The sequence below is a fragment of the Thermobia domestica genome, chromosome 1, assembly GCF_964235325.1.
Source record: "Thermobia domestica chromosome 1, izTheDome1.hap1.1, whole genome shotgun sequence".
Lineage (NCBI taxonomy): Eukaryota > Metazoa > Arthropoda > Insecta > Zygentoma > Lepismatidae > Thermobia > Thermobia domestica.
In genome coordinates, this window is record NC_137454.1 from 58840592 (window position 1) to 58984770 (window position 144179).

Genomic DNA, 144179 nt, shown 5'->3' on the forward strand with positions numbered 1-144179 from the left:
GAAAAAGGGATTTTTTTTTACAAAAATTTCCCTTTTGGGGGAATTTTCTCTCCACAGGTGCACGATAGGGATATACAAGTTATACCGATCGAAAGGCTGATTCATGCCGAACAACACGAGGTACGATTCATGTTCCTACAATGATTAGTCTTTATGCTGAAGCGGATTGGATAGAAATTGACTGAAAATGTATTATCGAGGGAAAATTGGTAAATCGGCTATAGCGTCAAGACTATTTTTCCCCGTACATTCTTCATTCCTCATTATTTTTACAATGAAGCAAAGTTTTTTTGATACCATTCGCATGTGCGTGTCGTATACCTCAGCGGAGAAATTCGCGATAAGACCATTTTTTCAAAAAATCCCTTTTTCTCCCTTTGAGCGGGAATTTCTCGCATTTGGTAAGTAATAGGTAAATTTGACTGATGCAGTTGGAAACCACTTCATTAAAAAAAATGATCCTAGCGTCAATAGTGTTGGTACTGTAGTTGCTTGACTGAAAGCCTAAAAATTACCTAAAAAATCCAAAATTTAAAAGGGTTAATAATGTCGACGGTACAATAACTATTTCAAAATTAATATTCAGAAATATTTAATTCAAAGTTTGTGGATATAACATGTAATATCAAAGTTATAAACGTAAAGATACTTTTTTTAAGCATCGAAAATGTCTATATTAGAAATAGACACAGAATTAATTGGTTAAAACATTTGAAAGCAAGGAAGGTTAAAAATGTACATAAATATTAAAATTATTTAAGATAAATCACAGAAAAAAATATTTGCATTTTATCTGTAGCTATTTGATTCATACTGTTAAGTAGTTGTAAAAAATCCAATTTACAAAACGGTAAACTATATATTTTTCATAAAATTAATTTATTATATATATATAGGATATTGCCTGATCTTAACTGAAAACTCTGAGAATTTTTTAACGTCAAATACCAGTATTAAAAAATATAGCTTTACTTAACCACTACAACAGAGATTATCTAGATATTACATATATATCCTTACAAGATCTTTTATAACAAAGTTTAACGGTTTGAGAACTAATGGTTTATAATACAATTTGTCTTACGATATATTACAAAACAAAACAAAACAAAAAATACATATTTTTTTTTTTTTACAGTTGAGGAATTAAATTAATGTTTTCAGTATTCGTTAACAATTTACCATTAAGTGATGTATACATTAATTCTGAAATATTGACAGCACGAATTAATTTCTTCAGTTTCTGCATTAAATTGCGCATATTATAATTGTTTTTATCTTTCTTCAATATACGCTGATTGCACTCGAGTTTGTAAAACAAACAAATAAGAATACATTTTGGCTGCTCATTTTTATAACAACCACAAATATCTTTCTATTAGTCAGTGAAAAAAAGGAAAAAAAAATCACAGCAACAAAAATTAAACAGGTTGCTCAGCGTGACGTAAGTACACATTAATATTACCAGTATTTGTTTATTCTTAAGATACAATGTATACGTATACATCGGCAATTTATTTTAACATATAGCAAGATTCTCTGTTATACAAATGTATTTATATATATTTTTTTCGTATATTTTTACAAATATTTTACACTCATGCTTTATATCACACACTAGTGCACCTTTATCCTTCCAACCGCCCATATACTTATTATTAACCCACCCACAACCCCAAAAGGTACACATCTACATACATACATACACGCACAAATACACATACTCATAAACGCAAGCGCATGCGAAAAATTTCAATGTATAATAGGTTTCATTAAAACGAAGAACCTAGTTGATATGTTCTAGAAATTAGAAATATCCGTCACGACAATTTTCCATTTTCGTCCTATTATGCTGAATGGCAAGTAAAAGCAACGCAAAATCTACATGGCAGTCCAAAGAAAGGAACAAAAAACCTTGAGAAAATTACGAATTGCACAAAAACCTCCACAAATATTTACAAAACTATTTAAATTTATGTCCTTGAATTTAAGGGAATCACGCCCACAGTGGCGTGGAATAAATATACAGAACAATAATTTTAATATGGCCACATAAAACGTCAGATTCAGAAAATAGGTTTCATACATACATATCGATATTATTTTAAACTTTTAACACACGCAGTGGACTCGTCAGTCTTACATTTTTTTTTTTGTGTGTGTCGTTACATTTTTGTTTTGTTTGTTTCTTTTTGTGTGTACAAGAAAGAAAAAAAAAAGTGACTGACAAACATTCAAAACGACCTTACAATCACAACTAACACACTTCTTCCTTTCATACTGATCCACTATCTGGTACTGTTGTTTATCACATTACTTTTTCTCAATCACAAAAAAAAAAAAAAAAAAAAAAAAAAAAAAAAAAAAAAAAAAAAAAGTGAATTCTTTAGTTTTCACTGCACTGGACATTTAGGGTTATCATCAGCCAATGGCGATCGTCAAAAAAACAATGAAATCGGTAACAGTAAATACGCAGTTATTTTCATCAATACATGTAACCCTTATTCACAGTAATGGAGAAAACAAAGAAAAAAAATAAATACACGTATATGTATATATACCTTTAAAAAACATGCAAAATTTTTCATTTGAATTGGCGAATTTTATTTTCTTGTGACTGACTGTTACCGTTTCTTTCTTGTATATGGTATCTGTAACTCACTAACTCGATTTATTATTTTTTATTTATTTTTCATCATCATAGTTCTTCTGGTAACTCTTCCGCAGAAGAGACCAAGAATAAAGATTACGCCCACTACTGTTAAGGCCACAACTAAAAAGTACTTTTTGGATGGCGATTGAGACACTGATGTATACAATTCCACCAAGTTATTTGGTGCAACGATCTGAAAAAGAAATTTAAAAACGAAAATAAATTACAAGAATAATATTCATCACTACTAGGAGTATAAGTTATCACTGTTTGATCAAGCAACAATAGGTATAATCTGCTCCTTAACAGATGTTTTTATATCAAGTACCCCAATACATAATCTTTTCCACCAGAATAAAAACTATCAACCACATCAGACTGGCCCTGGTGACCTTCCCCCCCCCCCCCCTAATTATCACAGGGTAATGATTGATACCTCGTTGGAAAGCTTATGGAACACTGATTCCAACGAGGTAACACTTGTGCAATTCCCGCTCTATTTGTAGCAGAAGAAGAAGAAACGAAAAGTTCTAAAAAAAATATATTTTAAAAATCTTAAAAAATATGAAAAGAATTTGGGGTCCCAGCCAACCCAACCCTTACAGTCACTCTACGCTGACAACATGAAGGTAATATGTAGGGAACGCTCTTGTAACTGTGTGTGTGTCGAAGAAAATAGAATTATTTACTGAAAAAAAAAAGCGTCATGAATTCGTTTTGTTGGAAATATTATTTAAATAAAAAACGTAGAACAATAATTCATTGAATTTGACATCACCACCACCACCACAGTACCATGTTATATGTACACCATTTTCTAAAACTATTGTCTGCAGAAAATACAGAAACAAAGAATTATGCTTCTAGACCAATTCAGTGAAAAGATATCTTGCCTTATACGAAACAGTCCATAAAATAAATTTAATTTACGTCAGAAAACTGACACTCAAACAATTCGCCAACTTTGCTCTCCCCTACTGCCCCCATATAAGCTACAAATACTTTTACAGTGTATCAGCGGGTACTGGACTACTTCATTGCTTCACATACTAATTTTTATGACTATACTCCCACGGGAGGAGGGGAGGAATAATCCTTCCAAAAAAAGAGAGAGAGAGAGAGAAAAAAACACGAAGTTTATCTTCCCCCTTCACCATGGTAACCTCCAAATACATATTGGCAGCAAGTTTCATGCTTTCGGAACGCACTGATACCAAAATTAGCATCCTAGCTTAATTAGGGGCTAAACTATTAAGTTTTAAAGCCCTGACGCAGCAGCTGCGTTCTTCGGCGTTTAAAAGTTAAACAATATTACAGTTAAACAAAATTGAAGTTAATAACCATGTTGGGCAATATGCTAGTAGCCACACTGTATACTGTCGCTTTGCAAATGAAAGGGTTGATTAATGTGTACCTCAGCATCAGTTTAGTCTTAATATGTGCTGTAGTTCTCTCGTACAGCATAAATTTTTGGTTTATTTAAAAAAAAAAAAATCTTGATTTTCTCGAAAACTATCCATGATTTACATTCACTAATATCATTTTGTTCATTGTAATGAGGTCTATCAATTGATATATGTCTCATCTTTGCGCAGTTTTTTTTCTTTCTTTCAGTAAACGCTCACAAAGTGACAAACGAAAAATCGAAAACATGACATTCCAAGGAAGTGTGAGATTGTGAAACAATGTACCGAAGCAGAATCAGAACCGAACGTATCGAACATTCAACCCCTTCAGCAGAGCAGTTCTGAGGTCTGAAAGGATTTAGGTAAGGGACGATGAGCTGTAATCCTCCTTCCCAAGGCGTCCTACACATGCTCAGTAAGGTTGAGGTTCGGAGAACATGCAAGTAATGGAATCCCTCGAATAACTATCTCTTTCCGCGAACTCATCGACCAGAAGTACACGATGACGAAGGAAAGTACGGTCCGACGGTTCCTCGGAAAAACTCACAAGTTCAAGGATTGTATCTCAGTACCTCTGGGAGATCAGCGTCCATCCGTGATAACTGTGCATCATACTTTTTCCAGGAAGCCGAATTCATTAGTTTTGAGAAATGAGGTTATTTTTATCTTACAAAGGTATCACAAGAAGGGGGACAGTGATAGATGGGAGATGAAAAATTTTTACTACAGTGGGAGATGAAAAAATTTCAAATATTATCCCTCTTCTGCTGAAAGTGTCCCCATACAGGTCATTCAAAAATTGCCGAAGAGGCACTTTTTCAGTTACAGTGATTATTAAAAATAGTCATAAAATGGTTAGTATACGCAATAGAGACATGGAACAAGCTTAAAGATTGCTCTACAAGTTGTATTATATTGAAGAAACCTGTATAATAAACAATAACACTTCAAAAATTAAAATTAAAATTTGAATTTTGAATTTCATACAGAAATGTCCCTGTGAATTTGTTCAAAATTGTCCTGATTGTAGTCTCGTATGTGTACTAAAATACCATAAAGTTTCATTTTGGGCACTCAATGGGATCCGATTCAAAATTCAACATAAACCAAACATTGCAAGATATTGACTATGTGAATATCTGGGTTCAGATCGATAACCATTTGCCTGTAGCTGTTTACCTGCAGTACCAAATGATTTTATAATCGACTTCATTTGTTTCATGATGTATTTATTTGAATTTGCACAATTATTCACCTTTCGAGTTACTTAGACAGGTATTACATTTCCGAACATTACTCAACAGAGGTCATTATTCTTGTTAGTAAGTATGGAATGTTTCTAAATTTATATTGGCTACATTGATACATGTTATTTTCATTCCTTTGTTTCAGGATTGCTGTTACAGAACTTATTATGAAAGAAAGGGATATGTTTCCCTCCCTTTCACAGCATTTGTATTAAATGTGTTATGAAACACAGTGGCACTCTTCACAATCACTTCACACACTTTCAGCACAAACAATTAGTCAATAAATTCTTTTTCCTATTTCAATGATGCACTTCCACATGTCTGTAATAGCAATCCTCAAACAGAGGAATGAAAATGTATCAATATGTATCATTGTAGCCAATATAAATTTAGAAACATCCATACTTACTAACAAGAATAATGACCTCTATTGAGTAATATTCGGAAATGTAATACCTGTCTAAATAACTCGAAATGTGGTTAATTGTATAAATTCAAATAAATACATCAAGAAACAAATGAATATAAATTCCTTTGATGTTGCAGGTAAATAGCTACACGCAAATGGTTATCGATCTGAACCCACATATACACATGGTCAATATCTTGCAATGTTTGGTTTATGTTGAATTTTGAATCGGATCCCATTGAGTGCCCAAAATGAAACTTTATGGTATTTTAGTACACATACGAGACTACAATCAGGACAATTTTGAACAAATTCACAGGGACATTTCTATGTGAAGTTCAAATTTTAATTTTAATTTTTGAAGTGTTATTGTTTATTATACAGGTTTCTTCAATATAATACAACTTTTAGAGCAATCTTTAAGCTTTCCAATGGTTTGTTTCATGTCTCTACTGCATATTAACCATTTTATGATTATTTTTAATAATCACTGTAAATGGAAAAATGCCTTTTTGGCAATTTTTGAATGACCTGTATGGGGACACTGTCAGCAGGAGAGGGATAATATTTGAAAATTTTTCATCTCCCACTGTAATAAATCTGTGCACCATTTTTTACAAAAATCCGAGATGGTCAAGTCTCACGACTTGTTGATTTGAGATGGAATGTCCCAAGGATCTTTCACGTTGACTCAAATTTAGCAGTCCTCAGAGATCATCGATAAAAGTAACAGAGCACACAAAAATGATATGACTGTAGTTCTACTACTTACACAAGATAAAACTATTCATACTTTAGGAAAGCATTAGTTCTAAGTTTGTGGCACAACCTTCTAAGTTTATGCCAGGGGTCAATGGAAAGAAGTTATTTCCCTATTTTCAAAATTGCCCTTATTGATTTAACTTAGATAATAAGGCCTTTTTCATATTTTTCTTTGATCCGGGAACCACACACGCGAATACAACGGCCTGTGTTGGAAGTGTCAATCAAAATCAAAATTAAATATTATTTGATTGAAAGGAACAGTAGGGCAATTTCCTCGCTTTTGCTAACTGATTCGCTACACTGGGCATTGGGCTGCATTACCAAGATTTTACTACAGCTTTTAAGATCTTAAACTATTCATTGTTTAAATATGAGCCATAAATAGTGGTTTAAAATCAACAGCAGAAAATGTGCTTACCATATGTGCAACTTTGTACATTTCTATTCGGTCAGTTAATTTCTTCTGGCATTCAGGTTGGAGAGATTTTGTGTTATCTTGTAACACAAGTTGTAAGCATTTGATGTCTGAAATAAAAATAAAAGGAAATTTAAATAAATGTACTATCTCATTCATATTTTTTAATTCTTGAAAAATTCTAATTCTCGAATAATACTTGTACAGGGTGTCTACTGGAATACCAGAAAGTAAATTCATGACTTTTTCATGACTTTTCATGACCATGGCGATAAAAATTTACCATTAGCAATAATAAACCCCTACCATCAGTGGTGCATCGGAACTATGCGGGTTGCTAGTCTTAAATATCACTTATTGTGAATCTTAAAGAAAGAATCTAAAATTCTGCCGCCTTGTGCTCGAGCACAGAATAGCACTTACCTAAATACAGGCCTGCTCTTACCAGTTAATCACTCTATACTGTATTTGAAGTTTTAATTCTGAGTATAATTATCCATCTAGCAGAAATTTGTCTAAAATTAAGCACTCAGAGAACTGCCCAAAGACAAAACAAATTATAAAAGAAATTCGTTTTAAAAAAATAGATCATCAAATTTAAAATCTGCAAACTCAAACGAATAATATTATTTGCATAAGTCTAAAGGCCCAAAAATACACAATTTACATTTCTTAGAAGTAAAGAAATAGCAGATCACAAAGTTGGACAGTAAAAAGTTGTTACTATATTACAGAGACTAGAAGATGAAATGTGGAGCAGCTAGGAAGACAGTAAAGTACCAGTTAGCCAGCACTAACTGGTGGGGGAAATTCTCACAATTACTGACCTGATACAACTGTTTCAGTACATGCAGTATGAGGTATAAAAGTATGAAGTATAAAAATATACTCTGAGATTTCAGATTTTCATGACCAGTTGGGTAAATAAAGAACTTTTTCATGACTTTCATGACCACTAAGCAAAATATATGACTTTTTCATGACTTTCATGACTTTCATGACCAGTAGACACCCTGTTGTATTCACAAGCTTTCTTTCGTTCTTGGTCACGGAGGGTAAAAATAGGATGTAGAAAGGTGTGCATCACCGAAAAAGAGCAGTGCATAACACTTTGGCTTGTGAGGTTGCTAAAGCTTATTTGAAAAGTGATAATGTAAATAACTGGATGGTCAAACTTTTTTTTTTTTTTTTTTTTACAAGTTAAACTATTTACTTCTAGGACAGTGTTTCCCAATCTTTTCTAAAGTGAGGACCACTTTTACTAGGAAGAATGTTCTAGGAACTAAATATTCTTGCTATTGGTAGGCAAATTTATCACTTTTCTTTTTTTAATCCTCTGAGCATATGTTAATAACAATATCCTTATATTTTAAAGCAGTATTAACTGAAATTCCAGGAGCTCATGTGGTTCGGATTTTATGTTAAACTTTAGGCCTACGTCTCATGTAGCCTCAGTGCTGAAAGAGACGCTAAATTTTCATCTAACCAACTAATAAAATGTCAGTCCTGGGAGAGAAAGTGAAAGACATTTGCTTATGTAATTTCCAATCTCTGAGATTTTCAACTGTAGTGTGAAATCTACTTGAATTTTATTTTATTATTGTTGGACTAATGGTCAATCTAAAGGGATTACATGGGCACCGTAAGGACTACTTTTAACGCGAGAACCATAGTTTGAGAAACCCTATTCTACGGACGAGCCAAAAGCTTGTACAAGGAAAAAGATTTAAAAGTGAGTGAGACTCTTCGTAATATTTCTCGGTGTGTCGCCACATCAATTAACAGGTTGACGGCTATGAGACTAAAAATTTCGTCTCAAGTACTGTCATTCGTGAGACCATGATACCCACTTTCGTGTCTCACTTCACCAGCTGTTTCAAGCCGCGATACCCGTATATGGGCTTCACTTGTTAACATGGTCAAAAATAATCTTTTGGCTCCAGAATATTACACGATACTCATAGTCTGGCCCTAGAAAGCAACCGGCGCTTAAACAATGGAACCAAAATGGATTACCATGTTGATTCATTTTGGCAAATTTTTATTACTCGACCTCACAGTGTTACACACAATCTGGCCTTGACAGTCAACCTGTTAAATAATTAATATGAAATAAGCAAAATTATGTTTTATTATGATCGAAACTGAGTACAATTCTGTATTCATTGATAAACTGCACTTCAAATTCTCTTCTTAGTACCAAGACATTATGAGACGTGGACTTAAAGTTCCACGTGGGATCGAAATCAAATTTACTTCCACCAGGTACTGTGAGAACTAATTATTAAACCAACAAATACTTCTAGTTTAAGTATTTGTGATATGCTCTAGATTCTACTAACTCGTTAAGTTAAACTTATTAGTATTTATAGTATTATTATTAGTATTAGTAAGTAAAGTTAAACTTATTAGTATTTCCGATATAACACTACTTGTCCCTGACATTTCCCTCTTTTTCTTTTTTCTTTGAATAACGTAAAAAAAAAAGGGGGGGGGTGGTTGGATAGTTCCGTCTGCGACTCGCATGTACAGAATGGTACTTCGGCAATAGGCAGATCCTCATATTCACATCTATAAACCTTCAATCATTTTAAATAATAAATAATAATAATAATAGTATTAGAACATTCACTAAATGCTTTATCAGAAGCACGAAAAAAAGAAAAAAAAAGAAAAAAAACTGTGAAGCATCCAGTTGGGCATCATAATGAAATGCAGGATCATGTGGTCATGTAAAACAATTACCATGCTGAAAGTAGGTGATATTCAAGTAGGAAGACTCGAATGTGTCGCATGGGTTGGTAAGAGTGCAGGACAGAAAAAAGAATAAAATAAAAAATATACATGTAAATAGGAAAAAAAAAACTTAAAAAAAAATATATAATGAACAAAAATTAATAACAGTAAATAATTATATCATAAATATTAAATGGGAGGCAACGCACATTTAAAACAATGTTAGAAAAACAAAAAAGAAACTTTGGCAAAGTAAAACAAAATAGGAAAATTGTCTCTTTAATTTAACATCCCACGATTACGTTTCAAGGTTAAGGGAGACGATGATGTTGATAATGAATGGGATACTAGAATGAAGACAGTGAGACGAAATTTTTTTTTTTTAAAAAAAAGAAAAAAAAGAGAAAACGCACGCACACGGTGTTTGTCCACAAAGATAACTTGGCAAGAGCTGAGACTGAACCATACACCTCATGCACTAGGGATAAATGATCTACCACCCTCAAATCATAATAATAATAATAAAGAAGTATTGAAAACAGGGTTAGTGTATTAAGATAATATTATAAAGTGTTAAGACTAGAGGAAGAATTCGCGGATGATCATATTATAAGTGACTTCCTACGTGACACGGAAGTCTGGTGGAAGGAATTTGAGGATATTTATGGGGTAGGTATTATCATATTACACTCTTGTGACAGATTGTGTGTTCAGAACCAGGTGGTTGGGAAATTTGAGTTTTGCAAGACTCAGTGATTATTGATACAACCTTAGCCTTTCTTCACCCCATCTCGCTCCAACCGAGGAGAAAATCTTATTGTATGCGTAACTTCTCTCCCTTACGCATTCAAATACCGACTTCCTTTCTTTCACCCGCAACCTACGATTGCGGTATTACTGGTCAACTCAACCAAACATATCTAAGATATTTCTAATACAGGAGTCCAAATCAGTATCAAAAAATTTCTTCTACTTTTCTCTAAGGACCCCTCCTTTTGTACGAAATATCTCCACGAAACGTATATATCTTTCTATTACTGAAAGACTTCCTGACTCTCCGTTTCCAAATACCCCCTAAGCACACCATAATTCTACATCTGACGAACACAAAACAATCTTGGCTCTGTTTTCCAAACCCATTCTCCTTATTCGATCTAAAGACAAGAACTCATGAACTACTCACGGTAGCAGTCCGAAATCCTACAGGAACTTTCCAATTACATTCATTATAGCCCTCTGGAGGAAAAACTACACAAATAATTCTCACTAAAATCTTTTAAAGTGCTCTTGACGGCATATCGCTATCTTCCTACGAAAACTGACATCCAGGAAGATTCACTATTCTCAACTCATCAGTACGAGTGAAGTTTAAAGTATAGTTTATACAGGTAATTAAGAACACTGCTCATGGACCGTGTTATAACATGAACTGGTACGTTTCTAAACAATATGGAACACGACAAATACAAAAGAAGACTTATACTTAAGCCCTATCTTAAGCGTTAGTAAGCACTTTTAACATGTAACAGGAAATTTAATATAAAAGAAATGAATCGCATGCGCGATCAAACGTCTATGTTACATATGCACGACATGTAATATAGACTATTATTCGCGCATACGTTTGAAATATTGTTAATGAATAAGTAAAAAATATGAACTCGTATAACTTGACCAGAAGATAACTTTACCCATACATTTAATTAGCTTTAAATTATATTTTGTACTACTAGTACTAACATTACAAAGACAAGTACAGAACCAATACATACGTCTTCCATCTCCTTGAGGTATTTCACTGCAGAATTTTTTCACATCCACTGCACATGCACGATACAACAGGGGATCAGTATGTATGTCTACTTTCGATTCTTCAATAATATTTGCTACCTCCCTTCTGCAACTTGGATCTACAATCATTCCTTCGTTAAGAGAGAGTTTCAAGCACTCCTCAACAGCTGCACCATCAGATGAGTTATCATCGACATTACATAATCTTTTAATCTGAAATTAAGCCTTTATTATTGTCATGTGTTTCCGAAAAAACAATACCATTACATTAACACACACATATATAAATATTATCATACACTAATGTAAGCAATTACTGAAATTACTGCTTCTTTCTAGATTTCATTTGATTGCTTGATTGTTTTAGTGGACATTGGATGCTTCATTAATATACTTGTGTTTCCAATAAAGATATTTTACTAGAGTAACAATTAATTTCCATTGTATTAAAGAAAGAGAACCTTTATTTTAAGAGATTCTTATCAACATTTCAAACTGAAACACGATATTCATAATACAATAATATAGTTAACTTATACAGTATAACCTGTCAAGTTGGCCACCTACTCATCTTGGCCTGGTTCGTCTTGAATCTACATTCTCTCATAAGAGATTCGTTACTTACTATAAGCGGTTAGCGTACATGCCTTTGGCATGGGAGACCCGGGTTCGATTCCCGGCGGGAGCTCATGTGGTTCGGATTCCACGTTAATCAGTAGGTCCACGTCTCATATAGCCTCGCTGCTGAAAGGGACGCTAAACTAAAATCAACTCAACTCAACTCGATATTTATTACTCTACAAGTTGGCCCCCTGTGTATCTTGGAAGTTGGCCGCATTGAAGCAATCTTGGCCTCGCAAAATACCATTTTGTTATTTTTCTTAACTTTTCCGTACTTACGTATGAGAGGTAGGTATTCAGTATTTGTGACTGGAGACAAAAAGCATAGATTTCCACGATTTGTTCTTGGAGGTCAATGGCCAAAACACTACCCCGATAAAGGGGTGGTGAAGGAAGATGAGAATAAGAGAATAAGAAAAAGCACGTACAGGAATTCAGGAAATGGTTGTACGTATGTGTTTACCCTGTCTGTTTTGGTAAAACCATTAGCTATATCGGCTCCTTTCATCAGTGGGGAGCTTCAGTAATTCCGGAAAATTCGCAAGGTTAAAGCTAACCGTCTCAATTGTCAACTGTTGGCACCTGACGGTTTGTCGAAAGGTAGCGGAGGTTCTAAATTCCCTTAATATTTTCTCAAAACATCTTTTGCTCCGAGGGAAACATTTGTAGCTCATTAACAAGAGGTAGACGATACTATGCAAGAATTACAAAACCAGAATGTGCATATGTGCCAAAAAGAATAAAAGAAATACGTCGAGAATGAACCACCATAAAATGTTTTTGTCACTGTTTAATCAGATAGAAAAAAAAATTCTCTCTCTCTCTCTCTCTTTCTCTCTCTCTGTGTGTGTGTGCATGTTCAGTGGAAGGGGACGTGTTGAGTTCATGAATTCATAATGGATTCAAAACGTAGAAAGTTGAATGAACTATGCGTATAGAAGAAAAAGGAAGTGTTAGATTTGATAGATAAAGGTGTGAGTCAATGCTCAATATCTGTACAATTTGGAGTGTCAAAATCTACGATAGGGAACATTAATAAAAATAGGGACTCAATTATTAAAGGCTGGGAAGAAAACTGCAATAATGGCAGGAAAAGAAAATTACGAAAAACAGATTACGAAGTAGTCAATTCGTTAATCCTTGATTTTTTTCAGAAATGTCGAGCGATGGACATTCCTGTTACAGGGCCGATGCTAGAGGAAAAGCAAAGGAAATTTCCCGAAGATTTCATGCTAGTCATGGGTGGTTAGAATCGTTTAGATCCCGTCATAACATTAATTTTCGTTTCCTTTCCGGTGAATCTGCAGGAACAGACACAAAAGTAGTTGAAGATTGGAAGTAAAAATTACATTAAGTTATCAGTGGTTACCCACCGATGAAACGGGATTATTTTACCGCTAGCTCCCAAGGAAAAGTTTAGTGCAGGAAGGCGAGAAATGCAAAGGACATTGGTACTCGAACAAAAAGGCACGGATGACATTCGACATTTTTGAAAACTGGCTTGAAACTTTGAACAGTTCAATGAAAAAGCAAAATCGCAAAATTTTGTTGATTATTGACAACACAACCAGTCACCACAAAACGAATGACTTTAGCAATATCGAAGTGAAATTTCTCTCTCTAAATGTAATAGCAGAAGTTCAGCCACTTAAACCAGAGAATAATTCAGAACATGAAATCTCGGTATCGTCAGCACATGCTACAATATGTTGTAACTGTAGCTGAAGCTAGTAGCAATAAGGCGGACTTTGTAAAGTCAGTAACAATGTTGGACGCTATCCGTTGGTTAGTCAGTGCCTGAGATCAAGTTTCAAAGGAATGAGTTGATTTTAACGTCCCGTTCAGCAGCGAGGCTATATGAGACGTGGACCTATTGATTAACGTGGAATCCAAACTACATGAGCTCCCGCCGGGAATCGAACCCGGGTCTCCCACACCAAAGGCGCGTGCGCTAACTGAAGTTTCAAAGGAAACAATAAAGAAGTATTTTGGTCGTGCAGGATTTTACAGCGAAGTGCAAAGTACCGAATCCGGTGATGCTGAGGTTGTTGAAAGACTAAATGACGTAATCAGCACGTTCCCGTTAAACACTCAGCAGATTTAGTGCCAGTGGATGAAATTAATCGAATCGACGATGGTTTAGTTGTTCACAAGGAAATTCCAACTACACCAGAAGACATCTTAGAAACTATAGTAAAGGAAAAGCAGCATAAGATGTCAGTGTCTAAAGATAGTGAAGATGAGGAGGAATCACAAGAGATAAAAGAACAGGTTCCAGTAATGAGTCATGCAGAAGCTTTGCAATGTGCGTCTCAACTTCTTGCGTATACTTCCACTTATGAACCTCAGTTTACAGATATGTTTCGTCTGTACAACAGAATTGAATCACATTGAGTGTTTTCAAAAATGAAAAGAAAGCAGACAAAAATAGAGGACTATTTTGCAATAGACAAGAATAGTAACAACGGAAAAAAATCGTATAAACTGCATAAAAATTGTTCAATTTATAAATTTGTTTTTATTGTTTTAAATCTAAATAACTCAGTGTGCTACAATATTAATTTCAATAAACTGCGTACATGTGTTTCTATTTTATGGTTGGTTGTGTTATTGTGTTTTCAATCCGAATAAATTCAGTGTACCAGACTAGTTTTCAGGAAGGGAAAGGTATGTACATATATTAAATATATTGTAGTATTTTTTCTAGTACTGCATATTGTTATAAGTTGCTGTCGTGCCATTGCTTATTAGAATTTTACAATCAAGTAATACTAGAAATCCTATTCTAAAAATACACCAATCACACTTATTTTCTGTAAGTTGGCCACTTTTCAATGGAATCTGGTGACCAACATAGACAAGTTTCAGTATACTGGTACTTACCTCAGTTCTACACATGTTCGAAAGATACGAATTCAGCCTATAATCAAGTGCAGATTCACGTATTATTGTCGTAACTTGTATCTCACATTCTTTCCTCAAGTTTCCTTCCCGAAATTTGTCCTAAAACGATATTTACAAATTACAGAATGAAATTTCATTTTCTGTTATTATTTTTAAGGTAAAATATACATCAGATGTATAAATTCACTTACGACATTTAAAACGCAAGTTATAAGATAAAACATACTTGTTAAAATGAACAAAGTCTCTAGTTCATCCATTAGGATTTATTCCATCACTATGTACAAATAATCTTTCTCCAAGTGAATATGCTCCTATACGCATCATAACGTGGTTTAAATTAATAACACTATCATCTGATGCTGCAATCTTGTTTGCCTTGCTTAACATAAGCAAACATTACAATAGACTACATTATCCAACCGTTTCTTGAAATGACTATGACTGGGATTTATTTTATTTTTTCCATGCGAATGTTCCAGGCTTCGTTTATCTTTGTATCCATTATCTATTGTATGCCATATTTTCACGTTATTATATCACTTAAGTATTTTTAAATATTTACGAATCACCGAATTAGGTTTTTGCTTTCTTGTTATCTCAGCCAATTTAAATTAAATCTTCTGACAAAGAAAATTTAGCACAACATTTTACAGAAAACCGAAGATGGTCGGTATTTAAGGTATTCATGCATCATCCATTCGACATTATTTTGGATAAAAAGTGAACGATCAGAGAGACTCAATTTGTACTCCAATAAGAAGGTGCCAATAGGTGAAATAGAATACTTGGTAAAACACTGGTAATAGGAAATTTTTCCGTATATATAAACATGAACAAGCGTGCTACCATCAAAAAATAACAAATGAATTACAAATTGCGTTTAACACGTTTCTAAACCACTGAAAAATACAAAGAAACAATGAATGGGTCACACACAACATTTTACCGATGTTACAAATAATAATGAGGTATACAAAGTGACTCTCTTACAAAATGTTTTATACTAGAAATACAAAAAGAAATAGCTTTGGGTTGAAAAAAAATGAACGTTAAAAGTGAAATTCCTGTTTTGGCACTTCTAATATTTCAAAAGTAATAAATATGATATATAATGAATAAAATTACGTAGTCCAATGATAGTGTGCTTGATTTTAGATCTACATCTAGTAATATAACCACATTGAGAACGGCTATTTGCATGTAACCAAGGAGGAATTGTAATGGTGGATAACAGTTAACTTGTTCATTTTAACCTTGTATTTTACCTTCCTTGCTTTACTCTACAGTTTACCTTAACTCTACTACATCTCCTCCTCATAATATAATCAGTCGACGAAGAGAAGACAAGAAAAAGATTATTTTGATCAAGAGACCGGATCGCCAATGTATTGTATATTATACTTCAATACATTCATAAATATTACATACATTTGCGTGAATACAAAATAACAAATAGATAAATAGTAACATCAAAATGTAGATTTCATAAAACAGAAAATTATATACAAAATTTGAAAATAGAGAAATAATATATAGAAACAATACATAGAAAATGTTGATGCAATAAATGTAAAGCTAAAATATTATTCTGATACTTAAATAAAGCTCTAAATACCAAAAAAAATTTAAAAAACAGTAACAAAGGAAAGAAAGAAGAAAAACCTGTACAAAAAAATGTAAATTCAAATGTAATGACCAATGTACTTGAAATCGACGGAATGTACTCGATTTGTGTACTTATATTAAGTGTGTTATTATGGCTGTTCTTACGAATGTATCGCAGTCATATATAATATAAAGATACGTGTCACATATCTGGATCCTTCACGGTTAGTTGTCTTTGTAGTATACCACAAAATAATAATAATTCATAATCACACTAAAAGATATGGATGTTTCATAGCTGATTTTGTTATCCAATTTTTCTTCCTATTTCTTCCTCTCCCTATTTGATGAAGCATTTGGGGGAAGTGCTTATTTTTTGGGGGAGAGGTGTTGTTTTTATTACTTTCTGGTATATAATTTATTTCCCATTCCCGCTTCTGTATTCTTGTTGCAACTATATTAAATGTTCCGTCAAATACGAAGAGAAGAAACAGAAGAAAGGGAGAGGAAACACAAATTAAATACCAGAAAAGTAGCTGTGAAGTTCCATGTGGGCAGCGCCATCTTGGTATCCAGGGGCTTTTCACCATGGCGTCGTCCATTTGGACGATTCACAACTACTTTTCTACTATTACATTTAATTTTAATATATTTTCTTCCTAGTTATTCCACTTCGTATCTGATGAGCTTACCGTGTGTGATTATGTTTTCTCTATTTTCTGGTAAGCAAATATAAACACGAATAAGAAATGAAAACAAGATCTGGTAAAACCACTATCTTTACATCTTGAAGACAGGTAAGACAAAAAGAGGGATAGTGAAAGCGGAAAAAAGAATTAAGCACAGAAAAACTATAACTGAGGCAAAAGCGACTGCAAGAAAGTAGATCATAAAACGTCACGACGAGGTGAGCGCAGATTTAAACAAATAAACCAAAACAAAAATTAATGGTATGTATTCGGCCTTTTTAAATGTGTGTGTCCAAACTATCATATAAATACTTCCATTTTTTGAATTTTATTATGACATCTATATACACACACAGGTGCATATTCTTCTACCACTTACCTTCAAACACTGTATTACTTTGCCTTCCAATTCAACATCTTGATGTGAGTTTGCAATCACCTGAGAGCAAAATTTGGATATGTCAAGATTGCATGCTTTTTGTAAGGCTACATTAAACCGGTAATCTTTGTTTTGTTCTATCATTCTTCTTACAACCACGACTTTGCATTTTGGATCAAAGATTGGCTCATCTTTATACCTCTGAAACGAGAAGTTTTTACCATTACAAAAGATTTCTCGACTATACTACTGTATAACACTAGACTATAATTAGTTAACTCGTTCCAAAATTATCGACAAAAGGTAATTAGCAAAAGGAATATATTACTTCTTAACATACTAATTGTAAAATTAAACGCAGTGTTCGTGTGTTCGTCTTCTACAGTATACGTAAGAATTTTCTGTTAACTCAAACTTGTGTATCACAATTTCTTTATTCTGTCTGTGATATTTGGGAAAAAGAAAATCAGTAAAGATGACTTCCTGTATCTGTCAGGATAGTTAACATGACTTCCTGTGTTTGATTACCTGTCGACACTTATCTACCATCTACCCCAGCGCACTGGAAGCGATTCCTATCCTTCATTCTAGATACTCTATGTATTGAATTATAACATATTTAACGTCTGAGACAATTTACCGTCAAAAATTTTGTTAAATTTCTAAATTATTATAAGGCACTGTTACTCGGAGTATTATTCATAGTAACTTCTGAGACCTGGCATCGTTCAGCAACTTGTTTAATTATGCGTTATCTTATTGAATACATCTCCAGGAATACTGAATTTTACACTTAGTAAAATAGTAGTAATTTTCAATGGTGGAAATAAATAAATGACTGTACCTAATATAAATAAACAGTTAGAATGGAATCGCCTTTATTTATGAAACTTTATTTGAAACAATTGCATATGAGGCACCATATGGAATTTACAATATGTTGTGAAGCAGCGTTGAAAAAAAGCTGCGAGTTTTGGACTGGTAGAGTTAATTGCTTAATTGGCAGCACTCTCACTTTCGTAGTAATTGGAATCCAAAGGTCGACTTTCTGGTCGAACTGATATATACTGAAATTTTATTTAACTTTACCACACAAATGTCTGGAGAGAATGTCTAATATGAGTCTTGAACGTATTTTCATAATATTCACATAGATGAATACATTAGATCCTGGATCACGAACCCCTCTATTTGTGAACGGTTCATGAACGATATTTCGGAGTACGAACGCGCGTATATACTGCACCTACATCCCACGTGCTCAATAGTGTAGAGACCTGCACGGGCCGGGCTTGGGCGGGCCGACACTGATTTCTCTTTAAGTCGGGCCGGGCTAGGGCCGATTAATTGCAATTCTTTAATAATTATTAACTTTTGTTAAACAATAATTAGAATAAAGGCAAACGTTGAAGAAGTGTGTCCGTGAAAAATGTTACAAAATGAAACTTTTCAAACTTTTCGGGACCGGGCTGGGCCAGGCCTAGGTACATTCGGGCTGGATTGGGCTCGGGCTGAAAAATTCGGCCCGTGCAGGTCTCTACAATAGTGCTTTCGCGGTTTATCGTAAATATTAATTGCCAGAGTGCAGTGTTCAAAAATGCCACTTTTTTTTCTACTTTGTAATTATTGTGTTATTTTAGCCCTGATTATGGTTCCTAAAAAAAAGGGAAGAAAAGTGTTAGTGTTAGCAGCAGTAAGAAGCTTAAGCATACTACTGTGGGAGTAAAAAACACCTTACTTACTAGTCTTATAAAATAAAATTTTACTTGTCTTATAAATTCTTCAAAACTTAAACTCACCTATTTCTTTTTAGACAAGGATAATTTTCATTCATTCTAAATCTTTTATCATACGAAAACCCTTAAAAATTTTAAAGAAAATAATTACATACAGTACCATGCTTTTGAGGCTAAACGGATTAATTGTATTTAAATTATTTTCAATGGTGAAAAATCATCGGATTGCAAACAGTGTTACGGAACAGATTGAGTTTGTGACCCGAGGGCTCACAGTGTGAGCTTATCGAAGAAAGACACTTTCCAATTGATACAATGAGACTGATCGTACAAATTTAAGTTAACTTTTATAAGTATAGTCGGTATCATGAGACAAAAGAAATCGGGAATCACATACCTTCAAACAATCAAGTGCACGTGACTGTTCCTCATCATGACAGAACTGACGGATCATATGCTTACAGGCAGTGATCAAAGTATAATCGGTGGCACTGTCTTGAAGTTCTTGTTTCTCCACATTGAATATCGCATGATGACACGCTTTACTCAGAGAAATTCTCTTACTCTGTAAACATAACAGTACCTGCGGAGAGAAACACAATATTACGTTCATATTAAAATAAAGAGGAATGAATTTTCAAATCTTAATTTAAAACAAGATAGTACATCAAAATATTGAGATTCTTATTATTTATTTACAATCTTTTGTAATAATATTATACACCAAGAAAATGCTTGATTGATGGGAAATTTTAGAATTATGTTCACTTTACTATCAGTTTTCTAATATAAGCCCAACAAAGTGACTAGCTGTACATTCCTTAAACATTGAGCTCCTATTCATTAATTACTATAAATCTATATGTCCCACACCTTCTTATTCAATAGTCACGTTTTTATCATTGATCTATCTTTATGACAGTCTCTATAGTGTGTGCATAGTGTCTGATGAAGGATATGGTAGATATTCGAAACTGTAACACATTATAGTTTAAAATACAGTGTGTGTTGAAGTTTAGTAAGTATTACTTGCGTTACAATATCCAATTCAAAGCCATGGATAGTATTATGACAGTCTCGTTTTTTCTACAAAGAAAACTGAAAACCCACCTCTCAAAGACTCAAACGACTCAACGGTATCAAAATATTTCATTAATAAGGCTTGAAAGAAACGTTTGAAATAAATCAACAAAATAAATGCTAGTCATACGTTATAGCGATAGATTTGCTTTTTAGTATAAAATCATATTTGTTAACGTTTATCTAATTTGTTTTCCAATTTTCAGAACTTCAGATAATGATGGAAACTATGACCACATCATAGGCGCCCTTGATAGCACCCTCTGTAACTATGAAATAAGGTTTTTCCAACAGCATTCACCAAACTAGAATTTGGCACATTTGCTTAAATTACAAAAAACTACTTTTTATATACGGGATATCATTCTTACACATAGATATACACAAGCACACAAACCCTGACACAAAAAGAGAGAGAGGGAGAGAAACGCACCTGAGCAGATCCTGGTGATACATCTGAGCAAAGTGATCTTATATCCTCTTTGCAGGCGTTCTTAAGAGCCGGATCGAAATCAATGTTTTCTCTCTGTTGAAATAGCTGAGCTCTGAGTTGTTGTCGACAGTCCTTTTGAATTTTGTGCTTCTGACCTGTCAATGTGTCATTCCTCACTATCTCGCTTAAGCAGACGATTACATCGCTCCTGAAATGAATCAATAAATACACTTAAATGGATTGTTGTGGTACTAGCACACGGTTAAAACAAAAAGCTTATGTTTCTGTTAACAGTTAAAATTGGATATAAAAATATTTATGCTATAATAACAGTCGTTGGCATGTTGGCACACTATTGGCGTTATAATGGCGGACTGATATGGAGATCTATTACAATGATGTTATAATTTAAGTTCAGTTGTTCAGTTCAGTTTCAAATACAATAAAATAAAGTATTTTGAAATGTACCACTATTAACAAGAAACTAAGTCACTGTCTACGAAAAACACGAAATAGCATATATTTTATGTATCTAATCGTGAATACATCTCATACATACACACCTAATTGCTGATGAATGCTATAGAATACATAATAAATAATACAAATGTGAACATCATGAAATAATTGTTTTAATCCAACTGTTTCGGTGCGCCTTGACACCTCTTTCGATCACTTCTAAAGGTTGCTAAATTGGATCCATATGCGAGGATTCCTTTCTTCTTGTGGAACCTTCCTCAGATATACACTTTCATACTTGAGTTATATATATATATATATATATATATACAATTCCCGTATTTTAAATTTTGCGAAATCTAGATAGTTTTAACGATTGCAAAAGTGTTGATTAAAAAAGAAAATCAATAAATGACGAATGAAAAAACCACTAAAATGTTGTCCGAAAGTTCACGAATATTTCATGGATATGTAATATGCTGCTAAAACTGTGTGAGATAAGGATCACCAAAGTGAAAAGATACGACAAATATCGTAGGTTTTACCTCAATTGACCTCCAAAGTTTTAAAAAAAAATTCATAATCAACATAGTGAAGTGTACGCAATACTATATTTAGGAAGCTCCGACGCACACTGAGAATAAAATCAACGCATTACTTCTACTTCTACTGCATTTACTAAGTGTTAACGACTGGAAAGATATAAAGGGATCTATGTTTCCAGACATCTGCTTCCTATTACTTTCTTCCTTTCTCTCGACGATCAGAGAGAAAATTCGATAAGTAATGCAATTATTTTATTCACAAGGAACATCGGAGTTTCCTAAAGATAGTATTGGAATACTGTTTGCTCTCTGGCGTCAACCACTGACTGACACTGTGAAGCAAATGTTTAAATCTGAGAACAGACTTAGAACTTACTTTGTCTTCAACCGTGGACAATATCGTATAACATACTGAGTACAGGCTTCCTTGAATTTGAAAGTAAAATGGTAATCCTTCAAGGATATTAACTGAAAGTGCTCCACTGCAGCGCGGCACTTGTGATCTTCTCTCACATCTGGTTCATTCTTATGTTCGATAAGGCATTCCATTATGTCTCCCTCATCCTTCCCTTCTTTCAGTTCAACCTAGAAACGAAAGGAAAAAAGAAGGAATTTGTCGATTTCTTGCGTTAACAACATAACCACACTGAATTTACAGAGCTCTAAATTTTACTCATTTCGCAATCCTTGAACATCGTTTCTAATTTTCTCGATTTCCACGTCATTGGATTCCAAACTTTCGAATCCAGATTTTAATTAAGAAAATTTATGTTCATATTTTACCAGACAACTGTTCTATAATCTCTTGAATTATTAATTTTTGCGTCTAAGCCTGAGGTGTTTCTCTTCACGTACATCACTGAAGTTTATTTCCTCTTTCCTTAAAGTTAATTCAAATATCTCTACCCATTCAGGGCTGGTGGACGAAACCGTCGCACTATTATTGAGAAAAATTAACATTCGGAATAGTTTACTTTCGGCTTTAAAATGCTGATCTACGACATCTTATTCTGCGGAGACTACTACAAGTTTCCTTTCTGATTCATAAACCTAACAGTTACTGCTTCTGAGGCACGCTTTTAACCGCAGGATTTATTTGTTTTACGAACATTAGCTCAATATGCCTTTAACGCGTCATACTATGACTTAAGGATTCCTTAACAATAAGAATTTAAAACCCTCAAAAAAATTTTTAGTTTGAGATAAAACTTCCGTTTTGGCTACAACCAAGTATTATCAGGTCACACACTATTTATTTTATTTATTTATTTAACAAATTCCCAGATACAGCCTAACTGCCATTTTACACAGGGACATGCTAACAAAAGAAAGAAAGAAAGAAAGAAAAAAAAAAACAAGACAACAATAACAACAACATAGAAAAAAAGAGTGTAAAAGTAAAACTATTCCGTCAAAGCTCGTTTAATTGCTCTTTCAAACACTGGGTAGCTCGAAAAAATGTCCACATCAGTTGTTACTTGATTATAACAGTTTGGTATTCTATAAAAAAAGAGACCTCTGTATAACAGCCAACCTAGGACGGGCAAGATGGAATAGGTGGGTATTCCGGGTGATGCGGGAAGGGACACGTAAGGATAGTTCCTGAAGTAATATTTCCGATCTTAAGCTTCCATTAACTATTTTATGTAGATATTTCAGGTCAGAGATAATTCTGCGTACTTCAGGAGTCTGAATATTAAGATGTCGCAAGAGCTCCTTCTTAGATAACATTCGAAGTGCAGGAACACGAAAACGGACTATAGCGATGAAGAAATTGAGAACAGAATCAAGTCTGGAGAGATGTGTAGGAGCATATGGGAGAGCAGTATTCGATCTTAGGCGCTATTAAAGTCTTATAAAAAGTTGCTAATGAAGAAACAGTGCGTAGTTCGGTGAATCGATAAAGAAGTCCCAACATGCGCATTGAATTCTTTAGTATTGAGGAGATGTGGTCAGAGAAGGTGAGTTTTGAATCAAAGATGACACCAAGATCGTTATGACTAGCAGAATGTGTGATAGGGGAATCGTTGATATGGTATGTGGAGGGAACAGGAGACTTTTTCAAAGTAATAGTAATACTGTCACATTTCTTACTGTTGAGTTTCAAGTGCCACATTTAGAAACTTTACCTAAACAGAAACTATATTTATACGATTTCCCGAATGGAACTTTACATTTAAAACTTATATTATGAGATGAAAATATAGTTATCCTTTGAAAACAACATACAAACACGCTCTAGATACTAACGTGAATTTTTCCCCAGATACATAATTGAGATTTAAATGAAGTTTCTTCATTACACGGAGAATTACTTATACAGGGTAGTTACTAATTTCCACTCATTAATTCCCGACCAATTTCCTGATAAGTGTCTGAAATTCCCAACTTAAATAAATAATATATTACGCACGAATAAGTAATATATCTGGCCTGATATCACATCTTTAAATATACTCCTAAGTTTCATTCTTAAATGTTTTAACATAATAAAATATAAATATGGTATCAACTTAAGAAAAACGTTTGATAATGAAGAAAATTTTATAAACAATAAACGCATTACAACTTATGAGAAACTAAACAGTCCCAAATCCTTGACTTACACGTTAATCTTTTGTAAGTACTTTAATTTGTTCGTTGATTTCGGACTCGATCATAAGTCCTCCAATTCATGTATCATTACTGTTGCTTTGTTTTTTTCTTTGGCTATTTCTTCTGCAGACTTATTTTCTCGCTTTTCCTTAGAGCCAGTTTACAGCGTGGATTAGCGTTCCTAACCGACCGTAGCAAATCCTTACCGATTTCACATCTGTCCAATCCTTAATCGTTATGCAATAATTGAATCTTGCGGAGGGTTTCCACCAAAATATCTACATCGACTGGGAAATCGTTCTCAACAGAAGCATTCCCGTGCGAGATGGTAACTGCTTTTTTTCAAGTCCCAGGAACTCTTAATTTTTCAATAGGCTGATCCAGAAGGTGTCTAATCTGGTTTCCTTCTTTGAATAACCTTTCATCTCAATTTTTACCCTTTCTTGACTAATGAATTCCCTGAACTACCTATCTTTATTCTGTGCCACACAAGCAGCTATCACATTGGATGATACAAGAATGTTCAATGCTTTTGTGATCTGTGATAACGCTTCATCTGGACTGAACGCTATTTTGTAAAAATTTAACAATGTGAGTGCCTCAGTTAGTGGATATTTTTCAAGTAACTTCTTTACTGAGCTAACCAAGCACCTTTTACAATCTTTCCTGAACTGCAGAATTTCAACACTTTTCACGTCAGGTAATTTCTTCAATGTAGCACGAGTCCCATAACTAACATCAAAATATCTATGACTCTTTTCAAGTTTTCTTCAACCATCTCAGTTCGTTGCAGGCGCATCTCTGCCAGAACTACTACTTTAACCACTGTTTTTATACTTTTTTTTTTTTTCCTTCGAGATTTTCGTGAAGAAAACGGGGTCATCGGTGAGTGTCAACCTTCTGCAAAAAGGGCTCCAGGTCTTCGGCAACTGATTGGAAGAAAGCTGAATGTTCTCGAGCCATGTCACACTACAAAACTTCAGTGGGAATACTGAAGAATTAGTGACAATTATAAATGTACAACGGCGACTAGGTGAATCTCTAAACAGACAGTATAGTTTCCTGAAAAAGGCACGTAGATCCCAAGAGTTGTTCAATCCATTTTTGAAGGCTACGCTCACAACGTGAATGCTGTAAAGACCACAACTGCCGATGATATCCAGCAGTTGTTTGTTCCCATCCGAAGGCAGCTCTTTCCTGGGAATATCAAGAAGTTTGAGATGGACATTAGGACCATCAGTTGTCAATTACATTATTTTACTTTCATCTACGCTTTAGATGACATTTTTTAGACTACTTAAAAGATCTGATGCCGTCGTTTTATGACAAAATTGGGATTAATAGAAGAGTGACACTACTTGATCTTTCCAGCTGTCCCAAAATGTTACCACTAAGTTCATCTGTGGTTTCTGTGAGACTTTATTAATCGTTTCATCAAATCCCATAATAATGAAACCACTGATGTTTATCAACTGCATTAACTAGCTGAAAATAAGAGGCAAGCTCATGCACAATTGTATATGATATTCTATCCTTTCCTAGTTTCATACTACTTCGTATCACACCACCTTTGAAAGTTCTTTTAGGACTGCTTTCTGCATTTCGTAAAGACATATGACACACAACAGTTTGATCACACCGGAGTGTTTCACTTTCAGTTACTTCATTTTTCACTTTCCACCATTTCCTTGAGTGCAGACGGTCACATATCTCAGAAGCACACATCTCACATATCTCTATTAAGACCCTTGTATGGAGCGTAGCGCTTTATGGATCAGAGACGTGGACATTGAGAAAAGCTAAAATAGCTGGAAGCATTTGAAATGTGGTGTTGACACAGAATGCTGAGAATAGCATGGACCGAAAGGAAAAGGAATGAAGAGGTACTAAAGGAAGCTAATGAAGGAGAGATCATGAAGATAATGGGGAAAAGAAGAAACAGCATGCTTGGCCATCTTATATTCGGCACTCCGATTGGATCACCGTGTTGATAGAGGGAAAGGCAGGAGGAAAACCAGGAAGAGGAAGACCAAGAATAGAATATCTAGATGCAGCTACGAAGAGGAAACCTTATCAAAGTATAAAACAACTCTCCCAAGCGAAAGAGAAGTTTTAAAATGTCCATGTTGCCCACCAACCTATGGTTGAGATGAACAAGAGAGAGAATTGATTCCAAAAAGGTAGAATACGTTCATTTCATATTCTTAGACCTACTTACGTCACAATGTTTCTCCATTATTCTTCTACAGTACGTCATGATAATTGGATTCAGCTCAATATGTTCCGCTTCCTCCTCGGTGTAGTTAGCAACGGCATTCCTACAGTCTTTCTCAAGCCTGTAAAACAAATTCAGTTAATGTATACAAAGAAAAATTATCAAAATGCAGATAAAACCTCACTAATGTGCTATTGACAAGGATTATTTATCTTTTTATCCAATTGGGATGAAGCTAAAAGGAGGATGCTTTTTTAACGTGTATGTACATTCATTTTCAATTTTTGTTGTTTCCATAGAGTCTAAAAGACTCGATAGAATTTGATAAATGATGGACTGATTCATTATAATCTCACGGTGACAGTGAATATATGAATATGTATATATAATTCCATGGACTCTTGTATATACGAGTGTGTACCATATGCTTATAACATAAATAAAGGTTTGTAATTTTATTGTTGTTAATATTGCTACATCTCACCACCATCATCATCTCCTCCTCCTCCTATTACTACCCCTCCTCCTCCTATTACTACCCCTCCTCCTCTACAGTATTGCTTCATGTTTTCAGTGTTCGTAACTATCTCACAAATAACTTTTTTTTTGGATTTATTTTCACGTACCCATGCAGGGATTTGTCTGCTCCAATAATGTATTCAAAATCCAGGTCATAACAACTACAAGGTTATTATAAAACGATATTGATATATAACGCATATCTTAAATATACAGTGTGTATTTTCTGTCTTACATAAATTAATTTTCTATTCAAGTAACTGTTATAGTATTAAACGAATTGTCAATTAAATAATTGATATTTTATAGTTTTGTGTGCTATCATTATCATATACAATCTTTATACCATTTGAAAAAGATTATAGATTTTCTTGGATTTCAATGTATACATAGTTTACTATTGACAACATAAGCTTGTTTATCACTCGGCCTTTTCCTCATACACGATAAATTATACGACGAAATTACAACTACAAAAGATTCAACCTGACGAAACACTTACTTCTCAAGGTTATCCTGTAAGCAAACCATTTCTTCTCCTTTGCCTGTTTTACCAAGGCACAAATCTGTTAATTCCTCCAGACAAACTTCTTCCACCTCTGGCTGAAGGTCTACGCTAATTGCACGTTGACGCATAACCCGGCGTATTTCTTCAAAACAAGTTGATTTCAGCTGTAGAAAGAGATATAACGTGAATTTACATTTCGAATAATGAAAATGTATTCATAATATAGTTTAAGAATTATCAGAAAATATTTAATATAAGTTTTAAAAACAGTACTAGAGGCATTAGAAATGATCCGTAGACGGGCTAAGGAGATCGGATTGCAAATGAATTTCTCCAAATGTGAGGTCAGCTTTCTCGGAGTTTCCAATGAGCAGTCTAATAACCTCTTCAAGCTGTTTGACGAAGCCGCGCCTGGGATTCAAAGAATTTCGACAGATGACGCCAGCTTATTAGGAGCAGCATTATCTAATGAGGCAAGACGAACAATATTAAAAGACAAAATTGCTAAATTAGAATTATTCTTTACACGTCTTTCCTTGATTTCAGCTCACTCTGCCTTTTACCTACTACGTGCCTCATTGTCCATGCCAAAGCTGCTATACTTTCTTCGCTGTGCTCCCTCTTGGCGGGATGCTTATCTACTGGAATGCTATGACGACACCTTGAAAACCGGTCTAGAATCTATCCTGAATTGTTCACTCAACAATAACTCTTGGTTGCAGGCGTCCCTTCCTGTTAACAACGGAGGTCTCGGCATTCGTCGCACCATGGATCTGGCTATTTCATCCTTTCTATCTTTATTCTATGGCGCTAAGCCATTGATCGAGACCATTCTCCAACAAGATCTTAGCCTAGTATCGGATTCGGATGTCAACGATAGCATTGCTAAGTGGTCATCTATAGTGGAATCAGATCCCCCTGACCTTGATAAGAGAGGACTACAATCCTCTTATAAATCATCACTTTTCAGCTCTACTTCAGTCATCCGATAACCCAGAAGATAAGGCCAGACTTCTAGCTACATCATCTCCAGAAGCAGGAGCTTGGCTCCATGCTATCCCGTCACCTTCTTTAGGATTACATCTACCCAATGACAGTTCTCGAATTGCCAATGCACTGCGTTTGGGAGCAGATGTTTGCGAGCAACACAGATGTCCTGCCTGTAGAAGTGTCGTAGACAAGAAGGGCCTTCATGGACTCTCCTGTGCCAATAGTGCGGGAAGACATTCACGCCACTCCAGCGTCAACGACATTATCATGAGGGCACTAATTTCAGCAGGCGTTCCTTCTATATGTGAACCGCTGGGATGCAGTCGTGCAGACGGCAAGAGGCCAGATGGTATGACCCTAATACCGTGGAAGAAAGGAAAAGCACTTCTATGGGATTTTACTTGTTCCGACACCTTCGCCCCTTCAAATCTGCATTCTTCCTCAGCACAAGGAAGCTGGCTGCTCACCGGGAAACAGAAAAGCGCAGGAAGTATAGCAATTTACTCGACAAATATAATTTTGTCGCTATAGCTGTCGAATTGGGTGGTTCATGGGGTCCCGAAGGCCTTAACTTTATAAAAGAAGTTGGACACCGCATTTATTTATCGTCAGGAGACGCTAGAGCAACCTCTTTTCTACTGCAACGCATCAGTATGGCAGTACAAAGAGGGAACGTTGCATCAGTTTTGGGAACGCTACCCTCTGGTAAGGAACTGGAGATCTTTTGTCTGTAATTTCGGCGAAGGTTTGAGGATGCTGTTACGAGGCTTATCACAATAACGTGCATTAGTGGATAATTATATTTTGATATTCTGTAAAATGTAAATTGTCCACTGTTCAAGGAATGTAATCTTTTGTAGTTTTGCCAGCGGACTTAATGCAAAGTGGGTTCTGTGCGTAAAATTGTTCATGTCTGGTTCCTTATTTTTTGCTGTTTTTCTTGGTACAGAATATATTGAGAAGGCAGAAATCATAAACATTTCAATTATTTAAAACATTACAAGTATAATTTTATATCTTTACACCATATTGTTTTAATGTATCGTAGGCTATATTAAATATTAAACTAATTATTGTAAACTTGGAGCACATTTTTTTTTTTTTTTTTTTTTTTTTTTTTTACATATAAAAATAAGTTTTAAAAATGAATATATCGTTGTTAAATGAAAACATTACTGTTAAATGTATTGGAAAGCAGATGTACAGAAAATAAGCTGTATCCTATGGTAAGCTTGTATATTATAATTCTGATTTAAAATAAACCAGTTAACAAGCTGAATCGCATGGCATTTTTCTTGCTCATACTTTCTCAACATATACATTTCGTAAATAGGAAATCAAATGCTAACTTTTGCTTACTTGTAGAAATTAAGTTGAAATCCATCTCAACAGAAGCCCCCCCCCCCCCCCCGACAACTGCAGGAAACTATAATGAGGTTATCGATCAATTGAATGGGAACCGACGCTACTGTTAAAGAAACCTAAGACACAGAAAGGACGGAGTGTTACGCTTACCAACGCAAGCACTTTGACGCTAGTATCAGAACAATTTTAACCAGTACATACTTTTTCCGCCTTGTGAACTGCAGCAAGATGGACCACAAAGATTAAATTCAATTATTCTTTGCAGTGTCCTACAACCCTAGGACACGCAAAAATATGGAATTCATCTTCAAACCAAGAACACCAAAAAGGAAGACAATACGCTGACCATATAACGCTGAAGAACCATAGGATCTTTAGCATATTTTCAGGAACCACTGTGTGTGTATTTCTACCCTTACCTTACCTTACCATACAGCTCTACAGCCCTAGGTGAACTTTGGCTTTTTTCACCAGGCGCCTCCATTCTTCCCTGTTCTCTGCTTTTTCTTTCGAGTTCTTCAATTTCATTATTTTCAGATAGCCATTTACATTGTGTTTCTATCCATGAATTGCTATTCCAATATTCAACGGACTTTGTAAGTACTGCACCACTTCAAGACGTAGGAAGTTTTCATGGAGGATAAAGAACCACAATGAATGCATATCCATACGTTAAGAATGCTCAGTATGAGATTCTTTACAAGTATGCAATAATTAGCGTAAGCAGGTTGATTCAATGTGATATTTTAATTTAATTCCGATAAACTAAATGATAACATCGTTACACATTTTTGTCGGCTTACTTTTAGTTCTGGTATCTTATTTAAAATACAACTACATATTATTCATGTCCAAAATTCTGAAACAAACCTGGGTGTTTTATGCTTAATTAACTGCAATTCTCCTCATTTCTGACAGGGGATAACACCATCGTATTGTGTATGTTTTAATCAACACACGACAATATTATTAGCACTACGCCAAAATTAGGAATCTATAAGATACAAAGTTGGGTAATCTTGTATAATTTTGGGTTGATCGCGTTTAAACAGCTCAGCGAAAAATACAGAACCCGTCTTCTGTATTCACAATATCTGGAAAAAGATTTCGATGAGACTTATAATTACGGAATGTAAAGAAACACATAATTATGAAGAAACTGCAGTTCGTTAAAACCAGCCAAAACTAAAGGTTTGTGGGTTTGCCGTACTAGGAAAAATATTGTAATATAGATAAATGGATGTTAATAATCATAAGAAGCTTTAGGGAAACATTTTAGTTTCTACTTTTCTCAGAATTTTAAAACTGAATAATAATAACAACCATGATGAGTTTTTGTATTTTGATTTGAGTTTAGCATCCCGTTTAGCACCAAGGCTCTATAAGACGTGTACCTAAAGCTTAACGTGGGATCCTACCATACCACCTTTCTCTGTAAGATGGAATTTTTACCTTCTCATCAAGATTATGCAAATTTGCTATAAGAGAATATGCCCTATTTCCTTTTTATTTTCTTTCTTTCTTCTTTCTTACCTGAAGTTCTTTTTGCGGGTGATACGCATATCGGTACAAGCAGGGTAGTATCAAAGGTCCTCTTTCAGGATCCATCTGTCCATCTGAGTCAACCCATCCTTTTTTGGCATGACACAGTCGCACAGCATCTTCATGGCACTGACGATATAACTGTGGGTCAAGTTTAAAATCTCTGGAGACAAAGTACTGGATCTGAAGTAGAGCGGATTCACACGCTTCTGTCATATGATCACCTCCCACTTTGTCCATTAAACATGACAGCACCCTTTAAAAGATTTTAAAAAAATAATAATAATAGTAGATCAAATACAAGCATTTTATGATCAAAGAGACAACTAACTGTGTACCTACTTAATAACACAATGTATTTTCTCTCAATGTGAATATTTCCAGTTTCCAAACGATGAAAACGAATTGAAAATTGGCTAAACTAACCACTTGAGACCCACTTGAGAATATCTGATGGCAGGCAGAGTGTACTGGAGGAAAAATTATAGCAGGATGCCGTAAATGATAAGCTTAATTATTATTTACATTCGCCAATTTCTGTCAAATACTAGCTGAAATGCGCGTTCTTCGCACGGGAAGAATAGGTTTATGGAAAGTGTTTTGAACCCTTTCCCCCTTAAATATGAATTTCAATAAAAGTGCGATGATAAAGATGCGTAATGTCACCTCTTCTCACTTCCCCATGCCAATGGGGATGAATGTGGACTTCAACGGTATTCATCTTAGCAACACAGAAAACTGTTGATTGCATACTAGTATCGGTCATTTTCGATTTTTTTTTATCCTAAATTTGCTCTATGGTCTGAAGAATCAACAGCTTCAACTCTGCAGAAATGCAAGCCCGCTATTGAATCCTAACCACACTAACCTAATCCAGTCACGATTATGATATACTTCTCTCAGATCCTGCCTTCTATTATCAGCCCATCATCTTTGTGTGGTGCCTCAAGATTTAATAGTCTATTCAACCAACGTTCTATGCACCCCATGCATGTACCTCGTGTATCTTGAGCGTATCAATACTGGAGTATATTTGAAGCTGCGGGCCTATGTTACACTCTGCATTGCATAAACTCCATTTTGAAAACATTCAGAAATTAAATTCTTACCTTAAAACATCCGGTAAAATTCAAGTGAAAAATAAGTTAGAATTACAGTCGCAAATTCTCAAGGCATCTCTACTTTTGGCATCACGTTTTGTGCATATATTTATAATCCAAGTTTACGAGCAGGACATCATCAAAAGACTTTTGATATTTTAGAAAAAAAGTTTTTACTCTTGAAAAGATCCTTTATTAACAAGATAGCAGTGTTTAGGGCATGAAAACGGCATATACCAGCACGCTCAGTTCAAGAAGAGGGAGAAAAAATTATTCTTGCATACAATATTTCAGGATTACCAAAAATATATTTTTCTTTTTTTCTCTCTCTCTCAACATAATAAACGTTTACTGCGAGACTTCAACGAACATACTGATCAAGGGGTCAGTGGGGCTTCGAAATGTGAAAAATAAGTTTTATTGGTTATTTTCAGGTTACGCGTTTGATCTTTCTGAAGATTTAGTATGGATGCAATTCCATCCGTAAGCATTACTTTAGAAAAGTTTGTGTATTTGGGGTTCACCATCCTTTTCTTAATCAACGCTATATCAAACGTGAACCTTAGAAACTGTGTATGAAATCCAAACCACACGTACTCCTACCAACTAGCAATAAAGGCTGGAAAGCTAGAGTTTACAGACACGACAGAGTTGAAAGCTAAAAAAAGAATTCTGCACTATAACAATATAGTATACATTTATTTTAATATTCTTTTCTTTTAATTTCAATTAGACTAGTTATATTTTAAATATTAACTTTATTTTTATGAACAATGAAAAGTTATTCATAGTAACAGTAGGGACTTAACTGGTGTGCTTGAGACTAGATTTAAAAGGAAAAGAACAATCATGCTGAGATTTACAAATTTTACTAAGGGACTTGCAGACACATAATATAACAACAGAGACTAACCAACCTGGCATCTCCACCCCTTACATCTTGACAGACAGCATCAACAACAGGTTTACACGCCTCATGTAGAACAGGATCCACTCTCCAGTCTTCTCCAGCATCCACTTCCTTCACTAGAAGTTCCAGCTGGAACGACACATAAGGCATTTTATTGGTATTGAAGCAACACGACACACTACTCCATAAACTAAGTTACCTTCAACAAAAAGTCTTGAATACTGTCGAACAGAAATGTCTTAAAATAACGCAACGAATGAATGAAACTCGTACTGATAAAATAATAAAAATTACCTACTTACAACTAACTCACATTTCGGCTGCTTAAAATGTCTGCAACCATTCTCAGCTTTTACAAAGAAAGGATTCATTACATAAAACTTTTATTGCTCATAAACTCTTATTATAATGTAAGCCACTTGAAAAAAAAAAAAAAAAAATCTTATCAATAAACTGAAAACACACTCTTGTTTATCCGATTACATATTGAGTGCCTTACGTGTTTACTAACACTGATTAACTTTTCCTTTGAACCCTATCGACAATCTTTTGAACGACAGTTCGTTGAGTTTTCTTAGTACAGGGGAAGAGGCAAAATAGCTGTGGTAAAAATATTCACTTCTGTATTAGGGCTCCGTAATTCGATTCCAGAGAATGTTAGTTTACGGTAATCAAAACTGTGTCCATGGATACTTTCGTTTAACATCCTCATTCTACTTATTCTTTTGTAATCATCCACTTGCAGTAATCATTTGTTTTAGACTAAAGGGTAACAACAGTTTAGGTTTTGTTTCACGTTATTTTATCTGGTCGCAAGTATAAGATTTAGTACGAGTTGCATACATACTGAAAACTTACACCTTCAAAGAAAAGTAAAAAAAGGAAGCACGTAAATACAATTTTTAAAGAAGTTGGTTTATCTTTTTCAGTTCGTCACGAAACAAAGTCCATTCGGTTTCTTTGTATATCTATTATAATTTTCTTTTATAGAAATTTTTGATAGAGTACACGTAAGCATTACCGTACGAACACATCGGAGGATGGAAGAGTAAACTAAAAATATTTGCAATGATTTTCAAGATTTACTGTACTTTGTTTTTAAATTTTATTTTCAGGATAGTGAGATGCCATCAGTGGGACTGACTGCGTACTGGAAGCAAAAACTCTCTCCCTCTGTTTTCTTCTTTCTTTCCGCTTTGGGCAATCTATTGGGAGTTCAATATCGTACTGAAAACCAGTAAGAACTATTATGCATGCCAGCAAGAACTATCATTAAGCACATACTATATATGTCAACGACTGATTCAACATAACTAAATGTGAAAGTCGACAACTGAAAATGCTTGCATCTGTAAATATTTTTAAGTTAGTGCAATGAGGTGAATTTAAACAGGGCTAATTTACATTGGAAAACATTGTTTATGATCCCAAGAACGTACAATCTGCCACATAGTTCCAGATAATATTGCAATTATCTCCCAGAAGTACTTACGAAAATAATGAATGCTATGGGGAGAGGGATCTCTCTCCGAGATGCAAACTTTTTTTTTCTTTCTTTCTTCAACGAAAGCACCTGTCTACAAATTGCAACGGGAACGGGCTTTCTGAAGCAGTGAAAATTTGGACTGAATGAAAGTAAATACCAACTACATGGAAAATAAGATTCATCAACTCATGTCTCGCTTTCTTGTGAGGTATTTATACTATGATAGATGTCCATTTCAGAAACTCTCACACATATCTATTTTAATTTCACCATTCCAATTTCTCTTCGAGAAGTAATGTTACGTAGTGTAGTTCCCAGATCCGAATAGAACCATATCATACTTTAGATATCATAATACGTTTCTGGGCTAACATTAATACTTGTAAACAGACATAACACCTGAAAGCCCAAAATATCCATATAGTGTTATCACTTACCTCCCTCTCCCCTTTAGTACATCTGCGACACGTGATTATTCGATTTCTCACCTACGTAATATCACATACGCTGATCTAAGCATTATTTTGTAGAATAGTAAATGTGAACAATCCTTATATGCAATATTATTCAAATAAAATTTACCCTTAGCGTTAGAAAGTAACTTACTGACATTATCTATTTAATATATATTCAAGAGAAAATAAATAAAAATGTATATACTTATCTCCGTTGAGAGTACCGGATTCAAAAAATGTTGAGTATGAATACTACGGTTTTTCCTCAGTCCCAGGAGGCGGTTATGACGGTACCTTTAAAATATACGACCTGACGGACTTTTTTAAAAATTTTATTTTATATATACAGAATATAAGTAAATAAAAGCAACTCAACACACTACCGTACGAAATAAAAGTAAGTAGAGCATACATACCGCTCTTTGACACTGAGCAGTTATTCTTCCTTTTCTTCTTTTTGGTCGTGCGTGTTCCATCAAACAATGAATAGTTTTCCCTCCAATCTCCAAACCTTTGCAGTAAGTGTCAATATCTTGGGCACAATTTGAAACAATCTCAGGTGACAGACGAAAATCTTCCATCAGAATTCTTCTGTGTTCTACCATTTCAACTTGACAATCAACTTCCACTTTACTGCCTGTATTATGAAAGAACACTCTACATATAATCAGAAATTTTTCACAAAACATCTAGAATACCGTATAGAAATCACGAAATAACATTTATTTTAAAGAGAACTAATGTTTATTATGTAAGCCACAATGTGAAGTAGATTAATATTATTATTGTCTTTTATAATGAGAACCAAAGCGATTAATTACTTAATAACTTAAAGGCCATTCACCTATCTCCTTACTTGTTTCAATGCTTAATACCTTATGTCATACACACAGTAATTACACAAGAATAACTTATTTATTTGTGAATTCCGGCATTATTATTCACACCATACTATTCTTTTAGTATAATCTAAATAATTACAATGTTTTATAGAGACCAAGAATTACGATCAATTATCTACAGGATTCCATTAATTTGGTCACTATTCTTACAGTTAGTAAGAATCAGAATTCCGACTGATTCGTTTAACTATTAATGCCGCCAGGTTTAACAGATTCGAAGGTCGTTGAAATCCTGAAGTATCGTAAGTTTATAATTTTACGATTATAATAAGTGGGCTAAAGAGGAGATGGATGATATCTGAAAATATATATGATGAAAAAATTGTAGAAAAATAAGGAAATGAAAGAATTCTGAGAAAACCCAGAACACAAGGCCATATTTATACACACATGGCCTGCAGATGAATCTGTGTGACTCTTTGAATGAATGCTTTACCAAATTTCTGCTTCCTTCAAAGGTCTCGTATTGATTAATTGGAGTTTAACATCCTTTTCCAGCACAAATGGAGGTCATATTCTTCCGGAAGTCTGAAGGACAGTATCCCAAGGCACACATTCCAACGAAAGTGATGGACAGAGAACACCTATTAAGAACCAAACTCATTACCACGCGCACACAAAGTATGCATATTTACCAACTGTATACTGGTAGAAAGAAGAAAGCCAGAGAAAGTTCAATGGTATCTGACTCCTGACTAAGAAATAATAATAAATAACCAATTCAACCCTTAGTTTATTTATTATATTATTTAAAACCGGAAGTTTACCGTTTCTTATTGCTCCTTCAAGACAGAGAAGAAGTTGGGCTAATCTGACATCTCTATCACTAGAAACATTCTTTCGGCATTTGTATAATTTAATATCGTCTTTGCAGGCTCTTGCTAACCCTTTGCTCACTTTGTAATCTTGTGCTATCAATGCTTGTCTGCGTGCAAGTTGTACTCGGCACTGGAAATAAACAAATAGTAATGAATATTAAACATATATACACACACAAAAAAGTAACAATATGTACAATCGGTCTTTGGACTAATATTACAATAAACAAAACAATACAATGTGTTATTACGGTTATAACCACGATTTATCTTATTGATTAATTTTTTCAAGAAAAAGTAACGTTTTGATAAAAGTTTATTTTTGGAAATGAAAAAGCTCTTTTCTCTCATGTTTTGATCAGAAATATCATTGCTTAAAGTTTGAAAATACTAAAAATACATTTTTAAAAACTCTTCATTTAATTCTTAGTCATAGCCATATTGAAGTGTACCACGTAATTTTATGTAATATAATTAGTAATTTAAGAAGTATACAAAAATGAAAAAAATGCTGTATTCTCAGGTACAGTATCGTATATTTAGCAGGAAAATATTACAATTTTCTTCTATAAGCTGATGCTGAGTTGTAAATCCTGTATTGAACATATTACATATATCCTTCAAAAATCCATAGACTCTAAGGTCTATGGAATCCGGGGGTTCAATGCCGCGTTCACAAAAGCTCTCCATTGACTTCTATCCTTAGTCAACTGGATACAGCTGCTACTTTGTATTCCTCTTTCTGCGAGATCCATCTTAATATTGTCCTCCCATCTGCGCCTAGGTCTTTCTAATGATCGTTTTCCAATTGAACTTCCAGTTAAAACTTTGAAAGCGTTCCTACTTTTTTTCATTCTAGCAACATGGCCTGCCTACCTGAGCCTACTAGATTTGATGACCCAAACAATGTTTGGTAAACCGTATAAATTATGTAGTTCCTCGTTATGAAGTTTCCACCATTCCTGTTCCTCTTGGGTCCAAATATTCGCCTCAGGATGATGATCTCAAATACTTTCAGTCTACGTTCTTCCCTCAGAGTAAACGACCATATTTTGCAACCATACAGAATAGCAGGCATGATTATCGTTTTATACATTTTAAGCTTTAAATTCCTCGACAGAATTCACAACAACAAAATATTTTGAACTCAACACGAATTTCCTGCTTTTAGTCGACATTTAATTTCTTGGTGAATATAGTTTTCGTCTGTTAATATTGATCCTGGATATTTGAAAGTATCCACTGTATCGAAATTATTTGATATGTTACCTATCCATAATTTGCAGTATTACGATCCCGACAAATGTCCTCGTATTCGGTTTTCTCTGCATTTACTTCTAAACCATGTCCCTGCAAGTGTTTGATAAGACCTCTGCATATCTTTCTATTGCTCCTTTATCAACCTGTATCAGACTTATATCGTCAGCATGCGCCCTAACCTGGTGAATATGATTCAGCTCTAGGCCCTGGTTGCTATCTTTTATTTTGCTTATAGCGTACTCCAGGACAAAGTTGAATAATAATGGCGACAACGCATCTCCTTGTTTCAGGCCATTCTCGACATGAAAGAGCGTGAACAAGAATTTTCCTACTCGGACTTTACTTTGGGATTCATTTAAACATATCTTAATTCAGGGCGTCTACTAAAATTCCAAAATGAAATTTCGTGACCTTTTCTTTCCGAAACCTTAAAATTTACAACATTCTCAACAGCGACTTTGGGAGCGAATTGGGTCGAATTTTCATCCATGCGATAGAAGCGTGCTTTGCTTGCAATTTGGTAGCGTCTAAAGGCGACCATAGACATTTTTGGTGGTGAATTTTGACGTTTTATAGAACAAAATTTCTCAGTCTATACTTATATTTGTACAGATAAAAAAAATAGTGACCCAAAAGCTAAATTTCGTGACTTTTTCTTTACTTTCATGACCGTTTTCTGATTTCATGACTTTTTCACGACGGATTCTGATTCTTACAGGGTGACCGATAGACGCCTTGTAATTAATCTAACTAGCTTCTTCGGTATTCCAAATTCTGTAAGAATCAAAATCCATATTCTGTTTTCAATACCAGGGAAAGTTTACAGTACAATGTGAAGAAATCAGTTTTCTTCAGAGCAAGTGAAGTATTGTACGGTCCATATCTACATGTAAGTGTGCCTTTGATTTTGAATTGAATCCCACTATTGAACTTATTACAACGACAAAACTGAACATTATTATTGATAAATATTTGACGCTGCGCGCTAATTGCTCAAAAAATGTAAACTAATAATGAAAAAGTTACTTATCTACTGGTTAAAATGAGACACGCTCTCCTTATTACATGTAAAAGAAAATAGTTGGTGTAATGATAAAGTACTTGGAAAATCAAGTCTAGGGAAAACACATGGTGTTCGAATCTTATTGACAGGATTCCCTGGCCAGTTCTGCCACAAAATATATACGTTTCATCTTGTATGTTAAACTTGTTTCATATATAGTCTCGGTGCACAAACCAATGATACATACAACCTTTACCATTTAGCAACAAATCCTCAAAAGCTGAATCTCAAATACAGTGTTAAGTAAGTATATATATAATCATACTTAACACTTTATTTGAGATTCAGTTTTTGAGGACTTGTAGTTAAATGGTAAAGGTATAGAGTTTTTGTAGGTTATATGTATCATCGGTTCTTACAAGTATGTATCATCGGTACCGAATAAAGTTCTTACAAGTTCTTTTGCTCTGTAATTGTCTGTAATTAGTAGATACAATACGTGCCACTTATGCATACATAACGTATATATATGCATAAGTAGCACGTATTGTATCTACTAATTTTAGATACAGGACCATAAAAACTTGTAAGAACTTTATTCGGCCACAAATGAACAGCAAACATACTCACTCAGTACAAGATAAATATTAACCATTTCTTCAATCCAGTGCCCGATAAATATCTTGTGAATTTCATGGCAGCTCTGATGTCTTAATTTCTGGATTAATGCAAACGTTGAGCCAAGACACTCTCCTTTAAGTATCTTCACAGAAAGTACGAAATTTTATCATACCAGAACTTCGATGAATTCCATTTGGCTCCAAGACGGCACAACGACACACTCAGCACGCCTAAGAGACTCTAACCCGAAAAATTTTCCCCAATCGTCGGATCTCCTGCTACAGTGATTTACTTTGATTACATCGCTGACCGGATTTAATAGCAATGAACTATTTCCTTTGGGGATATCTGAAGGAGAATCTTTCATCATCATTTGTATACGATCAATAAGTGAATCCATCGTAACATAATTCCTTCGTAAAGTATGAGTGTTCCCCTCCTCCCCCCAGAGGACCGTACTTCACAATCAGTGAGCCGCTCGATAACACAAATGTATTTTCTTAAACACAAATGTGTTAAAAATGACACATTATGAAGTGAACATACAAACGCCATGAATGCATCCGACTGTACGCAAAGGATGCCGGGAGCCTACGCACGCACTCATTTCCAAGGGCGGTCGAAATTTCAAACGGTACCCACAAGTGGATCTTAGTTTAAAAATAATCCTCATGCATAATGTGCTCTTACAATCACGGACGAATCAAACGTACTGCATATTTTTCAATTGCTTCCCTCCTCAACCGAGGGTTAGCGAATAACAGAGAAGCATTAAAAGATTTGTTTATTAACTAACAACCTGTACACTATTCAATGCCATACAATTCAAACAAACATCAGTGATTACGAAAAGAAATATGCAAATGTAAGAAGCAAATTTTTAACCTTATTGTTATACTGCTACTTTAGCTCTACCTAGTCATGGTTAATAATAAATTAGTAAACCAAAAACATCATACACACCTTCTCACTCATCGTAGTGTCCAACTTATGTTGCATTAGACATTTGTACACTTTACCACTGCCTGGTGCTACGTCCGGACAGAAGCGAAGACGATCTTCCATGCAGGCGAAGAACAATTGTCGATCGAATCTGAAGTCATCTGCTTGAAGCTCAGATAAATGTAACACTTCATTCCGGCAAGAAACATTCAAGTCTTTCAAGTGTTCTTGTAGACATGCCAAAGTTCTTCCTTGTGAAAACTAAAACAAATAAATAAGTCTTAATTACTGTTTGAATTCAGTTTTGTACTAATGTATTTAAAACGATATATATATTTCCGAAATACATCAACTCATTTGTAAATTGCGTCAGGAAGTATGCATTTCTTTTGGCCAACCTTTACACTCACAATTATTGCCTATCTTTTATGATTTGTACTCTACTAGTAAGAAGAAAACGTAGCATAAAACATTAATCACAAAAAGTTAAGAAAACTCAATAGTGGTACTGCATGATACTGTAGGCAATTGGAACACAAAGGGACTATAATGGTTCATACTTCCCGTGTTCCGAACACTGGTTTTAAATAAAAATTAAGCCGAATACTGTCTTATCTAGTGCATTAATACGAACATCATTACAACAGCTATTTACTTTGTCAAGATTATTACAACTAAAGCTTTTACTTCACTCATCGTAAATAAATGCTGCATTAAAATGAGTCTTGAAATCCAAAGTCCAGGCTTCATATATCCGAATAACATTTTAATCAAATTTATTTCGTACAATACATAAAACATTGTCTATTGTTTTAAACACTAAGATCTGTTTTTAAAAAATGATTTTTAAAAGTACAGGTTTTCAGTACAACCTTACATAATACAAAATTTACTAATATTTGGTTCCCACGTCTTTTCACTGGCAAAATTCCATTACTTTTAAGGATCTTTCCGTACTCCATTAAACCTACAATATCTTACTGACTTCAAAAAACTAGGGTCCTTTCGTAGAAAATGCCAAAAGCCTAGCTGCAAACCCTATTCTATTTCATTTAAACCTTCCAACACTTCAGAACCCATAAAACATATTTATTCCGCTGCATTATTTTTAGCGCTTCCACTGTTCAGCATTTAACATTGCAGAAACTCGAATCATCTAGCCCTACTAATAGTGGTGTTCATCCCCCTGAAGTGGGCACAATCCCTACCAAATCAAAATTACCCCACCAATAATAATAATAATAATAATAATAATAAAATAAATAAAAATAAAGTTGCTAGGAACTGACAGAACCTAAGTAACTTGCTTTCCAGACTAAATTTTATTCAATCTATTATTTTAAAAAGAATAATTACTGGATAACTGTGAAGTTCAATTGTGTCATTTTAAATGAAAATCCCCCCCCCCCGCTTTCTCCAAAACCTTATATGTGCAACCTGTGCTCCAAAACCCACATGTGGCACCCCTGCATATGAACTATGTCACGACTTGTCATTTATTCTATCTTAATACACAGATTATCATAGTTCAATCTAAATAATCCCTGATTTCATCATAATTTACGATGCTCAAGCTAGTGAAGGTTACAATGCGAAAGTAAACTCTATAAAAGCATGGCAAACGGAATAATTCGTATTTACCACAGTGCAAAACTGATCCTTTTTGGATGTATATACACTTATCCCACTGTATATACACACATATCTAAGCAGTTCGCTTATTAACTCTGTCCTTCAGCTTTGATTCTCTTCCCTTTATAGTAGAACAAGAAATCACAAAGTAATGCACTCTATGTTTCCCTATCTCTCTGTACGTTGCAAACTGAAACGCAAGTAACTTAGAGTTCAAAAAAGAGTTGAGTTGATTTTGAGTTTAACGTCCCGTTCAACAGCGAGGCTATATGAGACGTGGACCTACTGATTAACGTAGAATCCGAACCACATGAGCTCTCACCGGAAATTGAACCCGGATCTCCCACGCCAAAGGCGCGTACGCTAACCGCTTAGTCACGAAGGAGTTCGAGTTCAAAGTAGAGATCGCTGTAGCTGATTATAATTTGGGGCAAGAAGTGTAGTCAACATTACAAAAAATGTCGCGTTTTAGCGTCCTCAAAGGAGGAGCAACGAGATGTAGCCAAATTTCTGTGGGCTAAATGGAAAATTCAGAATGAAATTCATGACGAAATGATGGATAGATGTTACAAGTTCTTCGAACAGGGTCAGGTAAACCTTATCGATTTGCCTCATTCCGTTAGGTCAATAACCGTCACAAAACCACTCACTGTGAGAGACAGAAGCGGCAGTTCCGAAAGATCGACTGATCCATTTTGGGATATTGGCACTAGATTTTAACATTTTGTACAGTACACAATACGATATTGTGCATGACAAATTAAACTATCACTAGAAAATTATGGGACTTCACGCAACCTGTTCACGGAATTACACATGAAATAGTAAGCGCTCTACCTGAGTACCGGCGTACCGAGAAGTTAGGGTAGGGAATATACTTTTAAGTTTAATTGAGTACTCATTGTCTAAGTACTAGAGAATTCTGAAAGATGAATATTTAGATAGAGTGCACACTAGTTCTTGTGCAATTCTTTGAACTCGCTTGGGTACGTCTCATAGTTTTCACGCTAGTGCGTTTAAACTGTAATGTTTCGAATTTTTGGCGGTTAACAACTCTTAAAAGGTGTTTTCCAATTCATTGTGTTCATTAACACGCTGTATATTATAAATAAGGCATATGGTGTTCTTCAAAGAGATAAATCATAAAAAAACGTGTTTTACGTAAACTGCTACATACAACAGAAATATTAATGAATTGTTGGGTGACAATGTATTAAACAGCTGAAAAAATATTATTATTTTAATAGTAGGACTCTTTAATATTGATATATTAAACTATGATTCAACAGAAACTTTGAAGTATCACCAATTTAGTAAAATGTACTTTTTAAAAACAGATGTCAAATATGTAACAGATAATTCTACGGTATCAATAGATCTCTAATTTATCAAGTATTAGTTAACCCGTAAAGTGAAGTCGTCATTTTGTTAATAATATAGAATCTGATACTCGTGACGATAATATATCAATAAGCAACACATTTCGACGCATAAATACCATAATAACTGTAAAGAATACTTGATTTACCTTAAATAAAAGACAATATATTAAATTATTATCTTGAAATTACATATTTTTTAATACTAACAATATAGATGAACAAACAGTCAATTAATTAAATATCTGTCAAAAGAAATCAAAATAATTAAATTTACAAGTCAAAAATACTTACAAATATTATAAACCTAAACTGCCCTGGATAAATGAGGAATTATTGAGTTTAGTAAAACAGAGAGTAAAATAATATTCTTCCAAAATTAAAAATAATAATATACGTAATGAGCGAACGAAACACAAATATACGGTACTAAGACCAGAAGACAAAGGAAGATTGTACATCTCAATAATAATAATAATAATAATAATAATAATAATACAGAAATCAACAGAAATAATCTTTGCACTTTGAAGCTTTCGGTTCTTCTCTGGAGTTGTGCTCATAGAAAAGTAAAATAGGAGCAAGAGTAATAAAAACATAAAGGAAATACATAGGAGCAGGCTCACCGGGGAAGTGAAAATATACATTGTCTTATCTATTACTGCTATCATTCATATCAGTCAAGTGGTGGGGCAGCTTGCTGTGAAACTGCGGACTCAGGTTATGTTATGGAAGGTCGTCAACTCATATTTGTGTTTTTATTGTTATTGTGTCATTGTTAATGCAATTTTTAAATCATAGTCTTTATATAAATGGATCATCTTAAGGTTTTGTTGGAGCTGCGGTGGCATAGTGATACAGCACTCACTTCTGGAACGTGGGGTTCTTGGTTCAATCCGAGTCCTCGCCAAGTGGAGTTTGTGGTAGAAAAACAGGTGTGCGTAGGTTTCATCGGTATTCTCCCGTTTCTTTTCACTTTCTTCATTCATTATCATCTCCATATCCCTTAGGCTTGGAGCACAAGATCGGATGTTAAATTTTAAAAAGGACCTAACTAACTCTATGGCCTATGGAACCCGGAGGTTCAATGCCGCGTTCACAAAAGCTTTCCACTGACTTCTATCCTTAGCCAATTGGATCCAGTTTCTACTTTGTATTCCTATTTCTGCGAGATCCATCTTAATATTGTCCTCCCATCTGCGCCTAGATCTTCCTAATGGTCGTTTTCCGATTGGTCTTCCAGTCAAGACTTTGAGAAAGCGTTTCTACTTTCTTCCATTCTAGCTACATGACCTGTCCACCTAAGCCTCCTAGACTTGACGACCCTAACATTGTTGTTGTATAAATTATGTAGTTCCTCGTTATGAAGTTTCCGCCATTCCCCATTCCCGTTCCTTTTGGGTCCGAATATTTGTCTCAGGATCTTGTTCTCAAATACTTTCAGTCTACGTTCTTCCCTCAGAGTAAGTGAGCATGTTTCGCAACCATACAGAACAACAGGCATGATTATCGTTTTGCATATTTTAAGCTTCAAATTTCTCGACAGAATTCGCGACGACAAGAGATTTTGAACCGAATAGTAACATGAATTCCCTGCTTTTAGTGGACATGTAATTTCTTCGTGAATATGATTTTCGTCTGTTAATATTGATCCTAGATATTTGAAAGTATCCACTTTATCAAAAGTATTATTTGATATTTTAACGCATCCATAATTTGCCGTATTACGGTCCCGACGCACTTCCATGTATTTAGTTTTCTCTGCATTTACTTCTAAACTCATGTCCCTGCAAGCGTTTAATAAGATCTCTGGATTTCTTTCTATTGTTCTCCTATCATCCCCTATTAAATTTACATCATCAGCATATGCCATAACCTGGTGAATACCGTTCAACTCTAGGCCCTGGTTGCTATCTTTGATTTTCCTTATAGCGTATTCCAGAACAAAGTTAAATAATAATGGCGACAAAGCATCTCCTTGTTTCAGGCCATTTTCGACGTGAAAGCTCGTGGACAAAAATTTTCCTACCCGGACTTTACTTTGGGATTCATTTAAACATATCTTAATTAATCTAATTAGCTTTCTCGGTATTCCAAGTTCTGTAAGAACGATGTATAATGTTTCTTTCCTAACCGAGTCGTACGCCTTTCTAAAATCAATAAATAGTTCCCACTTTTTTTCGAGTATTTGGTGAATGGTAAATATTTGGTCGATAGTTGATCGATTTCGTCTAAATCCGCACTGATAAACTCCAATAATTTCATCTGCGTATGGGGTCAATCTTGCTAATAGAATATTTGAAAGGATTTTATAGGATGTTGACAGAAGAGAGATGCCTCGATAATTATTACAGTCAGATTTGTCGCCTTTCTTATGAATTGGAACGATGATTGATTCTTTCCACTCTTGTGGCAATTCTTCCTTGTTCCAGATAAAGAGAATGAGTTTGTGTACCTTGTTCCACAATTTTTCGCCACCAGCTAAAATTAACTCAGCCGGAATTTCATCTACACCCGGAGATTGGTGTTTCTTTAATTTCTTTATAGCGGTTTCTACTTCTATTCGGTTGGGTACTGGAATATACGGTTCTGCGGTGTGTATTTCTTTTTCATCACGCACATTACTTTTTGGCTGCGTGTTCAGCAAATCGTCAAAGAAATATTTCCATCTATTTAAGATGCTATCCGTATCAGTGAGAACTGTACCGTCAGCTTTCTTTAATATATAAGTTTAAAAAGGTACTGGTTGTTTAAAAGTAGAAGCGAATTTTCAAAAAAAGGCTAATTTTATTTGAAAAAAAGAGATCGATTATTTATTGACGATCGGTTAATCTCCACGCATATCCTATCCACTTAAATTTGTACAATCAGGTTATGAAGAATTTAGGATTCAACAGACCTGGAAGTAAAACTTGTTTAGAAATGAGTTGGACTACCAATATCACCTGACTGACAACTGAATTGAATGGAATTTCCAGAGAAATAAAAAGCATTACCCTCCCCCCTCTTTTATGACAATATATTACTCAATATTCAAGGGATATAACATGAATCCCAACGAGAAATCAAGAATCTATGGGTTAAAATGCAGCTGCTTGGATGTCTGTATTGTTATGACAAGGAAATTTCGAAATCTACGTGAGAGACCATCTTAGGATGCAAAAACAGAATAGTCGGTTTAAATCTTTCAAAACACCTAAAATGACCTCAACACAATTTTATACACTCACGAATTTTATTTGGAACCAATAATAAACTTCAAAGACTGTTTTCTTGAAAAATATGTATCTGAACTTGTTAAATATAGAGTGGGAGATTGTGATTAAATAATATATTAAATACTGGCACAGTAACAATAAACATCAGTTGGGCCACAACAATAAACATGTGTTGGAAACTTTCCCTAACATACAATTTGAACCCCTGTTTCATAGCAAGTCACTTACCACTTGATGAGTAATAGTAATAGATAAGACAATGTGTATCTTCACTGCACTTTCCCGTAAGTCCATTCCTTTATTTATTTATTTTATTATTTATTTTTTTTAATTTTTATTCCTCTTATTTCTATTTTTATCCTCCGTAAGCAAGGCTTCAGGAAAGAGCCGAGAGCTTAGAAGTGAAAGGATTATTCAGGAATCAACATTTGAAGCCAAATCATAGGTATGCATTTTTAATGTAAGTGTTGATAATGAATTAAAATCAAAGATACCCTTAATGGATAATACTATGTTTAAGACAGATATCTTAATTATTTATTCATGTTTAACCCGAATCCTTGTGGAAATCATTAAAATTACTAGTGCCTTAGAGAGAAAGAGAAACCAAACAAGAGACAGATTTCCACAATGAAATGAAACTGCCTTAGTAACTGCACGGAACTAAAAGCCCAATACTATCAGATTCTTGTAAATTCTTCCTTTTTCTTGAGTGTTTTTCAAATGCAACACAAAACAGTCAGGTTTCTAATTTATGAGTATGACGATACATTAAATCGAAATAACTATAGGTTTATATCTACATTTAGCTACAAATAATTTAAAAATTCATATAAAATAAAATCACATTACATCTAAAGCGATACTATATCTGGCATCTAAATATTACTTCTATGAATGTATGTCAATATTCTTTTAGGAAGAAATCAAGTAGCTGGAATACAGTGATATAATCGTAGGAAAAAAAGAGAGAGAGAGAGAGAGAGAGAGGAGACAATAAATTTGCAGCACGGTATTTATCGATTTGAAGAAAGAATTTATCAGGCTTGAATATAAGAGATAACTACAAAAAGTACAAATATAGGATACAGAAAGACATTTTTCTGGATGAAAAATTTATTTACCTAACAAATCACAATATGACTTAATGAATGGGAAAGAAAGTAATAATGTAATAACATAATATATTGTTCTTCTATGTCCATATTGCGAGGTAGAGTAAGTTTATTTTTTGACAAAACCTTAATACTTTAAAACGCATAAACAACAGAAAAACTGATATCAACATAATTACAGTGCAATCCCGGTAATCCGAATAGGTCAGGGTTATTTTATTTTTTTATTTTTTGATGCGAAAATACGTAGTTTGATGAAATTAATAACTAAAAGAATGAAAATGGATTCATGTTTTCGTAGAAAACAAAGTAAACTTTCGTTAAATACAGTTTTTACTTGAATAGCTGTATTTAGGCGCTTAATCAACTTTACCGTGCAGGGATTGCATCGCTGTATGTCTGTTTTCAAGTCTGGCCAGAAGAAGTAGCAAAATATTGTTCAAGCTTTGCACGATTGTTTCTCCAGTCACAAATTGTGACTTTACCAACATTTAACTCTGTGGCCAATTTAGTCACACTTTCACCGTTATCTAAACGCTTTAGAGCGTCTAGCTTATCTTTAAGAGCATGAGTTGTATGTCTTCGCTTACTCGCCATAACAATCGGCTGTCGCACTGTAATACGCAAATGCACTGAGACAACAGCTGACAAACTGTCGACCGCTGCAGAGTGAACTACACAAAGATAATAATAACCCTAACGGAAAGATTTGTAAGTACTCTACGTGGAAAAATAAAGGCATCAAATTTTCCCAACATTTTAAACATTTTTCCAGTACAGTACACATACTGTAGTCACGAAACGTGTTTTGAAATACTGTACGCTATTTATTACAACACAATAGACCCGTTCACCCACTTCAAATCAAGATTTTACTGTTATTCTGGCTAACCCAAACAATCACGTAATCCGAACAGGGTTCGGTCCCAATTAGTTCGGATTAGCGGAACTCCACTGTATTAATATGTTTTAAGAAAAGTACCTGAATGTTTACTCGTATGTAGTTCAAACAACCATTAAAATTAATATGCATTGAAGTAGCGTAGCATTGTTTGTGTTATACCGCTTACATTATTACAATGCTATGACACTGAATGCAATCAAAGCATAGTTTGGTTAATAAGCGTTTGTTTTCATAATGGTATACACCGTAACTAAAAACGCTGAAATGGTAACTTTTACCTATGTTACTATATCTTACTTTGAGGAATGATTATGCTTGAAAAGTTGTACTAAACTGAAAATTTACAAAAATCTTCTTGTAAACTGCATGAAGAACTGGAAATTTATTTGAAAATATGACATCATTAAATTCTACTCAAAATCAAGAACTGATATAGCAACAATATTAATAAAAAAAAAGTAAGCCTATGTTTAAACATGCTATAAATGATCTTAAGACTTTAAAAAAAATAGTTTAGGGTCCATTTTTATTAAGTCTTCATGGTGTAATAAGCCTCGGCAATTTAAACGGTTTATCCTCAACAAATTACATAAAGGTACGTTCGAGATTATATCAAACTTCACTAGCAGTGAACTGATAGCGGCGTAACTCCAATGTGTTGTATGATGTGCTCTAACATATCAATGTAAAGTGTAATAAAACAAGAAACTGCTCAATGAGGTTAACCAAGATCCTGTTTCAGTATTTTTTTTAAGCCTTCCTGATATTCGCGTACTCTTCTCAATTTCCCAGTTCTCCTTTTCTACCTTCAGTGCGTTCTTTCTTGTTCTTCTCTACGTCATCCATATCGCCTTACTACCCATTTTCTTCCCTTTTTATTTACATTTTATTATATCTATTCACATTGTAAGTGATAGTTTAAAAATGGTTCCAGACTTGGTCTGGCTTTTAGATATAGAGATTTTTTTTATTTTAATTATTTATTTATTTTTTAACACAAGTTTTTATTTATTGAGTATCAGTCTCGAAACTTCAAAAAATCAAAAACCATCAAAAAATCTACGCTTACTCGACTCTAGGACTGCTTTTCCTACACTGAGAACCACAAAAAGCTTACAAAAGAAGAAGCATATTTTACTTTCACCTACCTTTTCATTAGCAGGTAGACGACCACACGAAAATTTATCTACGTCACCTTTGCAGACATCTTTGAAACGCATTAAGAATCTAAAATCGCTGAAAGCCAGTTGTTCCAACCGAAGCAGGTACAAACGGCATGCATCAGCTTGGATTTTATCTCGGTTTTCTAGCAAACAAGCTAATAAACTACCATATTTGCTTGAGTCTCTGCATTCTGGTAAATTACTGTACATCTGGCCACATCCATACAGAGGAACTTCACGAATATGGCTATCATTGATTAAATTCATCATGTAACTCCACACAACCTATGCAAGAAAACAATAATAATATAAAGAAAGGATCTGCACAATATATTATCTACACAATATACTATCTATTCAAGAACATATACTCGTACTAGCATTCTTTAACAAAAATATCTAATGCATTTTACAGGGAGTCCATCAAGTCCTGCAGGAAAGTACAACTCTATAACTTGGAAACTACGTAATGCATTAACAAATACTTTTTGGTGTACTTACAGAAAGGTTCAAAGTTTTGTTTCAGCTAGTTAAGGTTCATCGCCAAGCCTCCAATTGTGCACCATTCACGTCCAAACACTCTTGCAGTCTTTTTGAGAAACCAAGAATTGCGTGTTGGCGGTGCTCGTCTGGAATGTTCAAAATCACATCAGTTATTTTGTTCTTGAGATCGTGCAGATTAGCTGGCTTCTGCGAATACACCTTGGTCTACACGTGTCTCCACGGCCAGTAATCACAAGGCGACATATTTGGTGATCTTGCAGGCCAAGGTGTGGGTCCTCTTCCGCCAATCCCTCTCTCCTTAAATTCTTCGTTAAGAAACTGTCGAACTTGAAGGGCATAGTGCGGCGGTGCCCCATCCTGTTGCATGTGGACCTCATTAAGGATGCCTAACCTAGTAAGTTCTGGCAAAAGGAATATGTAGCATGTTCAGATAATTGTTACCATTTACCGTCTCTTCTTCGAAGAAAAAAGGGCTGATAATGTGGTCCACTGAAACAGCACACCACACATTGACTTTGGGACTACCCCGCTTGTGCTCCTCGAATTCACGTGGATTTTCTACCCCCCAAATTCGGCAGTTGTGCCTGTTCACTTTTCCCAACACATGAAATGTGGCTTCATCTGAAAACAGAAATCGAGATAGAAGGTCACCATCTTGTAAGCGGGTAAGCATTGACTCACAGAATTCCATTCTCATGTCACAGTCTTCCTCTATCAGCTCGTGCACAAATTTTAACTTATATGGCTGGACCTTCAAATTCTTGCGTACGATCTTGTGTAACGTTGACTGAAGTCGGTATTCCCAGTTCCAATGACCTACGTTAAGCGACTTCATTGGACTCCTGACTACGCTGTCCTGGAACGTGTGAATCACATTGTAACTCGTTTCTGGCCTTCCACTGCGTGGTAAATTTGACACACTTCCCGTTTCTTTGAGCTTCTCGTACCACCTCCTGATACTTGTTTCTCCTGGGGGTGTTTTCCCATACGTTGTTTGGAACTTTCTCCGCACTGAAACGCAAGATTTTACTTCCACAAAACACAAAACCCATTGTGCCTTTTCTTTAATAGACGCCATCTTAAGTCACGTGATTACCAGCGCAAACGTCATCAAGCATTGTGGCCAGAACAAAACTTTAAACTTCCCTTCTTCTAACCCCAAATATTTATACACTTAAACGTAACGGTTTCCAAGTTATAGTTTTACTTTCCTGCAAGACTTTATGGACTCCCTGTATAGAGGTGCTGGTACGGTAATCAAAAAGACAACCATCATTTCACTACACCATTGAGCATGGTTTGGGATCTTATTGCGAAGTATTTTCTTAATGTTTTGATGTAGAAGATTTCTGAAGTCCAGCTCATTTCAGTCTCTGAGTTGTAAAATCATAAGTTCCGATCAGATATTTGAATTTTCAATCTATGACTAATTTTCTTCCTAACGTTACGAAATAAATGGTTTGTTACAATTACATGAGAAATGAGTTGATTTTGAGATTAACGTCCTCAACGAGGCTATATGAAACAGGACCTACCGACTACCGTGGAATCCGAACATGAGCTCTCGCCAGGAATCGAAGCCTGGTCTCCCACGCCAAAGGCGCTTATGTTAACCGCTTAGCCACGAAGGAGCTCTAATTACATGAGAAAGATTTCAGAGAATAACACTCCAACACTGTTTTAAAAAATGCTATTCACACTCAATTAACCTGTTATTTTCATTTATTTCCCGGTTTCAATTTAAATAATTACACTTATTTTAAGCAGAAAAATACCAAAATGAAAATCTAATTATGCAGTAACTTATAAAATGCTTATAATTAACCAATTTGAAATTTTATTTTCTCAACTTTTAAATAATACCTCAATACATTACGTCAAACTGTCCACGCTTAGTTTATAACTGGCCTACACAGACATATGTACAAAAATTCAAAAAACTATTTTACATATATTCTGGGAGAAAATTAATATGCTTTGAAGTTAAGATCTTATTTTCTGCTTAAGTATATCCGAAAAACCAACAAAGGACTAGACCTATGCTGAGATTTTATAGACGAGCGCGCTAAGTATTGTTGATTAAGACCTGTTTGTTTTGCTTAATGAGAGCAGCATACTTGCAACAGCTGCATATTTTACTCATCTATCTGTTCAGAAAGAGATTTTACATCAACTTACTCGGTGTATTTCTCTTCCCCTTTTCGATCTTATCTTGGAAGATGAGCATAGCTTCTGAATATTTTGAATACAGAATTAACTATGTAAGGAAGTACGTACTTTCTTCATATAAAACATTTTATCCCTTACTATCAATTAGGTTAAATATATCTTAAAAAAAAAAAATATTGCGATTGGTACTTACATTCTGACATTCAAGTGATATTCCAGGATCATATCCTGCCTGCAAAGAGAATTATTAGAATTGAAATGAGATATTGTGATAAAATATGTTAAATTTTTCGTGTGTTAGTAAACCTCGTTAAAAAAACAAAATATGCACACACAATTAAGTACTTCGTGTAATATTCTAACGTAGGTTACTGCATTATACACTGCAGGTGAGTGAATGAATCCTTTCTATAAATGTACATTCTCCTTAAACAAATGGTTATTAACCTTGCAAATTATCTTTTCACCAGTATGTAGATTTTATACATAAATTTCACATACCTAAAGAACTGCAACCATTATCTACAGATACAATTAAAAAAGATTTTAAATTAAGAACAACAGATGGATATTCTTTTTCCTATCTAGAATCTAATTGTAGTTATGTCTACTAGTTTCCATGTAATAAACTAATGTCACACAAGGGAAGGACGTAGTTTATATCCCTGTTTACCAAACAATACATCTAGAATATATATTATTTCTAAGAACGCCTTGCCTCTGTGTTATGCGGCCTTACATGATAGCAAAGGATAAATATTCACGCAATGACATACTTTTGGAGAAATGAAATTATTCTTCCTCTCTTTTTAGCCAAGTTCTGAATTAAGACCTGGCAAAGATGGATCCTTACACCTTGTTTAAATAATTAAAAAAAAAAAAAAAAAAAAGCCATGAAAAGAAAATATATGTAACAACAATAATAGTAATGATCTAACTACAATACATATTTTATGTTTTTCTCTTACGCTCCTGCAATACTTTGGGGAATCCACACAGAAAAGCCCATTCTGTAACATTGATCTCAACTACAGCGCTTTTATTTATAACAATAAAACAACTGCTTTTTACACAAAATTTTACATTACAGAAACATGTTCAACGCATCAACTGTATGATGACGTAACTTATCAAAAGTCCACAGTTAGCAGTCATATAACTGTTCATGAAGATCTAACTTTGTATCTGGAGTTACTATTTCTTATTATGAAAGCGGTAACGTAACTTGCTATTGCTTAATAGCATGTTTTGTTACTTTATCTACACACATGGAATATCAATCTAAAAATGAAATAAAATCTTTGAGTTTTACGTCCCACGGTTATGCAGAGGAATATCAATCTAGTATTGATAAAAAAATACTAGTCTTTGTAAGAATTACAACACGAGGGAGAAACCAAGATAAAAGCAATAATAATAATAATAATAATAATAATAATAATAATAATAATAATAATAATAATAAAGTTGATGAAATTATTGACTTTCTTGCACTGGAAATAATAAAGTAAGATGCCCCCAAAATATCTTTGTAGTCGGACAATATAAACGATGCTATACGTAACAAATGAACGAAATCATACAGTTATAACGCATTGTAACGGTTAGAAAAGTTTTAGGAGAGAGAGACAAATTCCAACAGTTAGTAAGCAGTATGGTTGAGTCCAAATGTCGATTCATCCTGGTGGAACTGTAATATCACATTTCACTTAAAAAACGCGATCATGTATGTTTGTTAACTCTTTGAATGATGCACACAGGGTCCTTCGTTAAATCGTTAAATAAGTGTGATTCGTATGATTTTCTGGTGGTGGTGATCAAAAATGAGTTCGTTGATGTTTTACTTGGAATTTACTTTTAACATGCATATGTAGAAGTGAGTTATTTTAATACTGAAATAAAATGAAATTTCTGGATTTACGTCCCACGATTATGCTCTTGAAGTTAAAGGATGAGACAGATGATTAATGAAAGTAAATCATTACGAAATAATTGGTGAAATGAGAATTTCGAAGAAAACGGTAGAATCACTATAAAACCAGGGCCCTAGCTAGAAAATTTACCGAAGTTAGTTAGCTCCCAAGTCAGTCTAGCTCAAAAGAAATAAAATATTTCCGTTTTGAAGTTTTGCAGTGCTCGCTAAAAGAAGACGGTGATGACAAGAATAAATGAAATGATGGAATTAAGAAAGTGGGAGGAAACGGGAGAACCCTGAAAAAATCCCATACACAGTGTTTTTCCACTACAAAGCCCATTTCCCGGCGGGAGCTCATGTGGTTCGGATTCCACGTTAATCAGTAGGTCCACGTCTCATATAGCCTCGCTGCTGAAAGGGACGCTAAACTAAAATCAACTCAACTCAAAGCTCATTTGCCACGAGTTGGGATCGAAAAAGGGACTCTACGCACAGAAGTGAACTCCCACTGAACCACCGTAGACCCATTTTAAGCCTTTTATTAATACGTACATTGTTACAAGCACATTGTATCGCATTGCTTTTTTAATGATATTCTTTTTTACTTTCATTAAAGGTCAACTAGACACTTCACATATTATTAAACTATGTACAATATTTAATAAATTCTAAGATTATAGTGAAATTTTGAATATACTAAAGGAATGAAAATAAACCCCACCTTACTTTGAGATAATTAACGAACAAATTATCTATGGTTTGTGTTTATATCTGAGACGAAATACACAATTTTATTTATAAGAAGTTTGTGAAACAAAAGGTGAATATAAAATTTCAAATATTATTCTAGGCTCATTCTCAAAAAGCGGCCTAGAATGTAGGAATTCTCGATTTCAACCCTTCTTGGCACAAAGCTAGTCCTGAGGATGTTTCTTCTATAAATTTATTTTGATGTGATAAAAAAAGAGAAGGGGATACGAGACAGAGGCGACCGAAATTTGAAATTATATATATATATATATATATATATATATATATCGGGTGTTGCAAAATAAGTGTTACAACGCTTGGGAGGTGACTCCTGCCACTGAGACAAGAAAAAAAGTTCTCTTGAACTTTTCGCTATCGGACATAGTTTCGGATCTACAACGTGCCGAAAGCGTGGGAAAATGACTTTCGGACGCCAATAGTTCGGAAACTATCCAACGTAAAGAGAGCGGGTAAAAAATTCACTGAAGAAGTCATACCTGCTGTATTGAAATTTGCATGTTTCAGAATCCTATCATGCACGCGCAAGGGATTCCCCAAAGTTACTTAGGGATTCCCGGATAATCCGCCAAATGAAAATTGGTCTAAATTGATATGAATTGATAGGGTTTCTACCAGGTAACAATAATTCGTTTGTATTAAGTCGATATCTGCAACAAATACAAAATGGCGGACACCTTTTTGCCCGTTGTGTGTGGTTGCATAATCGCCAGGTACGGATGCTGGCCAACAGTGACGTTCTGAGTATTAAGTGTATCGAATTTGTAATCAAATGCTATAGAAAGACATCTGGAATGTTGGTAAAGAACAACAGATGAAGCAGGGTGATCACATGTGTGGAAATACTTAACGAAAAATGCCCAGAAATGCACTCATACTAAGTAAACGTGAGTTCAAAGCGTCGGAAATGTAAGGATTAGCGTAAATAACATGAAAGCCATTGCCAATTCACCAATAATATTCCCTTAAACCGAAGCAATATGATCTGCACAGTTGCATACCAATAAGGATGCAACAACTGAGGCCAAGTTGAAATTGTGCAAGGGGACTCACAAAGAAACTAGGTAACCTAAAGGAATGTCACTAGTGGGATCGCATGAGCGATATTGAAATGTGGCCAATGTGTGTGTTGATATCGACATGTAGTTAATGGATAAATGTCAACATGTCCCACTACTGCTGGGACACCGTCTCACGTGGAAAAACTAGGAAAATAACGTTGTACATTCTGCTATTACATCTGGTGCACTTTTTGGTAGAAGGTAACTAGAACACGATTGTATCAATGAGTCTCTTTGTTTGGGACATTGTCTCACAGTCGACACATATGAAAAGAAATCTCTTAATCCATGGTTCAAATTCTGATAGAGCATGAAAATAACAAACTTGTATAATGTCCCACGTCTTCTGTGACGTATGACGTACTCAAAATATAGGAAAATACCTCCAGAAATTCGTGTCTTATACATAGTACACATGCTAATACAAAGATGAAAATGAAGGAATTTAGCACACATAACACTACAGCTGGAACACCATACATATGGAAAATAAAACGACATGAGAAATAGAAAGAAACGTCTTAAAACTCTGATTGTTTACAACTGTGCAGTAGGAGTAATAACATGAAACACACAAGCATGTCGGGAGGCTGTAAAAGAGCGCTTGCCAAACAAAGTGGGTACTCCTCAAAGAAATGAATACAGAGAAAGTGAGGCTTCCTCGAGCCTCAGGGCTAGAGCGCTCGCTTTCGATCGCGTGGTCGCAGTTTCCAATCCTACTGGGAGCCCACGGCCTCAGATTCAAGACCCGAGTAGTTATTTTCCTATTTTTCGCACGTGGGACGGTGTCCCAGCAGTAGTGGGACATGTTGTAATTTGTCCATTAACTACATGTCGATATCAACACACACATTGGCCACATTTCAATATCGACCATGCGATCCCACTAGTGACATTCCTTTAGTTTACCTAGTTTCTTTGTGAGTCCCCTTGCACAATTTCAACTTGGCCTCAGTTGTTGCATCCTTATTGGTATGCAACCGTGCACATCATATTGCTTCGGTTTAAGGGAATATTATTGGTGAATTGGCAATGGCTTTCATGTTATTTACGCTAATCCTTACATTTCCGACGCTTTGAACTTACGTTTACTTAGTATGAGTGTGAGCTCCTCTGTGGCTAAGCGGTTAGCGTACGCGCCTTTGGCGTGGGAGACCCGGGTTCGATTCCCGGTGGGAGCTCATGTGGTTCGGATTCCACGTTAATCAGTAGGTCCACGTCTCATATAGCCTCGCTGCTGAAAGGGACGCTAAACTAAAATCAACTCAATTTAGTATGAGTGCATTTTTTCTGGGCATTTTTCGTTAAGTATTTTCACACATGTGATCACCCTGCTTCATCTGTTGTTCTTTACCGACACTCCAGATGTCTTTTTAGAGCATTTGAGTACAAATTCGATACACTTAATACTCAGAACGTCACTGTTGGCCAGCATCCGTACCTGGCGATTATGCAACCACACACAACGGGCAAAAAGGTGTCCGCCATTTTGTATTTGTTGCAGATATCGACTTAATACAAACGAATTATTGTTACCTGGTAGAAACCCTATCAATTCATATCAATTTAGACCAATTTTCATTTGGCGGATTATCCGGGAATCCCTACGTTACTTTGGGGAATCCCTTGCGCGTGCATGATAGGATTCTGAAACATGCAAAATTCAATACAGCAGGTATGACTTCTTCAGTGAATTTTTTACCCGCTCTCTTTACATTGGATAGTTTCCGAACTATTGGCGTCCGAAAGTCATTTTCCCACGCTTTCGGCACGTTGTAGATCCGAAACTATGTCCGATAGCGGAAAGTTCAAGAGAACTTTTTTTCTTGTCTCAGTGGCAGGAGTCACCTCCCAAGCGTTGTAACACTTATTTTGCAACACCCGATATATATATATATATATATATATATATATATATATATATATATATATATATATATATATATATATATATATATATATATATATATATATATATATATATATATATATATATATATATATATATATATATATATATATATATAATATATATATATATATATATATATAATATATATATATATATATATGAGCAATATGGAGAATTTTCGCCACATGGTCACTCCTTCAAACCTTAAAATTTGTGTATTATTTTGGCGCGAGGGTGAGTGACGAAGGGGGTGTGTGTGTCGAACTTCAAATGCTATGATATGCAGATATATATAACAATACATTCCGGCGCGGGAAACAAAGGAGACCGTGACTGAAAAGGTAAAATTTAAATTTAACAGTATCATGCAAAAACTGTTCGAATGATTTTGAATCTTCTTAGTACAAGAATAGACTTTCAGCCTAGGAAAGTTCATAAGCATAAGTATTCATGTACCGAGTCAAAAGTGTTACAGCGAAAACAAGGGGGACTCAAAATTTAAATGCAATAAAATAGCTTTAACCAATTTGTTCCCGTCATGTTTTTGACGGCTTTCCACCCTGGAAAATTGCACGAAATTTAAACAAATCATGATCGATGTATGTTGCAAAGTACAAATAAAGGATAAATAAATCAACAATCATCCTCACTGGTTGGTGGTCAAAGCCCAGAAGAATGAATTTAGAAGACAGACGGGGTGAAGGACATTGATGCAAATCAATCAATTAACCTGTAGGCGTGAAAGGGCATGGATGTTCCAGTTTTCACTGGAACTCACGAACTTATATACATCTATTGACGTAAGTGGAACAAAGAAAAGAATGTGTCCAATGTATTTTCTTACTTTTTATTTTTTTTAAGGTGCATATATGTCGTAGCTAAGACATGTAAAAATTATAATATTTAAATGATACAGCACGAGTGGAAAATTCAGGGAGATATCTTCAGTACCGTATGTAATATTTTTATATTATAGAAATCCTTTTTACTAGGATTTTGTTATTTAGCTTGTTGGTTTGAAGCTTAATATTCCTTTGAGCACCTATGCGACATGAGAGTGGACCTATAACTTACCTTGGAATACAATCGTATGAGCTCTCAACGAGACTCGGATCCCATGTCAAGCTTTAGGTCTCAGTCTCATACAACCTGAGTGCTAAACGGGACGCTAAACTCAAATCAACCAATAAGAACCCGGATTTTTCAACCCCCTGAGAAAACTCATGAACAAGAGATGTCCACCACAAAGTCGCGTGGTTGGAATAAATCCAGCGACCCATCACACCAGAGGTGAGAATCTACTACCGGCCCACCTTGATCTCCATGCATTTTAGTTAAATCTTTGATTTAAAATTGCTGAACGTGGAGGTAGAGGAATTACGTTATGCTCTGTTACAACCTATTGTATTGATTGTTTACTCCACAAGTCCGAATTACCTGTTCACTTGTTGTTTTTTCCATTTTTGATTATCTTCTATAAATAAAATTAGCACATTACTTATAGCCCGTAAATCAATCAGTTTTATTTATTAACATCATCGGAAGTGTCACTGTTCGTCTCAGCGACCTAGTATCCCATAAACCATAGATCGCAACTAATATCGGTCATTTTTGATGATTTTATATATCCCCTCTCCTCCATGTTGCGAGGCATGGCATCGAAAGCGCCAATGTTAATCTCAGCGACCCCGAAAACTATGGATTCGACACTGGTATTGGTCGTTCTTTATCATTTTTGCATATATCCTCCCTCCCCTAAGCTGAATTTAGATGTAAACGGGAAATGTCACTGTTCAATTCAGTGACCCGAAAACTATGGATTCGACAGTAATATTAGTCACTTTCAATATTTTTATATATCTTCTTTTCTCCATCTTAAGGGGCTGAATATGGATTTAAACAGCATCGGAAGTGTCACTGTTTATATAAGCGACCCCGAAAATGAGAGATTCGACACTAATTTCGACCATTTTTAAATGTGTCTCCCCTCCCCTAAGTTGCACCGTCAAAGTGATAGATAAAAACCATCCCAGGTCTGTACTTAATCTATGTTAATAATTTGATACAGATCGGTCAGGTTGTTCAAGAGTGATGAGGTCACAAAAACAGTAACTTTCATATTTATTTTTTATATGGATCTTCCTCCTCTCCCTCTCCTACGTTGCGCCGTTAAAATAAAATGATAAAAACCATTCCAGGCCCGAACCTCATCTGTGTTGAAAATTTGATCGAGATCGGTAGGGTGGTTCAAGAGATTGAGTCATAAACATAGCCTAGTCACTTATAATATAGTTTTATGAACCATAAGGACTACGTAAATCCTTACACAAAATTGTATATTTTTCACCGTTAATATAAATAGCGGCGGGTGTCGAAGCCAGATGTCTCCCTTCCGGATGGCTCAGATTCGATTCCCGGTAGGAACGAAATTTCTCCAAATGCAAATAAGATGTTCATCTAGCATGCCAACGAATACTTGAAGAAACAAACAGGGTATATGCACTGGGCTGAGGGTATATGCAGCAGTTCATTTACGTACCATCATCCAACCAAAATCTTTAAACGCCCGCGAATTCTTTCACCCTTAACTTTCATTCGTTCATAACGTCAATCTTAACTTGGGCATAATGACTCAAAAAAATTAGCATATACACTGACATTGTGTTTATACTGAAGCATCACAAAAGAAAAATGTTGGGATCCATTTCTGGTATTATTCTAGTTTAGGAAACCATATATAATTCACGATTTATACATTTCTTTCATCACGAAATAGGCTCCTAGTATCCCATAAATTCTTTCTTATAACAGTACTTGAACTCTTGTGTCCAGATACACTTCAGGAGGGCTTAATTGTTACGGGTACAAATAGAGCATGCGGACATATGCCAGAAAACAAAAGTGGTAAACTTTACAATAGACGCTCCAACTCTGCATCGATAAGGCCGCTCTAAAAGGGCACTTAAACCGGCACAGTATAGTAGGTTAGGGAGTTTTAAAAAATGAATTTTTTTAACGCCCGACGGTTATGCCTTTTAGGCTAAAGAAGATGGATGATTCATGAAAGTGAATGACAAATTTCACAACGGAATCGAACCCGGAACCACGTGCAGAAAGGCGCACGCGCTAGCCACTAGACCAGAAGAGATGGAGGAGGGTCTGGTGACGAAAAGTTTGTAATCTACTGTTAAAATTAATCGAGTGTAATTTATCATGCCTACGTAAGGATACCAACTGGATTGGGTATGCACAGTTCACCGCCGAAAAAAAAAAGCAATCAATCAGTGCTAGGTAGCCACGAAAAGCACGAATTGCATCTAACTCGCGTAACGGTAGTTGAAGTTGGTGGAGCTGTGCGGAAGCGTCTGTACGGAACAGGCGCGTCAGCACCGGTGAGTATGCACGTAAGCAATGAATAGTGAAAACACATTTTCATGTTACTAGATGATCCTATGTTGGATAGCTTTATCGTTACGAAACGTGACTTACAATACTGCATTAACATAGGAATTCATTTAATTTGGTTTCTTTATGGACTATCACGTGATGAAATGCATATACTTGGGATTGTGAACAATATACGGATGTGAGGTACCCCCATATATTTTTAATTACTCATGCATTCCTCTTTTGACGTAAATTAGAAATTTATTCGGTACATATTACAAATCTATTACTCTCTAAAAAGGATAGTACCAACTTTTCTTTCCTTAATTACGCTATGACGGAAGTATTAGCGTTAAAACACGGAGCCTAACGTTATACTATTTAGACAATTTTATTGCAGCACAAATCGAAGGAAGACTGAAGCTTTTTTTAAATTTTGTTTATGCCAACCTAAAATTATTGTGCATGGAAAATATACATCTAATTTTATAGTGCTATATGAAGTACAAACAAAACTGTCACACGTTTCCGTTTTACCGGCAACACTTCAAAAAATATAAAGATAGCACACCTTTCTATATGTTTGAAGACACTCCAATACAACTAAGTTGTCGTTCAATCGTCCTCTCGCAGCACATAACCTATTAATATCAATTCGACAATCTTCTTCGTCTATTAATCGTTTCAATGCATGGCTTTGTGATATGCTTCGTCTTGGCTGACCAATGTTTACAGTGTTATCAATGTCATTTTCGCTTCGTCTGTTTTTTTGAATAGAGTTATCACGAAAATCCCCGTACGCAAATATATGTGTGTGAAGTTCGCAAATTATAAGTATTACCGGAACTGTTCGAAACAGCTCCATCACTACACTACACTATTTCTTTTTAAAACTTCCAGTTTTCTTGTTTCTCGTAATACTCCCCTTGCTTGCGCACACAGTTATCGAATAATGAAACGAAACGATTTGATATCGATAGTCTTCATCATCTTCTCAAAATAAACCTGAAAACATTCTGTGATTAGTACAATGAATTCCTATTGCTGAATATTCGGTGTAAGAGCTACGGCCCAATTCCGTAACGTTTTGTGTTACTAAAACAAAATCCACTATTCAGTTTACATATGTCAAGGTACCTATTTTTTGTGCTGGATTGTGCCGTTCATATTTTTGTTTGTGCTAACAACTGGAATAAGTAATAAACGTAATAAAGTGGCGATGTTAACTTGATAATCAAGTGAGAATCGCTCCCAATCAAAATATTTCCAAACTAACTTCAAATTACGTTTAATCAGTTGTGCTACGATTCTGTTGGATTGTGCTGCTGAGATTTCTCATATTTCTTTCCAATAATCAAAACGCTAATCAAAAAGTTGGTGGCGATGCTGGCTTGACGTCAAGTGAAAATTGACATTGCGTAAAACAGTGCTGTTCAACCTTTTTTTCTCACGTACTCCGAATCACAGTTCGCCATCCAATTGTGTGGGGCGGGCAAATAGAGACCCAACAAAAAGACAATCAGTGTGTCAATCAAAATACTATTTACAGGGAGACAAAATGCACATTCGAAAAAAAATTAACATGGGAAATGTCAAAACATGGGAGACATCCAGTTCTACTGAGGAGGATTTTCCCCTCGTTCCCCCTGATAATTCGTACAAAGAGGACAATGTTAAAATTTTTTTAAAAAAAAAAGTAACTTTAGAACTAACATTTAAATGAGATAGCTGAGCTTGTTTCGGGGACGCCAACTCTTCGATTCTTGGTCGAATCTTCGAGACTGCGAGAATCAAAGCTGATTCTGGATTCAAGATATTTCTGTGATTCGTTTTTATTGATGTTAATGTAGAGAAACCATGTTTACACAAATATGTTGATGGAAATGTAAGAAGTCGTGAAATAGCTCTGTCACTAATTTCATTGTACTCTTTTCGAGCATGAATACAAAAGTCACAAGTTGACAAGTTATCGAATTTCATTTGCAGTGAACTGTCAACAGACATTTTCAGCAGACCTCCAGAAGCAGCAGTACGTAAGTAGTAGTGGCCCCGTTATGCCCGAATGACTCATCCTCACTCTCTTTTATGACCGGGGTGAAAGGTCAATGACCTTGGCCCGGGGTCAATGACCTAGGGGTACCTAGGACCACCCCCTCTAAATTTTGGCAGGGGTACCTTGGCCCACCCCCTAAATTTTGGCAGGGGTACATAGAACCACCCCCCTTAAATTTTGGAAATTGCCAAATCTAAAAATTGGGTGTGGTAGCCTAGGACCATAGTATGTACCTCTATCAGTATTGGGTGTCTATGTCGTTCCCTTTCATGGGTAAAAAATTGCCAAAAATTCAAATTTCGGGGGTTTTTGACCTAATTTATCCCCTTTGATGAAGTATTATTACCTTATATAGTTATATGGGCGTATACAGGGGGGGTCCATTACCTTTCATAAGACATGGGAATATTAATGCACCCCTTTAAAAATTTGGGAGGGGTACCTTGGCCCACCCCTTCATTTTTAGAAATTGCCCAATTTAAACATTTGGTATTATAGTATAGGACGCTAATATGGATCACTATAAATTTGGGTGGTCCACCTCGTTCCCTTTTAGGGGTACAAAATTGCCAAAATATAAACGTAAGCAATACGTTATACCACGTGTTTTGTTTCGACCTAAGTTATATCCTTGAAGAGGTGTTATTACCCTATATGGTTATATGGGCGTATACAGGGGTCCATTACCTTTCATAAGACATGGGTATATTAATGCACCCCTTTAAAAATTTGGGAGGGGTACCTTGGCCCACCCCTTCATTTTTAGAAATTGCCCAATTTAAACATTTGGTATTATAGTATAGGACGCTAATATGGATCACTATAAATTTGGGTGGTCCACCTCGTTCCCTTTTAGGGGTACAAAATTGCCAAAATATAAACGTAAGCAATACGTTATACCACGTGTTTTGTTTCGACCTAAGTTATCCCTTTGATGAGGTGTTATTACCCTATATGGTTATATGGGCGTATACAGGGGTCCATTACCTTTCATAAGACATGGGTATATTAATGCACCCCTTTAAAAATTTGGGAGGGGTACCTTGGCCCACCCCTTCATTTTTAGAAATTGCCCAATTTAAACATTTGGTATTATAGTATAGGACGCTAATATGGATCACTATAAATTTGGGTGGTCCACCTCGTTCCCTTTTAGGGGTACAAAATTGCCAAATTTTAGTACAACCACGTGTTTGGTTTTTAACCTAATTTATCTCCTTGGATGAGGTCCTATTACCTTATATGGTTATATGGTCATGTATAGGTGTTCATTCCCTATCATAAGACATAGGTACATTGGTGCACCCTTTAAATTTTTAGGAGGGGTACCCTGGCCCACCCCTTCAATTTCAGAAATTCTCCAATTTAACCATTTGGTATTATAGTACAGGACCTCATTATGTATCATGATAAATTTGGATGGTCCATCTCGTTCCCTTTCATGGGTACGAAATTGCCAAATTTAGGTACAACCACGTGTTTGTTTTTTGATTTAATTTATTCCCTTGGATGAGGTCCTATTACCTTATATGGTTATATGGTCATGTATAGGGGTCCATTTCCTATCATAAGACATAGGTACATTTTTGCACGCCTTTAAATTTTTGGGAGAGGTACCTTCGCCCACCCCTTTAATTTTGGAAATTGTTCAATTTAAACATTTGGTATTACAGTATAGGACCCTAATATGGATCACTATAAATTTGGGTGGTCCACATCGTTCCCTTTTTAGGGGTACAAAATTGCCAAATTTTAGTACAACCACGTGTTTGGTCTTTTGGCCCAATGTATCCTCTTGGATGAGGTCCTATTACCTTATATGGTTATATTGTAATGTATAGGTGTTCATTTCCTATCATAAGACATAGGTACATTGGTGCATCCCTTTCAATTTTAGGAGAGGTACGTACCTTGGCCCGCCCCTTAAATTTTGGATTTTTTTTGATTTAAGCATTCGGTATTATAGTACAGGACCTTAATATGTATCATGATAAATTTGGATGGTCCACATCGTCCACTTTCATGGGTACGAAATTGCCAAAATATAAACGTAAGCAATACGTTGTACCACGTGTTTGACATTTTGACCCAATTTATCTCTTGGATGAGGTCCTATTACCTTATATGTTTATATGGTTATGTATAGGGGTCTATTCCCTATCATAAGACATAGGTACATTTGTGCACCCCTTTAAAATTTGTTAGGGGTACCTTGGCCCATCCCTTAAATTTAAGAAATTGCTCATTTTATATATTTGGTATTATAGTACTGGACCCTAACATGTATTATGATAAATTTGGGTGGTTTACCTCGTTTCTCTTTCATGGGTACATGTTATATGGGTATGTACAGAGGTTTATTACCTTTATATGTTTATGTTCCCTTTTAAATTTGGGGAATTATCAAATAACAAAATTCGGTAAACCTTTTTCTAGGACCCATTGTAGATGTTGGTGTTCCTCTTATGGCCAAATATTCAAAATTTAAAGGTTATTGACCGGCTTTATTATTGAATAAGTACAGGATTTATTACTTTTTCATAACACACAGGTGTATTTGTGTACCAATCTTAAATTTTGGGAGGGGTACATTTCTTATTGTCATATCAATAATTGGTAATGGTTCTTAAAATTGGATAGTATCTCATTCATTGGGTAAATCATTGTGAAATATGAGTATGATCACGTAATCAGTTATTGACCTATGATGGAATTAGGAGTCCAGGACATTGGAACATTGAAACTTTGTAGGATAATTTGAGAATTGCGTCATTGGTTTTGATTATTCCCGCCAAATATAAACGTAAGCAAGACGTTGTACCACGTGATTGTCCTTGATGAGGTAGTGTACAGGGATTCATTTCCTTTGTTGTGGTACTTCTTAAGTTTGAGTACACACACACTTCTAGAAAACAGTTGGTTCTACTCAGGTAAACAATTGACGGACATTATTGACATTATTGAACATATAATGATATGATTAACTCTAAGACTTAGGTATATCAAGAGAAGTATTCTTTAAATTTGGGAATGGTGATAAACAGAATTTTAACATAAGGTGCGAAATTTGAAACAATACATTGAACTTTAGTCACAGCTCATAGTCTAAGATCATTGGTGGTGATTGATTTGAAATCTGATAGCTAACCTTATTGAATTTTATGACTCATAGACGAAAGGCAATACATGCTACAACACTGGCAAAGTTATTGTTAATGCAATTTCATTGGTTGATCACTATCTGTCGTGCAATCTGATTGGCTGATCACTATCTTTCGTGCAATCTGATTGGTTGCTGATTTTCAAATCTTTGATGCATTCAGTTTTGTTTTGTTTAACATTTAAAAAGTTTTTGAAAAATTTTTTGTTTGGAACTTTGGTTTGACATTTTTTCGTTTGATATTTTTAGTTTGAAAATTTTTGTTTCAAATTTTTTTGTTTGAAATTTTGGTTTGAAATTTTTAGTTTGAAAAATTTGTTTCGAAAGTTTTGTTTAAAAAATTTTTGTTTGAAATTTTTTCAAAATTTTTTGTTTGAAATTTTTTGTTTTGAAATTTTTGTTTCAAAATTTTTGAAATTTTTTTCGTTTGAAATTTTTGTTTCAAAATTTTTTGTTTTGAAATTTTTCGTTTCAAAATTTTGTTTGAAATATTTTTCGTTTGAAAATTTTTGTTTGAAAATTTTTGTTCTCGAAATTTTTGTTTCAAAGTTTGGTTCGACATTTTTAAAAGTTTGTGCACTCATTAGTAAAGAACCGGAACTGTTTAAAACAAAAACCTCTGGTAACACTGTTTATTATGATGCAATAGTACACGTCAGAACATGGGGTTGTACTTGAAATGAAAAAAACAAATCATTGAAATGGATCATTTTATTACACTGCACTGGTTAATCACACACATCCATACCAGATAAAGGATTTGGATATTGTCGATACAATGTATTTTGAACTTCTTCCACTAGTTTGTCTTTAGCGTATAATTTTAATTCCAGTTGAAGGCTTTTAAGATCTATTGCAATATCAATTGATGGAAACTCAATGTCCATTTGATCACAAATAAACTGTTTATCAATACAGGTATACACTAGCCGGAACTGTTTAGAACAAAAACATCTGGCAACGTTGTTTATCATGGTGCAATAGTACACGTTAGAACATGATCATGCAACGTCATCAGTTTTGCATCATATATAAGTATCGTTCGAGTTAGTATTCATGATAACATCATCATGGCTACTTGTCTGCAGTTTCTAAACACACGTGATTTGATGAAATCATTTACCAAGATTACTGATTTACAACAAAATGTACCTTATAGAATCTTAGCTAGCCAAATGATCCCTACAAAGTTTGGATTAAGAATCGTAGTGAAGCTTGAAAATGATAAGAATATAATTTTACCAGCAAGATATTTACCCATGGAACCATCAAAACAAGAAGAACTGCTGCGTTTCTTAAATACTGGATCTGTATCTTTATGTTACAAAGGATTCTTGGGTCGAAGTCATCAACTTGAATTTAGTACGCAGCCAGATTCGTCAGCCATTGTGATGAAATCATGAATCAGCACATTTCTTTCCAATGACGTCAGCTGTAGTTGTATGAATTTGGTTGGTCGGCATGACGTCAGCAACTGTGATGAAATCATGAATTCAAACGTCAGCACATTCCTTACCAATGACGTCAGCAATAACTATAAACCAGCAAATACAGTGTCATCCCACGAAATCATTTGAGCAAGTGCTTTTCAGGAGGAAAGATGTGTACTTCTAACGATAAAGAGTTCATCTTCGCAAGCTATTATCCAATAAATATATTTCAAACAAAACATGTGATGATTGGTATCAGTGCTAGAACATTTGACCCAGAGATTCGATTGGGCAAAGCAGAACAATTTGGTGTACAACTGACCTGTGAAGAATGGCAAATATTATGTTCACGAATCGACCAAATGAACGATTATTTTAATGATGAGCTAAATGTGACCATAGTCAAATCATTAGGCTCAAATCATGAAGTGGTGCTGCGTACAGTCCTCGAAGAGAAGATGGTGCTGTTACGTAAAAAGAGTACATTCCATGTCCCTCGCAACATGGTGTATCTAACACAAACTGAATGGAACAAATTTATCAACGTATTTCAGTGTGTTAAACATGCAGTGGAAGTGTGCAACAAAACTAGTATATTCCTGAAAAAGTACTATTTTGAAAAATGTGTTATGCATATTGTACAACATGTATCTAGATATTGTGATGGTTGTCAACATCGTTCGTGGGTGCATACCTGTATTGATAAACAGTTTATTTGTGATCAAATGGACATTGAGTTTCCACCAATTGATATTGCATTAGACCTTAAAAGACTTCAACTGGAATTAAAATTATATGCTAAAGACAAACTAGTGCAAGAAGTTCAAAATACATTGTATCGACAATATCCAGAACCACTATCTGGTATGGATGTATGTGGAGTGTAATAAAATGATCCATTTCAATGAATTGTGTTTTTTCATTTCAAGTACAACCCCAGGTTCTGACGTGTACTATTGCACCACAATGTTGTCAAAGGTTTTTGTTCTAAACAGTTCCAGTTCTTTACTAATAAGTGCACAAACTTTTAAAAATGTCAACTCAAACTTTGAAACAAAAATTTCAAACAAAAATCTTTGAAACAAAATTTTGAAACGAAAAAAATTCAAACAAAAAATTTCAAACCAAAAAAAAATTCAAACAAAATTTTGAAGCGAAAAAAATTTCAAACAAAATTTTGAAACAAAAAATTTCAAACAAAAAATTTGGAAACGAAAAATTTTAAACAAAAAATTTTAAACAAAATTTTCGAACAAAAATTTTCAAACGAAAAAAATTTCAAACAAAAATTTCAAACGAAAAAATCTCAAACAAAATTTTGAAACAAAAAAAAAATTGGAAACGAAAAAATTTTCAAACAAAAAATTTCAAGCAAAAAATTTCAAACTAAAAAAAAATTTTACGTTTCACGGTTAACCGTCAAACTTTATCCGGTTTTTAACTATTCGATTAACAAATAAACGGTTTTGATCATATTTATCAGTGAGTGCAAAATGTTGAACGAAACCAAGATTTTTAAATGTTAAACAAAACTTAAAACTGAATACAGCAAAGATTTGAAAATCATCAACCAATCAGATTGCACGAAAGATAGTGATCAGCCAATCAGATTGCACGACAGATAGTGATCAACCAATGAAATTGCATTAACAATAACTTTGCCAGTGTTGTAGCATGTATTGCCTTTCGTCTATGAGTCATAAAATTCAATAAGGTTAGCTATCAGATTTCAAATCAATCACCACCAATGATCTTAGACTATGAGCTGTGACTAAAGTTCAATGTATTGTTTCAAATTTCGCACCTTATGTTAAAATTCTGTTTATCACCATTCCCAAATTTAAAGAATACTTCTCTTGATATACCTAAGTCTTAGAGTTAATCATATCATTATATGTTCAATAATGTCAATAATGTCCGTCAATTGTTTACCTGAGTAGAACCAACTGTTTTCTAGAAGTGTGTGTGTACTCAAACTTAAGAAGTACCACAACAAAGGAAATGAATCCCTGTACACTACCTCATCAAGGACAATCACGTGGTACAACGTCTTGCTTACGTTTATATTTGGCGGGAATAATCAAAACCAATGACGCAATTCTCAAATTATCCTACAAAGTTTCAATGTTCCAATGTCCTGGACTCCTAATTCCATCATAGGTCAATAACTGATTACGTGATCATACTCATATTTCACAATGATTTACCCAATGAATGAGATACTATCCAATTTTAAGAACCATTACCAATTATTGATATGACAATAAGAAATGTACCCCTCCCAAAATTTAAGATTGGTACACAAATACACCTGTGTGTTATGAAAAAGTAATAAATCCTGTACTTATTCAATAATAAAGCCGGTCAATAACCTTTAAATTTTGAATATTTGGCCATAAGAGGAACACCAACATCTACAATGGGTCCTAGAAAAAGGTTTACCGAATTTTGTTATTTGATAATTCCCCAAATTTAAAAGGGAACATAAACATATAAAGGTAATAAACCTCTGTACATACCCATATAACATGTACCCATGAAAGAGAAACGAGGTAAACCACCCAAATTTATCATAATACATGTTAGGGTCCAGTACTATAATACCAAATATATAAAATGAGCAATTTCTTAAATTTAAGGGATGGGCCAAGGTACCCCTAACAAATTTTAAAGGGGTGCACAAATGTACCTATGTCTTATGATAGGGAATAGACCCCTATACATAACCATATAAACATATAAGGTAATAGGACCTCATCCAAGAGATAAATTGGGTCAAAATGTCAAACACGTGGTACAACGTATTGCTTACGTTTATATTTTGGCAATTTCGTACCCATGAAAGTGGACGATGTGGACCATCCAAATTTATCATGATACATATTAAGGTCCTGTACTATAATACCGAATGCTTAAATCAAAAAAAATCCAAAATTTAAGGGGCGGGCCAAGGTACGTACCTCTCCTAAAATTGAAAGGGATGCACCAATGTACCTATGTCTTATGATAGGAAATGAACACCTATACATTACAATATAACCATATAAGGTAATAGGACCTCATCCAAGAGGATACATTGGGCCAAAAGACCAAACACGTGGTTGTACTAAAATTTGGCAATTTTGTACCCCTAAAAAGGGAACGATGTGGACCACCCAAATTTATAGTGATCCATATTAGGGTCCTATACTGTAATACCAAATGTTTAAATTGAACAATTTCCAAAATTAAAGGGGTGGGCGAAGGTACCTCTCCCAAAAATTTAAAGGCGTGCAAAAATGTACCTATGTCTTATGATAGGAAATGGACCCCTATACATGACCATATAACCATATAAGGTAATAGGACCTCATCCAAGGGAATAAATTAAATCAAAAAACAAACACGTGGTTGTACCTAAATTTGGCAATTTCGTACCCATGAAAGGGAACGAGATGGACCATCCAAATTTATCATGATACATAATGAGGTCCTGTACTATAATACCAAATGGTTAAATTGGAGAATTTCTGAAATTGAAGGGGTGGGCCAGGGTACCCCTCCTAAAAATTTAAAGGGTGCACCAATGTACCTATGTCTTATGATAGGGAATGAACACCTATACATGACCATATAACCATATAAGGTAATAGGACCTCATCCAAGGAGATAAATTAGGTTAAAAACCAAACACGTGGTTGTACTAAAATTTGGCAATTTTGTACCCCTAAAAGGGAACGAGGTGGACCACCCAAATTTATAGTGATCCATATTAGCGTCCTATACTATAATACCAAATGTTTAAATTGGGCAATTTCTAAAAATGAAGGGGTGGGCCAAGGTACCCCTCCCAAATTTTTAAAGGGGTGCATTAATATACCCATGTCTTATGAAAGGTAATGGACCCCTGTATACGCCCATATAACCATATAGGGTAATAACACCTCATCAAAGGGATAACTTAGGTCGAAACAAAACACGTGGTATAACGTATTGCTTACGTTTATATTTTGGCAATTTTGTACCCCTAAAAGGGAACGAGGTGGACCACCCAAATTTATAGTGATCCATATTAGCGTCCTATACTATAATACCAAATGTTTAAATTGGGCAATTTCTAAAAATGAAGGGGTGGGCCAAGGTACCCCTCCCAAATTTTTAAAGGGGTGCATTAATATTCCCATGTCTTATGAAAGGTAATGGACCCCTGTATACGTCCATATAACTATATAGGGTAATAACACCTCATCAAAGGGGATAAATTAGGTCAAAAACCCCCGAAATTTGAATTTTTGGCAATTTTTTACCCATGAAAGGGAACGACATAGACACCCAATACTGATAGAGGTAGATACTATGGTCCTAGGCTACCATACCAAATTTTTAGATTTGACAATTTCCGAAATTTAAGGGGGGTGGTCCTATGTACCCCTGCCAAAATTTAAGGGGTGGGCCAAGGTACCCCTGCCAAAATTTAGAGGGGGTGGTCCTAGGTACCCCTAGGTCATTGACCCCGGGCCAGGTCATTGACCTTTCACCCCGGTCATAAAAGAGAGTGAGGATGAGTCATTCGGGCATAACGGGGCCACTACTACTACGTATCCCCAGAAACATCTTCGCGTACCCTCAGGTGTATCCGTACCCCCGGTTGAATTGCACTGACGTAAAATATATCTCAAAAGTTTAAAAATTGTTTCAAAACGATTATGCTACATTTGTGCTGGATTGTACTGTTCAAATTTTCGTTTGTGCTATGAATTGCAAAAAGTAATAACGGAATTTGCAGTGCTGACCCTATCCCTGGCTGAGCTCAGCTTTGCCACCAAATATAGAAATCTTAGATAACGGGCTACTTGCCCACCTACTTTTGTTCAGATACGGTCAGTAGTTACCGAGAAAAAGTAGGCTTACTAATATAATCCTTGCCGAGTTTGTCCCTTGTCGAGCTTAGCTACCAAATATAGCGATAGCTATTCCTTCGACAATAGACTGCTAGTCCTTCATATTTCATTTAGATACGGCCAGACAAGCTCATTTATGCTTACACCGGAAGCTAATAATAATAATAATAATAATAATAATAATAATAATAATAATAATAATAATAATAATAATAATAATAATAACACTGAGACCATAAATAGAACCATGCTGTTTCTAAGCAGAACACTTTCGATACCGCTGGACTAAAGAAAGGGAGCTTCAGCCGGGTAATCCCCGTGACTACGCCACTGATGAGTGATGATTACTATATGTTTGAAAAATTACGAATTTGCATTATTTTCCTTTTTTTAGAAAAAAATAAATACCTGTTTCCAAGAACAGCTTTCTCGTTCCTACATTGCCTGTCATCTGTTTCATATTAGCCATAATATTGGAAAGAAAGAACACATATAGTTGATGATAAGAAGTTAAAACCACGCTAATGCGATTAAAAGAGAGTTGAAGGGAAGCTGTAGTAAAATCAACATTGAAACTCTAAAGAAATTTGCCGAACTGTACTCCTGTTAAATAACGTCATTCAGAAAGCGATATTTTTCTTCTTGCATGTCTTAAATCATCAATAGTAAATGATTGACTCATAATAAAAATGGATTTCTGACAATTACAAGAAAATTCACTATAAATTTTCGTGGCCATAAAATAAGATGCCTTGAGTGATGTCTCCATCTGTGAGCGGTCCCCTGAAATCCACCAGAAGAGAAAAAGAAGAATTTTTCGTTGTAAAGAAAACAATATGTATTAAAGGTGCCCACTTTGGACCAACCTCATTGAGACTCAAGGTCACTCTTCCTCATGCTCATAACATCCTTTCGACATCACGCTCACTCGGCCTTACAGTCACATACTAATCATTTCGACATCACTCTCATTCGACCTCACCATTACATCGCCAACCCAATATCACTCTCACTTTACCTCACACTCACAAAATCATTTCGATATCACGCTCACTCGATCCCACGCTCATATTATCAACCTAAAATCTTGCTAACTCAACCTCACGGCCACAACATCATTTCGACATCACGTTATCTCAACCTTACGTTGTTATCAGTAGTTTGATATCACATTCACTCAACCTAACGCTCACATTACTAGTCCGACATCATGCTCACTCGAACTCACTTCACAATAATCCGACATTACGCGCACTTAACTTCACGCTGACCTTACCTTAACTTAACCTTTCGTACACATAATCATTGAGACGTAGACCTTCAGGAAGTCATTTTCACACTTCAAGGTTCAATACAGAGCGTAGTCCATTTCTACCGATCATCAATTTATCCTTGAACTTGATTTTCGGGAATATTATGTCGACTAGATTAGGGAAATCGCTTTTGCAGGCTCATATTATTTTGGGGTACACATATTTCTTTGCTTTATCGAATGGAGTACAAAGAGAGAGAAAAAAGTTGTGTTTAATTTCATTTTAAGTTTGGATTATTATTAAGTAATTTTCATTTCAAGCGTAAAATTCATTACGTAGAATTTCGGAGTTAATGTCACTGTTATAATCTGAAATGATCTTAGGAACTAATTTATTTCCTCATAAATTTATTTGTTTCATTCCTAATTTTAGAATCTAAGTCTTAAATTTCCAGAAGTATTCATTAGAGTTGTCCACGAGACGAGACGGGAAGAGAAGAGAAATAAGGTTTTCTCATCTCGTCTCATCTTTTATTTTGTCGAATTCTCGTCTCGTCTTAATTCTCGAATTCTTTCTAGTCTCATCTCGATTCTAAGAACCCCTTCCCTTGTGTTGCTTTTGTAAATGTATGCCCAGATTTTCTTAATTTCGTTTAGAAGTTAGCAGAATTCTTCCGCGTCACAAGAAGTCCACGAAGGGTGTCAGTGTTGGGTAAGTTACTTGTAAAAATGTAACGCGTTACAAGTTACTTTACTTTCTCTTAAAATGTAACGCGTTAGTAACGCGTTACTTGCTCCCAAAAAGTAACTGTTACTTTACTTCGAAAGTAACGCGTTACTTTTAGGTCCGAAACTTTAAAAATGTGAAAAAAATTGACTTCAATTTTCCATACTACTATTACTACAGCTATTATTATTATTATTATTATTATTATTATTATTATTATTATTATTATTATTATTATTATTATTATTATTGCACTTTTTGAATCGCTTTATGTAAATGCAAGGACAAATTTTTACTTGATGTATGAACATTTTCATATAATGTAACATTGATAAAATGCCACACTGCGTTACTCGTTCGTAGGGATGGACGCGAGCGAGTTTTCTTTGACACTCGATTCGACTAGAAAGAGACATCTTTGAGCTCGACCCGAGAACTCGACTCGAAAAATTTCCTCCAACTCGACTCGAATTGGAGCTGAGTTTCGAGTCGACTAGAGCCAAATCCGGTGTGTAGTTTCGAGTACATTCTTCAAGTGTATTACATAAACAGTATAATTATTATCAATGACACTACTACAACTTTATTATTATTATTATTATTATTAATTATAACAACACTGTATATAAAAAGAAAGATAGGCGGTTTGTATTTGAATACTAAAAAGCTAGTTGATTGCCAACATCGGTAGTCGTGAAGTCTAGGAGTCAAGGACCATTGTTCACGAGCTTCTGAATTTGGGTTGAGGGTCTAGGTTGAGTATTCGGGCTCGAGCCGAACACTGTTAAAAGTTACAGGGCACTGGCCAAATATCTTCAAAACTGCTCGGCCCGGGTTTAGAATTGTCAACCACTCGAGCAGCTCGGCTCACAGCTCATTCACTATCGACCAGAACCGAGAAGTGAGCCGAGCCAACAGCTCAGTTGAGCCAAACCGAGCAAATAGCTCATCCCTACCAAGTCAGCTCGAGCCATCTTCTCAGTTGAGCCGAGCCGAGCTGAGCTTGTTATAAAAAATCTCTTGTGGTTTCGCTATCGAGACGAGACGAGATGCAAGCAGTGTCCCATCTCGTGAGCAACACTAAACGTATTCCATATTACTGTTTAGCTTACATTGCTCATGGTTTTCGTTTTCCAGTGTAATCAGGCCATGATTTCAAGACGACTTAAAACGAATGAGCCATTTATCAAACTCGACTGGACTCGAAACTCGACGCGAAAAACTGAATCGGCTCGGAACTCGACTCGAGGATATTACCCTTGACTTGACTCGAAACTCGACTTGAATTTGAGTCGAGTCGAATTTTAGCTTGACTCGTGCTCATCCCTATGTGTTAAAAAATTGTTGCTTATAATTATTCTACTAAACTAATTATATAATAATAACAATGTTGTTATGTAAAATTAAAAATAAAGAATATAGAGAAACATTACACTACTCTATAATCAACGGGACTCTAGTATAAGGAAACTGATCTGAAAGAACTCCAATATTACATACCATCAGCAAACTATTGTCTAGTAATAAAGTAGGCCTGCTCATCAAAACAGTTTATTCATATACTGTAAATCGTTAATTATGGCACCCTAGTTGTTGATAAATATTTTCGGCCGGGCACTTCAGACACTTTACTTTTAAATTCTGTCTACCATCATCCTCAGCTCTTAAGAAAAAAGTATTCTTTCAAATGTTCGAACAGTAAAATATTTTCGTTCTCTATCTTTATAAAAACAACACCAATCAAAGTAAAATAGACTACCGGTATCATTGCACTCCTAGTTCATTCACTACATGTATTGATTTCGAGCTGTCAAAATCTACGACAAAATCTTCCAGGTGCTTTGCGATCAGTACACGTGATTTCCCAAAGGCTGTCCTCATCTTCAAAAAACAGCAAGTGGCACTACGAACTTATCTGTTTCTCTGTGTGTCTGTGACTGTCGGTCACTGACATACGTAATTCATGCTCGATTGTTTCATTCTGAGAAATTCACTTACAGGAAAGAAACATTTGTTTCCGAAAAAATATATATATACATATATTGTAGTTACTCATCCGAAATGTAACGCAAAAAAAGTAACGCAAACTAGGTACGTTACTTAAAAATTTGTAACGCGTTACCGTTACAGTTACTTTGGAAAAAATGTAACGCGTTACTAGGAAACGTTACTTAAAAAGTAACGCGTTACAAGTAACGCGTTACTTGCGTTACGTTACTTCCCAACACTGAAGGGTGTGATATAACATTTAAACTATATTTATTATTGGAATGTGTTGTGTAACGACTTTCGTATCTTTGAACATTGATAAACGCTCTTCACTGTGTTTGTACAATTACGTTATCAATTTATAATTTTTTAAAATATGAATCACGCAACATTAAAACGCTGTTTGAGTTGTAAAACATGGATGAACTAATGTTGCCTACAAGATTTGAGAAATTCCTTGTCCCCTCTCTTAGAGTCGAGAATTTTCATATTTCTCGTTTCGCCTCGAATTTGAAAATCCACTTCTCGTCTCATTTCTGAGACGAAAATCGAGATGGCACTAGAAATTTCTAGTCTCATGGGGAACATTAGTATTCATGAAGGATCTTTCCATGAGAGATTGAAAACTCTTCTGCCTGGCAAAGGACCTGTGAAAACAATGAATTATAGTTTTGACATTTTTTTTATTACTGTAGGATTTTATTCCTGTAACTTCAATTATGTATTCAAACCACAGATTTTAGTCCAAAAACACCATTATATTCCATTTCTGAGACGGCCAGCTTATCAGGGGGCAGTGGTAAAAGATTTAATACACCTAACCCGATGAATACCTGCTTCGATCCGATATGAACTTGGTAACTTACAATTTGTGGCCAAATTCCACTTGTTCTCGTTCTCGTCTTAACTTCCACTATATTGGTCTCTGTCACATCCCGAGTCGAAAATCGTTATTTTGTTCTCGGTCTCGTCTAAAATAATTTTTGTGTGAAATAAATATGTATAGAACAAGCAGTACAATCTGTATAATCTATAGTTTTCTCATATTTTTCACATTACTTTCTATTGCAAAATTATTGAACTTTGTATATCTGTGCGTGCACACATTTGTGCTTTCTGTGCCTGTGATTGCGGGTTGGATCCCATGAATAGTGGGGAACACAGGAATTCGTCAAGGAAGTTTAAACTCCTAAGCCTATATAATTTCATGTGTTTGTATACATATCTGAAAATGGTATTTTTTTTTATTTTTGCGTTATATCTTGGTCAAAATCGGGTTAAGATCTGCAAACATCCTTACATACACTATTACCCATGAGTATACGATGCCTTGGATAAACGTCTAAATCTAGAATCCCACTTTAAGCAGTAGATCTGTCGTTTTGACTCTATGCTGAAGTGACGTTAAACTTTAATCGGTCAATTAGAGAACTAACTCCGATTGAAAATTAAACTTCAGTACTATTAGCTTATTTCCTGTTGAGAGCAAAGTGAATCAATGCTCTTCAATGTCACATGAACAGCTTATAGATGGCAGCAATACAGCATTGAATCCGAAGTATACAGCTATAACATTCATACACTCTGATTGAATCGCATCACAATGCAAACTTTACGCTTGAATTTTTCATTTCTCATTCATTCTTCTTCTCTTTTTTTGATTGAAGAATTCACCACAAAGAGTTACAAAGACAAATATCAGTAAATTACTACTGCTGTTAGAATTATTTCATAGGTTACAATTAACTACATTAGAGCAAGAGATAGCACACTTTTATTTACCCCTGTTTACCATAAGCTTTGTTATGTGTTTAAGATTATCTATAACCTACAGTCTTCAGAAAGGCTTTTCTTAACGTTGGTAACTGGTGGAGGTCAGAATAATCATGTCATCAATATGGCTGCCGCGGGAATTCAGAGCACAATTTTTAACCGAGGATAACTTTCCACTCAATGAAGGTAGAAACTTTATTCGTGTATCAAATTGAAAGTAATAAACGTGTCTAAAATTTGATGTCATTGCCGTTTATTTACATTGCTGCTATCTTTAAATATGGTGCATAATTCGCTCAAAATGTAGTTTCATTCGCGTTATTGTTAACATTTATTGGGAAATAACTTTGAAATCATTATAGATATGTAAAACAATATGAAACAAACATGCTAGAGCAGAATTTGAGCTTTCAAACGATATCTATTTCATTAATATATCTTAAGAATTGAACAAGTAATTCAATTTTATGTATCATATGACGTTGTATTCTTGACCTCCAATATTATGCAAAGCAAAATACGTAGACCACTTTTATTTATCCTAAGTTTACCATAAACTTTGTTAAATGCTTAAGATTTCACGTAGTCTATAGTCTTGAGAAAGATTTCTCTTAAGGTTGGTGAGTGGTGGGGATTTGAGTAATGACGTCATCACTATGGTTGTCGCGCCAACGTGTGATACTTAAACAAATATAATTCTACAACGAAGCGTCGTAGAGATTTGTTCTTTTTTCTAAGTGCTCGTAATGAAGTAGCTTTGTTTTGTGTAATACCAATATATTTCGTAGTATCAATAGTCTTCCTGATATTTAGCCTGAAAGTTACGTTTCACGATTTTTTAAAATGTAGTGAATGTTTTAAAATCAACAACTTTTAAAACGTTAGTGAAATTGGACCGATAGTGAAAGTGGTTTTGCATAGACAAACCGATAGTAATTACAGTTATAGCCTTTTTCTCGAAGCCAAGAACTTGATCAATACACTGTTGTAGGGATGAATTAAGATGTAGTTTATGGATAATCTTAATCACATAAATTTTGTGGAAATCTTGGGGAAAGAAAATGTGTTCTATCTCTTGGTCTGAGTGAATATTGACCTCTTTAATTTACTAATATGAATTTTTAATGTAATATAAACAAAGACTAAGTAACAAAGAAGTACAATATTTTTATGTGAAGTTTGTTCATTGTGTAATAGGCACATTTATATCTAGGTATCTGTTGTAAGGACTATAACTTAATGCTGCTGATTTAGTAAACTTAAAACTATTGCTACATATTACAGTAGGTATCCGAAACAATGCAAAATTCGATCTTGCGTTCCGCATTAAGCATTTTTTATACCGATCTTACCATTCATAATCAGGGTCTCTGTCACTATCACAGCTTGTTGAAGCAACTTCATCCTCACTTTCAGAAGTGTCGTCATTTTCCGGCGGAAGAATGTCAGGTGCCACAGGCCCTTAATACCACTTAACTTGGTATTTCCCGTTTTATAAGTTCCATCCATGACAGGTTCACTCAATATCTTCGAGAGGGTTGTAGAGGTTTGTACATTTCCACATCCAAGATACGACGTTGCTCCACTTTATTTTTTTGTTCCAAAGCAGCTTTTGGCAGAGGAAGAGTAGGATCAACAGGTCTAACTTTGACAACGGTTTACTTCTTAACACAGGAAACGGTTTCTTTTTTAAAATATTTTATCTCACTTCTGACATGAGCGTAGTAGCTCAGTGGTAGAGCGTTGGCTTCGCATTCGGGAGGTCGTGGGTTCGATTCCCGCTGCCGACCATCTTGACTGAGGATTTCCAGGGTTTTCCTCAGTCCTATCAGGCAACTGCCGGGATGGTACCTACTAAACAGGCCCTGGCCGATACCTTCCCAAATTCTTTCCATTGTTATTGTTGTTAGATATCCACTACAGTATATATTTGGTGATTTGTTAAATAAATAAGTAAGTGTACGAAGAATGACCAAACATGCAACACACAAATGTCTCTACACCAGACAGCAATGATTCATCCACCAAGACGGATTCTCCCAATTTAGTCAAAATTCTTTGGTAAGCTACGCTTGTGAGAATGTTAAATGGTTTGATTTTTCCTTACCTGTTAAAAGCAGAAATGTAATATGAACCAGTGAAGGCATGAAAGGCTGTTAGCTAATTCACTTCCTATATCTTTGGCTATGTTTGTGACGTTGATATACCTTCTAGAGTTGTCTGAAGATAAAGCCCAATCAAGCCATCAAGCTCTTTAAGTTTTTTTTGGTGATAGATCATTAATACTAAAATACCGGAATCTTTTGCTCGCACCAAAACATTTCTTTCTTCGCTATAACGAGTCGTGTGAAGAATATGCCAAATGACCCTCGTACCTGTTTCATTGTGTTATTTTGCAAGTTCTTTCACCTCAATCACATCCATATTCACTCCTATACATGAGCACTTGCAAGGCTGTTTTACAGCAACATATAATGTTTTACTGTATAGCAAGTCACAATATTTAGATCTCCATTCTTTGCATAAAAGCTTTGCTAAAGGTGTATTGAATAACTCGCTTCGCAGAGTCATCAACGGCTTTTTGGTTTATGTATTTTTGCTCAGGTCCAAATATGTTTATTTCACTAACCACCGTTTCAACATTGCGTATGTTATGTTCAGTATCCTTGATAGTTGGTGGGCCATAGACGTCACACACTAAATGAATTTCTCTAGCTTCTTCTCTACAGATTAATTTCAGAATGTTATAAGAGAGAACTCCATAGTTATCTGGGAATTGAATTGCAAGCAGGATGAACATGGCATCAAAGATTATTGTGTCCACAGTTGCTGAAGCAGATACTATATCTTCCTTCTGAAGCTCTTCAAACTTACGCGTCATTTTTCATTTACATGTTTTATTCATGGAGCCATCTATTTGTCCAAGAGCTAGGGGAACTGGCATAAGAGGATAAGTCAAAACATCCTTCATGTCGCACTTCAATTCAGAAGTCTTGCGAAAAGATCATGGGACTTTACGACCAGCAGTTTCTTATCTGATTTTTGGATAGTTTTAGACCCTAATAGCATTTTGGTTTGCAGCAAGTCTTTCACTATATTTGATTTTAACTTTCTAGACTTTCCGTGCACTGTACACCTGCTGCAGACATTTTGAAAGAGTTACCCGCAAATGTCGTAATTTGATTTTCACTTGCTAGATTTTACTTGCCTCGGAGGCTTGTTGCAACTTTGTAGCAAGTATGTCAGTTCTAGTTTCTACCAACAGATGGCACAAAAGTCTAATCTTAGAAATCTCCCCGCCAGGCCGCCATTTGTAGTAGGTGCAAAATGTGTGAAGCATTAAAACATGTGGATAATTACGATAATTACGTAAGTATCCAGTATGTAGAGAAAATTTATATTTTAAACGTGTATTGTTTGACAAAGTTGTTGAGTAAAATATACTGTGTGATAGTTCGTATACAGTAAATTTTCGGTTTGTAAAAGGCATGCAATGAAATGCAAGTATATACCTGCAGAAGACTTACTACACTCACTTGCTGAAGACCTGCTGTACAATTGTAATGCAAGTATATACTTGCAAAAGACTTACTACAAACTTGCTGTAGATTTGCAGTGCAAGTGGTATTCTTGCACAGACTTGCGTCAAACCTATACTAACTTGCTGCCGATTTGCTGTGCACTTGCAGTGCAAGTGTAAACTTGCATTAGGCTTGCTCTGCAAATAAACCCCTTGCAGAACCTTGCTTTGCAAACTTACCATATACTTGCACTTCAGGGGTGCTGCAAGTTCGAAGAGCGTCAACTAGGAAGTTTGCATTAAACTTACATCAAACTTGCAGACTTGCATTACAAGTCTGCTGCAAGTTTGCCAGACTTGAATTGCAAATCTGCTGCAAGTTTTTTGCAAGTCATTTTTGCTATCTGGGAGAAGTACATACACAGAAGCATAGTTCATAACAAGTTTTCTTGGTATATTGGAAGTTCAACATTTCTTGAATCACTAACATATAACGTCTTAAATTTTTTGAAGGTCTCTGTGCCTTTGAAGTTCGCACTTAGAAGATTTTGACTTACTTTGCTGTCCACAACTTACCCATTGAATATGTTTCTAAAAGGGGTTACCCCGTTCATGTCTTCGAAAAGATCTGAATAGCTCTTGAATGAAGATATTACACCTTCAACATCTTTGTTGCCTTTCTTGATCCGACTCTGTTGAAGGTCCTGTTTAGATTCAGGTGTACGGGATACTCCACTGACGTCCAACAAACATGTTACTATTTTGCTTCTCATCGACCTAGTTTCTATCCACCTAGCCCTGACTGATTCAGAGTTGGCAAACGCTGTAATACAAGTAAGTCTTCCTGTGACAGTGTTCACTGTTTGCTCGAGAGCCATGTCAACTGGAACTCGAGAAAAAGATGTTTCAGTGCGTTTTATAGACAAACCACCTTAAGAAACAAAGATAGAAATTACGAGAAAAATTTGAAATTAAAAGACACAAATACACAACTTCGCCCTATGTCATCGTTCATCAGCATTTGAAGACACTGCCCTAAAACAGAAAATTATTTGTAACTTTCACAAATATCTCTTAATCCTATGCTTCATGGCATCGTTAAATACTTCACAATATTAAATGTTTTTAAAAAATTTATTCCCTTAACAGTTCAAAAGTTGTTGAACTTCATTATTCATACATTCATTATATTACGCAAAGATCGTAAAATGTAACTTTCAGGCTAAATGTCAGGAAGATTATTAGATCTATGAAACACCTTGGTATTGCACAAAACAATGGCTACTTGATTACGAGCATTTAGAAAAAGAACAATTCTGTACTACGCTTCGCTGTAGAATTATATTTGTTTAAGTAATGTATCACATGTTGGCGCGGCAGCCATAGTGATGATGTCAATACTTAGGATCCCCACCACTCACCAACATCGAGAGAAACCTTTCTCAAGAGTAAAACTATCAGAAATCTTAAGCATTTAACAAAGTTTATGGTAAACGTGGAATAAGTAAAAGTGGTCTACGCGTTTTGCTTTGCATTATAATGAAGTTAAAGAAGCTTAGTAACACTCCAGATTCCCAGGGAGTTATATAAAGATACTTAAGAAGCTTAGTTGTCACATAGGAAGTTAACTTGTTTAATTTGAATATTTTGAATAATTACTTAAGTCATAGACTACGCATCAGAATGATGCGAGTCACTTGAATAAAAGATAAGAAATTAGATTTTGTATTTTATTATAAAACGATGATGATGATGAATTAATGGAATGAAATTTATGAAAGATCCCGGGTTCTTAATTTAAAAGGAGATAAATTGAATTTCGGAATGCCGATCAACACATTGACCTGAAGGGTCTCGGTTTTGATCGGTTGTCACGTTAGCTGGAGGCTAACCAAATGAGACTAATAAATTATGAACATGCCAATGCAAGGCTATGTGTTGAAATAGAATACTAGTTTCCTTTTTCCTTAAATGAATCCCTTTGAGAACAATTAAATACGGTTTTGCTTACTCACGTTTTCTGCTTGTTACTGTACAGAGGCACTGGGCTTGAAGTCACTTTTGACTGAATATTAAAGACGCATTATTACACTTGGGATCTACTATATGAGTAATTGCTTCGAACCCGCCGGAGGCCTCTTCCTCTTTTCTCTTGGGGCTGTCTCGCAGTCTCGTTGATTCCCCTCACTGCTCGGCGCTGGAAGTCGTGGTCCTGGGTTCGTTCTCGGTAACGGCTGTCCTCGATATCTCCCTCTACGGAACTGGACTTGTAGGCTTGAAGTCCTCCTTGGAGGTGGTCTAGTACTGGAAGTCTTTCGAGACTTGGACATATGCCGGCTCAGCTTCTTGGACTACAGGTGCTGGCTGCTATATCACCAGGCCAAAGTCGTCGGGTCCTCTTGAGGGACGCACGGCACGGATTGGCGACGTACACACTCTAATGGATAGCTCCGAACTGGACGAGTAAACTTTCTAAAATTTAGTTTTAATATGGATGAGCATCCTTGTTTACTCAAATGGATATTTAATTTAAAGCTGGTGAAAGTATGTTTTTGTGTGACATCCGTGTGCTCGTTTCTGAAATTAGGTTCGTTGTTTCCTTGAATTGCTGTCTATTCTAAAATCATAACACTGACCGGATGTTTACTGTTTCAAACAAGAAATACTAATTTCTTAATTCTAAAATTGTTTTAAAATAAACGTATAATTTAGCCCATTCTGGCTGCATGTTCGCTGCAGCATAATATTGAAGGTCAAGAACACAACACCATATGATACATAAAATCTAATTACTCGTTCAATTTTTAAGATATATTAATGAAATGGATGTCGTTTAATAGCTCAAATTCTGCTCTAGCATGTTTATTTCATATTGTTTTTCATATCTATAATGATTTCAAAGTTATTTCCCAATAAATGTTAACAATAACGCGAATGAAACTACATTTTGAGCGAATCATGCACCATATTTAAAGATGGCAGCAATGTAAATAAACGGCAATGACACCAAATTTTAGACACGTTTATTTCCTTCAATTTGATACACGAATGAAGTTTCTACCTTCATTGAGTGGAAAGTTATCCTCAGTTAAAAATTGTGCTCTGAATTCCCGCGGCAGCCATATTGATGACATGATTATTCTGACCTCCACCAGTCACCAACTTTAAGAAAAGTCTTTCTGAAGACTGTATGTTATGGATAATCTTAAGCACATAACAAAAAGTACATAAAGCTTATGGTAAACAGGGGTAAATAAAAGTGTGTTATCTTTTGGTGTATATGGTTAACGTACGTACTCCCCTTTTGGTGCGGGAGATCGGATTCCAGAGAAGAGCTCATATGTACGAATTTCATGTCTAGTTGTAGATCCATATCTAACATATCTTTTGTGCTGAACGGAACATTAAACTCTAAACTACTGTAAAATTTTGTTTTAATTGTATGAAAAGCCTTATTGCCGTTTTATTCTTCCAGAATTGTGCATCCCAGGGGAAACAGATAAGGAAGTAACTTTGTTTAGACCCTGCATGCTTTTGGTATTAAAGGAACTATAATACTAATATTTTTGGTGACTTCTGACTGTTTTGAAGAATATACCATCTACCTACTTACTAAAATAAATAAATAGAAACTAAAGGAATCTTATTTTATTTATTTTCAACAAAGTTCGTTACTGAATTCTCTAGGTCCGGTCTGTTCTTTGCGATTTTTCCAATTTTGAACCCTGCATTCGATAGAGAATCAAAAAGTGTCAGAGAAAGGGATTATATTTTTCGCGTCACTCTTACCGTTCCCAAAAAATTGGCCAAAAAATGACCGATTTCCAGAGATTTAAGGAGCCATATCTCGGGAACCGTAAGTCATAGAGAGATCATATTGGTGTTGATCAATACCGTAGAGGGGGGCTACTTAAACTTTGGAGGAAACTTTGACATTTTCGGTGATACTTTGACACCATGTTTTTCAAGATATTGTTAACTCATATTCAAGCACACCAAGATGGAAAAGAAAAGGTTGTTGTAATAGTAGACAACTTGGGATCTCATATCTCCCCAAAATATTGTAAAAGCTGCAGTGAAAGAAGGAATCTATTTCACTTGTCTGCCGCCTAACTCAACGCTTCTTCTGCAACCTTTAGATGTCGGAGTATTTGCCCCTCTCAAAAAAAAAATACTGGATACAGATCTTGGAAAAATGGAGGAAGGAATCGCGTCGGAAGGGAATCATACCTAAGGAGCAAGTTCAAGTTATATTGAAAAGACTCATGCATGCTTTGGCTGCTAAAGTTCCAAGCAATCTCCAAAGTGCTTTTAGAACAACTGGACTTTATCCCTTCGATAAGCAGGCTGTGCTCAAGAATCTTCCTGGCGGTGACAGTGGTACATCTGAAAGGATCTTGGATGAAAGCCTTTTGAAATTTCTGAAGGAAGAACGAGGTTTCAACCAAGGGAGAATCCGCCACAGAAGAGAAAAGAAAGTGAACGTAGCACCTGGAGCACCAGTTACTTTGAAAAGCAACAAGAACAACCATCAACTCGAATCTGAAAAACTTCCAGAACTTGAAGTGCAAAGTAATGGCTTTCCACTGGATAAGCCAGCGTGTTCGAATGTGGCCAAGAAAAGGAAAATAGACGACAATTTTTGTTCAATTTGTAAGTGCAATTTCGCCCATTACCGAGGAAGAGTTTGGATTTGTTGTGTGCCATGCAAGTTGTGGGTCCGCGGGATATGTAACAAAGGATCCAGAGATCCGTTCTATGAATGCAAAAATTACCAAGATGATATGTAATAGAACTCATTACTGTACCAGTTCTTATTACAAAACATTTTGTAGTTTCGATTTCAATTTTTTAATTATTTTCCTATTGTTTCACTTTGTTTGATAGCCAAGTTTTAGTTTCAGAATTTGTTAAAAGTGTTGTCAAATGTAGAAAGGGTAAATAAAAGTACAAAACTACCCCAACATCTGTCTTTATCACTCATTAACAAAAAATGTTTTTTAAAAATAAAATCAAGTGTTAAACAAGCCCCAAAAGCCACCCAAATTTGACCTAAAATGAAAAGAAGTAACGTGTCAAACTAGCCCCAAATCGTGGGGCTACATAGTCACCAATTTAAGTCAGAATATTTTGGTGTAAGACTTAGTGTAAGGAAGCGTTATTAGTAGGAGTTTGTAGCCGAAGGTCCATTTGGTGTAACTTCATACATGCAATATAACATCGAAAATAAATGCGAGAGTTATGTTCAATAAACTTTCCAAAACATGTCAAAGTAACCCCCGTTTACGGTATCTAAAATGATGGTAAATATTTTGGTAACAAACAGTAAAAGGTGGCCACTGGCCAGTTGCCAGTGGCCACCAATTAATATCTGTACCAAAATGTTTCACATTCTATTAGGGATTGATTAACACCAATATCAACTCTATATGACTTACCGTTCCCGTGATATTGACCAAAAGGTAGTTCCGATTTTAGGAGATTTAAGGAGCCACATCTCGGGAACCGTAAGTCACACAGAGATCATATTGGTGTTGATCAATACCTAGGAGGATAGTGAACATTATGGTACCAAATAGTAACCGGTGGCTACTGATTGACTCTCTACTGGCCAACTGGCCACCATTCCCCAGATATTGGCCAAAAAGTTCGAATTTCTAGATATTTAACCAGCCATATCTCGAGAACTGTAAGTCATAAAGAGATTATATTTTGCTAATTTTTGCGAGAAAGAGAAGGTGCGGATAAAAAAGATTTACTTTTACACCTAGAAACAATGACAGTTATCCTTCCCGTTCCATCTCTCCATTCTTTTTAAAGTTCGTTCTAGCAATGCCCTTGGAGCATTCTCAACTGGTTTAATAATTCTTCTTTCACTAATCGTTACTTGTTTTTCGTGCTTTTTCACTCCGGTGCAAGAAGTATCAGTTCGATCCCAGGCTATGCAAGTTTGTGGTAGACAACATCATGTCCATGTTTTTTTTGGGGGTGTTCTCCCATTCCCTTTCCCATTCTTATTCCACCAATTTGTTTTGTAATAAGTTACACTTTCATTAATCATCCATCTCCGCTGGTTTACAGGACAAAAAATCGTAAATTGTAAAATTCAGTGATATTTTTAAAAATGCACTAATGACAACATAAATATTAAACTGGTCAACCAAGTCATTTGTAAGATCGTAGTGAATGTACCATCTAATCACATCGGTAAATGTGTACGTAAATGAGTGAGTAAGTACTGCCGATATTTCCAGCTTTGCATAATATTGCAATATTAGAAAAAAAATTTGACTTCTCACGATTTTTCCTTTTTAGTTAAACCAGACTATCAGAAACGATAATAAATAAATGGATAGCGAAAGGATAATACTACATAACTTCCATGATTTGAGTGGGATTTAATATCGTAACATACATGTTTTGCAATGGAGGTGTTAATTTGGATAAGGGCGTAACTAGCAATTCTTCAATTTTTCAGGAGAGCAGAAAAACAAACGCCCTTATCCAATTAATCAACGTATTCACACAAAATTTTTAGAGACATGCGTTCGCTACGGAGCAGAGATATTACCTTAACACCATCTAGACACATACGGACATGCTCAAACTTGCAGACATTATGTATATCTCATTTTACCGGCAATAGGTCGATACGCCCTTATCCAAATTACCCCTTCATTTGTGGTTTAATGCCTCAGACCGCCAAACCGTGTGAGTTGGCAGGTCTCTTCTTATAGGCATAAATCAAGATGTGCATGATTGTCAGGCTTTCGAAACATTATAAGACATTCTGGGAAACAAAATAGAACGTTTAACTATTCTGTAAGTACAGATTGGCATTAAAAAACCTCTGGCCTTTGAGATGCCAAATTTACAAAAATGTCGGATTTTGGCCTATATGTTCTGTATATGTAACAGAAAATGTATACCGTACCTGTGTAGTTATTTAAAGAAGAAAATTGAAACTCTATAAAGAAAGCAAATAAAATTTCAATGTTTATCAACTGAATGAAACAGTTATATAGAATTTTAGTTCAACTGAATAAAATAGTTTAGCAGAGTTTTAGTTAAACTAGATAAAATAGTTCCTCGGAACTATATAGTCACTAAAACATAAATAACGTCTCGCTCTCGCCTTTGGTGCGAGCGGTCCCGGATTTGATTCCCGGTGGGGCCACTCGGTCGAAAAAGTGTAAAACGGTTTTTCAGGCCAGCCATCCTGAATGAGGTTTTCCTCATTCACACCAGGCAAATGCCGGGGTGGCACCTAACTTATATGTCCCAGGCCGCTTCCTTCCTTCCCCAATCCTTTCTTCCTTCCCTTTCCCCGGATAGTGTGCTCGCCGAGGGACGTCATCCCTCAAAACGTGACGGGCTAAATGGCCTTAGACGCCAAAAGCCAAGAAATTTAAATCCTAACATCCTAAAATAAATGACGTCTCCAGGAAACAATAGCTCGCCAATTCGGTAAATTTGAAAATGCACTCTGAAATTCTTGTCGGACTGATTAAAATATATGTATGACTCAAACTCACGAGAATGCAAATTTCCCCTTTCCTTTGCAGACGACGCCTCTGTCCAAAAGTGTTTAACCTTATATTTTCTTTTCGGCTCAGGAATCTGTTCACGATTCCTTCTCTTAAACCATTTTCCTAATGCATTTTTAAACATTACAATCTCTATGTGGTGGACAAACACAGTGCTCGTAGGTTTTCTCGGGATTGTCCCGTTTCCTCCTACTTTCATCATTCCACCATTTCATTCATTTCTCATTATCACCTTTAGCCTAACCGGCATAACCGTGGGACGTAAAAAAATTAAAATCTCTACAGTTTATTCTTATAGCACTTATTTTCACTAGTTACGTTGTACCTCAATCAATGTGCTTAGAACTTAAATTGCGTAAAGTGATCTGACCACCAAAAGACAGGCAAGAATAACAACGGCCCAGAGAATGTCAACTTCTACTTAAAACTTTAGTTTCCCATTATTATTATTATTATTATTATTATTATTATTATTATTATTATTATTATTATTATTATTATTATTATTATTATTATTATTATTATTATTATTATTATTATAATTTAAAACTTATCATTACTTAAATTCATATAGATTAGATAAAGTACGAGGCGATCGTAAGACCATGTCCTCTATTATACTGAAAATTGTTAAACACTGTGAAAATTGTATTAAGCAGAGAATGGTTTACACTGAATTAAAAACATGGCCATGCCGCAGCAGGACCAAAATGTGCGGGTCGGAAACCTGAAATCGCCTCGTGTTAGGCAAAATGGTAATACAGTAAAAGAAGTGTAGAAAAAGTGTGGCGCTGGGATATACACACACTAGAAAATTGAATTAGACAAAAAAAAAAAATCACAAGCAAACCCATAGGACAAAACTGGAGCTCGAGACGAACCAACCAGCCCCGACGTCAGATCTGCCCGATCTCCTACGCGTATTTTTTTTTATTTGTAACTTTCTTTTCTCTTTTTTTTCTTTTTCTTTTCTTTTCGTTATTTCTTTTTTGTTCCTTTGACTTTTGTAATCTGGATTGGCAGTTTTATAATTTTGTAGACTCCTATTTTGTCTGTAAGATAATTATAAAAATCTGACCTTAGCATATGTGAATCCCCCCCTTTAAGTATCTGGGCCAGTGGAGATAATGGATGACTAGGTACTTCACACAAGTGAGTGGATGGGTTAGTAAATTTCAGTCTTAGGGCCAACATAGTTACTGAGATAGAGGCGTCGAAAGTTTGGCTGCTAACTTCACGCAAGCCCCTCAAATATCTTTGCTAGGAAATTTTAGCTCCTGGGCCAACAGTTAGTGAGCTATAGTCGTCGAAAGTTCGGGGCTCACATGACCCAACCCTGAAATCGTCTAAGCTAGTCGAGATTTCACATGAACCAAGTAGTACACGCGATAGGTTGTTTGGATTAGCAAATTTCAGCTTCTGGGCTTAGTTCCTGAGATATGGGGTTGTGGGTCAGCATGAAATTAGCCTCTCAAGTGTTTGAACTAGCCAAGATAATAGATCTCTAGATAGTGTACCTTATGTAATGTCTATGCTAACATCTCTCAATATTTGTGCTAATGTAGTTACTATGCATAACTAAGTTGACTTCGACCCTATTGTTGGAAGATTGTGTTTTCCAACAACCATAAATACATTTCTGAAGAAAACAGAGGAGTTGATGCTCTTTGTGGTTTGAGCCAACCTAGATTCTGCTTAGACCAGCAGGTACTCACCCAGAACGAGTGGACCCGTGAACCCTGAAATATGGGCCCGATAATTTGGAAGCTAATGTCTGAGCTCTGAACTCTCAATATTTGGCTAATATACTTATTGAGCAATAACGATATTGTATATACGATTTTTTTCCCTCTTGTATGTGTTGACATTTTAATACTGTCAGAATATTTTTTAAAAATACGGAAAGACAAGCTCCATAGCATAGGCCAAAACAGTGTTCACCGGTTAGTGAGTCATGTATGTGAAGCATGAGATGAAATATTGTTGATAGTACCGGCAGTTGTTGACTGGACTGGATTTGTTTACGTTTTGATTGATGGAGTTATATTGTTAATGTGATCATACTTAAAACGATTATTTGGAGATGCCAATATGTTCATGATAACAAAGAGTGGATATATCTTACCTGGTTCATTTTAACTTGTGATATGACTTCTTGTAAATGCTTTTGCCAACGTTACAATGATGTCAACATTTTCTTCTAAAACCGGTGAAGAAAATGTCACCACGGTGGAAGAAGTGCAAGCTGCATATGATAAATTAACGACACAAGAGGTAATTGTATTGTGGTAATAGTTAAGAACAGCTACTTCTCATCTCCCGTGCAGGAAGATACATCTTACTGTTGCACTACCTAAACACCCTAAGTACAAGGGCAAGAACTCAGTCTATTACCTACTTTTTAACATCCTAGATAGTCAATGAATAATTCCTGAAAGTATGGCGTTTCTCGTCCTTCCCTAAATGGGAAGTACGGCTCCTTAACTATAACCTGTATTGTAACATATATCTTATTAGTATCATAGTGAAATCTTGCGATAGTAGGCTATTAAGCTAAGATATACATAATGTGCAGTTAAACTTTAGGGGGTCCACAGATTGAAGATTTATTCATAAAGGAAGGCTAATGTGTCTTTTAGGTGCAAATTGTAAATTGGGGTCAAGTAGGTATTCATTACATAGCCGTGCATTTTTGACAAAATCGATTGCAAATGTCGGCAAATTTTTACTTTGAGCCAAACAGTGACTTCAACCGATTCATCTGATCCGGTTCCCGGAGCAGTTTAGGAATCATTCCTAAACTGCTCCCAGAACCGGATCAGATGAATCGATTACAATTACTAACACAGTGAAAGTAATGTACGATGTTAAGAATTATACTATAAGTACAACGGCCACAATGTTACTAAACATCAATTCAGGTGAAGCGGTGACTATCAATTTTGAGATCTAAATGGGGGGCTACCGCCCCCCAAACCCCCCGCTCAAGTACCATAAAAACATCCAAAATAATGATAAATAATCACACCACTACTATAAAGCTAAGATAAGAAGGGAAAAATTAAAAAAAAAAACACTCGTCTCTAATCATAAATCAGTGCATGACAAAAAAAAAAAAAAAAATTACATCTCAACAAGACAATAGGACAAGCAGCAGCAAACCAAATACTTTGCCTAATACTCAAATGCAAAACAAATAAGAATTAAAATAATATGAATTAAAAAGAGAAAACACTCACCATTTCGCCATAGGAGAACACTCATGAATAATTAACTCATAATTGCTTTTACCCACTTTTACCATACGTCGGAAATATCTTCAGCCTTAGACCACAACCATGATAGGTTTTCTGTAACTCAATTAAACCACACTCTGCTGCAAAGCGATATGAGTTAATATTCGAATCTAATACAAACTTTTAAAAACAAGTTCAAATTCTTTCTATTAAATTCATGAAACGGTTTCTCAATCGGATTTCCTAACTCGATCGTCACCATGAAACGAAAATTCAATTACGCGCTCCCCGCATGCCATCAGCAATAGCACACACAGACAAGCACACAGAACATGTGACATCACACTAACAAACTACCATATGACTGTAGAGAGACACCTAGTGGGAAAAATATGAACTAAGACGTCACACCAAAGGCAAGAATAGTTCCAACAATTGACTCACGCAGAAACAATTCCAGGAAGTGACTGAACCTATAAGAGCCGATTAAAGTCACAGTTTGAGTCAAAGTAAAGACTTACCCAAAGGCCTTCTTATTTCATAGGCGACGTATTCTTGTGGTAAGATTAACATAAACGAACAGAATGGTATGCTAATGAATAGGATTAGCTCTAGGAGGGCTTATTGATCTAGCTATAAAAATACATTTTCTCAACATGCTATAAAGATAGGTGTGAAAACAAAGCAGTACGCTGTACTAATTTGTTAGTACAAATTAGCTTCGCGTCTATTCCGTTTAAGGCGGAGCAGAGTTGAAAGTCCCGCCTGCGGGTGCGTTCATAGGAAGAGGCGCGTTAGTGATGCTGAGTATGTGCATACACGAGGATAAATAAGAGAAACATGCACCAACTGTGGTAGATGATCTACAAGGTAAGTTTGCATTACTATTGTATAGTAATGAAATAGACGTTTACGCTAGTTGTAAGTTCACAGATGGCTTACATGTTTGGCGTCTTCGTAAATTTTCCTTTGTCAATTACATTTCACACCCCTTCTGCGGAACAGAAGTAAGACACCTTCATATTGCATAATGATTTCGTTATGGCGGATAACACTGTACACGGTATTTTTATTTGTTATGTGATTTCTTTAATATTATGTACCTTACAGGTTCGTTGCCTTCATAAATTAAATAGTTATGCAATAGTCTTCCGTTCTGATTTGATACATTTCATGTGTAATTTTGGAAATACTCGATCCACTGTTCCTCATAGTTACCGTAAATTATTAATATACGGTAGTCGATATACTTCTAGCTAAGGTAAATGACAGTGACAGAAAAATACTGTCGGTTGCCTGCGATCACTTTCGTTTTCTTGATGTCCTGCAGTTTCCTATTGGGCACTAAGCAATTCTTTTTGTGCAACCATTCATATACATTTCAGGGATATTTTAAAGAAATTCTGGAAAACCGACAGATGTCAGAGAATTTTTTCCCGTAAATTTGTCTCCATTTTCTGTTTAGCACATTAATATTAACTCAGTAAGAAAGCAACTTATTTTGCCTGTATATTTATCCTGTGAAAATTTTCAAAAAATTACAGAATTCTTTAATTTTTTTACAGTCTAAGTCGTCTTATATTTCTTCTATCTATAACTCCTTCATAGCAATATTTTCCTAACTTTTTTATGTGTATTGATGAAAAAATTAGAAATTTTAACATGTTTTTGATATTTTCAGGATGAGGTTAATGGCAGATTGGAAGCTCTTCTAGCAAGGCAATGTCATTTAGAGGCAAAGCTCAGAAGCATTACGAAAGCATTACCAAATCTTCAAATTGTCCACTCAGATGCCCAGCAGCTGGCGGAAATGATCACCTTCACTGCAAAATTAGCAGAGAACGTTAGCGCCAAAGTACGACAGCTTGACCTTGCAAAGGTAAGTTAATTCAAAAAAACAAAGTTTTGTTTTAGTATGTACCGGGCAGTGCAATAGTTCCATGGCAAGCTTCATTTAAAACCACATCTGCGCCTACTTCTGTCTATGTGTTTATTTAATAATACAATGCAAACAACACTGTATTAGTAATAATTTGACTACCTAGAGGTGAAAAAAAAAAATGACTTTCTTGGGATCGAGCTTTTTCTCATAAAAAGCCACTGTTTTGGTAAAAAAACGGATTTCTTTTACTTGTTATAACTTTCTTGTTCAAGCACCACTTATGTTTCCCTGTTGTGAATTCTTTGTGTTTACAAAATCCAGTACTTATTAGTCCTATTTCAGTCCGGGGCTGGCTATTTTGATTGGTTTTCAAACTGAGATTGCAATTGTTGCCAGTAAGTGTAAGTTATGTAACCCCCACATCCTAGCTGTGGTTTTAGTTATCTAATTATCTTTTCATATACTTGGAAGTTCTTGATATATGTGTGTTTTACTGGTTGCCTAAATCCAGTCTGGCAGGCAAGAAAAAAGTACCATAATCCAAGAAGCAGATACAAAACCATACTTGTTTTTGTATAAAACCTTGCTTACATCTCGTTTTGCGTTCGGGAAACATCTTATCTTTACCTTCAGAGAGTTCAATGTACAAGACAAAAGCCATAAACTCCTATTTGGGATCTGATCTTAGTTTAATACCATTATTCATAAAATTGCTTCTTTCTTTTTACTGTTTTGTCGTGTAAAAGGGTTTTAGAATATGAAATATAACATTTTAAACATTCATCTCTTACATTTTAGCAGTCTCACTAAATTTTATGTGTAGTTACAGTGAATTTTAGTTTATTCATAAATTTTAAATGCATTTTTTTCTACGATATATAATAAATTTTCAGAACAAATGTAGCTAAGATTATAAGACTTTTTACTAAAACATTTTATCTTTGAACTTGATCTAATAAGATAGTTCTATAAACACTTCTTAGAAATTAGAAAACCTTCTGCGTCCTCAAATTGACATTTTTCTTTCCTGTCGAATGACTGTTCTTTTATTCTTGATTTCTTTTCGCGATTTGCTTCTCAGAATGCAGTAAAATCTGTTTTCATGTTATAATGGGAAAACAAAGGCGGAATGTACTATTGCCTCCACTAAAAATGCAAAAAAGCTGGCTTTGGGGGGGGGAACGGAGTTTTTTTTTTTTTCATAAAAAGCGGATTTTTAAAAGTAAAACAAGTATTAGTTTTTACGTATATATATATATCTTATTCCAATTCTAAAATAGGTTACACTAATGTATTATTTTTTTTTTTTTTTCAATTTCTGTATCTTCATATTTATGTTCATTGGGATTCAGTTAAGATCATATTCAGTTAATGTATATATAAGTTCAGGGCCGGATTTAGATATGGGCCCGGGACCAGGGCGGTAATTTTTTTTAAAGTATTTAACAAACGACAAAAGTATTGAAAATACATATTTCAGCAGACTCAATAAAATAAGCGAAAGCTATTTTTTAAAATGGTCGTATATATAGCTGACATCGAGGAATCTTCGTTTGTTGTTGAGGACCTTCATTTAAAGGGATATTTAGTCCAAGAGATATTGGGAAGTGCTGAAGAAATGTCACTATCGCAACTTAACCGATTTCTCATGTCGAAAAATTTTCAGGATTTATATCCTAACAAAAGTATTTGCCTTAAAGTGTTTTTATGTACACCAGCAACTAACTGTGCGGCGGAAAGATCATTTTCCACACTGTCAAGAATCAAAAACTATTTGAGATCTACTTTTTCTCAGAAGAGACTGGTTCATCTAGCTGTTTTTGCCATTGAAAATGACTTGACTGTTAAACTTGATTTTGATGACGTTATTAATGATTTTGCCGATGTCAAAGCAAGACGTAAACAGTTTTGATACACAAAAGTTTCAGAAACGTCATTTTGTAATAAATTTTTAGGTGCAATTAATATAACTCTTTACATCATTTAAGATTGTTTTATATTTTGCCGTCTTTTACACCATGTAGACAGAAGCCAGGTTAAGTTTTAATGAATCTACTCCAAATATTGTCCAGATATAGAAATTAAAATGTACGTATTACATAAAATGAGTAATAAGAAATAAGAACAGTAATAACTAGTAATAGTAATGATTAGTAATAGTAACAATTATAATTTAGTAGCAAACGTAAAGTAATATTTTAAGAAATGGAGCCGAAAAAATGGAAGTTTTGGAGAGCAATGCGATTGGTGTGGTTAGGGGCGGCAATTTCGCTAGGGCCCATGGGCGCAAAACATGGAAATCCAGCCCTGTATGAGTTAATGTGATTAAAATTATGGATTCGACATTGATATTGGTCATGGGGACACGGTGGCTCAGTGGTAGAGCGTTCACCTCTGGTGCTTGGGGTCTCGGGTTCGATCCCAGCTTCTGCCAAGTGAACTTTGTGGTGGACAAACACTGTGTGCGTGGGTTTTCTCGGGGTTCTCCCACTTTCTTCATTCCACCATTTCATTCATTACTCATCATCACCGTCTCCTTTAGCCTAACCGGCATAACAGCGGGACGTAAAACTCAAAGATTTCAAAGATTTTTGATATTGGTCATTTTTGATCATTTTTATATATCTCCTCCCCCGAAGTTACGGGGCTGAATTTGAATTTAAACGGGATCGAAAGTATCAATCACCGTTCATCTCAGCGATCCCGAAAACTATGGATTCGACATTAACTCTTTACGCTTAGTGTTGCGTTGTTGCAACATTTCACAGGTTTTGGGTCTACATCTAGTTATTTCATAATCTGATACTGCATTTTGCGTTTCGAGTAGCTGGCAATAATGACGGTCTTTGGTAGTTGATATGATCAACTCCCCGATGGACAGTTTTTTGACCTTGTGAATCTGACTAAAACAATGTCTCTTTGTGGATGAAAAAAATAAGCACTTCATGGCAAATGAAGGGTAAGTTACGCGTCCTAATTTATCAAAAAGCTTATTTTGTTTGTTAACTCAAGAGAAAATACATAAATATAATACTGTACAGTAATACCTGTACTAAATTTGTTCCGTGTTAGAATTCTTGCGTGAGCAAAACCGATGTTGCATTTTCGAATCACTAAGCACATACCAGTGAACACTGGAAAAATTTAAATGTTGCGTTTTCGCATCACCAGGCTTATATGAGTGCACTAAGTAGCGCCATACTATGGAAGAAATAGCCTCAAGCAATTCATAAAGGGAAAACCCATACGTGTAGGATATACGATATGGTGCATGAACCTTCGATTGGGCTATCTAATTTATTTTGAAGTGTACCAGGGTTCAAAGGGACCCTCAAACCAATATAAGGCGGACTTCGGTCTAGATTGAGGGATACTTAATGAAATTTGCAGACATGTTGCCACGAGACAGCGTCAGTAATCACATGTTTGCAGACAACTTTTTCTTATCTACTGAAGTTGTAGATGCCTTCACAGAGCGTGGTATATGGTTGACCGAGACAGTCAGAAGTGACAGAATAGAAGGAAGCCCTCTGAAGCCTGCAAATGTTTATGGAAAGAGAAGAGAAGTTCTTTTGACTTCCTAACGTGTGAAGACTCTTTTGTGATTTGTCGTTGGAACGACAATGGAGTGGTGTCTGTAATATCAAATTGCGAAAGCATGGCGCATGTGAAAAAAAAAAAAAAAAAAGTCTCGAGGGACAAATACTTCGACATACTCCACAAACAATAGACATTTGAACACCAGGTGAAACGATTGATTCAAATTAACCTTTAAGGGTTCTGGTATAATATACAGTGTGTAATTACTAGTATTTCATTGTTAGCAGGTTGTTTGTTACTGTTGTCACATACATAAACCGTATATGTGTTTTTTAGCAATGTGAAAATAAAGCAGAAACTTTTTCACTGGTATTTCTTTAGTAACTCATTTTGCAGCTTTAGAAGAAGCTTCTGCCGGTATCTCATTGATATGTGTTTAGTGATGCGTTATTGCAACATTTAAAAAAAAATCGAAAATATGTATGTTTTACGGAAATTCATTTATATCTTTCCTTCTGGGACAGTATAGGCTCAATGTGGTAAATTTCCCAAAATTTCTCGAGATGAAATAATTAGAACCTTTATGAGTTAATATTGGTCATTTTCATTCATTTTTATATATCTCCCCCAAGTTGCGTGGCTGAATTTGGATTTAAACGGCATCGGAAGTGTCACTATTCTCAGCTGCCCCGAAAGCTATGGATTCCACACTAATTTAGACATTTTCAATCATATATATATATATATATATATATATATATATATATATATATATATATATATATATATATCCCTATCCCTCTCCCTCTCCCAAGTTGCGTGGCTGAATTTGGATTTATTAAGTCACAGACAGTCACTTTCATTTATTTATATATATATATATATATATATTTATATTGATTTTTGTATATCTTACCCTTCCCTAAGTTCTACCGTCAAAATGAATAAATAAAAACACTCCCAGGCACAAACTTCATGTATGTTGAAAATTTAATCGAGATTGTTCGGGTGATTCAAGAGATTTTAAAAGTCACAAACATAGTCACTTTCAATTTTATCTATATTTATCATATAGATAATCCCAATTCACCCGTGATCAAGTCATTCGTGTTGGGCTATATGCATCTCATCCTGTTGGTACAAGCAGCCTTATAAAATTTTTGAAAAGCTTCACTGCATAATAGTATAAAGAGTTGATTAATTTCAAAACAAAACGTATTCGACTTATACTTTCACCTGAAAACTACTATTCCAACAAGAAGAATATATCTGTAGAAGTTAAATAATCTAGCAGAAGGCTACTTTTTGTGTTCTGACACTTATGAGGAATAAGGATATGGGTCTCTTGTGTTCCCAGTATCTCCATTTGATTCCTGGTCAGAACACTCGATCGGAAAAGTGTAAAAGCTTTTTCAGACCAGGCAGATGTTATGATGGTACCTCACATAATGATCCCAGGCCGTTTTCTTTCTTCTTCCCCAATTCCCCTGGCAGTGTGATTGCCGAGGGACGTCATGCTTCACACGTGACGGGCCAACATGCCCATGGATGCCAAAACCCCAGAAAACTAATTCCTAACCCCAACCTAACTCAGTGTCTCTTGAAACTAAGAATATACATTGAAATTAACTATAAATTTTGTTCCAGAGCCGAGTTTCGGAATGTCAACAGAGGGTCCATGATTTATTGGATTTGCAGCTGTGTAGTGAAGGGGTACAAACTGCTCTTCGAAACGAGGACTTTGAAAAGGCTGCTGCGCATGTTCATAGATTTCTTTCAATGGATCAGCATATTCTGAAACAAACAGCTGACGATGTAGCTGAAGGTAAGTTTCAAAGGAGAATATTGTTCGTAGTTGGAAAATAACTTTTCTACTATTAGTAAGAGAGCTATATTAATAGGTATAGTTTGAGAATGGGAGTCCGAAGTAGAGCTCGAACCCTGATATGATGTGATCAGAATTCTCGAGTTAATTTCAACTTGGTTCCATTTCACTGTGTTAATTTGAGCTTAATGGAGCTTCATTTTAGATTTCGTGTTCATTGTGCTTGTATTATGTATGTAATAGCCGTCTAAATTTTCTCAGAATGCGGAAATCATTTTATGCAATTTAACGAAGTATCAGAGATGAACGAACACTGTTGATTGAAAGAAAACATATTATAGGCCCACAAAATAATAAAAATTACTTCCAATTGCGCGGGCGTCAGTAGGAATAGCATATCCCTTTCAATCTATTTTCAACTTCCTCAAGATAATATGAGCAGAATTTCCATAATAAGAAATGATTTTTGTGACGAAAATTGAACATGTTTGTACTTCAATTTTTCGTCGAGAAATGCACCTGAACGTTTAATTTTTCAGTACGTTATATACTGAATTATCATACTGAAAGATTACGCATAGAATAATTTCAGAAATAAAATGTGGATCTACAGCTGGTCGTGGGATCGGAATATGACCTACCAGAATCGAGCCCGGGTCCCACGCGCCATATACTAACTATATAGCTATGAGGAATGAATAGTGTAGTGGTTTGTTAGAACATCCACATGGTAAGCTATATACTTAAGTTGGATGTCACAATTCATCTCTAAAAATTAATAGTGACAGATAATTTAAGTGAAAATTCGTATTGCTTTAAATTACAATTTCTATTAAAGACTACAATAAAAATAAAATTTATATTGATCATACTCCTTACAGTGAAGAATCTGACATCTATCTTATATTATAGCAACATTGAAAATTATATTTTACCAAATTAATTAATGTATAACAACAACAATAGGATAATTTTATATGCTTTTTATTATAAACTAACGTCTCATAACGTAGTAGAACATACTAAACATAAATGTTCCAGATACTATTGAACGGAAATTCTGGTTATTACAAAATAAACATCCAACTTGGTGTACAAGGTTATTTTATTATTATCACCATAAGTACCGTACTCCATGTGCAGATTAGCGTTCAACGTCGATCGACTAACTTTCATTAAGTGGAATCTCAGAAAGAATGTAATGTATTATTAAACAGGAACTTGAGCTTTTTGTTTTATCGATAACAACGAAAAGTGTGTTACAAATACGACTAGAAACATTGAAGGAGTAGTTTTGAAACGTGAATATGGGCAATATGAGACGTAGACCTTCAGCTTAAGGTGGGATCCGAACCACATGTGCTCCCACCGGGAATCAAACCAGGGTCTCTTTCACCAAGGACGCGTACGTTAACCACTTAACCATGAGTGTGCTCTTTCAGTAAAATGATTCCATTTTAGACTTCCGAATAGTGTTAGAAAGTCTGTCCGTCCTTTTGTCTACCGACAGATATCACAGCAAAAATGGTAGGAGGTAGAAGCGGATTTTTGGAATCGATTCAGCGTCCCTTTCATCTTCTCCCTTAACCCACTATTCAAACTGGAAGTGGGGGGCCGCGGTGGCTCAGTGGTAGAGCGTTCACCTCTGGTGTTTGGGGTCCCGGGTTCAAACCCTGCTCCCGCTAAGTGAACTTTGTGGTGGACAAACACCGTATGCGTGGGTTTTCTCGGGGTTCTTCATTCCACCATTTCATTCATCTTTCATCATCACCATCTCCTTTAGCCTAACCGGCATAACCGTGGGACGTAAAGCTCAAAAATTGCATTTCATTTCATTTTTTCAAACTGGAAGTGGTATAAATAGACGATTTCTTTTTTAAAAGTTTATCTAGTAGACCAGAAACGATAGTAGATAGTGAAAAGCGGTTTTCTGCAATCGATTCAGCGTCCTAAGAATAAATTCTGTGTTAACTTTTATCTTTCTGCTAACACCGGAAGTAGTAGAAATCCAAATCCACTACAGTTTCTGGTTAATGTTGATCTCCATATTGAAAAAAAATATATAAATAGCGAGAAGTGACTTTTCGATATGGATTTAACGTGCCAAGAATGAGTTTCATCTTGACCTTTATTCCTCTATTCAAACCGGAAGTGGCAAAAAGTACAATTTCCGGTTTCAGCACTGATCGCCATAGTAATAGAAACGAAAAGATCACGAGAAATAATTATATAGATTTACTATTTCCGATTTTAGTATTGAATGTGCATAGTTTAGAAGTCTACCGTAGTTTTACAGTGAAATAAAACTCATTTGTTTGTATATTGATGTTCTTGTGTATTAATTTTTCTTTCAAAGTTTTTACGATTTTATTGCTATTAGTGCTTTACTTAAACATGATACGTTTTGAAGAAGAAAATAAACGCCTTTTCTTGTTTCTTTATTGTAGGTAACAGTGTAGATAATTCTTTCTCTCTTCTTCAAAGTGCAGCCAGTCAGCTGCGAACCGTTGTCACACAGAAGTTTGATGATGCCGTTTGTTCTGAGGATCTTGCATCTGTTGAACGTTTTTTTAAGATATTTCCTTTGCTAGGCATGCATGATGAAGGACTCGGAAAATTTTCCTTATACTTGTGTACAAAGGTAATGTATAAATTTGTATTAATTCTTTTACATTTGGGGGCGCGTTGGCTCAGTGGTAGAGCGTTCACCTTCGGTGCTTGGGGTCCCTGGTTCGATCCCAGCCCCCACCAAGTGAACTTTGTGGTGGACAAACACCGTGCTCGTGGGTTTTCTCGGGGTTCTCCCGTTTCCTCCCACTTTCTTCATTCCACCACTTCATTCATTACTCATCATCACTGTCTCCTTTAGCCTAACCGGCATAACCGTGGGACGTAAAACTCAAAGATTTCATTTCATATTTTCTTTTATACTTACATTGTGTCTTAAATTAATGTATGCATTCGTAAACGATAGGCCTGCTCAATTTGCTTTCTGGAATCTTCCTGTGTTTTTTCGTCGTTTACTGTGTTCTTGACAGTTCCTTAAAGAGAGACATCAGAGGGAAGGGTGGAGTACTCCATAGCACTTCCTCTTCGTCCTCTCCATTTTTCATGGAATGTGCATCAAAATGAAAAGAAGGTGGCGCCTCATTTTGTTAAATGTAGTACTCTCTTCATTGTCAATAACATTTACGTCCTTAAGGTACATATCATTACAAAAATTATAAACCTGTCTGCTTTAATTAGTGATATATTCTGTTTTAAAGAGTGTATCATTAATTTGAGACACTGTATTTGTTCAATGCGGAGCCGAAATTCTTAATTATTATTAATAATAATAATTTTGATTTGAATTGAGTTTAGCGTTTCTTTCAGTAGCAAAACTGTATGAGACGTGGACCTGCAGCTTAATGAGGAATCCGAACCACATGAGCTCCCACCGGGAATCGAACCGAATTATAATAGCGTAGGCAACCCACCAAATGCCTACGTTATTCACATAGCCACAAAAGAGCTGTAATAATAATAATAATAATAATAATAATAATAATAATAATAAAAGCAGCAAGATGTTTTTGTTTGAATGTAAGCATTTGATTTCGATACACACTATTCCTACGAAATTCTTTTTTTTTTTTTTTTTTAACCTAAATTTTGAGAATGTTGACAGCTGATAGCGAAAGTTCGGTGTTTAAACAATCTATAATAAAATTTGGAGAAGCAAAGGGGTTTATCGCAATAGGTAGTTCGAAAATGCATTTTTTTAAAATACTTTGCTGACGAACTTTTTCCCAGCAGACGAAGAGTTTTGTATATGCATTTCCGAAATTCGTAGAAAAGATTCGCTTATGTTTTTTAATTTTAAAGACATATCTGAAAATTTCAAAGTTTGCTATAAAACTGTAAAGCAACGGGAAGGCTATACCTGTTGTCCGTTTTTCCAACGTTAGTTGCATGAGGGCCTGTTATTTTCAAAATGCTAAAGATTGCAAAATTTTCAGCTCTATATGTTAGTGTTAAAGTATAAGATGATAAAAACAGTGTGAAAGCTCTGCAAAATAAAATTATAAAAGAGTCCTTGATTTTTCTTGGCTAAACTGTAGGAATCATGTCTTCCTTTTGAGCGGATGTTTTCTTTTTTTTTTTTTTAAAAAAAAAAAACAGTTCATTGTACAGAAATCTCTTCTCCCAATGATAATCTCATTACGCAAGAGAAATATAACGGTGTTTCTATTTAAGTAAATTTTAAAATCTTGAATCATTTCAGTATGTTCTCTAAGTTGTTATATTCAGTCAGAACAGAGTTATTAATTTTGCTATAGAAAGTCATAGTAGAAAACATTGTGAGAAAGGTAGATATTTGATTCTTCCTATATAGTATTGTGGAAATTATAAAAAGCCAATACTTTTTGATATTGTCTTTTTTTTTTTTTCAGTTGGCAGATACGGCTCAGAAAAATCTCCGTCTTGCCTTAGAAACAAGTCCTACAAATAAAAGAGCAAATGTAATTTACGCAGATACCTTGACTTTATTATTCGAAGGAATAGCGAGAGTCATTGAAATCCATCAACCACTTGTAGAAACTTATTACGGTATGTATGCAATATTCTCTTGATACAAATTTTTGTTTTTGTGTTCATAGCATCACAATTATCAGGTAATAATCTTTGGAAATATATCGTAGGGTTCATTTTGTGTACAGCATAGTGTTCAAAATAAGAACGTGGAATAGAATGAAAACTGGAAGTAATAATGATATATATATATATATTTTTTTTTTCTTATTTTGCTTTTGAAAAGTAGTCAGTGACATGTTTTGAAGATAATCTAGTTCAAATGTTCTCTCCTTCGATAGAAAGGATTCTGAAGGTCCAATTTTGGAGACTTCGCACTTGTGCGTTCAGTATTCTTTTTCAATTCACGAATTGTTTTGGCTTATTCTTATAGACCTGAGACAACCCCATAGAAAATAATCCAGAATGGAGAGACACATGATTGGGCGGCTAGTTTACATCACCACTTTTCAACAGAACGCGTCCGGGGAACGTTTTGCGCAATAAGTCCAGAATAGTATGGTAAATTTGAATAATTTCTGTGAGTTTTTGAATTATGTATGAAGGTAACCAAGAAAGTCTGTCGCTTTTTCACCCACCATCTCCGAACATCGATATGTCACCTAAGACGTACCTGGAAGATCAAAAATAGTCGCCAACAGCATCGACGACCTGGTGCCAACGTTCTGGCAGGAAGGCCATGGATTCCATCGTGGTAGAACTTGGTGGGCCGTGAAGCGAAGAAGGTATCAAGTACATTTTGAACCTCTGCTGGGGATTTGAATTGGCGTCCTCTAAGGTGATTGTCCAAGGACTGGAACAGGTTATAATCGGACAGTGCAATGTTCGGGAAGTATGGCGGATGCATAGTGTTTCCCATGCAAGGCATAGAATGGTGTCCCGGGTCATCCTAACCACGTGGGACTTAGCTTTGTCCTGTAACAGGAGGATCTCTTTGCGATTCAGAAGTGTTGGCTCTAGAGTTTTGAGTTTTTCTTAAACACGACTCAACTGCTGACAGCACACAGTTGCATTTATGCTCTGACCAGCTGGTAGCAGTGCCCAATGCACGATGCCGTAAGCAGTCCCCCAAACATACAGGAGGACCTTCTGGTGCAGGGCTGGTTTCGGCTGTTCATAGGATGCTAACCAATGATGGCGGGGCCGTGGAGCTTCGTACATGACCCACTTCCTCAGAGGAGAACAGCAAAGAAACACATGTGTCTACTCGCGTTGCCTTCTGGCCCGGAGTCAAATCATGTGGGAGCCATCGACCCAACTTGTAGTGCTTACCGAGTTGATGGAGGTGCTGCCGAATGGTTTCTCCACTCACACTGAAATGTAGTAGTTCCTCACATGTCTGGCCACTGTTCGCCTCAATTGCTTCTTGAAGATCTTCCGGAAGATTTTGTACATGGTTGGTCTTCCGTCACTTTGGTGCGTCTTCGAGTGTTTCGTCACCGTCCTTAAACTTGTTAAACCACCGCTGCACTGTCCACGTAGTCACGACACCCTCACCAAAGGCCTGGCATATCTTCTGCCTCGTTGCAGCGGCGTTTGACCCTAGTTTGAACTCGTACAGCGTATACTGCCCTTACGATGCTCTGTGGAGGTCCCGTGTTCACTGTCCTTACGCAAGTTAACGGTGTAACTGAACTTCCACAATCAGGTAGTATGTTGTATATACCTACACCAACAACTGACCTTCGCCTTATCTCCATTCACATTCAACCCATGGTGTGAGGGCCAATTGAACACAGAAGGAAAGGAACTTGAAACTTCTTTAACACAGCGGCTTTTTAAAATATGTAGAATTTCTAATTGTTGAGTTCTCTCGAAATATTCTCTACACTGCGCCTTTCTTAAATAATGACAACATTAGAAAGTTGAGATCTCTTGATTTTTGTTTTATATCTATGTACTTCAAGGCATTTCTAATTGACATCTGTGTGTTGTCATCCTTATGAATGTTTTGTGAATGTGTTCTTTTATTAATGTAGAAATGTTAATACATAATTATTTTCTTGTTATATATGTGGTCAGTTTCAAACAATACTGTGAAATAAAAAATGTGAATGTTGCATTGTTTGCATTCAGCATTATATAATTATCAATTACAGAAAATCTGTCTATGTTGACTTGTGCTGAACGCATATTAGAAAGCGTCCAAATTAAAGGAAGTGAATGTTGTATTTTGAATCAAAAACTATTACATACGATGACACATGTATTCTCAATGTTCTAATAGTAAATTTATATTTACTTACGAACGATATGTGTAGTTAAAAGCTAATTCAATTATATATGAACATACTGTAATAATTAAACCATCCGTTTCTAATTTTGCAGCATGGACATGATCATTACATTTGTCTAGATTCTGTATGCTAATCACTGCAAACAACGCTGGAGTATATTCTTTATTTAGGTAAACCTTCCTGGTAGAGACAATAGATATTGATCTTGTGTAAATGTTCCATAAAATAAGAAAGAAAGAAAAAAAAAACTCTTTCGATGAAAGGAAAAAAATTCGTAGCCCAATAAATTCGTAAATTGCCTCAGCTGCTATTTGATTAGATATTTTGAAAGCTGTGGATAACAAGTGCAAAAGCTTTAAAGTACTTGCCGACAATATGTAGGAGCAATAAACGTACCATTCCCTGTATTTACTGGACAAGTTGCTTCCAATTGATATCTTTCTACTCTGCTACCTAATCTTCCAATTTATTGAACTCAGATCTGCAGAATTTCTGAAATACAACAGTAGTCAGAAAACATTTTAGAAAGGCATTTTCCAAGAAACGAAAACAATGCTATTTATATAAGTTTAAGTTTATTGTCCGACAAACCGTTTAACATTAACAGCTTAGAAATACAAATTATTGTGCGGAAAAGTTCTAAGATTCAGGTGTAATAAGCTACACAGTGTGTCTACTAAATTTTAAGACTTGCATTATCAAAATAATGCCGAAGAGAATTACTCTGATCGGGTGTTCAGTATATGACCCTCCTTGTTATATACAAGCAATTGCATGGCTGTATAGTTTCTGGGTTCCTTTCTGGAAATTCTCTTATCCGACAATGTTGAGTTCCTTCGTCACAGTTCTTTTGATTCATTTTGGGTCATTTTCGGTCACTTTGACTCACTCCTGACACGACGACACCCGGTCTACTTTCTGCTCTGCTGTCAGACTGCGGGGTACAAATCTGGAACAATCTTCCTCCTCTGTAGATCCTGTTCCACGATCATTCGAGCAATATTTTTACCAATGTTCAAGTCCTTCGCAATTATCCTGAGGGACTGACAAGAATTTTCAGCCATTTTTTCCCGCACTTTTTCAACATTTTCGTCAATTCGTTCTGTTACCGAACGGTCAGATCTAAGGTCGTCCGTGACCGCCTCCTGGTCCTCATGGAAACGACGATGCCACACAAAAATGTTCGCTCGAGAAAGAGCATCGTTGTTGTAAATTGTGAGAATCTTGTCCACGGCCTCATTGGTAGTTTTGCGAAGTCTTACACAACATTTGATAGCTACTCACTGCTCAATTTTATTATCCATGGCGAACAAAGAAAACACAGTTCACTAAAATCACTGTAACTCAAAAATTCGGAACACAAATTCGTGAATTCTTCACACAATGCACAACACACTTTACTAAAAGCTACATATAATAACCGCTTAGTGGCTCCAGCGATTATCGTAGTGTTGCCAGTTTTGAAATTTAGTAGGCACAACAGTGTATGTACAGTCTTCTGGAAAATTCCAAATACTATAAAAATCAGACAAAAAGAACAGCTTATAACTACAGTATGATAAACCATAATGGTAAATTATAATTGAATTAGCCATTGTTAAAAGGTAATGTGTTTCGTTATATTTAAGTTGCACATGTCCCCCTTTAACAATGACCCAATCAGTTATGTTGTAATAGCTCACAGTATTAGATGATTGTACTGCACTGCAGAATCAAATGCGTCCTGTATAATGTGGTGAATTATTTCAATTTTCATATCCAGTTAAATTTATGGCAAAATTCATTAGTGTTTCTTCTCAAAATTTTCCATGTTCTTCATTAACCTTTTTAAGTGCTGTGAAAGAAAAAAAAATATTAGTTTTAGTTCTTTTTTTCCTTATATTGAAATAGTTGATTTTTTTAAAAAATATTTTCAGGGCCTGGACGTATGCTGACCGTAGTCGCTTATCTTCAGAAAGAGTGTGACCGTCAATCGAAGCGAGTGATAGTGGAATTCTCTAACAATCGTCAGTTTGATAGAAAAGTGCAGCAAGTGAATGAATTCATGCGTAGTGTATACAAACCAATTGAAAAACTAGATCCAAAGGATTTGGATCTACTCCTTGGAGAATTAACTATAATGCATTCACGAGCAGAACTGTATATTCGATTTATTCGGAGGAGAATAACGGTATGTATGTATGTGTTTGTGTTTTAATGGATGAAGTAATCTTTGCAATTACGGGTAGAATGAATATAATTACAAATGCACAAACTATAGCATTATATATCATCGCCGCCTTATTTCTTTATTTCTCCCTTTATATATATATATATATATATATATATATATATGTATAAGAAAGAAATAAGGCGACGATGAGTCATTATTTCTGGCAGATAGTTGAAAACGGCGAAGTTCACAAAACTTTTTTTGTATTATGTTAAGTAGTTTCTTCTAGAGCTGTAATTACACTCATAAGTCTGAAGAATGGTGTCCTTTGCTTTAGCTGTCTTCTGGGGGAAATAAAATCTAAACTATTTGTTATTGTACCAAGAAGCAAGACGTCCTCTCTTTAAGCTGAAAGTTGACTCAGTAGCTACCTCATGTTCGATGATAAAATTTACAAACAACAGGGAAGAGTAGCGATGAGTAACTCTATTCCTTCCTTTACTTGCAGATATTTTTCTTAATCAACTACAGTTATACCACATTGACTTGACACCTAGTCTTCCGTTCCAAGCGTTGCTATCGGCTGAAGGAATTCCATTGCAAGGCTCTCTCTTGCTCAGCAACAGCTGAACCCTTATTGTCTCAACGCGTGGGTGAGAGCTTTAGTCTGCATTTTTGCCACGGATCAAGACACTTTGGCAGCACTATAGCAACTGCCCTCATGTGGTTAGCTATATTTTGCGTTCTTTCTGCATCTTTCCTACAAAACTCTCTTGCACAAAATTCAAAACTCTCGTATGAGCATCTTATGGAAGCACCCCACCCCTTTTCTTCCATTCTAGGTCAAACATCCAAAAACGCTGAAACACGTGTTTGATTTTTTTAGATGAAAAGTTCGAACACCAAATTTCATATCTCTAACCTTTAAGGAATTCCGAGATTGGACATCTTATTTTGCTGTCTTGAAATGCCCTTCGAATGATTAATTATAGACGTTCATTCTCATAGTAGAGAAAACACCTATAACAGCTGAAGAGAAGTTTGTCTTCCCTTGATATAAAGTACCAAATGTCACGTCTAACTGTAACCACTGTTCTTGGAAGTCTGCTGAAATTTGATATTTTGTAGCCGACAGTTAGTCGGATTTTGTGTAGACCTACTTTCAAGATTTGTTACAGGCAGCGAGTTTCTTGTGTTTCTACAACAGGTCAGCACATTGTTTTTAATAAAATTCATTATGTGAAAAAAAATAATAATAAAAATCATTATGTGCAGAAACCTTGATCACGAAAGCATATATAAATTAACAATTTTTGAACGATATCTCAATAAAGAAATAAAACTGTATATTACAAATAAGAATTTTTTTTTAAAAAATGATACAGTTACTGCACTGAAACAATAATATCATTTCTAATTATCACACAAACTAAATAATACAGTTGCCAAATACAATCTGAAAAAGTCATTATCTGAATTCAAAAGTTATTTTACGGAGAAAAAAAAAATATCAAAACAAATATATAGAGATAACAAAATGAATGTAAACATTATAATTAAGGAAGTATAAGAGATCTCAAAATAAGTGAAAATACAGTTCCCGGTTTGTCAAAGAAGAACACAAAGTCAACACAGTGAAAATTTTTGCACAATTTTGAAACATAAATAGAAAGAAATACTTACTAATTAGTTTTCATTTTAAACAAATTGCCTAGGATTTGAACACCGATAACTTCAATAAAACATAGTGTAACATAACATCTTGAAATTTTAATCTTTATCGTATTTAGTTTTATATGTCCTGAAATTGAACCAGCTTATTTTTAGAGCTGGCAACATTAATATCAACAAAAGTTACAGGAGTGGCGAGTAAGCAGATTAACGTGAATGGTGGAAAACTTCCTAATTGAAAAGTTGAATATAAAAGTTAGTTATTCCGCATTCTCTAATTTCCATCCAATCTATCTCTTCCTTTCCCTTCGTACAAAATTAACCAGTGGAAGCAAATGATCGAAAGTTGCATAACACATTGTTGCGAAATATGCATAAAGGTGAGTATTGTCTTCAAAAACTGAAGATAATCAAAAAAGGGAAACTAGAGAACAATTTCACGAAAATGAGATATTTTTTAAACTGCACGACTGGCACTTATAAACCATTTCCAACATTCCGTGTATCTGTTTCGTAGAAAGCTGTAGTTGAACGGTTAGGCTAGGAAAAAAAACTATAAAATAAGGTCTATGATGATTTCGTATTGAGTGAAAGTATTACAAATAAACTAACTGGAAGTATTCTAAGAAAACTCAGGAATTCCACCGCCAAATCTACATTACCTACGATTGAACGACTTCACCAGGTGCCTACTGCGAGTCCTTTCGTCTTTATTGCATGTGATTTTCTCTTTTAAGTGTTAAGTTGTGAACAAGAAAAATAATCTTATTGCGGAAAACAAATTATCTTACAGAATGACTTAGAAGTTGGTATTCAAGACCTAGAGACTCGGAAGAAAAAGCTATCAGAACTTGATGTACTGTTAGCGGAGAGTGAGTTATGTCATAAAATGCAGGAACTCCTTGGAAGTTATTTGCTGCTTGAGCAGTATTTCATGGAAGAAAGCGTAAAGAAGGCTGTTGATCTGGACACGTTAGATGAGGGTTCAACAACATCAAGTATGGTGGACGATGTTTTCTTTATTGTGAGGAAATGTGTTCGGTAAGTTAATATTGTATTAACAGTAATTGAAGCACAATTAAAGAAGATAGTGTCAGCTACGTAATTTTAGCCATTAGGATAGCATAGTTCTTATTTAGGTTTGTTATTAATTTCAATAATGGAGCTATATGCAACTATTCCAGGATCTGTAATAATAATAATAATAATAATAATAATAATAATAATATTAATAATATTTTCCACGTAATGTCTTCTGACTCTTATTGAAGAGCAGTTTATTCCTCCCGTCGTAACTAGAGATATTTTCTTTATTTCTTCAAATATTTTGAATGTTTTCCTTCATCCTTTTACGAAGTATACTTTACACCTCCTTGTGGCCAAATGGTCAGTCAGTAGTCTTTTGGTATGGGAGACCCAGGTTTGATTTCCAATAGGAATTGTGTTCGGTACTCTCCTTAATCTGTTGCTCGCCGTTCATCTAGTCTCGGTATGCGAAAGCATGTCAGATCTATGCCATTATGTAAGATTTGTAAAAGTGACTCACTCATTAATGCCCTTGCTATACTACTATATTAAAAACTTGAAATTTGAACAGAAATTTCGTTTTGTCCTGAAAGTAAGGGACAAAAGAAACATTTTTAAAATTCGTATTCAGTTTTTCTAGTTTCTTACTTTTTATTTTTTTTTTTTAAAGAGTATCTTCCTGAAGTTAGGAAGGTGGAACTATGCGTATAAATTTCTCATTGAAAATAATTGAACCTATGTTGAAGCGTTTTCGAAAATTCCTGTTAAAAAGGAAAATGGAGGCAGTTTCTAGAGGATTAAAGTTCCTTTATTTAATAAATGCCCGCAGTGTGAAGATTCGCTTAGGTCGGATGTTTGAAATAAGGTATATAAATTCTTATTAAAAAATAAAGATAACAATTTAAAAAGCATAATGTTCAAGCGTTTTCGAAAATTCCGCTCCTAAAGGGAGGAAAGGGGGGGGGGGTGTCTACATATTAAAATTTCCGAATCTTCATTCAGAAAATGCCCAGTGTGAGGATTTGCTTAAGTTGAAGGTGTGAAATTCGTGTATAAAATCTTCATTAAAAATGATCGAACACATGTTGTGGCATTTTCGAAAACTCCGCGTCTAAAGGAAGAAATGGGGTAATTTCACGACATTCAGCTGCTGCTGCTAGTAAATATATATATATATTCGCTTTTTTTTTGAAGTTGATATGCGTAAATGGGAAGGGGTCTTTTAAATATTTTCGACAGTCTGTAATTCAAATTATGTTAACTTAACAGCAGCAGTATATTCTTAAAAGTATAATACTTCCATCTAATGCAAACAGTTTTTTATAAAGGTATCAAAAACACAGAAAACTGATTATGTTGCTGGCAGCTCGATTGGCAAAGCATGTGTCTTCCAAACGGGAGATTAGGGCTCTAGTACCCGCTGATCAAGCGATTCGATTTTTCTGTATTACTCCGACACATCCAACAGAAGTCATTTTAACTCCCATTTCCCCTTCTCAAGTTTCGTTATTGTAGGAAAAATTGTCTCTTATCTAAGTGCTGAATTTCATATTTAGTTGTAGTATTAATACGCATATCTATATAAATAAAAAAATGAGAATAACTATATTTAAGGGCTAATTCCTCTTAGATCGCTGCACATATTTTGATGATTTTTGGTACATGAGTGGGCCCTGACCTAACTTAAGTTTTTATAATATTTTCCGTGTGGTGGTGGCATGGGGGAGTGAAAAGAGGTGACGGTGACATGTAAAAATAAACGAAAACGATCAATATTAATGTCAAATTCATAGTTTTTGTAGTTGCTGAGATGAATAGTGACCCTGCCGATGCCCTTTAAGTCCAAGTTCAACCCTATCGGCATGGGGAAGAGAACGGGTGAGAGGTGAAGGTGTGATCAGAGTGTCACTATTCATTTCAATGATCCTGAGATCTATGGACTGAAGAATAATATCGGTCTTTTTCCTTTATTTTTACATATCGCCCCTACCTGCCCTCTGACCCTCCATGCCAAAAATGTAATAAGAGTTAGGGCAGAGTCCACTCATGTACAGAAAATAATTGAAATTAGCGATTTAGAAGAAGTTAGACGTCAAACATCGTTACACTATTTTTATTTATATATAAATATGCTCGAAGTGATCGGTTTTTCATGCGCCATCCTAAATTTTTACATAAGTTACGATTTTATGGAAGTATATAGGTAATATATGAATATATAAATTAACATCTGTTCTTTCAATACTGCTTCGCAGAACATAAATTCAGGCTAGGAAATATTAATTGTGCTTTCATTGTAGTTTAGAAACTAAAAATATGGTAAGGCTATAGAAAGTCGTCGTAATTTCATTTGAATTTGCATTTGAGTGTATTAAGTAAACTTCCCAAAATCTGGAGTAGAGGTCAGTATTTTTTCTTCATTGTTGCACATTGTTTTAAAATTAGAAACAACTAAAATTCTGTTCCGAAAATGCTATTGTATGCTTATACGAAAAAAGAAAAAGTAAAAAATTTTCTCAGTTGCTGCTACAAACCCAAAGCTTATTAGAGCGTGAGACGTTATTAATTGTTAGTTTCTAGTTAGTTATAGTTAACGTATTGTTTTATGATCAGCTAAACATATTTGGTCAGAGCGTACATTTTCATTTCAGGCGAGCATGTTCCAGTTCTAGTATAGATGGCGTATGTGCTGTGATAAACAATGCCTGTGGTCTTCTGGAATCTGATTATTGTACTGTACTTCGACATCAGTTAAGACAAGGTTATCCGTCCGGATATCTTGATTTAACACAAGCATATAATGCTCTTCAGTCATCATTTCAACAAGGAAAGCTACAAACTTCTGATTCAGAGCAAGCTCGTTTAATGTTCTTGGTAAGTGTTAGAGGTTTCTCATTTTCACTGATGTTCGTTTTTAATATTCTAAAAGTATATGAGATTTTTCAATTTCCCAATGATTGCTAACGTTACCCAACGATAATCATCAGACTGTGGAATTTTAGGTTCAAAAATTAAGTGTTAGTGGACTAAAAAAGGCGTATTAATTAAAAGTGTAAGTTAGGCACTAAAATTATTAAAATAGATTGTACATGCACGAGATAAATATGTATACCTCCTTACCTAAATGACAGATACTTCTTCTTATAAAATACCAACTTATAATAGTTCACTTGAACAGTAGAACGCCTTGTTGTTTATTAATTGCCGAAATTTTCAATAGGAACTCGTATTTTCCTCAGCGGCATTTTTTTAAATGGAGCAAACTTCGGCAATTACTAAATAATGAACGTGTACCAAAATCAGTCCAAGTGAATATTTGTAATGAATGCGTAAGTTAAGTTCTTTAAATCGTTATACATAATTTTTTGACTTTAGTAACTGTTGAGTGAAAAAAACATTGTTCTTTCATCATAAAAAATAACGAGCTATACGGTGTTATTGGTAAATATTGCATAAAATGCGCCAATAATAATAATAATAATAATAATAATAATAATTAAATTTTAGCCTCCAAAGTATGCTGTGTAAAAGTATGGGAAGTTTTATATAAAGAATCTGTGTGTCTATCTGTCGACAGTTATCAGGAAAAAAAAAAACCGGAAAGAGACAGCGCAAACGGCTTTCTAATATGGATTCAGCGTCCCAAAAAGAGGTTTCGTCTCAGCGTGTATCCCTGTTTTGAAATAGGAAGTGGCATATCTTCCTGTTAACGATAAGAGATGGCGAGAAATTGTTCTTTGATAAGGATTGAACGCCAAGTTTGTTTTGTTTCCGCCCAAATCCTACATTAAGACCAGAAATGTCCTTATAAATCTTGAAAAACTGAAGGAGGAGATCTTCAGGTTTCAGTTGTGGACCCCTATAATTTGGAACTCTGTCGTACTTTCACAATGTGAAGCAAGATTGACATTAAGAATGCACAAATATATTTACGAGAAGCATACTGAAAGTAATGCAAAAATGGTCATAACTTGTTTATTAACTGCTGTACTGCTGTAGATCGTTCAAAGTGTACATGCAGTTAGAATGACACTTCCTCTTTACAAAGTTCAGGTATTACCTCCATTAAAAGCAATGCATTTGCACTACCGTTGAACTCAACTCATGATTCTTCTTTGAAACTGACGATTCGTGCAGTCGTCGCAGTTGATGGTCTCCCACTGTGCGGTTTGTCTTCAATGCTGGTTTTCCCTTCTGTAAACTTATTCACGTCTATGCACATTACTGTTGCCAGTGGTGTCATCTCCGTACAGATTCTGTATCCTTCTGAGGATACCAGAAACCTGTACCCATTATTCATCAAGAACTTATTGACTACACTTGCTTCTGCTTGGAATCGATTATTCAGCTGTAAGAAACAAAAAGATTATGAAACGCCAGTATAGATGAAGAGTACATATGCAATTTAAACTATTTAATGTATTTAACCTTGTGGCTACTAAACGACTAATAAGAGACTATTGATAAAAATATTTGATTTAATCAACGATCAGAGAATATTGATTGAAAAAAATTAACGAATTACAACTTCATAAGATTTCTTTACTCAAATGGAATTGCAGGAAAGATGTATTATAGAATTTCCTGAAGTCATAAGAACTAACTAAAATCATTATTATAGTACCATTTCTAAGAACTGTTCAAATTAATTCTTTTAGACATACATTGCACTGGAAAATTATTGAGAAGTAAAATAAATCAATAAATTTGTGGTCACAATAATTTTTAAACTGTACATTTTACATCCGAAAGTGGAAAACTAATACATTTGTTACGAAAATATTTCAACTGGATATCCACACTCGTTTAATTACTCCATTTTCAAGTTAACAGCTTTTCTTTTTGTATATTATTTATTTCTTTTTAAATATGATTAGTCTTTTCTTCTAAAATTGACCTCATAGAAATCTTTAATATAATAGTCAATCAATAAGCAACCTATAAATGTTAACAAAAATAATATGAACAAGCGAATGGCTCAGTTAATTTCTGTGACGAAATAGTAAAATCCGTAGATACCTCTGATGATCATCGAATTATTTTAGAACAACAACTCACTTTCATAGATAAACATGGTTGGGGAAACTAATTCAAAAACAAGTCTATGAGAGTGAAATAACCAAATAGTATCATAATCTCCTACTAGTATCATAATGTAATTCGTCATATTTGAGGTAATACATGTGTAACAGGTAAGAATGTTATTGGCCAATAAACTTTATTGTATTTTGCAGGCTTACTTGAACAACGCCGATGTGAGTACTGAATATATTGACACACTAAAAAAGACTATCAAGGATGAAATTCCAAGAGCTTTTTCAACTATGACAGAGCACGAAAAGGGCAAAGTGGAGAGCTGCCTGTCAGGCTTCGCTACTGTTACGACAAGTTTAAAGGGCGTTGTTGATTACGGTTTACAACAGCTGTGCTCAAGTGCTATCAAACCTCGCGTCAATCCATGGGTTGACGTTTTTCTTACTGTTAACCATGATGTTACTGAGGTAAGAGTCATATTGCAGATGAATAATATTTGTAAATTAAGAGAGTGATATTTTGACGCTATAAAATAACTAAAATGGTATATGTTTGGATGATTATTAATTCACTTGTTCATGTAAATTAATAATCATCCTAATTTCACTAAGCTACATTAAGTTATGTCGTGATATTCTAACTTTTGTCCAGAGTATCTATGTGGAAGTTTAATTTTAATTTCTTCATTTGAATGAAAAGTATCTAGTATGATTGTTTTTCTCTAAACGATGAAGTTTTTTCTTTTCACTTCTATTTTTTCAATATTTATTGTGTTTTTAATTTATTTTGTACCTTAGATTAGACACTATGCTTACCAAAGAACAAGGCGTAGAGCTGTAATGTGTAGAAATAGATTCAGAAGGAATGGGATCACAGTGTATTATAAAATAAAGCTCTCTAATTAACAAGCCATTTTATGAATTAGAAATCAAATTTTTATGTTTAGGGCTAATAACCATCAAGATTACTGTCATTAACACTTTGAACGCCGAGCTACTTTTAGTGAATCTCAACGTCATTCCAAGGATTTTTTAAAAACATTTTTATAGTCAGAAGGGCAAAATATTTTTATATTTTCAATTGTTCTGAAGAGCCGTAGACCATGGCTATATATTACACCGAGAAGACTTCTCTTCCGGAATTTGCATTCTACTTCTTTGAATTAATGTCCACTGGTGGAACACGGGACTTCGAACAGTAGTTGCTGTGTGTACCGCGGGTGATACACGTGGCCGGATATAGAAGATCTTTGTGTATCACTGCTGGTACACGTGGCGTTTTAAGTGTAAGGAATAAACAAAATCAAGACTAGGTTGTTGATGTTTGCAATGTAATTATTATTATCATTATCATTACTATTTAATTTAATTTTAATGCTTTTCAGTAACATTTTGAGCCAGTGAAGATTTTTGAACTGATAATAATAAAAAATCAGATTTTGGATGAAAACTTTACCCGAAAATTGATATTACACACTAGATGTTGTGTTGATCTCTTACATGTGGACGTTATGTACTCACAAATACTCTCTCTTTTTAACCAGGATGACTTTTCCAATTACGAGGCCAATCAGCCATTTGTGCAGAGTCTGATAATGAACCTTAATGGACTTCTATCTTCATTTAAAGATATATTATCTTCCAATAATTTTGATGCATTAGTTAGTATATTAACTACAGAAGTTACTACACAGTTGGAGAAGGTTGTGATGAAAACCACATTTAATAGAGTAAGTACACTTTTTCAAAATATTTAATGTGGTTCTGAGGCTGAACATTGCAGTGCAGCTTCGTGATGTCTTGTATGCCGTTCATTAAATAATGAAAGTTTAGTAAAATAAACTCAAGTCATTTTGAAGAATATTCCGTATTGAAGTTTACTTATTTTCTTGGAACCAATCATAGTAAAAAAAAAAACTATGTTAATACGGTTTTATAATGGCTTTCAGATTGAATAACATTAAAAATATGTTCTAAAATAAGACCCTATAAATACCAATATGTACTATTGTAAGCTTATTCAATATTCATATTGTTAAAAAATTCTTACCTGAAGACCCATCAAAGGTTGTTTTCACATGCGGTTTCAAACCACAACTTGCTGCTTCGTCAGTGCGACTGATAGTCTTGCTGCTAAATGAATTTCATGTTAAGGAATTTTTTATTGCGATTAATCCTGAAAAGTAGTCTTACATTTAATTTTCAAATTAAATCGTATGTGAAAACAAGCTTTAATGGATGTTTGAGATAAGAGGTTTATTTATTTATTTATTTATAATTTAATTAATTAATCATTTATTGGAATAAGATTAAATGAACATAATATGTGAACGTTTTAATGTTGTTTACGCAATTATATATCATATAGAAAATAACAGTTTTACATACCCGTGTCAATTAATGTTATTTTTCCCTCATATTTCACTTCTATGTTCTGGGAGATAATAGTGTGTAAAAAGGTGTTTAAGAATTTTGCAATGCACATTGAAAAGCGGTTCCCATTAAATACATGGAAGTAGATAAACAACGCAAGCATGTAATTACAACTCGATCTATCTTCAATTGGAGACTACTCTGATGATGCGTTCAGAAAATATGGGAAAAGTAACACTAATTGACACAAGGTATGTAAAACATATTTTCTGTAAGACTCAATGTAGTCTTTTCAATAAGTATTTTACCGTTAGCCGGGAAAAGTACAAGTACTCACCTAGTAATCTGAAATCTTAATCCACTTTTAAGAAATCAGAACTGCACACACTTTTTTCTGCAGTCCTACTATTGTAGGAGACATTTCAGGAAGACCTGAGCCATCGCATTTCCATGTCTTCTTGCTACTTAAATTATGTCTCTGATCCCCAGCTTGGGAACAATCAAAGGTCAAAATTAGTCATGTCGAGTGATGGAGAATATTGTATTTTCCAAAGAAACATTAAATCAGTTAAGATACAAAGTCTGTGTATATATTTGGTATGGCCAAACTCTCTTTCAAAATGGAACGTACCGAACCTATGCTTATCTCTTCCTCAAAGTTACACCGATTCTGCATGATCATGCTTGGTCTATCACCTTGTCATTTCTGGTTATTGAGGGTCTAGCTGAATATAGTTCCACCGACATGGATGTATTTTTGAAGTGCATTATCAGTGCTGATGATTCAAATGGCTTTCATGTTGGTACCACTTTTTAAATAATGTTTGACGTAATGTCGCTGTTCAGGTCGTTCCGTCTTTTGCTGCAAAAGAAAATCTGACCAATGTTCATTACACGCAGTCGTTTACTCACTAAGTTGTATACGGCAAGAAAAAATTCCCATATTTGTATAAATGTGATGGTCGGGGCAGTTACCCTCAATTTGAAACTGTAAATATATTGTAGTGTCGCTCCCTCCGCTTGAGGGCTCCAGTATTAAGTTTTATTCAACTCTGAAATTTTTGGCTTTAAGGCGGTCTAGTTTTTGTTTTTGTCTAGCCTCCGCCAACTAGTGTTTGTGTTGTGTTGCTGCGGAGTGGATAGATATCATGATATATCCATCGCCTTTCAATCATGTCGGCAAAGCAAATCATCTTTTAGGTTGAGAACTCATCTATATATACACAGTCCACCTACTTGTTAATACATTGTTATTAATATAAACATCATTAAAAACTAATTTAACGACAAAACCTGTTTTTTATTTCGAGTTATTAATAGGTGCAAAATAATTAATATGTGCTCTGTTCGGGTACGTACATTTATGTGGTCCTTTCCGGCGTGAAAGACAAACGGCTGTTAACAGTGAACAGTGATACAGACAGTGAGTGTGTGTTTTGTACTTCTAAATTCTATTTTTTTTTTTTTTTTTTGGGGGGGAAGCAGTTTTGTGATTGTGTGTGAACAATAATCACGGAAAGTTTAGTGATAAAGAAGCGGACTCTCAAAGAAAAAATACCAGCACAATTTGAGAAAGACAAAGAAAAAGCAATTACCGCGGTAACAGGAACAGGTCTCAGTGCTATTCTAGTTCGCCAAGACAAGGTCAATGAACTTGTTCCAAGTTCCTGAACGACATTGGAACCATCTCCATGTATAACAGTTTGAAAAGGAAGTGAAGTGCAGTCGGCAGATATGTGTGGGGTTTACAGATTTACAAATTACGTAAAACAATTCAGTGTCGTCTTGGGAAGTGCAGCGACGTGAAGTGAAGTTACCTAGGACACAGTTAGCTACATTTACAGGGATCCTATTCGAGTAGCTGTCATTTCACGACCATTTTACGGCGTCAGTACACAGCAATGAAAATTGTCTGATGCACAGAAATTGCTATACCTGCAGACATCTCCGAAGGGGAAACCATCCCAACTCTAGGTGACACAAATAATGGACAGCAATTACAAAGATGCAAGGGATAGTTTGAGGCATTTTATCACGCATCCAGTCATTTATCAGTAATCAGCAGCGTTGTTGCTCAGGTTAATTGAGACTACTATAGAGTGTACAAAATCATCATAAGTCTCCTGTTAGTCCAGAACTGGGATGTCATACTAGTTTATAACACTGTGGATAAAGTAGATGATAAATCGAGAAGATAGTCGAAGCTTTCGCTCGATAACACTGAGCAGACATTTTTCAACAAATTGGCTGCATTTCTCTACAACAGAGCCCGCGTGCTGGCTGTCTCGACCAACGGTAAGTCTCGTCAATCAGTAAGCAGCGAGACAGTGAAAAATCGCGAGAAAAAACAAGCGTCCTCTCACAGTTATGTCCCTTGATCGTGAAGAGATTAAAGGAACAGATTTTTAAAAATTATTATACGTGGAATGCTTCTAGACTATTTGTTTTTCTTTTCTTAAACACTAATTTGTATTTTCTGTTCTTTCAGTTGGGAGGTCTTCTGTTTGATAAGGAAGTTCGAGCGCTTGTCAGTTATTTAACCAATATGACTACGTGGTCAATTAGAGATAAATTCGCACGCCTAACACAGATAGCAACAATTCTTAATTTAGAGAAAGTATCAGAGATTATGGATTATTGGGGAGCGAATTCTGGACCGTTAACTTGGCGTCTTACTCCGACTGAAGTGCGACAAGTGATGATGTTAAGGTGAGCTCGTAAAGAGCAACTATAAATGTCAAAAGAATCAGACTATTTTTTTTTTTTTTTTTTAAATAGCACACTGTTCCTTCAATACGATTGTATTGAAGTCAGTCTTTACTGTAAATAATTTAACTAAATATTTGAAAGATTGTCTAGAAACTTGAATTTAGCTCTCCTAACTGTGAGCTAATCTGTGTGTTTTATTAATCCTGTGTAGTACATTCCGTGGAAGATTGGAACATGTAACTTAATTCTATAATGCAGTCTTTTCAAAATAGTGATAATGCGCATTTGTGTATTAAAAGTGAAATTGAGTAGAGCAATTGAAAAGTGTAATTTTAGAGAAATATCGGAAGTGTTCAACAGATTCATATGTTTTCTCATTTTTCGTAATAGTAAAAAACACATATAATAATAAAATTAAAAACTTTGTCTTCAATTTTCTAGTATTTAGTAAAACAATTGCCGTTTTCAAGTAGTTTCTTATGACCTAATAACACATGTTAAGATATACCCAACATTGTAGAATTATTAATGAAATATGTATTTGTAAAATATTAACAAAATCTCGTGTCATTTCTGAAAAAAATCGTCTGAAAAGAAAATCATTTGAAAACTACCTCTTGTAAATTTTCAGGGAAAATTATTTATGCCATATTGTCAGCTTATTAATGTTTTTTTTTTTTTTTTTAATGAAGTATAAGCAACATCACATGAGTCGTTTTTGGGAAAATCGACCGAAAAAAAAAAACACTTAAAAATAAACTACGTGTTGTAGATTTTTTCAGAACAAATAAGTTATGTCACATTGTTAGAAATGAAATCTTTGAGTTTTACGTCCCACGGTTATGCCTGTTACTCTAAAGGAGACGGTGATGATGAGTAATGAATGAAATGGTGGAATGAAGAAAGTGGGAGGAAACAGGAGAACCCCGAGAAAACCTATGAGCACGGTGTTTGTCTACCACAAAGTCCACACAGCGCGAGCTGGGATCGAACCCGGGACCCCAATCACCAGAGGTGAACGCTCTACCACCGAGCCACCGCGGCCCCTCACATTGTTAGACTATTAATAGAATGTTGTGAAATATGAACAAAATTGTCTGAGCAGACTGCGAGAAAATCCTCTGAAAATCCCTTTCTAAGAATAAATACCCCTCGTGGATTATTTTAAGGAAAAATGACACACCAAAGAAGGGTTTTCTTAAGGAAATATTTATATATGAAATATAAACAAATCCGTTAGAGCTTTTCGAAAAAGATGCTTTTTCTCTTCACTTTCTGTAAGCTACTCTTAATTTTGGTGTGGAAACTAAATTAAAAAAAAAAAAAGCTTAAAAGTTGGTCGGGTACGTTGAACGGTATGGCGTCTAAGCAAATGAATATATTTACTTGGGACGAACAAATAGACAGACAAAATGTTCAAAAATAACTTTTTTCTGTATGTAGAGGCCCAAAAATATGTAAATCCACATTTTTGTGTGGTTGTGATACGTGTATCCAAAATCGCTAAGGTTTTTCCCAAAAAAAAAAAAAAAAAAAAAAAAAAAAACGGTCGATCACCCAGGGATTTCGTAATTTGGATTTTGTGTAACAAAATACATCAAATCCATGTCCTGGGGTCCGGTGCACAGAACTTTTTATTTTTTGTATGTGTGGCTATGTAATTATTCAGCAGCTTATACTTATTGACTTTTTTCTTTTACACCGATACTGATTGTATGCTAATTACACCATTGTTAAAATAGCTTAACGATTGTCTTACAAGCAATTTAAAACTCCTTAAAATAAATGAGTCGCTAAAAAGTAGTTAATGATACTCTAATTTCACATAGTGAAACTGGAAATATGTTTACTTAATTTTCTTTGCTGTATTTAGTAATAAAATATTTTCCATTGATATTCATTACAGAGTTGACTTCCGTAACGAGGACATAAAACGTTTGAAGCTTTAAGTTCCTGGACTGTTGCAAAGTACGCTGGCATCAGATGGGACCAAACTGAAGAGTAACTGTCCAGTATTAAGGAGTGTTTTGGGCCTCCTTTTATTGTTATATGCTTGAATGTTCTGTATATTGATTTGTTTTTATTGCCAGAATAAAATTATGGTTTAATTATTATTTTGTTTGTATGCAATTATTCACGTCTTCGTTAAGTTGAGCAATCTTATCATTGAGTTGAAAGAAGGAAATAAACAATAATCTAGTACAACGTTTTAATGAACAAAAATCATTGTATATCGTTCAAGTTAGAAGAACACTGTTAGAATTCGAAAGAAGCAGAAATACAAGTGTTTTATTTACTTTGTCTCAGCACAGAATAAACTCTCAGAGGAAGAACATCCTTGATACATCCTTTCAGTGTGTGACTAATCATTTAAAAAATATATTAAAATGAGTGAGAGTCCGCTGATTTTAAATAATCTGCCACTTTAATTTCTTTCTTCTCATTTTTTTTCTAAATTGTAGAGTCTATCCTTGATGTGTTTACATTCCTGAAATAATGCACTATTGAACTTCCCATTACACATTTTTACCTTCACTGTTTATCTAACTCCCCCCCTCCCTTCCCCCCTTCTTACTCTTGAAGTTTGGGGGGCGCGGTGGTTCAGTGGTAGAGCGTTCACCTCTGGTGCTTGGGGTCCCGGGTTCGATCCCAGCCTCCGCCAAGTGAACTTTGTGGTGGACAAACACCGTGCTCGTGGGTTTTCTCGGGATTCTCCCGTTTCCTCCCACTTTCTTCATTCCACCATTTCACTCATCTCTCATCATCACCGTCTCCTTTAGCCTAACCGGCATAACCGTGGGACGTAAAACTCAAAGATTTCATTTTTTCATTTCACTCTTGAAGTTTGATAGTTTTCTTCATAGCATTCTACTTTTGAGACTCAAATACATTTGCGATGCTCTGAATTATCAAAAAGTTAAAAATCCGTAACAACGCCGGAGGAGGACAGAAGGACGAGCACCTTTGTCTTTGACGGCGCCTGCCTCCTAGACATGTTGTATTGTAATGTAGATCAAAACGTAATATAAAATCACTTCCGGTATACAAATATTTGCTTCCCCCAAAATATTTATCCCTCTCCGCTTGCACCCATCAAGACATTAAAACTGGAGTTACCACTGTTAAGAATGCTTCAGTGAATTTTGTATCAATTATTTCCGAAAGTAAAATATGTATCAGAGATTGACAAGCTTAAAGACAGAACATTAAGACGGAAGGAGGAGGGAGACCATTTTCAGGAAGCTGGCTTAAGATCTCTTTATAATAATCCATACATACGTAAAAACAACTGTCCACTCCCTAGCAACGGACCTGAATGGTGATTTTGTGTCTTACAACTGATCTTAAAATTCCTGCCGAATCCTGCATGTCGTAATGTAAAATACGGGAATACGAAGGAGACCAATGGGATCATCACATACACTAGTCTTATCGATATGAATTGAAGTTACCTGTACAATTCCTCGACATTCTCCCATCACTACAACATGTTTTACCATTTGACTATGAACTTCTTTATTTCGGCATCGTAGAATTCTATTTCCCTCGTTTCTTCATAATTACAATTCACTTCATTGTCCATGACACAACTAATAATGCTTAAGACTCGTAAATTCAATTTCCTAGAGGTCTTCATTCAATTTGCATTCTTTTAGAATTAATCTATAACAGTAATTCTCAACCTTTTAACCTCCTTTTCGTTAGTCCCATATGACCCCTTCTTCTTTACACATAATAACAATGAAATGTATTAGAAACTACCTTAACGGTGACCCACCGATAATCTCTCCACGATCCTTCGAGGGACTCGGCCCACCAGTTAAGAATAACTGACCTAAGAAATGCACTTAGCATTTGCGAACAAGAAAATAAAAACTACAAATTTCCACACTTTGAGCGTCAGTATTTTTTGAACATTAGTGTATTACACAGTATTTACTTGACCGATACATCTATCGGAATCATAGTTTTCCTCCAAAGCGAAGTGCACGGTAGCTCAGTGAGAGACTGCTCGTTTCTTGTGTCAGGGGTCTTGTTCGATCTCAGATCATGAAAATTTGTGCTGGACAACGTTGTGTCAGTGAGTTTTCTCAGGTATCTCTCATTTTCTCCTACACTTTCATTCCATGAATTCTTTCGTAATAATTAGTTTTACTTTTCCATCCGTCTCCATAAAGTCTAAAAGACGTAACCGTGAGATCTTAAAGACTTGTTTCACTGCACTCCTTCCTATGATAATTTATTCTGTACTGAGACAAATTAGATTAATCAAACATGTTTATCTTTGATTCATACGAATTCTATCATTATTCTTCTAACTTGAACAATGTACAATTATTTTCATTTTTTAAAATATTGTACATGATTGTTGTGTATTTACCTTTTACAACTTTTGATAAAAGAGGAATTCTTCAGTTTCTGTAGGGGTCAGTCTTGCACCGCTCCTGCACCAAGTCCAATTGTGCATTAATGGAATTTCCGATTAAAAATAATGGACTTTCCCTTTTACCCGACTTTGATCCGACATTTTGTTCTCGAGTTATGGCTGATTTTGCATTTTTTCCGACTTTTCGGCTGCCCATATCGCCGAAAGGAAGCATTTCTTCTTAGGTTCGTCTGTACTTTTTGTCTTACCTTGTTGTCAGGAATCACCTCCCAAACGTTATCGGTGTTGTTTTGAAACACCCTGTATATATATATATATATATCTAATGCAGAAAAGAAAAATATGTCTAACAATTTCCTTACAAATAATTTTTAAAAAATAAGAAAAGCTGTCCTTTCCTTCCTTCGCAGTTCAGCTTGATTAACACTTTTATGTTATGTTCTCGGACAGAGTATGTCTTTAGAACATGCTTTAAAAAACTACTTGGGCCTTATGCGGATTCGTTCTGACGCATGATTAGTGTCATACTAAAGAGTTCGACTAACATGTTTCCTGCAGTAGTCACGTATTTAGTATGACGCTAATCATATGTCAAAACGACTCTGCATAAGGCGGCTTGTGTCTTAAAAAAACACTATTCACTTCTTGGCTTTCTGTTTGCGTTCGAGATTTGTGCATGGTTCGTGTACTAGACAAGAGAAGGAGAGGAGAGAACACAATTGCGAGTGATTTTCCCTCAGGAGTTCAAACTGGGTCAGTCTACATATCAGACACGAGAAGCCTCAAGAGAGAATTTGGACCAGGAGTAGTGATGAACGCACCATATGCCACTGGTATGAAAAAGTTTGTGTCTGTGACACAACATTGAAAACTTCGATCCTCTACGGCCACCGACTAACAACGTGATGGTCAGTTTATCGAGCACAGGTTAGAGAACGACTACCCCAATGTTGTGACTAAGACGAATGCACTCAGGTCTCTCGTCTGATATGTAGAATGTGCCAGTTTAGACTCCTGAGGGAAAAATCACTCGCAATTGTGTTGTTTCGATTGTGCAGTCTTACATGACCCTAATCCAGTTTTCCGCAACCAGTGTGCTCCATCGAAGTGAAAGGGCAGCGTGAAATTTTACCTATTGTAACAAATTAGGCATGTTCTAAAGACATACTCTCTCCGAGAACATTACATAAAGTGATCCTAAGGAACAGTGTAAACTTCGAAAAAGATTCGTGTTATTTGGAGACGAAACAGTGGCGTAGCACACTTTTGCGGGCCCCCCGCAAACTATAGAGAAGGGGCCCTAGTTGTAAAGCCGATAGAAGTAAGATTGAAGTTCTACTTCTTTAAATCTTTATTCATCGCAAGACTTCGGGGCCCCCCGCACTGCGGGGGTTGCGGGGGCAGCTGCTACGCCACAGACGAAATAAGTATACAACATGACAGTCTTTCCATGCATCTGTGCAACAGGTAAGACGAAAAGGCAGAGCTCATTGTTGTCACCAGCTAACAAGGACCATTACCTGAAGGTATGAAATTCTATGAGTGTATGGAATATCCGTTTCATGTCTGTATTGTTACTTCTGACAAAAAAGAACCTGCTACGACAATCTAAAATGTCAACGCAGTTTTTGGATCGTGATCAACGTCAAAATTGGATTCCAAAACCACTCCTCCAACCGCAGAAGGTTTCGTTGCTACTATTGAAATCAATGGTAGCATCATGTCTTTCTTATTCGAACTGGAATCATTGCTGCGAAAAGTTACAATGTTGAACTCCTTCAAATGCTCTGTTAACCTGTCCGCAAGGGACCAGTAATGATGATCGACGGACATAGTATTATAAGGTTTACTCGCGTAATAGTCGCACCTTAAGTTTGAAGTAAAAATAGTCACCAAAAATTTCTTGCATAAATGTCGCAGTCTACGGAATTTTTGTCTTTGTGAAGGAGGCTTCCTTCGAAATTCTTTATTTTGCGCGAATCCGAGCAAAAGAACATTTCGTGTTTACTGATCGTGACCCATCTGTCAATAGAGATCAAGTAACCTATTTCCACACTCCATTTTATGTTGACACGATACTGTATGTATAAAACTCAAATTTATTTTGATCATGGCGATAATTGAATAGCAGCTGTCCTCGCGTAATAGTCGCAATTGGATTTTCGCCTTTAAAAATTGGTACAAAAATGCAACTATTGCCCGAGTAAACATGTGCAATATACGCTTACATTACGCAATGCACGCTTATATTATGCATGTCCTCAAAGAATGGAGTAGGTTATCCATGATTTGCAGTATAAAACCCTTCTTCACCCATCGTATTTTCCTGAGATCTCTTCCACCGGTTACCACATCTTTCAATATGTCGATCACTTCTTGTCAGGGAAGAAATTCCCTTTTGGCCGAACGGTTCAACGTGCGGTTTACTATTTCGCATCGCACACTCCAGGACTTTATTTATTTATTTATTTATTTCATTTTCCGCCGTAAGAACTTAGCGTTCATGGCTTCGTCAAGAGATACAGTTACAATTACAATTAATAATAATAATAATTACAAGAGATAGGCTACAATTAATAATACAATTATTAGAAAAATAATATATAATAATACAAAATATATACGTAACAATAAAAACTACCTTGTTTTATATATTTCAAAATTCAAGTAAATCTTAATATTTACATTACAAAGAAAGATCACACTGCAGATATTCATCTAAACCATAGAAAAGATGTTTAAGTAGCAGCAACTTGAGGTGTCTTTTAAACTGCAAGTTTGGCATTCGTTTGACACGATCTGGCAATTTATTATAAAGTTTTATTCCTATGTGGTGTAACGAATTGTTAGACGGAGTTATTATTGTTAGACGGAAATTTTGTATATGAATATGATTGGTTGTTCTTGTGTTGTATTGGTGTAGGTCCGAATTGAATTGAAAGTTTCTTTTATTCATATGTATGAATGATGATGTTTCGAGAATATATATACACAGCAATGGGAATATTTTAAGTTTCTGAAACAGTGATCTACTTGGTGTATGAAACGAAACTGATAACATTATTCGTAACATTTTCTTCTGCATTGTAAATACTTTCTTCGCATGACAGGTATTACCCAGAAAATGATTCCATACGATAGAATTGATTGGATCAATCCGAAATAAATTGTTTTCAATGTTTCCGTAGTTAGAATCTTACTAACTTTACGTTTCCTCAACAAATCATTCACGTGTTTATCCCATGTTAACTTAGAGTCTAATTTTAACCCTAAAAATTTACAAGTGTCAGATACCTGCATGAGTACGTCTATACGTATGCATGCATACGTACCCGTCTATACGTATTTGATGTATATTTAGAGAGTTCAGTTTTCCTTCATTGAAACTCATTATAATTGTTTTCGCTGTATTTAAGCTGGTTTGATTTTACCCATTCTGTAATTTTATCTGTCGTGTTCTTAAATATGAATTCTTCGGAGCAAATGTTATTTGTAATTTCAACTAAAATGTTTGTATCATCCACAAAAAGTACGTTTTTGTGTGGAACTATATAATCGGAAAGTTCGTTAATATATTTAAGGAAAAGTATAGGACCTAATATTGATCCTTATAGAACTCCGTGCCTAATGTGCCTTACCTCTGACTTGGTTGGAACTATTTCCACATATTGCATGCAGTTAGTCAAATAGAATTGGAACCATAATTTAGCATGACCTCTAATACCATAACTACGCAATTTGTTCAATAAAATTTTGTGATTAACAAGATCAAAGGCTTTTGTGAAATCCAGAAAAATTCCATATATTTTATTTCTGCTCTCTCGCTTTATATATATCACTTAGAAAAGCAACTACAACATTGTTAATTGATTTGCACTTTCTAAACCCGAATTGGCTCTTCGTGAAGATATTATTCTCTTCCAAAAAGGGCACCAATCTGTTATACATAACTGTTTCTAAAATTTTGGAGACAACAGATAGAATAGAGATAGGACGATAATTTCCTGGGTCAGCAGTTGATCCTTTTTTGTGTATAGGTCTTATTTTTGCAAGTTTGAGATCTGGAAATATTCCCGTTTCAAGAGAGGAATTGCATATATCAGTCAACAGTATAAGAAAATATTCGAGACACATTTTAAGCAAATAATAAGGAATATCGTCGGGTCCAGATCTTTTCATCTTCATTTTTTTAATAATCGATCTTATTTCTAACTCTGTGGTAGGTATCAAGTATATAGATATAGGGTTGCTAGATAATTTTATGTTAGTCTTTTCAGACTCCGAATTTAAGTGTTTTCGCAACGTTAGCAAAAAGATCATTAAGTAGGTTTGCAATATGGTGTTTATTGGTTATTTCTTGGCCATGGCGTATTATTTTTTAAATTCCTATTTTCTGCAGTTTTGATGCTGTTGATTGTTCGTTTACTACTTGTCATAGGGTTTTGTTCTTGTTATCAGATTTAGGTATCCTATTTAGTAGGGGATAAATGTATGTTCTGGTGCACTTTCACCCCCACCCCTCAATAACATAGCGCACCCCTGCTTCCAAATATCTTCTAATCTATCCCCTAATAATTTTTAACACTTCCTATCCCCCAAATAACTTCTATCACATCTCAAATAACTTCTATCTTACTCATAATAACTTCTAATGCATTCTATCACTAAATCTAGTTACATAAAATCATTAAATCTGGTTATAACCGGTTTTGACTTCAAAAATCATTAAATCTGGTTATAACCGGTTTTGACTTTAAAAATCACTAAATCTGGTTACAAAAAATCACTAAATCTGGATACAAAAATAAAAAAATCACTAAATCTGGTTACAAAAATCACTAAATCTGGTTATAACCGGTTTTGACTTCGAAAATCACTAAATTTGGTTACAAAAACTAAAAAAATCACTAAATCTGGTTACAAAAATCACTAAATCTGGTTATAACCGGTTTTGACTTCAAAAAATCACAAAATCTGGTTACAAAAAGTCACTAAATCTAGTTACAAAAATAAAAAATCAATAAATCTGGTTAAAAAATCGCTAAATCTAGTTCAAAAAAATCACTAAATCTAGTTACAAAAAATCACTAAATTTAGTAAAATAAAATTACAAAAACACTTATGATTTTACCATAAAAGTTAACTAAATTCTACATAATTACATAATAGTTACAAATTAGTATATTGATAGTTACAAGTTCGGATACTGATAATGGAATCTTCTGCTAACCTCGTTCTCTATAGGAAACGATGACTTCTTAAACTCTGTCCACTGATCATAATTCAAGCTGAATAGACAGTCGTTAATATCAGAAACTACTTGAACTTCGGTTTGCACATTTTTCACAATTACATTGAAATTATTAGTAAGTATAAATTTCTTTTGAGGATCCATTCTAATCACTCCATTTTTTACTTCTGACGACATATTTTTGGTCATTTTTATTATTTTTTGGATTCACAAAACCGATCCTCATTTGAAATTTACATACAGAACTCAACAGTTGGATAATTATCTTTTAAACCAGTGTATTCGATTTTTATTCAATCTTTAACGATCTCATCAATCATTTTATCTGTTAAGTGTTTTGTAAATCTAGGTGGAAGAAAGACCTTAAACTCCTCACACTCAACTAAAATGCTCTTTCCAAACTTAGTTTTAATCTTTTCCATTTTCACAATCTTATATTCTGTATTTAATTCTAATTCTCTTAATCCAATAACCTGTTTTTGTTCAAGACTTCCAAGTTTATTTAAAAGTTCAATATGACTCGCCATCGTATTTATTATATTGAACTTTTAAAAAAAATCAGTTTCTAATAGTCTCGAATTTCGTTAAGTATATCATTGATTCTGTTAACAATATCTCTTACATTTTCATCTGTTAATTCACCATTCATGAGCTTAATTACATTAAGCTCATCTTTAAACAGCCCAATTCGATTTATCATATTTTTATAATACTCTTTTTTGTGGCTATATTAAACCTGTAGATAAACCAGTTATAACAGCAGAAGCCGAAGCAAATGCAGTTGTAATACTTGAATAGACTGTAACAGGAATGAACACATTGATAAACCCTGTAGAAGCTGATAATAGAATTGATAACGTAATAAGAGTGGTATAAACACATTTTATTCTCTTAAACTTCTTTTTGTTTTTCATTAATAACTTCTCAGGATTTAATATGGTATCTTCAATTAACACAATTAAATTCTCACGTGGTATGTTATTTCGAATATTCATTTATTAAATAAGTTTTTATTATATTGTCATAAAAACACTTACAAACTAAACAGATCTAATAAACATATAATTGATTTATATCTTCTCAATTATTTTTTCTTTCTGTACATCGTATTCTAAATTCTTCTTACCAATCAAAACAACATAACAAATCGTTTTATCTGGTACATCGCTTTCAAAATTAACAGTCAGTTTCAAATTAGTTCTATCACTTACAGTTACTGATTTATGTTTGCTTGTATTAATTACAAACATCGGACTATTTTTAAAAAACTCTTTAGGATAGTAATACATCTCAGTGTTTCCAATTGTAGCTCTCTTATATATCGTATACATTTCGTAAGCTTTCAAATACTTATGTTTCGCAAAATCTAAGTTCAAAGATTCTAATGGAAAAGATTCGTTTCTAGAATTACGAAAATGGATATTCTGAACTTTAAATGATCAAAATAGTTTGAATTTTTTTCTTGATTATCATTTCTATCAGTTTGGAAAAAGGCAATCACGAAATTAGGCATATCAAATTCACTTGAGTTAAATTGTGTGGTTAAATCGAATTCTAAATACTTCCCACTAACAGTCTTCTGCAAACATTGATACGTGTTGAATGAAATAGGAATCTTACCTTCTTTTAACATATTAGATCTTAACAAGGTGGCATAGTTAGGTTCATAATTAACAATAGGCATTCTTAACTCCATATTTGTAATCTTAACTTTATCTGGATGCGGTTGATTGTCTTCATATGTTCCATCCTGCTTTTTTGTTTTCCAAATAACAAATGCATTATCATCAGAACCACTTCTTTTAAATGTATATTTCAAACCTCCTTTCCACATATCTTTAAAATCTGAACAAAATCCTGGCAAAAGTCTTAGCAAAAACACTATTTCTTCATCTGTTCTTGCCCACGTAATTCCTTCCCATCCACATTCATCATAGTGATTTGCCTCTGGTTTTGAAATCGTACATGTGTTTACAGCTGTTGAAGTTAAACCAGGATAATCTATAATATCTAATATCTGTCCATGCTTACTAACTTGAATTTGAGAAAACAAATGTGGGAAGAAATTATTAATAAGTCTAATATTTTGACCAGTAGTATATTCTCCATCAGCGTCTCTACCTCTAATTTCAAAAGTTACATAAATATCAGCATAATAAGGATGTATGAAGCCATCACCCACGTCAATATCAAATTCAATAGACCTGTTTGGCTTATTTAAATTCTCGATTGTTTTTTGATTAGGTTTAAAGGATTGTAATTCATATGATTCTATCTTATCCATATTTATTATAAAAATATTTGTAATCGTTTTATGAATTAAGCCCATAAAATAAACCCATAAAACTTAAATATAACTTCTCCAAATATCCTTATTCCTATTCACCTGACTAATAATTTCTGAAAAACTATACCCATCTATAAACATTTTTAACACTGTAATGCATAAGTGCCCACAAATTACCTCGTTAAAATGTTGTATACGGCTGCTATTGTACTCTATATTATGACCAAGATATTTTACGAGGGTTTTTGGCGGATTACCTCCAAATGAATCAAACACACTTTCTATTTCCTTTTTTCCAATAACAAATCCAATGCGTTCCTATATTTTTAGACGTATCAAAATTAACAATACCACACTCATTCTTCCTTGGTTGTTTAGGCAATTCATCTCTCATAAATACACCTCTAAAGTTTCTTATCTCAAATTTTTTAACAAGTTGTATTAGGTCTAAATTACTTAAAGGTTTAATTTCTTCTTTTTCTTTACTGTTTTGGAGTTTACGTTTTTTGAAAGCTTACCACCTTGTTTTTCTTCCATTGCTAAGTTATGTCACTTTTGTTCCTCTAATTCCATTTTATTCATTTTTGCATCATCTACAGTCTTAGCAATAGCAGCCGCACCTCCAGCAACAGAACCTAGAGCACTTATTAAAGCTAAAATCGTTGGAATAGTAAATATAAAACCACCATAATGAACTTTATTATCATTTGTCTTCAATTCTTTGTTTATTTTCTTAAGTTGTGATATAGAAAGAGATAGAGACATACATTGTCTTTTAATTAGTTTTGCTTCCTTTTGTTTGAGTTGTTAGTTAAAATGTGATCTATATTTAATTGTTTAAGTTCCTGATTAGGAATCGTAAATGTAAAACCTTTTAACTGCATATTTATTATATAATTAAAAGCTTTTTATGAAAAATTTCCATAAAAGTACATATAAACCTAAATCTAAAAAATACTTATAAACCTTATAACAAATCTTACTTTTGTTACTTATAAACCTAAACCAAATCTTACTTTTGTATTCATCACTAAAGTAGTTCCAAGAGCAGGTACTTTTTCAGTTATTAAATTAGCATCTTTAGCAAAAACTCTTTCCCAAGCTTTATTTTCTAATTCCTTATCTGCAATATGTCTTGATTCTGTATCTTTATTATCCCTATAGTATATATCATGTTCTTTACAAGCCTCATCTAATGGATTAATACCTTTATCACCTCTTTCTAATCTTTCTTGAAGTTTTGTAACCCGGACCACAATACTGAAATCCTGGAATATGCAACTCAAATGGAAGTTTATTAATCAAATCATTTACTAATCCTTTTCCATACTTTTCATTATTCCAAAATTTTGGTGGCAGCGTATTCAATATCTTTATCAAATAACCTATACCTTTTGGATCATTAGGTATAAATTGTATGAGTTTAGAATTAATCATATCCATAATACCTACTTCAGATCCAGATACCTAATCATTTCCAGATTTTTCTTCCCCATCAATAACAATCAAGCGATCAATCAAGTTTTCTCACATCATCCATCCATATGTATTCTTTTGATAATTCGTTATATACCTTTATTCCTTCTCCAGTCTTTTTTGAAGGTGGTGTTGGTTTTATATATTTCATCCCAAATATGTTTGATAATTTCTTTATATTTTTTACCTTTACTAGATTTTTGTTTTCTTGTACTTGGATCATTATTATGAAATGCAACACTAGAATCAATTACTATTTGTTTATATTTTTCTAGATCATCATCATTATAATTTGTTGGATTATGTTTTGTCAATAATTCCCATAAACATTCTTTTCCTGTATAATGTCGATTATTAATAACTAAATCATCACCATGAATTTTAACTTCTGCATTTCCTATCATATGTATAATTTTCCCATCTTCATCATATGGTTGTATTCCAAAACTTTTATCATCTCTTGTTGCATAATATCTTGAGGCAATCTTACCAAAATGAGTTGTTGCTAAAGATTCTATTCCTTCTACTTTATATTTAATTTGTTTTTTCATGTGTTTTATTTCTTCTGTTATAGGCGTATCACTTTCATTTATAGGACTGTCATACATAGGTGGTGTTAGTAATAGGCTTGAATCAACTCTTGCACTTTCATGTACATACATAGGTGGTGTTAGTAATAGGCTTGAATCAACTCTTGCACTTTTGTGTACAACTGGAACTAACTCTCGAATTAGATTTTTATTTTCTTCTGCTACTTTTGATATATCTTGCCCTAAATCTTTAATTGCATCAATAACAGGTTGATCTTGTTCTTTAAATTTCTCATACTTCCTTTGATTAGCCTGTTTAATTTCCTTAAATCTTTTAATAAGTTCTTCTTTTAACTTAATATATTTCTTAGCTTTATTAACATCCATTTATTATATAAAGAAAAAATAAAAACATAACATAACATATACGTTCACATGCACTCATATACGTTTAGTTCACACTTTTAGAAATTCTTTAATTTTATTTCTATATTTACCATTATTCACCTTCCTAGTAATATCTATTGCTAAGAAACCATGTTCTTCACTCCAACACTTGCTACATAATAATTGTAATTTTTCAAACGACATATCAGATGCAACAAATTCATCATATATATGTTTTAAATTTACATTGTCCTGTCTAAATATACAAAGAAAGTTTAAGTTGTCCCTAATTAATTGTTTTGGTACTTTAGAATATGTTTGTCCAAGATAGAAACAGTTCAAACCCTTATGACGACCTCGAGTAAAATATTCTCTAACGTGGTTTTGTTCTTCTAAAATGAAGTCATCAAATACTACCACAGAATCATTCTGGCATTCATCTAACGGAATAATCTCTTCATTGTTTCCTTTTACTATTGCTACTGTATCTTTAATATCCTTCTCTATATTTTGAAAAAGTTGTATTAGTTTTTGATATTTAGGTTGATTTAGACTTTTAGAATAGATCTAAACATTTGCATATTTTAACCAATCAGGCGCTAACAAGGAATTATCAATCATTAGCTTTGTCTTACCACACCCACTAGGTCCAACTATTAAACATCTTATATCATCAGGTGACAACACACCATTCCTCTTTTTCTTTGTAGTTTGTTCTGTTAACCTTACTTTAATATCCCAATTATCCATATTAGTTATTTATTATATAATAAATGAAGTTATTTAATTTAAATGGTTATTCATCTGTATTAAACATGTCTTTGCATTACCCATTTGATAACGATTTAGAAGTAGCTCTTGCAGGATTTTATACAACATACTTAACTCCAAACATTACAGAAAAAAATAATAAATTAACGTTTTGTAACTTTCCTGGATATTCTAATCTTGCAAAACAACTTATAGTTCAACCTGGTCAATATAATTTAAAAGAGTTAGAAGAATATATTAAATCAAATCTTCCATACTCCACCGATGTTTTAAAAGATATTAAATTTACTGAGGATAGAAAGAAAAACAGAGTTGAAATATTTAGGAGATCGTGTGATATAACCTTAGATAGCATTAACACTGCATTAGGTTTTAGTGAGAAAAACTTTATCAGAAGCATAGAACATGTAGGAGATAAGGTGCCAAGGTTTCATCCGTTTGATACTATAAATATTCATTGTGATTTAGCAGAAGGTATGATTTTAAAACACAATGATACAACACACAACGAAACAGACTTAATTGCAACATTTAGAACAAATGCAGAGTTTAGAGAACCAATTATATATGAACCTAATGAAAAGATATTTTTCCCAATACATCACAATAAATTTAATAATTTCAAAGTTTCAATTCAAGATGAGAATGGTGATTTGATTGATTTTGGTGGAGCTCGTATAACTGTTCTCCTTGCTGTTAAATAATTTGAATTGTTATATAATAACTATGGATATTTTTGGTAATACTAAAAGGAGGACTACAAACCTCAATCATGTAAGTGAAGTTTTTACATCAAATAATATAACATGGGTTGATTTCAAAAACAAAAGACTTGTTAATGTAGGTGATGCAATTAACCAACAAGATGTAGTAACTTTACAACAGCTAGATTCAATAAATAGTAATGTTAATAGTCAATTGGAAGGTGATAGAAACAAATTTGAAGATGTATTAAAAACATTACAAGACACATATATAAAGAAAGATGTTTTCAAAAGATCAGGATGGATACTACTAAATTGATTATGCAGAAAGAAACTATACCCCTAATATGTCGATTGAGAGCTAAAAATGTTAAGGAATCAATCTTTAGAATATTCAATCTTTCTAATGGTTATAAATTTCTCTTTAATGGGAAAATAATGCACATGGAATTAAGTTTGGATAAATACTTTCTAGAGATATATTTAGGTGATACTTTGATTGAGCTTTTGTTTGATCCTTTGACTGATACTTTGATACCTTTTGGTTTTAAGAAGAATGATATAATAACGATTAAACCAAATAAAAATTCAGCTATGGAAGAAGGACAATTATTGTTTGTTGTAATGTATATAGAAAGAGAGGTTTCATATAACAACATTCTAATTCAATCTATATAACAACATTCTAATTCAATCTATATAACATTCTAATTCAATCTATATAACAACATTCTAATTCAATCTATATAACATTCTAATTCAATCTATATAATAACTTCTACAATTCAAGCACTGTTCATCTATATAATTTAATCAATATAACATTCTAATTCAATCTATATAACAACATTCTAGATTGAATTATACAAATGAATTATAAATTGTTATATAGATTGAATTATTGTTTGAATTATAGACTAAGTTATAGAATGTTATATTGATTAAATTATATAGATGAACAGTGTTTGAATTGTAGAAGTTATTATATAGATTGATTATAGATTGATTATAGATTGAATTATAGATTGAAGTTCCTGATCAATTATAGTATTAATCAGCAAATACCAACAACAGCATTAATTATAGTATTAATCAACAACAGCATTAATTATAGTATTAATCATCAAATATCAACAACAGCATCAAACAAACATATGCTTGAATTATAGTTTGAATTAGACCGATCTTTAGAATGTTGTTAGTTGAATTATAGTTTGAATTAGACCGATCTTTAGAATGATGTTGTTAGTTGAATTATAGTTTGAATTAGACCGATCTTTAGAATGATGTTGTTAGTTGAATTATAGTTAGAATTAGACCGATCTTTAGAATGATGTTAGTTGAATTATAGTTTGAATTAGACCGATCTTTAGAATGATGTTGTTAGTTGAATTATAATTTGAATTAGACCGATCTTTTGAATGATGTTAGTTGAATTATAGTTTGAATTAGGCCGATCTTTAGAATGATGTTGTTAGTTGAATTATAGTTTGAATTAGGCCGATCTTTAGAATGATGTTGTTAGTTGAATTATAGTTTGAATTATAGATTGAGGTTAATAATTTCCCATATAATAAATAGTATGATGTATTGTGTTAAATGTAAGAAATCAACAGATACAAAGAAAGATACCATTAGGATAGAACAAACAAAAAATGGAAGATATATTAAGAAAGGTATATGTGTTGTATGTGGTGCTAATCTCAATTCATTAAAAAGCCCGATTGACTAAAAGAAGGTAAAGGTATTAGAGAAGACATTATAGAAGAAATTCATAAACCTGTAAGGAAAAACTATCCCAGGTCAAGTGTTATTGTTAGAGGTATTGATGATCTTTGGCAAGCTGATCTTGTAGAAATGGATAGTGGTGTGTTAAAAGGCATTTCCAAAATCAATAAAGGGTATAAGTATTTGCTAACGATTATAGACGTGTTTTCAAAATATGCATTTGCTGTTCCTGTTAAAGATAAGAGTGGGAAAAATGTTACAGAAGCATTTGAATCAGTGTTAAAAGTAAGAAAACCTAATAATTTACAAACAGATCAAGGGAAAGAATTTTACAATAAAGAATTTGAAGATTTGATGAGAAAAAACAATATCAATCATTACTCAACATATAGTGGTAAAAAAGCTTCTGTTGTTGAAAGATTTAACAAAACACAAACAAAATATGTGGAAGAAATTTACTGTTCAAGGTAATTATAAGTATTTAAAAATATTGCAAGGTTTGGTTGATGAATATAATAACAAAGTACATAGAACAATTGGTGTGAAACCTGTAGAAGTGAATAAGAAAAATGAGCATGTGATATTGAAAAAAGTGTATAAGAAAGAATATAAGTCTTAAGTTAAAGTATAAGTTTGGTGATTATGTTCGTATAAGTAAAATTAAAGGTTTGTTTGAAAAAGGCTATACACCAAATTGGTCAGCAGAAGTGTTTGTTATTAATGAGGTTATATAATCTAATCCACCAACATATAAAATTAAAGATTTAAACAATGAAGAAGTTAGAGGAAGATTTTATGAACCAGAATTATTGAAAACTAAATATAAGGATGAGTATTTGGTTGAAAAAATATTGAGAAAGAAAGGTAATAAAGTGTTTGTTAAATGGTTAGGGTTTGATGATTCACCTAATAGTTGGATAGATAAGAGTAATGTAATATTATAAATGTTATATTTTATAGTTTAATAATTCACACAAAATTATTAAATAAATAAATAAAATAATGTAATATTATAAATGTTATATTTTATGGTTATTCCATAAAAGATAATTAGGATAAGAAGGTGAGTAATAAATATGAATATAATAGTGATGATTATGATGATGAATGAGATTATGAAAATGATTTAGCTTTTATCATATTAATAGTGACTTTGATTGGGTGATCTCATAAAAGTCGTGTACTAAGACAACACACTAATATATGTAGACAATGACAGGGGTGTATAGATATTAACAGTTGTCTTAGGAAAATTGAGTATGCTAATGTTGGTATATATAACATGAAAAAATATTATGAAAATGATCTTAAAAATTTGGTGAATATAAAAAAACGATACAGTACTTTTTCATATAAGATGAGTATAAATAATGTTAATTTTACTGGTGAGGAGATGAAGGAGATGTCGACTACAAAACTAAAACTAATATGTAAAGTCAAGAAAATCCGTAACTATAGTTCTTTAAATAAGAGTGAATTAATCAAAAAATCGTACAATATCAAAATGAACCAGATGAATTGAAAGTTATATACACAATGAAAGTCGATGAACTAAAAACATTGTAAAAGGAAAGGAATAAAAGGTTATTCAAGATTAAGAAGGGCTGAACTTATTGATCTTGTTAAACAACATGAAGATGAACAAAACAGATCACAAATTAGAAACATTTCCATTTAAACAAGATGTTTTTGAAGAATCGAAACCACAACGAATACCAATTAAAGTAGAAACAAAGGAAACAGCAATACAGAAACGATTACAAACTATCACAATTGAAAACATAGGAGGATATAAAGATCCGATCAAGTTTTTAAATATAAGTGGAAAGGTTATTATTAACAAAATCAAAGAAGAATTAAAGCACCACCCATTAAAAGTCAACCTTGTATTCATTTGTGATTATATTAAAGATAAAGAAGTACAAGAACATAATTTTAAAACTATGAATGAAAGAATATTACAATCAACTGACCTGGATGAATATATAACTCACGCAAATCAAAAACTTTGTAGAGAGATGGAGGAATTTCAAGGTAGAGGATCAGGATGGACATTGCACCAAATAGGGATGCATTCGAGTCGAGTCGAGTCGAGATTTAAGCCTGTCTCGACTCGTCTCGAGAAAATGTTGTCTCGACTCGTGTCTCGACTCGAAAATATGTTTCTGTCTCGACTCGTGTCTCGACTCGACAGTCTCTGTCTCGACTCGACTCGAATTCGAGTCGAGACGTCTCGAAATTCGAGTCGAGACAAAATGTACGAGTTAAAATATACGCACCCATCAGCCAGACCATCATGACTACCTACATAATTGTGAGTATGTCGACTTTTGGCATGGATAAAAACGGCGACACGTCTTGGCATACACGCAATGATCCTTGATAGGTTGCTGGAGAGAGCTGGCAGCACGTGTGCTCACTCAGGTCTCCTAATTCCCGTAAATTCCGGGAAGGGGGGCGATGTGTTCTGACGTCACGTTCAATCACATCCCACAAGGGACATCACTCAAATGTCCGGCTCCAATTTCAATGAAACTTTTTTTGCTGATAGAAGGCATGTATGCATCATTACTTGTGATGACAAATTTTTACCATGGTGCATGTTTTCTATTTTTTTAATAACTTTTAAGAGTTGTGATGTGGTTATTAGAGATAACTACAGAAGTCCCTTACTACCCTTTGTAAACGGAGCGTTAATGAAAAAAAGTGAAGAAAAACCATGTGGATAGATATAAGTCCTGGGGGGAAGTCGTATGGTAGATATGACCTTGATGGCAGCCATCTTGAAATCCGCCATTTTGAATTAAGGTCAAGTTTTCAAAATGGGAATAGGGTAATATGATACATAATTTCGGGCTAGAATTTAATTAGAAAAATAATGGTGAGGTTAGTTTTAAGATACACCCATTTGGAAGAAAGTAATAGGCATATTAATTGTTTTTACTTACTGTGTGCGTAAGTCCCTTTTTACTTTCGTCTCAAGATCTGTAAATCGATCGCAACGGCAGAGCCCGGTTTTGCACTAGTGTTTAGAAATCTTTAAACTAACTTGAGGCAATATTTGTGGATTATTGTATTGTATTTTGCCTTTAATTAAATTTGAACCCTCTTCATGATCTTGTGTAAAGTATCACTAAAAGAGAATTTATGTTTTTATGGAGAACGTAAGCACGGCAATTATGAAAGGTGAGTAAGGTGCGTATGTATTTATAAGAAAGTTTATTTTACGAGTCTTTTGTGGTTCCGCCAACCTATTCTTTAGTTTTTTTTAAATACTCATATCTCATAAATAAAAGAGCTATTATAAAATCTCTTACCACTATTCTTTAATACTTATAAAATTTTATTTATTGTAAAAGCACTGGCGAGATATTTCTTATCGCCCACTAAAATTATGGTGGAGCTCCTTCGTGGCTAACGGTTAGCATACTTGCCTTTGGCGTGGGAAACCTGGGCTTGATTCCCGGTGGGAGTTCATGTGGTTTGGATTCCACGTTAATCAGTAGGTCCACGTCTCACATAGCCTCGCTGCTGAACGGGACGTTAAACTCAGAATCAATTTAACTCAAAATTATGGTTTTGACTTTATTATGATGTCATTAGTTTAAACGCCCAACTGCCCAGTAATTATAAACATTGACTACATTATAAAATTGTAATTTGTGACGACTAAAATATCAGAAATTAAAGATTATTCTTTGGGTTTTGGAACATTTTGAAAAACGTGAAACGTTGCATTTCTCTCTTTCATCCTAACACAAAACGAAACTAACCACAGCTGTGACACGAAGGAGCTATTTCGAAAAGAAACAAGCTGTGCTTCATAGAAAT

General features: G+C 34.6%; 2 protein-coding genes across 2 annotated transcripts; one reads left to right on the forward strand and one right to left on the reverse strand.

Annotated features, from left to right (window-relative positions):
• Nucleotides 1-575: 575 nt before the first annotated feature.
• On the reverse strand, nt 576-63197 carry Glg1 (Golgi apparatus protein 1). Its single transcript, XM_081757421.1, has 18 exons — nt 62809-63197; nt 53388-53426; nt 50507-50806; nt 41132-41371; nt 37234-37414; nt 35981-36201; nt 33631-33752; nt 31605-31869; nt 27711-27880; nt 26693-26810; nt 22256-22464; nt 20876-21083; nt 19760-19945; nt 17627-17827; nt 14930-15049; nt 11407-11638; nt 6902-7008; nt 576-2846 (listed from the first exon to the last, which is right to left on the reverse strand). The coding sequence occupies exons 1-18, from the start codon at nt 63100-63102 to the stop codon at nt 2682-2684; spliced, it is 3378 nt and encodes a 1125-aa protein (XP_081613547.1). The 5' UTR covers nt 63103-63197; the 3' UTR covers nt 576-2681.
• A 29355-nt stretch (nt 63198-92552) lies between these two features.
• On the forward strand, nt 92553-124941 carry Cog4 (conserved oligomeric Golgi complex subunit 4). The gene is made up of 12 exons (XM_081757423.1): nt 92553-92842; nt 95486-95683; nt 100874-101051; nt 103499-103692; nt 105488-105644; nt 109780-110033; nt 112480-112727; nt 115364-115586; nt 117947-118213; nt 119290-119475; nt 122607-122827; nt 124734-124941. Exons 1-12 carry the CDS (start codon nt 92750-92752, stop codon nt 124774-124776), a joined length of 2262 nt encoding a protein of 753 aa, XP_081613549.1. The 5' UTR covers nt 92553-92749; the 3' UTR covers nt 124777-124941.
• Nucleotides 124942-144179: the final 19238 nt, after the last annotated feature.

Bases quoted from the DNA above. Each gene is read 5' to 3' on its own strand.
- Glg1 (XM_081757421.1), bottom strand. From the start codon at position 63,102: ATGGAGCTGTTTCGAACAGTTCCGGTAATACTTATAATTTGCGAACTT. The intron at 53,427-62,808 runs GTGTGCTATCTT...TTCTCTTTGCAG, and splicing joins GTCTTCAAACATATAGAAAG to GCAGGATATGATCCTGGAAT. The intron at 22,465-26,692 runs GTAAGTAGGTCT...TTTCGTTTCTAG, and splicing joins TAATGGAGAAACATTGTGAC to GTTGAACTGAAAGAAGGGAA.
- Cog4 (XM_081757423.1), top strand. From the start codon at position 92,750: ATGATGTCAACATTTTCTTCTAAAACCGGTGAAGAAAATGTCACCACG. The intron at 101,052-103,498 runs GTAAGTTTCAAA...TCTTTATTGTAG, and splicing joins AGCTGACGATGTAGCTGAAG to GTAACAGTGTAGATAATTCT. The intron at 110,034-112,479 runs GTATGTATGTAT...ATTATCTTACAG, and splicing joins TTATTCGGAGGAGAATAACG to AATGACTTAGAAGTTGGTAT.